The sequence below is a fragment of the Dermacentor variabilis genome, chromosome 5, assembly GCF_050947875.1.
Source record: "Dermacentor variabilis isolate Ectoservices chromosome 5, ASM5094787v1, whole genome shotgun sequence".
Lineage (NCBI taxonomy): Eukaryota > Metazoa > Arthropoda > Arachnida > Ixodida > Ixodidae > Dermacentor > Dermacentor variabilis.
The window spans coordinates 70052366-70196544 of record NC_134572.1 but is presented as its reverse complement, the minus strand read 5'-3'; the positions used below and the strand labels follow the sequence as shown (position 1 = coordinate 70196544).

Sequence of the window (144179 nt, the reverse complement as noted above, 5' to 3'; positions counted from 1 at the left end):
GCCGAAACCACGATGTGCTTCTGAGACACGCCGTAGTGGGTGAATGCACGCTAATTTAGACCCCCTGGGGCTCCTTAATATGCACCCAAATCTAAGTACACGAGCGTTTCTGCATTTCACCTCGATCGAAATGTGGCCGCCGCGGTCAGGATGAGCAGCGAAATGGCATAGGCACTAAGTTACCGCGGGGGGTAAGCCTCCAGTTCGCTACACCGCTCTGGAGGAGGGTGCAAGAAACGCGACGAAGCGAGGCGGCCAAAGCAGTCCCTGTGTCGTCCGCCTTACTTGGCCCCATCTTTTGCACTGTTATTAACACCTGTTGAACTCGAATCACCCGGCCCAATTGCGTACGCCCGTCCTGTAGAAGGGCGTGGTTTGAGCAAATAGTAGAGGTAGTAGGTATTTTGCATTGTTCGGCACAGCCAAGGTAACTGGTATAAATCCCAATGAGAGCTAGGAGTGTTTTATGTGTTACACATTAGCTGTATTTATGTATACCATATATGCGATGCAATATTTGTAATTTACACATAAAGCATGAGCGTCGAGTCCGTGAAATCAAGTGTTCGGCCCTGTGTCCTAGGATTTAATGCTAAATGTTTCTGCTAAGCCCTTTTCATAGAGTTTGCATTTCAACTTCGATTTTTGACTAGAGAAGCTCAGAAGGACGCTTTCTGCTGCGACGATGGAACCTAACCTAGTCTAACCTAACCTTCAATGAACTATGCGGCCTTACTCAGTTTTGGTTCTCGAAAAACAACCCTTTTACTAAACATTTACAACAAGATATGCAGAAATAAATAGGCACCAACCCCATAGAATACATTTCTTTTTATGTCTCTGTGCTGAATCCACGAGAAAGTTCCATGGTTCTTGAATTATTCCGGGGCCTCACAAACTGCATTTTAAAAAATATATCGAAAAAAATATCAATTAGCGTATGCAGTGGTGGACTGAAGTACACAGTTTGCTGTCCGAGAACTTGTGTGATTTCCGTAGAGACCCGTACGATGGACAGCAGCATCGACCTGGAGACCTTTATAGAGCCCGTAATGTCAAAGGGAAGTCTCATAGCAGCTATTTTTCTAGATGTAAAGTGTGCGTATGACACAACCATATGCACGTTCTTGAAGGGCCCATGACTCTTAGCATTCGAGGAAGAGCTCTATGCTTCATATCCAATTTTATCGAAAAAATGAGGTATTTGTAGAAACCAAGGATGGGATAACGTCTGAACACACGTTATCGAAGGGTCTACCGCAAGGAAGCGTCCTCAGACGTACATTGTTTAGAGCAGTAGTGGCATTGTTATCACAGCGTCCTCCACCAGATATCCAGTGATCCATATCCGCAGACCGTATCCGCATATGTATTTCGGTATCTACGATCGAAGCTATTAAACATTCATTACAGGCTCGAACAACAGAACTGAACAATTCCATTTGTAAATGTGGCACGAGCCTTCACGCTGAAAAGTCAGCAGCGCTATCTTTTACTGTGAAACGCCTAAAATATTCCACGATATGTATCGGCAACCATCGCTTACAAATTTTCGAAAGCCTTCGCTTTGTTGGAGGAGTATTGGATAGGCGGTGTATCGTGGATAAACCATTTGGAACTGGTGGAGTTGGCACGAGCTTCGCGGCATCTGGCGGATGCATAATGTGAGAGCTTCCCGGACACCTTGCTCGTGCACAACGTGGCTTTGATGTGGTCGAAAATCACTCACTTGTTACCAGCACTGCGAGGAATATCACATTTGACTGAGGGAAAAGTTGCGCTGTATAATGGCAGGGAGTCCTTTTGTTTAGCTTGCTGCGCTGAAGGCGACGTAAGGTAGCCACCGGCACTGGAAGAGGCATGAAAACTCCTACGAACTGTGCTAGAGCTTATGTCGGCGCCACAGCTTTGAGTACACGTCTAACTTCGACACTTAGCAACGCGAAATTATTGTTTCAATTGCGCAACGTGGGAACCGCGCAGCATATCGTGGGCATGATGTCCTATTTCAGCGGGTGTCCGGCCACGTTGGTTTTTCCAGAAATGTCCGGGAAAATTCAATAGCTATACGGCTCCATGAACACGGTGAGATATGCGTAATTCGTCTCTTCAGCCGTGACATCTAAGACACATCATGAAGAAACACTTCGTGGAACGGTGTTTCACAACCCGGCTCGATGATGCAGCGAAAGCACATATGTTTTATACAGTGTACCCTGAACTAAAATTCAGACTCTCTAGCTGTTAACTTACCGCGAGACGCAGAAATTTTGCTTCAGCGACTTCAGCGAGTTGGTGGAGCTCTCACCATCCACTTCCCACAATAAATAGGACACGATGAATTAATATCACGCGCTTGTAGTGAACTAGATGAGGACATCCCACATGTGCTGCAACTTCTCCGTTTGATGCCCTTCGAAGGCGAGAACTGTGTGTCAAGTTTACAACAATGGGCGGTCTCGTGCTCTCTGTGGGGATTATTTTTGTGAACCCTGGCCTTCTCCAGACATTGCAAAGAGGTCATTATGTGCTGTGCGGAATGTTTTTTATCTCGTGCAACCTTACTTCAAAGTAATGATAGTGTATGTGCGTTCAGACTTCATTTTTATTTTATTTTTTTTAGTTTGGCACCTATAGTGCATGCGTTCGCACTTTATTTTTATTTAGCCTTCTTTTTCGTTCTCGCACTTACGATTGGCGATTTTGGCGATGTTTCAATGTCCACTGATCTTAATAAAATTTTGAATAGACGCTTTCTTTTGCACTTTGATTAGCTGTGCCAAACGATATGACCGCATTTATTTTTCCTCAAAAGAAATTTTAAAGATTGTTTGTGTGTTCCCGACTCATGCCCACGAATGTATAACTTTTTAATGGCAACCATGTGCTTGTGACATCGGAGCCTACACTGCCAATTCGGCCAGAAACGACGAAGCTGGTTGCTTTTTCTACGAGACGACGACCGAAAATTATTGCTTGGACAGACATTGGCCGGTGCTTTTCTTCGTCTTGCCGCAGCACAATGCTTTGAACTTGTTACCTTATTTATTATTTATTTAAAATTATTGATGAGTTTCTGAGCAAACTGAACCACCCTACCGGTGATAGGGCTGTCAGTGCCATTTGAAGATGACAATGTCCAATAAAGAAACGCCGGAGTTGCCCTTGAACTGGGATTCTATCGGTTCATGGCTTCATTCGTAAGCGAGCTCATCTACTCCTACGTATTCTTGTTTTTCTTTTCTTCTTCTTCTTCTTCTCCTCCTCTTCCTTTTTCTTCTTCTTTTTCTTCTCTCCTGCCCCCTGGTCACTGGCGATGTGAATCGCTACACTCTCCCGGCCGGCTGTCTTTGTCCTGACGCTGGTAACATGGTAGCACATTTCCCGCAGATGCCTCTTCAGTTCTGCTACTTGGTCGTTTATAATAGGTAGTCTTCAACATTGCTTGTTGCTTAGCTGTTTTAACAACGAAGTATGGGCCAGTGAATAGGGTCTTTGAATCCAGTCCTTTCCTCATCAATATCATGGATCCATGGTCGATCTTTGCTTTGCGACGACGATCGAAGTGCCTCTTCTCAGTCATCCAGTATTTATGTCTCTGGAGCTGGGTCTTGAGATGCTCCTTTAAATCAATCCTGTCGACTGCTCCAATATAAGGTTTCTATGTAGGCATAGTGACTCTATCGGTTTACTGCTGCATTCTTAAGCGAACTTGTCTTCTATTTCTTCTTTTATCCTGCCCCCTGGCCACTGGCAATGTGGATCGCTACATTCAGTATATCTGTTTCAAGTAAATTTCATCTCTCATGCCATCTGAGCCCATATAATGTAAGTGAAAAGGGACAGTAGGGAACGCATGCTTCCAACCTCTCCACCTAATCGCCCAGCTTAATCTAAATTTCTTCATAGATTCTGAGTCACTCGTATCGTCCTATGTCACCCTGTTAACTCGCCATTATCATAGGCATGAGAATTCGCAGTTCTTACTTGGAACATTGTGACTGCATATCAGGCTTGAGTCTTACTTCAGAGGCTGAAGAGACTGTGTTTGTCTGGTTAAAACGATTTGAAATTACCAGCCTTCCTCATATTTATTATCTACACCGCCGCATACACCCATCATGAAAAGCAACCATCTCTATGCGGCACGTTTTCTTGTAGAAAATGAATGAACAAAAAATAATTAGGATAACAGAGCCATCAAAAAAAAAAAAGCTAGAAGTGACAGTTGAAGTCCGATGGTCGCACATGACTTTTTTGGCTTTTCCTACGAGGAAAGCGGAACCCAACGGGATTGTTTCAGCGTGTCTAGTTCTGTGTTGGTTTTGCGCGATATTGAGGAAAATGTCTCAGTCCTATACTCCTACAGCGCACACATGTCATTTACATAGCAATTTGCGATGTTACGAAACCCAGGCTCAGCTGGCTTCATGCCTTTCTTTTCTACAACTGTTCCTTATTTGACAAGGATCGTACAGTTTGACTTCTTCAGCGGCGCTATTATGACCTTTAAGTGCGGGATATAGTGACGAGGTATGAGTATTTTCTTCAGAATGAAATGGTTTTTCGCCCGGCTATTCGCGGTTTCGAATGGAGAATCCACAATACACTGAAAGTCCTGGGGAAAATGCGTGGCGCACCGTTTAAGCTTTCAGCGTGCGCATGTGTCTCGAAAACAACAATAGCAAACCAACATTATGTACGCACAAATTTTAGGTTCGTGAAGTTTGGGGCGGTGCCATCACGCAGATTACTTCATGATAGGGACTCTGCTGCCATTATATATGTGCTTTCTCGCTCTGTAAATGTTGTTTTGACGTACGCGATTGGGCTCCCTAGTTCTGTAGTTCTATAGTAACGGCGTGAGTGGTCAAATGAATAGGTGAACGAACGGGAAAAAGACAAGGAAAATGATAAAAGCAGGGTCCCTCGATACAAAATTATTGTATTCAAGACAAAAAGTACTGAAGGACCCTGGTACAAGGAACCAATAAAACACACACACACAGATGTCATCTTTTATTGCTTTTCTTTTTCACACCGTTGCAGTACTCATTGAAGAAATGAAGAAACTGGCGAGGACTAAAGCTTTAATTGTAAGCCGTCAAGTTTGTGCCTTCGACATGTCGAGTCGGATGATACTTTGCATGCTAGCTGCTGCTGCACAGCGGAAACCCGCCTTTTGTAAGTAAAGCTGATTGCGAAAATATGCATGTAAGTGCTGCATTGTTGTGTGTTATCGTGTGCTTGGCAAGAAAACACACATAAGCGTCATTATTTAAAAACTTTTTGTGCGCAAACAAACAGGGACAAAGAAGAGGAGCAACACAAGGACGAGCGCTTGTCCTTGTGTTGCTCCTTTTCTTTGTCCCTGTTTGTTTGCGCACAAAAAGTTTTTAAATAATGAACCTGTTCCAACTAGGCCGACTCGCACTTATGCTACATATAAGCGTACACACACGCACACACGTACAGACAACCACAAACACTCACACACACATTCACACACACGCACGCACACATCCACACACATTCACGTGCACACACGCACGCACACACACGGGCGCAGGCGCTTTGCATTTGCATTTATTTCTTCTTTCAGAGGAGAAAGGGCATGAGGACAATGTATCTTTCAGAGGAGGAAAAACAGGAGCACTATGTCTTGTATCCGGAAGAAAGCATACCAGATTTAGCGTCGAGGTTTCAGCTACTAACAGTAAAAACTTTTCTTACAGTATACGAACCTGTTCCCGGGACAAGTTACCCAGTTTTTTTTGCACAACCGGCATTCTATGCGGCCAAGATATAAGCTTCCTCAGATAAGGTAGTCTTAACGGAGAGTGTTTTAGTAAAAATAAACGTTGACCTTCGATCACTTCAATCTGTCACTTCAGTAAAAGAATGTAATACTTGTAATTTTGATTACGTCGTCCCGAAGAATACTTAAGTTCATGGCCCAACCGACACTAGCCAGACTCTTGAATAAGTATCTAGCAGATTTTCCCTGACACAAGATTTTCCCTGATAATGTCCACGGACGCTTCACAGAAAGATGAGAAAATTGGAGATAGGCATTTGCTCAGAAACACTACGATGGAGCTTTGCTGTGCGTCTACCGAATTATACTCGTGGCCCAATTCATGGCCATTTGCTTGGCCCTATACAAAATTCTTAACAATGTGTCACTTATAATATTGCTGGCAGAGTGCCTGTCAGCTCCTGTGTCGCTAGAAAGCACAAATAATTTGCTCCTGCACCGGTGGCTACACTTTTTCCTTCCATCTGATGTTAAAGAAATTCGGTTTTTGTGGATGAGATTGCGGACTAGCACTTAATGAGATTGCAGGCAGCTCCGCAAATGCAGACCTTGGTGGGCCGGTAGGTTTATTTATCCCAACCTTACCCTGCTGGCGGTGACAAGATGCCGAAGACAGCAATTCCTAGGTCAAGAAAATGAGCCCCACCTTGCTGCACCGCATTACGGATATTTAGCATTCCCTTGGTATGTCCGGTCATGCGAAGTATCAATTCGATGCGGCAATGCGAAGTTTCTATTACCTTATTGCGAGGTCGAATACCGCAATTAAATCTGTACATGATGAATAGGTGCGGGTTAGCACCATCGAACTATTGTGTATCATGTGGGGTTATATAGATTCACCCGACCATTTCCTTTTCTATTGCCTAAAATATAATTCCGAAAGAAAGACCAACTTAGAGTAGCCCCTATAGCGTACGAGCCCTGCTCTCTCGGTGATCAACATTTTATCTCTTGGTGTAAGCTCCCTTGGTCGCGCCCGAACGGAAGTGAATCAGATTGTGCGTGAGTGCGTCACTGATACAGGAAGACTGTCAAGTTGGACACCTTCTCCTCATTATTAACATTAGATCGCATTCTTTTTCATAACCTAGAAGCTTCGTCAAAAATTGGCATGAGCACTTTTCAAAATAGAAAAAAGAAATAATTTATAATCATCATTATTTGAATATAAGCAGTACTGACCAATAAGTTAACGGCAAGCAAGGATATATTATGTTTTCATTGCGAACCATGGCCAGTCTTCGCTCGGGGGTGCGTGCCATAAATCTAACGCGACGACGACAACAGCAACAAGGCAGATCTGACGTAGCTGTAACTGCCGTGAATGGCTCCGCCCCCGCGCCGCCTATTAACAGAGCTTAAAAAAAAACTAAACTATATAAGTACGTCGTTCAGTTCATCTTCATTCAAAGAGCAGAGCGAGACTGGCGAACAAGGCGACGTGCACATCGATGTCGAACAGAACGCAAGCCGTAGCCTGTCACACGATGCCACGACAGCCAGACCACACCCATGACATAACGCCCCAAAATAGCCTGTTAAACATTACCGATCACAATCTAAGTTCACATCACTTAAAAGAACTTGAAAAGGAGCCGGAGCACCTCTGGTCTGAATGTCAATTCTCCTCTTGTGATCTTGGCCGTAGGCCTCTAGCACATGCACAAGGCCACCAAAGCGCTAATGCTATTTTTGAGCATAATCGGACGAGAGGAGCGTCTGTGAGTGAATATTCATAATGAGTTGACATGCTTTTATACGTGAGCGAACATTCATATCTGAGTGCGTGTACAATGACTCTCCTTGTTCCTTCTTATCTCTCTTCCCCCTTCTTCATGTTTAAGGCAGCCAACCGGATCAGACGTTTGTTAAACTCCCTGCTTCTCCTTTCTATCTATCTATCTATCTATCTATCTATCTATCTATCTATCTATCTATCTATCTATCTATCTATCTATCTATCTATCTATCTATCTATCTATCTATCTATCTATCTATCTATCTATCTATCTATCTATCTATCTATCTATCTATCTATCTATCTCGCTCTCGTCTTCCCTCGGCCACGACTCCGGTTTAAGAAATCTGCAAGCCTCGACACGGACTATAGCTCAAATAATTGTAAACGCAGTTAAGATAGATGTTCACATTATAATGGCGTCTCAAAGCGATCATCATTGGTAACACAATAGATGCCTCAGGCTGGCAAGACGTGCACTAACATGGCTACAACTATTCTAATGGGGTCACAGGAGATCCGTGTATATACATACAAGTGTGAATGCTTTTCTAAGGCGCTCATTGCCTGATAATATTGGATTGTGTTCCGTAGAATATTGTTTATGTTTACTTGATTTGGTACCCGCCCTGGTGGCGTAGTGGCCTTCGCGGTGCGCTGCTTCGAGCCCGAGGGCACGAGATGGGGGCTAACTGCAAAAACGATCGTGTGCCGTACATTGGGCGCATGTTGAAGAAACTACAGGTGGCCAAATTAATTCGGAGTCCGCCACTACGGCGTGCCTCAAAATCATTCCGTGGCTACTGCACGTAAAATCCCAGCATTCAAGTTTTCTTTTTTTTTAATTTGCTTTGATGTTTGCGGTTATGTGAGCCTTAGAGATTCCTTTTTCGACAATAGTCGGTCACTCTAAACACAGTTAACGTTTATTGGAGCCACGTTGAATAACCCTGAGAACTTGTCGTCTAATATACTTTACTTCATTTATTGACATCTTCATTCCAGGCAAGCCTAGCCGTTGATACACTTAACAACGGCTTATCTATGCTGCAATACGTTTGTGAAGCATTTTATTATCTTAAGACGTCTCGCAAATACGAGACAAAGAAAAGCTATACAGCACTCGTCATAGCCTAAGGTTCCGTCCAAGCACGTGACATCCTTCGCATGTGGCGATGAATTCTTTGAAATCAAAGTCCAGGTCGTGAGTGTCCCAGCTAATGTTAACCGTGTGTGATGTAGGCAAAACTCTGCGAACGTGTAATTTGCGCTGAGGCCACGCTGTCAACGTACATCTCGTGGGGCAAGCGTAGAGAAAGACAAATGACCAACTCGAGGATTCACAAACCCAAGCTCAGACCATGCATGTGGTTTCTGTCTGAAGGTACCATTCACGACTCGTGCAACACAAAGGTGAAAGAAAATGTGCCATTTCCTCCTGCTTAGCTCTAATGCTAGAACGACCGAAACCGGAAAGGCATTCGTAGCGGGTTAGAACCTCGGAGCAGGAGGAATCTTTCTTTAAGAAATGAAATTATAAGTTTCTTTTTACACCGTAGAGGGGAACTCCGGATTAATTTTGACCATTTGGGGTTCTTTAACGGGCGCCCAATGCACGGTACAAGAACGTTTTCTTTTTTTCGTTCCGCCGCGTTCAGAATGCTGCCGCCGCGGCCATGACCAAACCCGCGATCTCGAGCTGAGCATGCACAACGCCCTAGCCAATGGGCTACCGCGAACGAGTCGGTTGCGTGCTCTGCCCGCATGGAATGACCAACAGGCCACTCTGTCACTCGGAAACACAGTGCCTCACGAAAGAGTATAAAGGCGGATCACAAGTGCTACTTAAAACCTCATTTTTTTATTTTTATTTTATCCAGCAACGTTGGGCCTTTCTGCATTAATAATAATATTCGGGGTTTTACGTGCCAAAACCACTTTCTGATTATGAGGAGGACCGTAGTGGAGGACTCCGGAAATTTTGACCACCTGGGGTTCTTTAACGTGCACCTAAATCTAAGCACACGGGTGTTTTCGCATTTCGCTCCCATCGAAACATTCCTGCATTCGTACCCCTTAATCAGAAACGGAAAGTATAAAATAAGCGGCCTTCTTTCTTTCCTACCGAAGACCCGACGAACGCGTTCGCAAATGACATAACGACGTTGGTCAACGTATACATGGAAAACAACGATTTCTTTTTCTATTTATCCACACCGCAGCCCGTTAGGGCTATAGCACGAGTAGGTATGCAAAAAATGACAGTGATGTGTACGTAGAGGAACATAATGTACAACAAGAATGTACCATATATATATATATATATATATATATATATATATATATATTCAGCTATGGCATTTAAATAAACTGAGCGAGAAGCGTTGTTACGGCAGCTGCACGCACTGGCCAGGGTAGACGGTGAGCTCGAACACACCCTGTTCAGAGCTCGCGGAGGCGTCTCGATGCGGAACATTATAGTATTATACTGGTCAGCCTATAGCAGTTCGCTCTCGACCTTTCCCTGTTTTGAAAAAAGCCTCATTGTGGCGAAGGACAACAACAAGGTCAACGTGACTAAGCTCACCGTATGAAACCTCGTCCTACCTGCTTCGTTCAGCTCGGAGCATGCCGCCGAGTGGCGGCTATCAACAACAACGAGTCACCACCTTAACACCCTACGACATCAACCGTGACGCAAGAGGGCAATCTTCTGAGAAGCCTTTCGACTGTTGCCTTTGTACGCGTTTATGATTTCAGCGATGTTCCGAGAAATGAGAAACGCTGGAAAGAAAAAAAAGGAGATATAACTAAAATACACAAGACGTACGACAAGGGAACCCTATTCGCAAGCGTGCCTGATCGCACGTGCGAAACACGCACGTGTCGCAAATCAGCCAAGCGTGAGTTAATCGCCCTCAGCATCTCTTTTCCTTCATTGCCGGCTAACAGCGAAGGAAGGAAGCATACCTATAGTCGTGGTAATGAGAAACGTGGAGAAAGGAAGCGTAAATGTACCTCGGGCGGAAGTAACGAGATTAATAGAAAAAAAGAAGGAAAGGTAATGCCAAACGTAAGGAACACTCGCACCTCCGAACTCGCGTGATCGTACGTTCATAGTTGTGCTTCGCTCTCTTGTACTGCTTTCAAAACGCCTGCGGCGTTCGATTAGCGAAAGTACACGCGTGTACGACGCCGGCGCGCTTCGAGTCGCGAAGGTGGTGACGTCAGCGACGGAGAGGTTGGTTGTTTGTCGACGTAATGAATCTGGCACGACGGCGGCCGGAAGAATCGAGAACTTGCCAGAAGAGAAAGAGGGAGACAAAAGGATAAGAGAAAAGGGAGAAAAAGATTGCCGATCGGATAGAGCGAAGGCAAAACATATGTACAAAAGGGGACAGCGAAACAACCGAGAGGACGTCGCTATTGGTTTCGCAGCTCTATCATTTCAGTGACGTTATGCTGGAGCGCTCTATAGACCAAATAACGCACTAACTTCGTGCCATATCTATTTTTTTTTGTAAGCTATTATTCAACGGAACGATGTGCCTCGTTTGGCACCCCTCACAGAGTTCTGCTTACTGTTTTCCCGCGGTCGAGGTGTTCCCTTGAGCGTTACTGTATTGCGAATTGTTGTGTAATGAGAACTTGGAATCGATTAGCACAACTTCTCGGTAATGACACGGTCCCGTTCATGTGACGTCAATTTGCCGGTCGCGGAATTTGACTGAAGTAGGAACGGCACGAAACGTTGAAAAGCGACTCAAAAATTAATAATTATCAGAAGAAGCGATAATGAAACTGCGCGGACATGCAGGTCATGGACGGTTTTCCCGGCGCTGCTGTTTGGTGCGCCAGCCTCTTGATTTCTGAGAAAAGCTTTACAAACAGAGCACGGTGGTCGTTTCACATCACTGAAAACTATAGCGCTGCGTCGATTACAGAACAGTCGCCGGTAAATTCGGCCGAATACCAATAAGGCCTTTAATAAAGGATCAGGATCAGACTGCTCTGAATTTTGTAGCGAGCGCTGGCTATATTTATGCCTCTCTTCGTTGTAACGAAGGCTTAATAGTGCGAAGAATGTATTCTATTATGTAGCGAGCACTACCTTAAATATATAAAGACGTGGCTCCTATGGCGCAGCGTTATACAGCTGCCTTCGGCAATCGCTCGTGAAAGGAGAAAAATATGCGTGTATATATATGACGGTGCACTAAAGAAAAATTGCAGACGTTTGCTCATATTGCGGTATATGGCTTTACTTTGGCGACCGTATGATATATATATATGTGTGTGTGTGTGTGTATATATATATATATATTTATTTATTTATTTATTTATTTATTTATTTATTTATTTATTTATATATACAAAGCTTTTAAAATATCCATAAGATGCTCATATAAACCTTACAGCCTCACCACGTATTTCCAATGTTGTTCTGCGTAATAAAAAAATAACTTCCTACATAAGGCCTAAGCATGCATCGTCGACTCACAAGCGTCTCTAAAGCACACCGATTCGTTAATTGAATGGCGAATCACACTTAAATGAGTATTTGATTTACTTTATTTTCTTTAACTTCGCCGCTCAGTTTGTGCCACTGAATTTCCTCCAAAACGGGCATATGCACGACTCCACCATAAAAACTGAAGACGTCATGCCGGCTCACAGATATCTCTAAAGCACACCAATCCGTTAAAAGAACAGTCAGTTTTATTTCGTGAATTCTTTGCCTTCTCCAATTCAGCCAGTCTGTATGCGCCACTGGTGGTGCTCCCGTTTTCGGTCAATGTTCCACGATGAGCTTGTACGTTCCAACAGTTCAGAGGATGTACAGCATTCCCAGTAAATGTTGCTTAATACGTGTCGCCCTTAATTCTCTGGGCATACACTTGTCATCATCAAATTGTACGCATCGCTGTTACCTGTAGAGCATTTAATGAAGCACTTTACTTAAGCTTCGTTTAGGACATATTCCAATACGTGCGTTGGAGCGGCATAATTTATTTTACTCATTATTGTTTATAAAACCTACTTTCTCTATGAGCACCATGAGCTATACATATATTCATTATGAAACTTATGTCAATAGCGTGAATACCTGCACTTTACCTCTGGTCATTCAACAAAAATTTGTTATGTGCCTGCGTGGTACACGAGCTAAATATAGGGCAAGTGATTCAATAAATAAATAAATAAATAAATAAATAAATAAATAAATAAATAAATAAATAAATAAATAAAATTCTATTTTCAGCGACACGAAAAAGTTAACAAATATATTGACAGTGTTAGCCTACTGGGTTTAGTGGCCCACCGAATACGATATACAACAAAATATGAGCAAGTCGGCTGCCGGAACCTATATATAAATTCAACATAAAATTAACATAAACTCAAACCATACCTCCAAAATTCATCATGAGTTCACAGGTTTTGCATAGACAGAAAAAACGACGGGCATGCTAACCCGGAATTATGTGCAGTTTTTGTCTCAAGTGGTATCGTGTTCTAAGTATCAGCACCATTTAGTTCTATTAATCTTTCGTCATAAACTTTATGACGCTTGGGAAGGTTAAAATTCCCATTCGAAGCATGCCCCGTATTACGCATAGGAAAAGAACAAAGACTAACATAAAGAGGGGGCTTCCTATTAGTAATGTCACTGACGGCAACAACAATATCACACAGTGCGAACAGCAGTGTGGCAATTTCAAATTGCAACATTGTTATACCTCTGCAGTGGCGATAATGTAGCTCTAGGCTCTTAGGCCTGAATCTTGCATTGAAAAGCATCCGGCAAGAACTATTTCGCGAGAATAGGTCTAACGAGACACGTTATTTACAGCGATTGGCCGCCGACATAGCGGACTCTCGAAACATCTTGACAAAATCTGCCATGCTTCCAATTTAAACCTCTTTTTTTTTTTGCAGTCAAAGAGTTAGCCTCTGGTTCGTCGGGATTTTTCGTGGGCTCGTGGTCCCCCAAAAATGGTACCGCCATCTAGCGGCCGCGGTCACTCAGACATACCTCAAACGACAGCAGGAAAAGAGCTTTGTGTTTGAGTGTTCGCTTAAGTGAAATTTGTTTTCTGGTATATTAACAGTCCGAACTATCATGTCTGTGCCTTGTGTGTAGGTCGTACTTCACGAATTTTTTGGCGCAGTTTACTTTGAACAATTGCGTTTAGTTGAATAAAGCACTTACGCGTGTCGGAGGGGCTATAAGAATGAGGATGTATGCTGCACTCCGCACACGTGCGTGCGTGACGTAGCAGTGCACACAATGCTTCTGTCCTTCATGCGTGGGCGCTCCGCCCGTTGCATCTGTTGCGCTGCGACCATAATCGACATTATGGCAAACACTGTCCGAAAATAGTACCGCCGCCTAGCGGCCGCAGCCACTCCGACAGTTCTCAAACTGCAGTTTTCGCGTAAGAGAAATATTCTTTCTCGTATATTAGAATTGCAAATCGAAGCTATCACGTCTGCCGCTTGTGTGTAGTTCCCACATGACGAATTTTCTGGCGCAACTTACTTTGAACAATTAATTTAGTTCAATAATGCGCTTGCGCTTGACGGAGGGCCTAGAAGAATGAGAGTATATACCTCATGCCCTTCCGCACACGTGCCTGTGTGCGGGGCGTAACGTCGTCGGCGGCTTCGCTGCACTGTCACCGGGTGGACTGGAGGCGGATCTTTTATACGTCGTATAACAGCGTTCTGTGACTACACAATTCTTAACTTGTAATGTAACAAGATAGCTCTCTTAGAAATATTGATAGTTGCCTACTCAGCTGGACAAAGCTGAACTATCTTCATCATACATAGTCTGGTTGAAATAAATGAGTAATTCTTTGTGCTCAATTAATAATAATAATAATAATAATAATAATAATAATAATAATAATAATAGTAGTAGTAGTAGTGTATGTCTAATCTCCCTAGCACGGCTAGAGCGCCAACCTCTACCGTTCTTGAGCCATTTTTTCTTATTATATGGTACTTAGGAGATGTCGCGTTTAATTGACACTGGCTACTCCATTTCACGTTGAGATTTAAAACAGAATGATCTTAAACGCATTAAAACTACACGTCAACTCCATTAGTTGTTTCCACATAATGATGGAGCCTTCGCATGCAATTGCCTATATTTAGCTATGTGCTTCCACCTGTCGGTTGCCTTCGATCTCTCTCTGCATGTCTCGGGACGGGCTCTTCAGCGGTAACCATCGTAACCAACCCCGAGGAAGCATAGCTCAATAAACACAAGGGACCGAGTTGTCTAAAGGATAACTGTGAATTTTCGTCCACCCAGCGCGTTTTCTCGGTGATAGCTGTCGATGACGTCGAAGCTGCACTTCATCAAGAGACGACCCTGTTTTATCTCCTTATGAAAGTTTTCCAATGACTTTAAAAAATATGTGTGCGCTCGTGAGTGGGCGGCTAGAGCCGCCAATTTCCGTGCGCCGTACGAAATCTACTGTAGTTCAGTAAGTCCTCAGTATATACCGAAGCTTACGAATAGTCGATAAAATGGTTATAATTGGTTTTGCATATGTTTTCATAGCAGCGAAGCCATTGGCTTATTAAGAGCATTTGAAGTGAGATAAACTACCTGCTTCTGTGACTCAGCAATCATAGTGCTCTGCTGCCAAAACCGAGGTCTCTAGTTCGATTCCTAGCCACGGCGGACGCATCCTGATGGGGATAGAATGCAAAAGCGTCCTTGTTCTTAGATTCAGTCGCATGGCGTCTCTCTCATAACATCTGTGTTTCCTTAGAACTTCAAACCAAATCGAACAATCAATGCGATAACTTAACTCGACTCTGATTTCAATAACCGAAACGTTCCTTGCTAGTATATTTCCACCTCCTAATCTTGAACGCGAGTTTCCACGAACAATTGGCGTCATGGGAACGCACTGGCATGGAAAGTATAGGAGGAGCTTCTGAAAATGCGATAAAGCTACCTGGATCTATTCCAGCCACCGAAAGATATCCTGCCCATATGCACTCACTCATCATTTTGAACTCGAGTGTCCATCTACGCTTGACGTCATAATATGCACGCACGCGCTGGTGAGACCCCGTCAAAAAGACGCCTCGTCGAACTATCACGCAAGAGAGTAAAATCTGGTCGAGCGGAACGGAGATATTTTTCCTCCTTTGAGCATTCAAGGAAATGAACTTGGCATAGAAAGGAGGAACTCTGTAGGCACCGCGGCCACGAGGCGTTTTACGACTAACGTGCTGACGCATCCGAGCCGCCATTTTCGAATGGAACGAGCTCGCACTGAGATGTGAGGGAATCTTTAGTGGTGAAATGGGTTCCGAAGTGTCTTTCTGCACAGCTCTTCTTTGGTATGCTTCACTCATATGGCAAAGCGCCGCATCTTGCCTTACAAGACAGGACAATAGTGCTTGTTCGTAACTGTAGGCTGTGTATTGCTGTTAACGCAGTTATTAATTTTCGTCTTTGCCTTAAAGTGGATTGCGAAGAAGTTGAAGAAAATGACCACTGTTCCTGCTGACTTGGCGGATGAAACTGAGCCGCACGTGTAAGAGCGTACCTAGCCATCCGCTGTAGATTTATTGCTGAAATAGCAGCATGACCTGTTGGAGTGAGTTTTAAACTCTAGCTTAACCTACCCTTATGACACGCAATGATATCAAAAAGGCACGCGCGGTTGATGGTGTAAACGTGTCGTGGTTTTCGTGGACAAAATAGGACTAGTTACCTGCTTCGACAAACGCGATATTAATGATCGAGCTTCCTGTAGACGCCTTCTACCACGCGAGCAAAAAGTGAATTATAATCAACCGGCTGGCGTTTTCTTAACCTGGCCCTGAATGGCATCCTGTATATGCAACTCCCTGCAAAACGGAACGGGGAAACATAACGGCCGCGCAAGACATTTCGGCGCGCCTACGTGTTTGTCTTCTCGCCCACAGCTCTCGTAAGCTATTAGGACGCTCCTTTTTTGCGGCCATCACTTCGGATGAACTTCTTTTGCTCGACGCCCGACAACTATATAGTATAGGCATTCGCACGGCAACTCGCGCACGCGTCTTGTCTGCAAGAAAACGCGAATCTATAGTGACTTCCCGGAAACAACACAAGCAGCGTCACTGCTCTTCGCACTTTCTTTTCGGTGCGGTGATAACTTGGCCAGCAGGCGTGCGCAGCCGAGTGAGACGCTGCTTTATAGCAAACCAGCCCGAAGGACGCGGTTTGTTTGTCTCATTCCTGCTGCACTGTGAATCACCCGGCCAAGGACGCGGCGCTGCTCTGAAAACGCCGCCGTATAACTTGTACGCGATATCTGAGAAGGTATATGGGTCAGATCATTGATTTCGAATGATACAGGGATGGCAAGGTGCCTAATACTAATATCTGGCGATCGCGCTTTCGTACATGCAGCTACGCTGAAGAAGTGTATATGAAACGCTATTCATTGAAGGGAAATTTCTGCAATCAAGCAGGAATGCGCGGATACGCGCACAGCGTCCTCTGTGAGCGATCCAAACTGTTTGGCGAGCTGTTTTTCTGCCATTTGTTGCCCTTGTTACACTCTGAACGTCAAATGTTCAGTACAGGCAGACGGAGAGAGGTTCCATGTCTGAACACGGAGAACTTAGCCTCGTTCTTTTCTTATTCTATTTTTTTTTTTCGTAGACACGTTCTTCTGCTTTGATCTGTCATGCCACAATTCTGGCACGCTACTGCGGACGATAAGGACGACATGTGAAGCAATGCGAACACACAAAACATGGACACGCACAACGAACACAAATGAGCGCATCAAAAATACATTACTATAATGTTTGACTGGTCGACGCCGGGATTCCGAAGAAAATTTATGGACGCCTTCACAGCGCGTGATGCACCAACGGTGCTATTACATGGCCCAAGCAGAGCTTTAAGCACATGGCATCAGCCTTCCAAAACGTGAGCCTTATCTGTCAGATTCCAGGAGATACGAACTGACGTTCATGCAATCGCAGATTCTGTGATAAATTTGATTGGGTGTTTAGCAAGATGTACAAGCGGGGACGGTTGGTTGGCCTTCATCTTCACAGCTTTTTAAAGCACAACGAAAAAGGCGAAAGACAAAAACAAAGAAAAGACACAAGGAGGCGCTTACTCGCAATATATATATATATATATATATATATATATATATATATATATATATATATATATATATATATATATGCGGAGCACAGCAGAGGTCACAACTGAAAACTACATAAGATATATATCGTTAATTGTAAATACACTCGAAAGATATAGCCGAACGTGCACATGTGCTAACAATCGAGCAAAGATAATTCCTTAACATGTAGCCAGACGGAAAGGTGGCTGAAGCTCATTTTTCTACTATGAAATGCCGCTGCTAATTCTCGCGCAAGCTGGTCATTGCTTTTCTGAACCACCTTGGTTTTATTAAACGCAGGATAGCTCCGCACTCTCCGCAATGGGCTGCCAGATGCGTTGGCCCAGATCATCTTTTGTGAAAAATTGATGTTCTCTTAGACCGATTCTATATACGTCAGGCCGTTTAGTTGTCGCAAAAGCCGTGTGCGTGCGTCAATCCGCCAATCCATCCGTTGTATCGACGTATACGTTTAAGGAGATGCTTGCGACAACCAGTGTTGGCCCTGGGTGCCAGTTAGGGTGTAAGGTGAGCGTGCTTGTGTTTGCAGACGCCCTTCTCCCCGCCGGCTTGTCTGGGTACAAATGGTAAAGAATGCTACGGTAACCTGCACTGCGCGCGCGCTACACCTGCCTCGTACCCTCCGCCATCGATGGCTCGTGTTGATGCATTGACCCCGCCGATGCGCTCTCCGCTCCCCACAGGGAGTTTGTGAGGGTTCAAAGGTCGTGGCACTGAAAGCAGATGCATTCCAAGAAGGGCACTTCGTACTACAGCCCCCCCATCCCCACTCCTGCTTCCGACGTCCCCGATTAGGGAGAGGAAGCCGTCCAAAACCATTTTTGTGTTGTACCCCTCCGTCCACTTTTCGGACCTAGGCGCGCTGTTGTTGCATGCTTTGTTTATTTATTTATTTATTTATTTTTCTTCCGTTCACCATTTCTGCATGGCGAACCTTCGTTGTTTGTCGTTTTTTTTTTTCTTGAGAGCGTGCTTTCCGACACTTTTCAAAACCGCAGGAGCAACGCGAGGCTGCGCTTTGCGTTACGGCGAAAAAGGTGGCTTGCCGTTCGCGTTCCCTCGGCACTTCGCTTCACGGATGGGCTGAGCTCCGTAAACTTTGGCATGGAGCGCGTGGAACCATGGAGAAAGAACACGCACAAAAAAAAGATAAACTTCACTGCTGTAAATAATGGTTTTGCAGACGTCAACTGTCAAAAAAAAAAAGACTTCTGAAGGATGTAAGTCGTTACGGCTGAGTGTAAAAGCATCAACGTTACACCATGGTTCAGGTGTCGTTGGTGAGCAACCCAGTGTCTCTTTCGTTTCATTTCGTGGAGCTCAATAAAAGCGCTGTATCCTGACTTACCGCGCATTTTAATTTTGTTATTGCTGCGTGACTTCACGTCACAAATAGAGGTTGTAATCCTACACCTGCACGATTTTTGTTTTTTGAGGATGAATAGCTTGAGGATATTTACACGGCAGGAAGGAAGGAAGGAAAAAGTGGAGAAGGAAAGGCAGGAAGGTTAACCAGTTTAGCATGGGAGCGGGATGGGGGGATGAAAGATGGGGAAGGGAGAGAGAGAGAGAGAGCACAGCACACACATCGTCAGTTAGAGTCAATCACTCTTGCGTGGTACGTGATATCAGTGTCACAGCCGCCTGTCAAATTCCGTCTCTGTCAAAAACCGAAGTAGTCCCTTCGTCGCCTTCAGCTGCGATGTCTTCTGTCGGCGGCATGTGAAAATCGTTTCGAAAGACAATGGTCTAGTGTCAAGGTGCGATAGAACGGACGCCAGGGACTGTCTCTGAACATTATATTCAGGACAGTCGCACAGAATGTGTTCTAGCGTCTTCTCGCAAAGACAGGCATTGCAGGAGCGTTGCCGGCCATTACAATACGAAATGAGTAAGATTTAGTGAAGGGCACCCCTAGCCATAAGCGATAAAGCAGAGTGGCCTCTCTTCAGCAGAATCCAGTTGGCATACAGAGATGCACAAAAGAGGGCAGGTCGTATTGACGACCGCTCCGGTTGGTCTGGCTGCTTGGTGCGCACCATAGAGAGAGCGTGATCTCCCGTGCAAACACTCGAATTCTGCTGGCTGCGTCAAACCGTGAAAGTGGTATAGCCTCTTCCTGTGTGTCTTGAAGAGCTGCCCGAGCGGCTTTATCGGCGTCTTCGTTTCCTATGACGCCACAGTGACTTGGCAGCCACTGAAACGTCACGTGATGTCCTTTCTCATGTGATGTATGGAGTAGGCATCTAATATTGAACACGAACTGTTCGAATGGTCCGCGACGCAGAGCTGATAGCACAAATTGTAGGGCTGCCTTTGAGTCACTGAAGATTGACCATTGTCGAGATGGTTCCCGATTTACGAAACAAAGTGCAGCGCGAAGAGTAGCTAGTTCAGCAGATGTCGATGTCATTGGGTGGTCAGTCCTAAAGCTGATGGTAATAGCTCTTGCTGGGACAACCGCAGCACCGGACGAACACTGGATGTTTGTGGAACCATCAGTATAAATATGTGCACTGTCCGCGTACCTCTCGTGCAGAAGAAGCAGAGACAGTTGTTTCAGCCCAGGCGACGACAGCTCAGACTTTTTCCCGATTCCTGGTACGCTGAGATGGACTGTGGGGCTTATAAGACACCAAGGGGGTATCGATTGTTTAGATGCAGCGGTGAAACCCGAGGGAAGTTGGTCGTTGTACTTGACAATAGTTTTAGAGAATGATGCTTCGTGCCTGTCTGAAGGTAGTGTTGCAAGGTGGTGATAGGGGGCACGTGCAAAATGTCTGATGTGCGTTCTCAGGGCTTCCACCGTAATGTGAGTTCGCATTGGATGGTCCCGAGCAATCGCAATAGTTGCCTCTGTTGACGCGCATCTGGGCAAACCAAGGCAAACTCTGAGTGCTTGAGCTTGTGCTGCCTGCAGAACACGAATATTTGTCTTGCAGGTGTTGTTTAGTACAGGTAGACTGTATCTTAAAGAAACCGAGAAAGAGAGCTCTGTAGAGTTTCAGAATTGCGTCTACTGACATCACCCACGTCTTTCCTGTCAAGTATTTAAACAATAGGGAAGTTGCTGTCAGGCGCCGTTTCGTGTAGGCCACGTGCGGGCTCCAACAGAGGTCTCGGTCAATAATTACGCCAAGAAATATGTGGATTCTGACATAGGAAATGGTCCGCCCATTGATTGAGATGACATAATGCGTCATCGGTTTGCGAGTAAATGCCGCTAGTGCGCATTTTTCTGTTGATAAGCTGAGAACTTGTTTACACAAGTAGCTCGCTGTCAAAGTTGCCCCTCTTTGAAGCCGTGTACGTATCTGAGGACGTGTGACTGCCGAAGTCCAGACACAGATGCCATCTGCGTATATTGAAATTTTGGTGGTAGTTGGCAAGTGTTCAGCAAGCCCAATAAGAGCGAGGTTGAATAGCGTCGGGCTGAGAGCAACGCCTTGAGGAACGCCCCTGCTGGTATAGCGTCACGTAGTTGGGCCATCGTCACTTAACACATAGAATGATCTTGCAGATAGGTAACTTGCAATCCACAAAAAGGCTCGACCACCTAAGCCAACCGACGCAAGAGCGTCGAGAATGGCCTCATATAATAGGTTATCGTATGCCCCTTTCACATCTAAGAATAAAGCTGCAGATAACCGCTTACGGGACCTTTCGTGCTGGACATATGAAACAAGATCAACTACATTGTCGATGGAAGAGCGGTCACGTCGGAAACCAGCCATGAAATTCGGATAAATCTTGTAGTGTTCAAGGTGCCATTCCAGGCGGCCAAGGATAATCCGTTCCATTATCTTTCCTACACAGCTGGCCAGCGCTATTGGGCGGTAAGAGGGGTGCTCTAGTGGGGATTTGCCCTGCTTCAAGAGTGGCACCAGGCGGCTTACTTTCCATTCGTCAGGAACATTTTTCTCCTGCCATGAGGAGTTGTAAAGACTCAACAATTGTATCCGTGTGGATTCTCCGAGATAGCACAGGGCTCGGTATGATATACCATCTGGACCCGGAGATGATGAGCGCCTGCAGAGAGCTAGTGCCGCCTCGAGCTCCTCCATTGTAAAAGGAAGGTCCATGCGGCAATCACGTGAATGGGGGACGTCAGCTCGGGCTGGAGGATTTGGACGAGTCGCTTGTTCTGCGATCCGTGCACAAAAGTCTTCTGCGACATCGGTGTCTTGCCGCCCCTGGAAAAGCGCGAGTGCCTTGAATGGAAAACGCCGTTCCGGAAGGCAGCGCAGACCCTGCACCGTTTTCCAAATGTGAGACAGTGGCTTGCGGGGGTCGAGTGTCTGGCAAAACGTTGCCCAACGTTCCGACGCTAATCTATCCATACGACTCTGAATCTTCTTGTGCATCCTCCTGGCTGCCCTAAGGTCATGGATTGATTTTGTACGCCGATATCGACGTTCCGCCCGGCGACGTAGTGCTCGAAGTAGCTCTAATTCTATGTCGCAGTCATTTCGCGTGGAAGAGATCGTCCTCAAGCGAGTGGCGTTTTGCATCGTATTTTTAATTGTTTGTTCTAACCCATAGGGTAGGCCCTCGCGGCAGGCATCTTCCATATCAGATTTGAAGTTGGCCCATTGAATCGTCCGAATGGTATTCCGTGGGCCAAATCTAGACGAGAAGCCTTTGATGTTCAGATAGCTGGGAATGTGATCACTCCCATGTGTCTCAATATCTGAAAACCATTTCACACATCTGGCGAGAGAGTTGGAGACGAAGGCAAGGTCGAGGCAGCTGCCGTATGCCACACCTCGAAGAAAGGTGGGGCTACCATCGTTCAGGAGAGTAAGGCCATAGTTGTAGGCGATACTTGCTAATCTTCGTCGTCTTGCATTTGTCCTTGTACTTCCCCATGGTGGATGGTGTGCATTGAAATCTCTTATGATGACCCATGGGGCGGGACAAACACTCAAGATATCTGTTAATCTTTTAGTATCGAAATTGCTGGAAGGGGATATATACACGCCTATGAGAGAAAAAAGAGTTTTTCTTTTTTTACTGTGATGCATATATATTGATTGTCGTCGTGGGGCGCAATTGGTTTAAAACATAGATGAGTTCACGACGAACAAAAACGAGGATTTTGCTGCATGTACCATTTATTGATGACATGATAAATTCGTACGCTAACAGTCTGATTGGTTTCGACAAGTTGGGCTCACAAATGACGATGAGTGGAAACACATTGGTGCACAAAAACTGAAGGAAGTTTGAAATTCGTGATTTTAGCCCTCTGGCGTTCCACTGGATGACGGACGCTGCCTTGACTTCTTTTCGGAAGGATAGAGTATGGGTAGCCATCTTTCTAGTTGAGGAATTCAAGCACTGGGCTTAAGGCGTCCAGCACTTTAAGTGCGCTTCGAGCAGACGGCGTCCCCATGTCCACTAAAATCGCTCGGATGGCCTCCATGAGGGAACGTAGCATTGAAATGACTTGACGGTCTATTTTAGGTGAATCATCCATGGCCGGAGAAGGATCGACCTTCTGAGGTTCCTTAGCAAGGGAGCGGCTCGGTAGCGTAGGCCATTCCTCTAAAGAAAGAGTCTTATCTGCTTCCTTCGTGGAAGTGGTGGGCCTTTTCGTGGCGCGACTAACTGGTACCGCAGTGGAGTGGGTACTGTCTCTTCGCAGCGTGCGTCTTTTTTGCAGACGTACGATGATGCCCACGTCGACACCGACGCCGGACTACTTCGGCTGCTTCCCTGTGGGCCGAATTGTCTCTGGCCATTTGCTCGAGAACCGCACGCTCCGTATTGATGCGGGGACAGTCTTTCGACGAGGCCGCGTGAGGGCCGCTACAGTTAGCGCACTTCAGAACCGTGGCACCGCAGGTCTGTTCTGCATGAGGTTCAGCGCAACGGGGACACAGTAGCGAGTTGGGACACACCCCTTGACGTGTCCTAGTCTGAAACGCTGATGGCATTGATGCGGCTTCTGGATGAATGATCGAATGTCCGACTTTAACGTGGGATGGTATACAATCCCCCTTGAAAATTACTTTTACGCAGCGCGTATTCCCAAGGCGGCGCACTTGCGTAATGATCGTGCCCTCGTTTGCCTGCTTGATGACGCTAGGTAAGTCATCATTGGGAATGGCAATGGAAATGTCGTAAATTACACCGGCTATGGATGTGTCGTCAATCGCGATAAAGGGGCGCATTTTGATTCTGCCTAGCTCCGTGATTTCTTGAAGTTTTCCAAGGGCACTCGCGTTGTGCGCGTCTATGGCGAGTACATTCTTGCGTGGATTTATTCTTATGTCTTTAATTTGATCCGGCACCGCACATTCCAGAAAAATGGATAGGGCTTGCCTGTTCAGCAGTCGTAGGTTGCTTGACGGTTATCTTCCGGCATAAAGATGATGACGTGTGGCCAGCGCGCAGGCCTTGACTTCACAGTCGTTGTGCTCGCAGGAGTTGACGGCGCTGTGTTGACGATCTTTCTCCTCGCCCTCTTACTCCGGACGGGTATGAAGCCGTCGTCGGATGAGTCGTCTTCCGACATAGAGTACAGCTCGGTGTCTTCGGTGTCACTGGGGGAGCTAATTCGCTTCCTTGCGGTTAACGGCCGTGATGACTTCTGGCCAGGCGGGCCTCTGGCATGCTCCGCGTCCATGGCCGCAAGACGAGGAGGCGAGGCACCTCGAAAGGCGAAGATTTTACCAAAAATTCACAGAGCACAGAAACAAGTGTTCTGAGAACAAGACACTTCGTCGTCTTCAGGATATTTACACGATCTGCTATCAAGTTACAGGGCTGGATGGAACCCCTATAGGAACCCGGAATCTTGCAGAATTCGACCGCCAATCTGCAATATTATCCTAGAGAAGTGCTTATTTAGTTATTGTAGAGGGTACATTGCAATTTTTGAATTGAAGCCAGATAGTTATGTCTATTGACCCAACAAAAAACATGTTCTCTAAAAAAATTGTCTTGGGTGTTGCAGCCTGCAGTAGCTTGACAGTGCGGGCGGCCCAAGGCCGGAAATGATTATGAAATATCGTACCGCTCACGCATGTCTCCCCAGCCTTCGCTTTGCGAGGGAAAACCAACGACAGCACATGCTCTCGCTGGCACCGACTTCATCGCGGCTTTCATCGCGGCAGGGGCTGTTACGTTTCGCCTACGACGCGCGGTTTAGCCGGCGCGGCTGCAACAAAGCGGCAGACATTTTGGCCCGTTCGGCGCCGCCGCTACGCCTCCCCGCCAAGCGCGTCCAGGCATGTTCCGATGCCACGTGTCTTCATGTGCGTGTGTGAGTGTATGTGCATATTTGTGCCCACGCTTGTCGAAGCGCGGCAGCCGGGGAGAGGAGCTCCCAACAACTGTGAAGCAAGGGGGTCCGAGCGGCGCCGACACGACGGCTGCTCCTCCTTCTCTTCCCATTGTGCCCACGCTTGTCGAAGCGCGGCAGCCGGGGAGAGGAGCTCCCAACAACTGTGAAGCAAGGGGGTCCGAGCGGCGCCGACACGACGGCTGCTCCTCCTTCTCTTCCCATTGTGCCCACGCTTGTCGAAGCGCGGCAGCCGGGGAGAGGAGCTCCCAACAACTGTGAAGCAAGGGGGGTCCGAGTGGCGCCGACACGACGCTGCGCCACCTTATCCCATTGTTCCCGAGCGGCACCGTCACGTGCTCGTCTATAGAGGGGTTCCTTCTTGCCCTCAACTGCGAGAGTATAAAAGCAGCTGCCCCCGGACGCCAAAAGAGGGCTCCGATTTCTTCTGTTGAGTAACGTGCACTCCCGTCTCTCTACTTCGGTCAACCTGACCGCCAACTCTTTGCGATGTTAGAATAAACAAGTTGTTTTGTTGTTACCAGTCGACTCATGCTTTGCCGGGACCTTCGGATGCTTCCAGTTGTACCCCAGGCCGCCAGGCCAACGCTACCCTTGGGGCTTGCGACCCAGGTGCAACAACGGGCGTCAGCGCCGAGTTCCCAACAACTCGTACCAGCGGTGCGACCACAACAGGGCGTATAGGCGCAAAGCGGCGGCGCTGCTGTTCAAACACTCGGCGTCCCATCTCTTAAAATTCTATAGATGCTTCCTTTAAGCTTGGTAGCTTCCTGGGAACACCCTTTTTACACATTATATAAGAAAACACACTCTCGACAGAATTGAGGCCGGGGAGAGAAGGGGGGGGGGGGCGCGGTGATACATGATGGCCTACAGGCCCTGGGTGTCGGATCACCTATAGCAACGCCACTGGATGAGTAACATTCAACTTCTTTCCGCAGAGAAGTGCCCCTGTGGTCGTTCTTATAATTGTGCTTAACAGGAACTTTCGTGATGACGAATCATCGTCATCATCTCATCATCAGCTTATCTTATGCCCACTGCAGGACGAAGGCTTCTCCCTGCGATCTCCAATTACCTCTGTCCTGCGCCAACCGATTCCAACTAGCGCCTGCGAATTTCTTGATTTCATCACCCCACCTAGTCTTCTGCCGTCCTCGACTGCTCTTCCCTTCTCTTGGCACCCATTCTATAAGCCTAATGATCCACCGGTTATCTAACCTACGCATTACATGACCTGCCAAGCTCCATTTCTTTCTCTTAATGTCAATTAGAATTTCGTCTATCCCCGTTTGCTCTCTGATACACGCCGCTCTCTTCCTGTCTCTTAAACATTACGCCTAACATTCTTCGTTCCATCGCTCTTTGCGCTGTCCTTAACTTGTTTTCGAGCTTCTTTGTCAGTCTACAAGTTTCTGCCCCATATGTTAGCACCAGTAGAATGCACTGATTGTACGCCTTTATTCTTAGTGATAATGGTATATTTCCAGTAAGGATCTGAATATACGTCTGCCATATGCGCTCCCACCCAATTTTATTCTTCTGTGTATTTCGTTTTAATGATCAGGGTTCCCTGTGAGTAATAGACCTAGGTAAACGTACTCACGTACGGACTCTAGAGGTTGACTGGCGATCCTGAACTCTTGTTCCTTTGTCCGGCTATTGATCATTATCTTTGTCTTCTGCATATCAATCTCCAATCCCACTCTTACTCTCTCTCTGTTAAGGTCCTCAATCACTTGTCACTTGTCCCCAGTGTTGCTGAACAGGACAATGTCAACGACAAATCGAAAGTTGCTAAGATATTCGCAGTTGATCCTCACTCCTAAGCCTTCCCAATTTAATAGCTTGAATACTTATTCCAAACACGCAATGAATAGTACTGGAGAGTTTGTCTCCTTGTCTGACCCCCTTTCTTTATAGGTATCTTCCTACTTGTGGAGCATTGCAGTAGCTGCGGAATCTCTTTGGATATTTTCTAAGATATTTGCGTAAGCGTCCTGTACTCCTTGATTACGTAATGCTTCTATGACTGCTGGTGTCTCTACTGTATCAGCTGCCTTTACGTACTCTGTCAAAGTCATATAGAAAGGCTGATTGTATTCTGCGGATTTCTCGATTACCTCATTGATGACATGGATGTGATCCATTGCAGAGTATCCCTTCCTGAAACCAGCCTGCTCCCTTCCTTGACTGAATTCCAGTGTTGCCCTTATTCTATTTGAGGTTATCTTTATTATTATTATTATTATTATTATTATTATTATTATTATTATTATTATTATTATTATTATTATTATTATTATTATTATTATTATTATTATTATTATTATTATTATTATTATTGGAAGTAAGCTAATGGGCCTATATTTTTTCAGTTCTCTGAGACCCTTGAAGTCGATAGACAGTTCGTATAAAGGGCCGCCAGTTTTTCAAGCAATATGTCTCCTCCATCGTTGATTAAATCGACTGTTATTCCACGTTCTCCTGCCGCTTTTCCTCATTTCATGTCTTCTATATTCATCTCTAGTTATAGAAGGGGCTTCTGTAACCTGTTCATTACTACTTCGAATGGAGGTATCGTGGCCGCTCTGGGTACTGTACAGGTCAGTATAGAATTATTCGTCTGCTTTTACTGTATCTTCGAGATTGCTGATGATATTACCCTGCGCATATTTCAGTGCATACATATTGGTTTGTCCAAAGCCAAGTTTCCTTCTCACTGATTTCACGCTGCATCCATTTTTTGCTGCTTCGTCAGCTAATGGCATCCAAAAATGCTGGGTGTGGTTTATCGACAAAGAAAGAAAGCGACACTGCGGGCCACAAAGTGGGTCCTCTAGAACGAGAGCCGTTATTAAGTGCACTCTCCAACTAAGAAGCCAGCCTGCAGCAACAAACACAACACAATACACACAGCACAACGCCATACATTATGTTGTGTGTCGCATTCTTACTTCAAATAAATACGTTGCTCTTCTTTGACCACATTTCGCAACCAACAACCATCCGCCAGGTGGCTCCTTGGCCAATGTCCCGTGGTGTGTGAGCGTAATTCTTTTAGGAAAAAGCAGGCAACCAAAACAACATGATGGTCTTCACTGTGACCAAATACCGCTGTGGCCCTAAATTAGTTCAGAGGCTAATCAAGAAATTGCCGCAGCCTGCTGCCTTTCTTTTTTGTCTGCTTTTCTTTTTTTCTTTGGTGTGTGAGTCGTGGTTCCTTTTTGTCTCCGGGTCTTACCAATAGTTACCATTACTGATTTCAATAATATCGACGTAGCCAGCGAGCGAGTTGATAAAGTAGTGACCTTCACATTCTTTACTTGCTTCGGAAAGCGCGAGCAAAATCAATGCGTTTGTCGTTTTTCTTTTTTTTTTTATAGAGTCTAACGATTACTTCTTCCTTCACTTCTAAAGCTTCAGCCGAGTGGGCGTATTTTCTTCACGCCACGGATATAAATTGCCTCTCCGCAAGAGTTGCAAAAACATATTTTTCACGCGTATAAGTCGCCAACACGTGCCTGTTTCGACAGAAACTGGCTGTTGGCAGTCCTCGCTGCACGAAGCGATGTAATAGCAGAGCCATTTTTTTTTTTTTCAACCAAACGTTCTCCACGTGCTTACACGGCAACAGCCGTGACGGCGATCAGGCGGCGCGAACATCGGTCACAAAGGTTTCCCTCGCTCTGGTGGACGACAGGCCACCGCGATGCCAGTACTGGCATGGTATATCCAGGCGCTCCAAAACCAACGTTAGAGAGTTTGAGTTTAGGAGACGCACGCGGCTTGCGCACGCAAAAACTAGGGGCCGCGGTATACTGCGCATGCGCAGACCTCTACGTCTGCGTCTGCGCATGCACATAGAGAGTTTTAGTTTAGGGGACGCAAGCCACTTGCGTAAGCAAGAACTAGGGGCGACGATACTGCGCATGCGCAGACGCTGACGTAGAGGTCTGCGCATGCGCAGTATACGGCGGCCCCCAGTTCGTGCGTGCGCAAGCCGCTTGCGTCCCCTGAACTAAAACTCTCTAACGTCTCACGCCGGCATCACGTGGCAGCGTTCAGCTGCGCCGTTAATTCGTTTCGCGACATAATTCGCCTCGCTGCAATAAGCGCGTGCGCCCGCGGGCCTTGGAGGACTACCCTTGCATTGATTTCACCGGAAGGGAGGCGCCGGGGGCTACGCTCAGGCGCCCGTGCCCGTATCGTTACCGTATCTGCGCGCGTACTCGGCCCGTCCGTGTGAGACGCTTATACCTTGGCGCGGCGTGCGAGATTTGTCTGATGCTTTCTTTCGCAGTATTAGCTGCTGCGGCTCTTTTCGATTTCAGGCGCACGAAATCCAGGGAAAAAGAGGAAGAAAAAAAAGGACAACGCGTACAAACGCTGTTAGTGTCATTATTTTCGTTTCCTTCTTTTCCGTGTTTCCTATGCCTGCCTTTTAGAACGAATAACAGAATTTTTTGAACTACTACTACTGCTACTACTACTACTACTTCTTCTACTACTACTACTACTACTACTACTACTACTACTAATAATAATAATAATAATAATAATAATAATAATAATATTTAACTGTCTCGTCCTGTGGCCAGCGTTTCCACAGCAACCGGGACAAATTCAATCGTTTCTTGCTCATATTTTTTTTTATTTGACTTCCCGGAAATGGCAGGTTTTTTTGTTTGTTTGTTTACGGATTCTACGGTGAGCTGGCGCTTACCTTAGAGGAATGCTGAAGCAGAACATGATGTCGAAGACTAAATAAATAACTTCCATATCTCCGCTTATAATTATACGAGTTTGAAGAATGTTGATTATTACCTTATAAAGTGCAGGCCGCACTGCGCCTCATGAAATTTGCGCTCGAGCCTCAGCGCCGACGGCGGCACTGTTATGGGACAAATGTTAGCGCAATTGTCGCGCTAACATTTGTCTTAATAACTTTGCCTAAATTTGTCTTTGTAACTTAGTTTCGCATCTTTGTGCGCAGAAAGCTGCACAAAGGTTCCAGTTTGAGCACTGGCACAATTCCGAATGCAATACGATCCTTCTTTATTCGCAAACACTGGAGCACCACCGAACAACCTTTAAGGTGACGTGGTGACCTCATAGACAGCTGCCGCGGGAACCTTGGGGTGGTGTCGCTGCCTGTAATCTCTTCGGGAGAAATCTAACTTCCCGTGTCAACTCAAGAGGAAACTGGGGCTCCCATCTGAATACATGAAAAAAGAGCAACTGTTTTTCTAGGCGACCAGCGCACCAAATTTGATGAGGTTTGTTGCATGTGAAAGCAATAGTTAAAATTTGGTGACTGCTGGTTGCGAATTTTCGATTTAGGCCGTCAACTTTTAAGTAGAAATTGGCAAGAATCGCACGTTTCTAGTAAGTAAGGCTGACAAGTTTACAGCTCTGTAACTCAACAATGAAAAACGTTATCAGAATTCTCTAAATTGCACATAATAGTACATCTAAAGCGGATAAAATTGATATACTAGCCATTGTTCTGAAATAAATCACTAGTATGTGTGTCGAACCTTTGCAAAACCCTTCTAAACAATGTAACAAATTCACGTAAGATATAAATGGACATATCAAATTTGTCTACTTTGGTTTCCCTAACGGACGCAGTTTACAGGCTTGCGATGTCTCTTCTTGGTGCAGAGCTACGGATTTTTTTAATTCGTGCTTCTATATTTCGTTTCTTGAACTTACCAATTTTTAAAAATACCTTTTAAGACATGCAGGTCCTAAATTGAAATTCAGCTTCAGTCTCTAGAATCTAACTTTCTCTCTTCAGTGCAAAAAACTTCATTGAAACCGACCCAGTGGTTATCTCAGAAAAGCGTTTCTGCGTTTTACATGTATTTGAATAGGTGACATCGGAGTTGGGCTCTACCTACAGCTTCTTCTTAATATATATACTTAGAAATATACAACGCCACGTCGCTTAGCCTACCCAAAGAGTTAGACCAGTGACAATGCGCATGCGCAGAGTTTTAACTCGGCTTGGAGTGTTTTGGGCGGAGGGTCGTTAGCGCACGTCAACTTTGGGTACGCTATTTCTGAAACACCCTTGTATTTATGTTCATTTTATATATTATTGCGCGTTTAAGCAATACCAATCAAAGGAACCTTAGCAAAGTATGCTGAGAATTCTAACCTGACTCAACAATATAGTATACAACATACAGTAACCTTACCCAATAATTCAGGGCATTCTGATTCCACTTATTGCATTCGATGTATACTAAAGGCGGTGAACTGGTGGCAGCGGCTTATATGCTTTAGTCTATTTGTAAGCTGGATAATCTCTACTTAACTGAGTCCTCAAAAAAGTACTTAACTGCATTGTAAACTGTGTGAGTGCCGTCTTGCGCGAAAAAATAAAAGCAAGAGAACTTGACAGTCAGGGAATTTGACGCAAGTGCCCGTGCCACTGCTGCTTATTTCTAGTTATCCCATTCACGCTCGCTCGCGTGTGATTTCAAAACGACAACGATGCAAGTCCATGACGTCATGGGGCCCTTGAATCCAAGGCGAGTAAACCGAGGCCGAAGCTTCCGCTTGTGACCTCCAACGTCTCCGGTGCAACCCTGACACTTCTGTTTGTCAAGCAGCCGATGTTTCTTTCTTTCTTCCTGTTTTCTTCGCGTGAAAGGTAACATCCTCGACTGACAGCTAGCGGCAACTGTTATTTCACGCAGAATTCGTCTTCGTGAGCGTGAGACCTTCTCTGTTATGACAAAGACGTGAATAGAGGCTGACGGCGACCGCTTATTATGCATGCGCATTCACCGTTTCCTTTCGCTGTAACGTAGCGTATAGATAAGACCACCGGGACAAGCACGCGTATAGACTCGCATTAAAGTGGCAATAGATAAAATGACTCACGGTTATTGATCCATGGTCGCAAAGAGCTGATAATGTCACACGTTCCACGTGGAGATTTGAGGATAACTATAAAGGAAGGCGTTGATACTGTTAGAACTTCTCTCCTAGCGTCTCCAGAACATTGCCGTTTTCCGGCCAGTGTCTTGATAAAGGTTGATTGATTCATTCATTAACTGACATATTTATTAACTTGAGCATGTCCACGTCAGAAGTAACAGCTTGTGCGCATTGACACTTCAGCCGAACACCATTGGTTTTCGCCTTGTTGAAATGTTGAAATTTTCGTATTGCTGTATTACGTTTTAAGCACATACTGTAAGGCCTACCCGTATACGCTTGTTCGAACAAAACAGGCAGCAGCAACAACCCCGAAAGACAGCTCTTGTTTATTTACCCCACAAGATAGTTTGCAGTAAACATAGAAATATACATGGCCCCTATAGCAAAGCCTCATCGCTCGTTACGTCGGCTCTATAACTTTTTTTCTTCCGCAATGACAAATTTTATCGTAAAAAAAAAAGTGTTCTTGTTATTGTGGTTGGCCTTTGTATAACGCCTGTTTCTTTGTTTGTGTTTGCTTGTTTTCAGGTGTTCTATATTTTTAGAATATCAGCATACCGCCCTCCGTCCCCCTCGCACAATACTTCAAACATGAGCGCATGACGAATATGTATATAAAATAATAAACGGGAAAAGAAAACAGGAAGCCGTGCAAGCTAATCGTAGGCCGAGCGCGCAACTGTATTTTTCATTAGGGAGATGACGTATTGTCAGTGGCGACGCTTGGTGAGGTAGTGTTGCATGGTTGTGCACCAGTGATTGACTGCGGCATCGGTCTACACTGTCACATTGCGCGGCTTGAAGAAATTTTATGGAGAACCAGCGCCAGTTACTATCCAAGAACGCCTTTAGCATACTTTGGAAGGTAGTTATTTGTGGCTCAATGTTGCGCTATGCGTTATAGGTGACGTTCCCCTTACGACCACGGGGGCCAACGAGAACTTCGAGCGCCACTTTCTTAAGGAATGATTCGTAACCCCGTGCAGCGTCTGCGGCCAGAGGCGCAGCGTCTCATTGGCAACGTCTCAAAACGCTAGCTGTCACGAGGGAAGACTGTGAGAACGCTCATCTTACCATCGGGTTTACCCCTGTGTTAGGGTACACTATATTGGGGATCGGCCCACGAAGATGGTTAGACAGTAGAAAGAAAATCATCGTTACGTTCCCGAAGAAAGCTGACTGTCGGGAATATGTCGTACAGTGGGTTTTAATGTTCGTCGAAGAGTTGGAGAGACGTATGGTGGCCAGCGATCCCGCAGTCGGTGCCTGACCTCATGGTTGTCGCGACACCCAGCCAACGGTGCGCGATACTTGGCCCGATGTGCAATTCCTGGCACTTTGGAACTTCTCTCCGCAACACGCACTTCGTGAAGTGCCGTGTGGCTGAACTCTGAATCTGTTCAATCGCGGCTAGGGCGTTGAGCTGGTGATAAACTAACCACAGGGATAGCGAGAACGATGAACAAGAGAGACGTCTAAAGCCTTCAACATTCAGCACTCATGGTATCGCTAAATACACGATTATGGGCACTATAGGAAAGCCGAAGCTTTCGAAGTAGGAATAAGTAAAGTTGTGACCAACTCTTTCGAGTGTGTAACACGCAACAGGAGTCGCACGTATTGGTCCTTCTTACTATGCGTCCTAACTCGGGGCACCGTTGCCGTTACGAATGTGTTTTACTGAGGCTGTTTTCAAGAAAATCGAAAGGAATATCCAGAACAGAGCTTGGTTAAAGAGACAAGTGAGTGATGGTGATATTCCATTTACGAAGTCCAAAACGAATGCCTTCCAGGTTTAATTGGTGAAACAGGTTGATAGAACTTGACAGCAAGCTTCGCTTTTGTTGTTACTGTAAATATTGCTCTATTGGATCAATATTACGCATAAATTTACATGAAACAATAAAACAAGACTGTTTGAGCCTTGCCAAACTAAAGACTGTGCGATATATATTGTTTTTTGTCACAAATAAACTTAGGTAAACATAAGCTTCCGGGTTAAGATTCCACTCATAAGCTCTGATATATAAGAGCACATGCCTCTCTTAGCCTTGATTCCGCAACGCCAAGGTGCAGTGTCGATTGAGAATATAGAGTTGCCCATATACAGGTCCATAGTCCGCTCAAGTTTACATGTATCTGGGGCACGTACACGCAGCATTTCTTTGAATCCTCCACACGGGTCTTTAACTTCTTATGCGTCTTCTAAGCACAGGACAATGTATATATATATATATATATATATATATATATATATATATATATATATATATATATATATATATATATATATATTAAGACATTTCGGCCGTGGAACGGCCGAAACGTTAAAAACATTAAAGATGTAATTTTCGTAAGTGTGCTCCTTCGTTTCTTCAACTACCTATGCACCGGACTTACAGAACTTCTCATTGAAATATATATATATATATATATATATATATATATATATATATATATATATATATATATATATATATATATATATATATATATATATCTAACGAGTCGGCTTACATAGGCCCATCTGTACTGCAGCCCTTAGAGATTTGCCGCCTACCGGCTGTGTTCTCTACAGAATTACGCAATGAGAGAAGAAACAGTGCTGAAATTTTCTCATTACAATAAATATACGGCTTGCTCCCGCACCGGGGATATATAGCGCATCTGCTCGGTTGGCGTTTTTAAGGATTAAAGTGCTCCTATCCCGGAGAGAGTGAAATCAGCGGCCGCGTTGGTCACGTGGGACGCGTGGTGGGGGTCACCGCGCCTATAGCCGACTTCACGAGCAGGCACGCATTCACTATACTGCAGAACACGGTGCAAAACACCGACAGTCCCAAAATGACAGAAAACTTCCGCAATGGGTGAGGCACGTGAACGGTTGCTTGCGAGTACATAGAAATTAAATAACATTGCAAGGACGTTATGTCCCGTTGCAACGCATTTAATTGAACGTTCATTTGAACAAGGGCGTTCGTTCTGCCGTAATTTTCTACGCAGTCTCGTCTATAGAGCAATTCAGAGCTCCTCTGAAGGATGAAAAAGTGCGATTTGATTGAAGATGCAAGGTTCATGAACACCACGGCAATCCGTATAGTCGTATTACTTCAATTAGTTCAAGGTCCTCCAAAACCAACTGCTAGAGCGATCAAGTACCTCTGCCCAACGCACTATTGCCAGTTACCTGTATAGTGCGGGAACTTACACAGTCCCGTGGCGGCGAGGGACAAGTGTGCTGCGTGTGTGTATCTACTACAGGGAAACACGCGTTTGCATGAGCGCGCGCGCGAGGCGCGACTTCGAACTGCTGCAGGAAAGTCCCGCAAGGTCTCGGCGAACAGAGATCGCCTTCGCGGCTTCCTGGACGCGCACCTCTGGCGAGAAAGAAAAGACGGCGGGAGCGTTATAAGAAGAGAAGCAAGAGAAGACCGGCGCGTCTGTAACTGCGCCTGTTTGCGACATCGCGTGACGATAGGCGCTATGCCCGGCAGGGCGGTCAGGCTCTTTTATGTATCTCGGTGGAGGAAGTGTCCGCGCCACTACACCGCAGAGCAGCTGGTGAGCGTATAGCTCGCTGGCCGGGCCTATCATCGCGATATCTCTGTCGGTTTGGCGCTCACTCCGTGTGCGAACGAGGGTTGCCCTTCTTGCTTAACTTGCGTTTGGCTTGCCTCGGCGGCATAATTTGCATGTGCGCGTCGCATGTTTTTTTTTTCTCTTTCTTCTTAATTACATAATAGGCGGAGCACCTGTCGTCCTTATCTTCTGAGCGATCTCGTGAATATTGTCGCGCGTCAATGCGAGCCAGTGAGCAGCCTACTATACAGGCGATCGTGAATCTAATGTTCGAGACGAGTCCTCGTTTTTACTCTGTCGCAAATTCACGCCAGGCAGCGGTTACGTAACAGATGGGGCATCGTGTAAACGTCATCGCCTTAGGCCTTTCCGCTCGCGCTGGATTTCTTGGCTCGCCGCTCTGAATCGACTTCGGATGAATAAAAGAGAAACAAGCTCGTCTATAAAACATTTCGTGTTCTTGGTCGTACGCAACCTCTCCGGACTGCTCTGCGTGCATCCTAAGATAGCTGGCAGAAGTAGCAGCTTGGGAGTTCTATATATATATACAGTTTATGGCGCCTTGTCTGGTCGGTATTCTAGGCAAAACACACGACGGAACACGTGACGCGTTTGATGCCTGTTGCCTCGACCTTTCGACCGACCTAGGCCAACCGCCGTCATGTTTACTGCGACAACGCTGTGTGATAAGACTTAAGGCTTTCGAAAATAACGTGAATTACTGTAGAAGTAGTAGCTGGCACTGTTTTTAGAATCTGGAATAGTGATAGAGTATTTTTTAAGGCTTATTCGCGAACGTTACCGTTTTTCATATACTAGAGAGAGAGAGAGAGAGAGGAGAAAGACAGGGGGGTTAACCAGAAGAGAAGCTTCTGGTTTGCTGCCCTACACTTGGGAAAGGGTAAGGAAGAAAGAATACCGGAGAATGAAAACAAATGCGCAAGAAAAGAAATAAAGGGAGTGGCAAACTCCTGCGAGTATCAGAGTATCTATACTAAGCCAACTGAAGATAGAAATTTCTCTAGCGCCTTGACCGAATCCTTGTGTGAAAGTGATTCCAGGATTGTCTGATTCAAAAGCGGCCGTTCGTCGAAAACCTTATATGATCAGATGGGGTCATAGAGGCTCTTGTAAAAAATACCATTTAATGAACGCGATATTTTTCTCGGCTACAGGTTGGTGCGTGTCGACAGGCTCGGCCAGCATGACGTTACGCAAGAACAGCGCTGAGAACGAGAGCACTTGTGTAACGAAAACACCTGTGTTAAGGTTGTGCTAGCCGATCCTGATTATTTGATTTCATTGTCTTATTGAATGTGAAAGAAATGAGGCTTTATTTATTTGAAGGTATTGTTTTTTTTTTTAGCACTTCAGCCACGCGTATGTCGTGACTTTTGGGTATAGATAAAGGTTTCTACTTGAAGAAAGCTGGAAAGATCGGTCGAAAGAGCCTGTCTGTAAGCCTGAAAGTCCATGGTTTGCTAACGCAAAAATGGGAAGAATATAGTCAAGGGATGGGAAGAAGGACGGATAAGGGAACGAAAAAAAAAAAAGAAGAAATCAATTTCCATTCAGAACTCAACAACAGCAAGTGTTCTTTTTCTGCAAAGCTTCGGCTACCGAAAGACCTATAGTGTCTGACCCTTAGTGTTTCATGCATGTAGTGTCATATATATTCACAGATTCCAACGTTTCTCGGTGCAAAATCCGAGAAAATATATACTAATGCCGAATTCGGCAAATCGAACCGGTGCGCCCTGGGGCTCCCCAATGCGCCCTTTCATTCAGTCATCGTCGCCCCAGGTCGCCCTGGTGCGCGCAGGCGCGATTTGCCGAAATAGTCACTAATTTGGTCACGGCCTATGCCTCCGCCCTAAAATCGAAATGTGCACCGGTTACCTTCGCATATACACAGTGGCTATAACATTGCGCTGCTAAGTCAGAGGTCGCGGGTTCGATCCCGGCCGCGGCGGCCGCATTTCGATAGGTTGAAATGAAAAAATAAACGCTCGTGTGCTTCGATTTAGGTGCACGTTAAAGAACTCCTGGTGTTCAAAGTTCACCAGGAGTCCCCCACTACTGCGTGCCTTATCATCAGATCGTGGTTTAGGCACGTGGAAATCCAGAATTTAATACCAATTGTTTTTTTAATGAAAAGTGATGTCACAGCTCTGTAAAGTGAAGCTATTGAGACAATAAAGGTCACAAAATTCATGTATTATACACCTCTCTTAAAGGCACTACTTATTTGTGAGCATGATTATTACAAAGCCCTCGTAAGCATCATAACAATTGTACGTAAGCTGTCTTCTCTTTCAGTCGCCGTTCCCTTTTATGACTTCTCTCTTTCTCTCTCTCTTACGTGAGCTGTAATATAATGATTTTTGTACACTGTAGGTGTCCTGACAGAAGCCGTTAACAGAACTGTAATATCTGTTTATCCTTTTCTCTTTATTTATTTCTTTCAGGGGCGGGGGGGGGGCGGTGTATTTACGATTTTTAAACCTCGTTCATCAACTTTTTCTTTACTTTGCGAATGTTTGGCAATTATTTGTAAAAAAGAATTCGAAATCCTGAATGAAAATTATTTCTGTAGTCGCGCCGACAAACGCTCATTGAGGTAATTGAACTTCAGAAATGCGGCAATTTCCACGTTACTTTCTTAGCGAGTGGTGCATGAGAGATTTTAAGAAGTGTTTGTCTCCGAATATGGTCCTAAAGCCAGCCGGTTTAACACAGCTCGAAGAAAGTCACGAAGGACATCGTACCATTAACTTGAAAGTCAAGAGGTGTTTGGTTGTCTCCTCACGTTTGTACCAGTCACAAATGTGGGTTTCAGAGAGAGAGAGAGAAAGGGTTGGGAGCCTTTAATGAATCTCGGAGAGGTTTGCCTGCTGGCATGCCTAGCACGCTACTATACTTCAGATTGGTTTGAGAAAGGAAATTATAAAGACAGTGCACGTCACAGACACACGGCATGCACAAAAGACACCACGCGTACGACATGCAACGTTCAAACTAATTAACCTATATATATATATATATATATATATATATATATATATATATATATATATATATATATATATATATATATATATATATATATATATTGACTAGTGTCTACCAGAAAGATTAAAGGTACCTCCGTTGCGCGGGACGCAAGGGCAGTGCTATAGCCCACCGGCCAAACATGGGTGTCAGTGATTCCAATCATTAATGGGAAAACATTCGTAAAGACCTCCCCTAGTCAGAAACGGTACAGCAGCCCTATACAATTGAGCAGTATAGGTATGCCTGATTTTGTTTAAAGCTATAACTACGAATGTAGCTGTATAAGAAGAATAAGAAATTTTTTTTAAATTAAAAAAGACAGGAGACTTCAGTGGTTCTTTTGTCTTTGAATTCGCATTCATTTACTGCGACAACGTCATTGCCTCACAGTGGAGACCACCCTGTTGTTCTCGTTTTCTTGCTTGCTTGTTCCTCAAATAACGGCACTCACTCAGTGCGTAGGAATAGCAGAGTCTAGCGGTTGTATAGAGAGGCCTGGAAAAGGTGGAGGGTGATGTTGAGGAATAAATGCGTATAGCCGAGTCGAGAGCGATTATAGTAAACAGGTTTACGCTTTGAATATGGTTCGGCATATCAGTTGCAGTGTTATATACAACAAGGTGGTTCCTCATCCCCCCTAATCGCCAGCGCACTCTCGTCAATGGCCGCGCTGGACGCCGCAGCCGGCGCTCTTCGTATTCCCGAATAAATGCGCGGATTATACAGCACGCCAAGCCAGCCGCCGTCACGTCTTCTTACACCCGGTAATTCGACACACTTGAGCTCGCCCATAACAAATTTAAACGTATACCCTTGGCACGCGTTCGTTATATACGAATTTGTTATCTCCAGTGTAGAAAGGAAGCACTGGCAGCTGCCCCAAGCGAAGTAATCGACAGTCTCGGTGTCGGAGAGCTCGCCGCCACGTCCACATCGTCGTCCACTGCCAGAAAGTCACCGAAAGCAATTTCGAAAATAATCGGCTCATGCTGCTTCTGTCAAGATGTTGACGTTTCTTCTTTCACGGTGGAATTGAGTTATCTTTGCAAATTTCTCAGCGGGGAAGATTGAAAATTTGCGATAGGTGGAGAGGTCGCCCCGTCGTGGTACGTTAATCATAATGGGAGAACGAAAAGGGACGGAAAAGAATGTTAAAATATGGTGATTAGTGTAGAAAGGAGGCACACGTATTACTTTCCATATAAAGTGGTCCGACCAAATGTCGATTGGTCTCAACTTTCGAAGCACAGTGCTGTTGGTCTTCCACTCTCCAAACAGCAACGCAGGAAGAGCAATTTATAGGGAAGGGCGAACACGTCGGCAACTTTTGCTGTGTTCTTCAGCTGGTTATAGTTTTAAGTATCTGATATAGGTTTGAAGCACAGTGTGGTGTACAGGTGTTTACTATAAAAGCGAAGCCCCTATGTAATTGTCAAAATTACGTTCGCCCTTGTTACCGTTGATCGAAGCAATATGCTGGTCGTTGCACCTGTTAAAGCTTGACGAATTCAAACTGTAGGCCAATTTTTCTTCGTCACCGTGTAACCGCCATTTCGAAGAGTTTCTTTTCATTCGCCATTCGCCAAGAGCTTTATAATGACAATTAGATGCCACATCCGCTATATTTCAGAAATAATGGCAGCTTTCAATGTATTCAACCACCTTGCACAGGCCGAGTTTTGTCTGTGATAAAAAAAAAAGAGCATAGTCAGCCCCACCCACCCATTATGTTTCAAGAGATACCTTCTAAAGCTCCCCCTTTTCTTCCCGCCTTTACGCATACACAGATATAATTTGCTTAATTTCTGACACTGGCATCAAGAGCGCTGAACTTGCTCTCAGTGTACGTTTGGGTCTTTAATGAAAAGGAGAACAGAACGTCTGAAAACGTTCTGGTGTCTTCTGTATGCCTGGAAAACAAATTTCAACAGTCGTGCTCAATGGCAGGCGTCGTCCAACCGAGTCACTAATCTTCTGCTAAGCGCACACAAAGTTACCGCAGCACCTATATACGCTTTAACAATCCACGCGCCTCGAGCGAACGGCGGAAAAAACAACATTGGTACTATCGCCAGCGTCGCGAGAACGTAACAGCTCGGCAAACATACATCAGCGAAAGCGGCCCGTGTTCTCTACAAAACGGCAGCGGAAGCAGCGCGATAGAAAATCCAAGGCAATCAGACACGAAGGAAACGAGAAAGTGTTCCGGGAACTTGACCCGTCTGCTTGCGCAGGGACGCCGACATTTTGTTTGCCGCTCGCACCGCGCGGTTGCACATGCGCCGAGATCGGCCGTCCAGATCTGGAAGCCAAGCGTGGCAGCGCACCCAGGAGGCGTCAGTGCCAGCTTGAATGAAACAGCGCGTTGCCCGGCGACGCCGCCACGAACTCGCCTTGAATTCGGCGCCGGCAGTGCGACTGTTGGCGGCCTCAAGCGGTGCGATGTATACACACAGCGACGCCTTGGAACCTATAGCGCGTGTCGCGTGCCTGAAGGACGCCCCGCTTTCTGAGCACGCGTGGCCTTCTTCGCTTCGACCTGCAGACGATTTCCTCCTCCGCTCCACCTCTCCACCCGCTTAATCTCGCAAACTTTCTCTGCGATCGCGTGTACAACCACCCGTCCTGCACCCCTGTCTTCACCTCTACGCGTCCTCTCTCCCTCTCCATCGTCCTCACCAGCTCACATCTATCACGGCGCTAACCCGCGACAAAGAACACGGCTAGCGAGTTGCCTTGACACGGACGAATGGCGGGCGACGGCGTCATGCAAGTGGTGCGCCAACCCCGTGTAGACATGCGCATCAAAACAAAAAGCGCCGCTTCTTCACCGCATACTCCTAATGACCGAGTCACCGCCCACTCCGTGCGTATTCTTACAATGAGACCCCGGCGTGGGCGGAGGTTCTGAGACCAGCTCCAGGTCATATGCCAGCAGCGGGAGCATTAGTGCCAGTATTCGCCTACTCGTCCATGAACTGTGTTGGGTGGCATGCCGATTGCCTGGCACATCAAGTATGCGTCACTGTTTGCAGTTGCATAGGAGCTCTCATGCATGCACTTGCGAAACAAACGAGTTCATTTCGGCTCGCCTGTTCTGTGACCGCACTCTCGGTTGAACTCGAAGAGATGGCGCTCTGCCTTAGGGGTGATCATTTATTTCGAAACATACAAGTCTCAAGATGTCGTTGTGCGGCTCCTTCGATCATTTCCGTTGTTACACGGAGTGCGAACAGTGTTCTCGGATCGCGCTTTATGACAGTTCACAAATGGTGTGACTACCCGTCTAAAGTGCAGTCACATCCTGAACAGATCAGTATGTACGCGTGTCATTTTACTTTTCACTAATCTCTGCATATCAGCGGCCAAAAAAAAGGGAAAAAAAAAACAAAAGCGGTGTGCAACGTTGGGGGATAGGCGCGTTGCGACAACTTGCGGGAGCGATAACTCAAAGCTGAATAATACACAAAACGAAAATTTTGCCAGTCTGTTCGATCGTACAAAATTAAGTGAATAACGACGTAAAGACGTGAATCTGAAGGCCTTTCGACAAAAAATTCAGCGACAGAGTTTCAGAGGGAGGCGGAGGTTTGAAGTGATCAACAGTTGTCGAACAAGGGATGTATCAGGCTGTTGCCAACGCTTCAACAAGAAATTTTCGTCGAGGCGACAACTGGGCCCGTATTCACAAAAGAACTATTAAGCTAGAATTGTTCGCAAGAGAAAATTTCAGCCAATCCTGGCGTTGGACATATCATTAGCAAAGGCCGCTGGCCAATAGCAGAGAACATTTACAAAAGAAAAGCTTTGTGAGTTCCGCCCTATCTTTCCTTGGCAGCGTTTATACAGCTTATTCTCCAACTCCTCCAGCAGGGAAGAAAAGTAAGTGAGTGCGCACAGTAGGGTGAGGGAAGTCGAATATTATAAGTAGAGACCGGAACTTTAGGAATTCTTATCCGGCCTATTACACATATAAGCACAAACTATGATCCTAGAAACATTTTAGTAGCACCTTCATCGGGCCTATAAATGCATGTTTCGATGTTGGTTCCTGCTTTGGACCCGCCGTGGTTGCTCAGGGGCTATGGCGTTAGGCTGCTGAGCACGAGGTCGCGGGATCGAATCCCGGCCACGGCGGCCGCATTTCGATGGGGGCGAAATGCGAAGACACCCATGTACTTAGATTTAGGTGCACGCTAAAGAACCCCAGGTGGTCGAAATTTCCGGAGTCCTCCACTACGGCGTGCCTCATAATCGGAAAAGTGGTTTTGGCACGTAAAACCCCATAATTTAATTTTTTTTCCTACTTTGGATTTTCAGAGCCTATAAATGCCTTTTTTCGTGTTTTATCCTAGCACTACATTGTTTTTAATGTTATCATCTACTGGGGAACTTGACTAAAAGCAGCCGATTGTTACCAAAAACACTATGCCGGTATAAAGGTTGTTATTAGTAGCTTCGCCGCGAGGGACCGCATTGCTGTGAAAGGGCTCAAGCTGCGCTGCGCGACGATACCACTTGAAGGTGGCCTAAAGTACTTTGCATAAATTCGCCATTTTTAGTCGACATGATCGAGATATTTGAATGATGGGACCGCACAATTACCCGGAATGCAGGGATAATTTTGGACGTTCAGGAAAGGTCCGCCGCCATCCGCACTGGACCTGTTGCTGGAAAGAGTTCGAAACTTCGATCGGTCACGCAAAACAAATGCGGGGTTTTCGGTACTGAAAAGACGGCCAAAGGTTCCGACCGGCGAGCATTCTACAATTCAACAGAGCGTGTTACCATCGAACGCTACGAAGAACAAGTATGTGCCGCTAACTTCGTTGGAGGTTGAACGTTCCATTTTCTGCATACAAAACAATACTCAGTCATGAAAGACGCAACATTAAACCAAAAAATATTGAGCTAGTGCTTGTTTGTCACTGCTCTCACAGCTTTTCTCGTAGTGGCTAGTCAGACTAAGTTTCATATATATATATATATATATATATATATATATATATATATATATATATATATATATATATATATATATATATATATATATATATATATATATATATATATATATATATAACCTACGCAACTTGCCTCGTTTAGTTTTGTCGAAAATTTGAAATTAATTTCACGAACAGTGGTTTGATGGACTGTGTACTTCAGAAAATCATGATGTATCCTGAAATGTACAGCGAAAGTTCTTATTTATTATAGGGCCTAAAAGACGGTATTTGGCCCCTATATATATGCTTTAAATGACAACTCTATTGCTTTTTATCGGCGCCTAAAATAGCATTTAATTTGTATTTCTAAGTGCCTAAACTTCCAGTTTCTGATTATAAGACGCAGTATATTAAATGCTGGATGTCCTTACATACAGTTAACTGCTCATATACGTGAATAAAACCAATTTCATTACGTTTCCGAACTTTTTTTCCATGTTCTTGAGCCGAGATTGCTAACCCTATAAGGCTAGGCTTCCGACGACGTGATGTCACGCGATTTAACTTCGCTCGTTCCCTTTGAGTCAAGCTCCACACTGCACCTTCAGCATTCTCAAGTGCTTGGCTTTCTGGGGAATTACCATTCATCGGATATTCTGATGTGGTGTACGTTTTCGCAACTCTCTTCGACGACAGACGCAGTAACCAGCAGAAGCTGGTTACTGCGTCTTACTGCGTACATTGACTACAGCACTTAATCAACGAATGTGTTCTATGTCGCCATAATACTTTGGCTTGGAGAGGAGCTGTTATTAGCTATAGTTAAAGAAACAAAAAAGGAAAGTAACTTAAGCTTCTACCATGCGCTGCTAGAAAAGCGCTGCAGCCCTGACGGCTAAATATGAAATTCCTTCATGACACTGTACATAGGTATGGATATAGGTCAGTCTTCATTTTTTGGGCATATTTGTGTTTCAGCGAAAGAAAAGGTCACGATCGTTTCATGCGGAGCGTTATTTCTCGGCTGAATTTATCAGCATGTTAGGTGACATGTGTTCTGTTCTTATTTTTTTTTGTCCCTTCGCATTTGTTTGCTCTCAAGAAGCAAGGACGAAGCTCATCGTTCACTGCACCTTAGCCAAAGAAGAAGTGTCGCCCCGAGAACATCTCCTTAGTTACCTGACTGCCTCTTTGTCACTGGCTTGTCAATGCTTCAGCGCAGAGACACTAATTCTTCGGCAAAAGGTTGTACGCTTCCGAGAGCAGCTTCCCGTTCGGCAGGCTCATTTTTTTTAAAATTATTACACACATGTGCGCCTACTCCAAGTTTCCTCGCCCAATATATTTTCCTTTCATGATTCGGCTACCTGTAGGTGAGACGTTCTCAATTACTTGCAGCCGCCAACGCAAATGCACAAGCAATAGGCGGCCGCAAGGCTTTCTTGTCAAGCTATGTTTCTTTTACGAGCTTTTTCAAAACAAACAATAAGAATATAATAATGGTGAAAGAATACATAGAGGAAAACTGCGCGAATTCATATATGTTGTACACTGCACAAAACAGAGCGAACCGCGCAACACAGAGAAAGAGAAACAGACAGGACTAGCGCTGACTAACGACTGTAGGTTTATTTGAAAAATATGATTCATAAGGGTAATGATACACACGTGCGCATCTGCAAACAAACCTTAAACGGCGCTGTATACCAGCTTGCTCTGAAAGGCTAGAATCAAATAATAGCGTGACGGATCCACCCCTGTACGATCAACAACATGGTTGTTTATACAAAAGGGCAATTTCTTTTTCAAAGGGGGCGAAAGAATGGTTGGATGATGCAAAAGTAACTTTCTTTTTCCATGTGATATGCCTCAAGCATTTCACGTGTTGCGTTGTTCTGTGCAGTTCGCACTGCTTTGTACCATGTACAAACGAAGAGAATTTGCTGGCGGGATGAAATTAGGAAACTTGCACACATAACTTGGAATCAACAAGCGCAAGATAGGGGTAGTTGGAGATCGCTTGGAGAGGCCTTCGTCCTGCAGTGCACATAAAAGAAGAAGAAGAAGAAGAAGATGATGATGATGATGACGATGACGATGATTATGAGGAGGAGGAGGGAGGAGGAGGAGGATTAGAATATTCTCTGGGAAGGAAGCAATGCCAGAATTAGCACGCTGCGTAGCTGTGCCTGAGATTGAGGTTGTCAGCTCTGAGCTAACTTGGATTGTCGGCCTTTGTCGCCACCTTCCGGATGTAATCTCTAGATTACGCTATGGCTGCGCGTCAACACGGAAGAGCCAGGCAAGGAGATATAAAATTAGTCGGCACTATGCGAGTCTGCGTATACTCGAGTACCCGCCGACGTAGTTAAAGGCTATATATACCCTTGATTGCCTGCATCGCGCGATGTACAGCTGGCTGGTCCCACATGAACAGAAACAGCGGCTCCCCTGCTAAGCGTGTCAGTATCTCCTGGATTGTCAAGAGCGTATATATACGCGGCATATGCACAGTGCACCGCCACTGAAAACGATGTTTCGGGAAAACGTGATCGTACGAAGCGTGGCGACGTCCCCATTGTAAAGTATTGACTGTCGGCTTTTCCGCGTGACATCACGGCTCAAAGCGGGCAGCATACGGCGAGCATGTACAGACCCGTATATATACCAGACACTCGGTAGAAACATCTTTCGCGTTATTACAATGTGTGAGAACGAAAGGCGCTTGATATGCGACGGGAAATTGGATTCTTCGAACGAATTTTATCCGTAGACTCTTCAGACGTCGTCTTGTCAGACGGACCTGTCAACTGAAGAGAGTAGCTTGCTTGCTTGTTTTTTTTTTTTTTTTTGTCAACTAGATGAGTTAGTCATGGTGCTTGTATATTTTAGTCAGAGGAAAGAAAACCTGTCTGTTTTCTCCGTAATTGTTGCATCGCCTATGCCCACTGCTTCACACCCGTCTTCCAAGCAGAAATCCCGTGAACCTGTTACGTGCCTCATTGCCCTTGCTGAGCTGCACTGCTGATGCGCTATATATACGCCTGCTTCATTCAAATTCGGCTCTCCTGTTTATATGTCGCAGTTGAATTCTCGGACCGAGAATGCGTCTCTTGAGTGCATTCGGAAGAATTCCTCTCTCCGGCATCCCTTTTAGAATCAGCGGAGTCGGGGTGCAGTGCCTCGATCAGTGCGTATTCATGAAGCTCCTTGTAAAGGCACGCGCGCTCCGTACTGGGATCACTACCTCCGCAGACTCCGAGAGAGAAAAGCAAAAAAAAAAAAAAAGACTCCCCCCGTCCGGGGCCTCCCGAGCTCGCGCTCCGTGACGGACGCGCTCAGCTGCTCCGCGCTAGCACAGCGCGCAGGTGACGTCACGACGCCAGTTCCGGTCGGAAGCGATAAAAACGCGTTCACATGCCTTCGCCTACCTTTAGCAGGAAGGAAAGTTCGGGACGACGAAACACGCCGTTTCGCGGGGCTGTTCGCATTTGCCGCTCACTTTTTTTTTTCTTTCTTTCTTCTTATTATTAGCTCGCTATGTTGTCATGCAGGCATGTTGGAACTCCTCCTCCGCCTGCTCTGCAGGGCTGCTTTCCGGCGTCTTCGCCGAAGCAATACGGAGTCAGTGATCCTATTACATGATGAAGAAGCCGGCGTTTATCCTGCCTAATAAGGGTGAGCTCAATTACTCCGCGCAGACCTGTGAAGCGGTGTTCTTGTATTGACTTTGTTGTCTCTATTTCTTTCTTGCTTCGCTCGCTCACGGCTGACATTGCGCCACCTACACGTAGCAGTAGTCAGCAATGCGTGCTAGAACTAACGATCTGGGTTCGACTGCGGATGCATCGCCTTGTGAAACCTCCAGCCGGGTGCGTCGCCATGACGTAAGCTTCCTGTACGAGACGCAAATTAAGAATTCAAAGGACGCCTTTTGTGTCACCTGTTCCGCCCTTTTGTCGCAAGATGCAGCGTCTTAGGTTGGCCAACGCGAACGACAAATGAGACCCTCGTCGGCGAGTCTTGGAAAGACGCGACAGCGCGATGCTGGATGAGATTTGATTTGGTCGCAACGGATCGGACACAACGTGCCTCTCAGTACAAACCACAAAGAGGTGCGGACCTATGAAAATGGGGCAGACAACATACATTAATTTACTTATGTTTGAGTATGTACATATAACTTCCATTCACTCACCATTCTCATATTCATCGTGCAAGTGTCCCTACATTTGTGAGCGATTCTTACTTTATATGTTAATGTGATTAGCATCCTTAGCCTGCTTCTCCCACTTTGGCGTGATGCTGCTGTCTGATATATATAGCCCCTAAAGCATTGCTCTCGCTCGCGAAACAAAACATGGTAGGCGACCCTAATCTTTGACTTAGGTGTCTCTTAGCGGCACTCGCACCTCGGCGTTGGTGTTCTTTAGGTTAAGCGGGCGACGGTCTTTCCCCTAGCACGATATGCGGGAGAGGAGCGAGGGAGGGCGAGGAGGAAGCGCAGCGCGTGCGACCTGGCGGGGCGTAGCCCCCTATCGAGCGGCGCACGAAGCGCACCTTACGCGCCCTCTCCGCTGCTGACGTCAGAGCACGTAACGAGCGCACGTGCAGCTGTTGCGAGCAAGCGAGCGAGCAGGTGAGCGCCGGGAGAGGAGAAGCAAGAGAGGAGGGAATGGCGTCACATCCGCTGTGCTAGGCAGATGTTCAGTCTATGCCAGGCAACGATTTTCCATTAATTACCCGGGTAAATATCATGCCACCTTCTTGCGTGTGACGTCATTATGGATGTCATTGCTTCCGCTTTCTACTTCCGGGTTTCCAGGAATTCCGTCAAAGTCGTGCTCACGTGGCGAGCCTCTTAAAGTCTACGATTCTGGCCTTTGGTGTGCGGTAATCAGTGATTTCTAATTAATTCTAATTATTCCAGACATTTCAGTAACTCAACTTGTAACTAAACTTATGCTCTGATGTCATATTGTCACTAGTGGGGCTAGACACCGGTAATTAGTGAAGACGAGCGCGCGGAAAAGAAAAGCATTTATTGAGGCGAACTTGTGCCCCGCCTAATTAAAAGCAACTAGCCCAGTAACAGCAACATGTGCGAGTACGGACGGTGATCGACAAAACAGAGCATCACCTATGTGCGGACAGTATTTAAAGGCTGTGAAGGAACAGGCGTACAGCTATCGCGAGTTCTGATATATCTCATTGGACGTATGTATTTCCAAGCGCTTCCCGCCATGTAGACAAAGAAAGAGTTCTAATACGCCTGCGTTTAGTATGAAATACGCAATAAAGCGTAGGTGAGGTTCAAACTTTGAATAATGTTTACTCATTTCGTGCGTAGAAGTCTCGTGGACCCCCTGTTGACACTTATACTTAACCTCAAAGGGAACGTACACACGCCGTGGCCATGTTGCGCATATTGTTGTTGCGCTTTTGTGCGAGACTCGGCTGCCTCATTTAGCCGTTCGTGTGGAATTGCTCAGGAACCTTCACGTGCTTTCGCGCAGTGACCGCTTTGCAAGTACTGGATCGCGCTTTCGATTATGGTTTCCGTGCTGGTGCCCACGAACGAAGTATGTTTGTGGCGTCTGTTAGTGTGCATATTGTTTTTGAATTCAATTTTATTTTTTCGACAGAACGGTTTGGTCGAGTAGCAATAAGCTCAAGATATCCGACTCAATAGGGCCTTTTAGAGCCTTTCTTTTTGTTTTGCTCTTCCTTAACGCCGAAAGCGTCATCAAATATTTTTCGCTTTGATCTGACATTGGGCCTCTTCGATTATCCGTCCCTGACAGACCCGGACTGCCCGAGGCAGCGCTTTCAACCAATGAGCGTTTCGCGTGCAGCATCTCGGGCAGTGACAGTCCGAGATGACAGATAGAAGAAGCCCATTGTTGTGCCGCTTCTGGCTCGGGCTGCCATTTACGAAGGCTTACTCACTGACATGGGCAAGGCACCTGCGTACGACTCTCGCTGAAGGGAAGGGACTATTGAACACCTTGTGGGCCTTTGTCTTCGGTACGTTGCCCTTGCGCGGACCTCCGTGGACAGCATAGAACCGGCTGGACTCGAGACCGTTTTCGGAAGCGAAGATCCTTGGGACATGGCCGTGAGCGTTGCTAACGCAGAAGGCAACCAGACCATTATTGCATTGCATCAAGTCAACAGGTCTCTGCGAGCGTCTATAGACTTGGTGTGCACAATTAGTTCACTTTCTCTCTTTTTTCTTTCTTTTCATTCCCTAGCTCTTTTCCCCCTGTGTGTAGCGTATATCAGAACGGATCGACGTGCGCCTGGTCAGCATTCCGACCTTCCCTTTCCTCTTTCTATCTCTCTCTCTTGTTTAAGAAACACCAGCATATTTTTATTAGGCAACACACAGTACCCTGGCTGTGTCGTAGCTATAGTCGAGACGTTTGCTGCTTCTACGGCATAGACCAGGACGCAAGGGGGTCAGGTCGTTATCTCTTAGGAAAACGCCATTAATGCCAAAGACCTCAACCCACATCTGGGAGCCGCGTGTCCAAATGAGACAACGACTCGCTCGACCGCCGACGAACAAAGGAAGGACAAAGGAATGAAAATAAAAAAGGCGGGCATCGAGGATGCAAAAATAGACGATACTTGCGCCATTCTGAATCTTTCCACGTATCGCTAATATCCCCCACTATGTGCTGCACGCGATGATTAGGGCGACGCCATTTCCGCCTACACATCCTTCTCCCCTTCGTTTTCATACAAGGCATAGATTTATTAGAGGAACGTGTCAGACAAATGGCGCTTGCCGCGCTAGAAATTGCGCCGCTATAGCTCGCGGAAGGCGCCATTTTAAGGCTGCTTGTAGCGTTGAAACCAGATACTTTCTGTTTTTTTAGCCCTGAACGGTACCTTTATTTTCTATCACGAAGACTACAGGCGTCATTAATATGACTCGGAACTTGCTGTCATATTGTTCTGTACAGTAACTGCGAGTGAAAAAATTCGTCGCGAGCGTCTGGAACTAGCGACCATACTCAGGTCTCAGTATCCTTATAGTAATTTAGAAAAGTCGATCGCCCGATATGCTTTTAGCGCCTTTGTTCAAGGAGCGCGCCGTGCAATATGCAGTTGCCAGTAGTTTTTGACAAGATGGGCCAAACTGACAAAATCCGCGTCACTGTGATCGCGGCACGCTTCCGTTCTTCTTGCGAGACTTCTTGCGTCTGTGGCTAGGCGTTGCCTTTACGAACTCATATGCTTTCCTTGTTGGAATGGCCAAAAGCCCCCATGGGCGACACAAGCAGTTGCGAAGAGTCGCTCACACACATTATCTGTGTCTGCCCGCGATATAGTGCCCGGAGACAAGTGATGTGCAGAGTACTGGACCAGTTGGACAATCTTCCGCTATCAGAACTGGAAGCTTTAGGTCAGTGCTCTGAAAGAACATCCGTGTTGAAAGCCTTACTCGCGTTATTAAGGTTCCTGCGGTCTACGGGGCTTAACGGATGGATGGATGGAAGGTAGGAGCGTCCTCTTTGAAACGGGGTGATGGCAGTTGCCACCACGCTCAGCTTTTTTATTTTTGCTTACCTGTGTTGTGTGTTATTAAAATTCGCCATTTTCTTTAATTACGTCTTCCTACCCTTTGAACCTTATGTCACCTCCCTGCTTTTGAGCCACCAATCCTCCGATCACCTTTTGCTAATTTCCACCGCATATTTATTTACATGACTATTGTTATCTCTGAACCCTAGGGCCTCAGGAAGTGTGACTGTGCCCGCATCGACATCGTGATGGATACCATCACATTTTAGTATGAGGTGTTATATTGTTTCTACATATTGACCCCACACAGTACATGTGTCTTCTTCTTCGTTAAATTTCTTTTTATAGCTCCGCGTTCTAAGACATCCTGACCTGGCTTCAAAGAGTAGGGCGCTGCCTCTTGAGTATCATAAAACGCTTCCTTCCTGATCTGCTGTTTCCAGTATCGATATAGTTCCACACTATGCTTCTTTTCCATTGATTTTATCCAATTTTTACCTTCGGCGTTTTTAACCTGTCGTTTAATGCTCTGTCCATCTTCGTCCTCGTGCCTGGCATACTTACTGGTTAGCTTCCTAGTTCTTTCCCGCCATTGTCAGTCAACGCTCTTTCTGTATAGGTATTTAAATACCTTATTTGCCCACCTGTTATCATCCAATTTCCTCAGGCGTTTTTGGTATAGGCTTTTACTCTGAGCTTCCCATGCTTCGAACGATGGTCAGCCCATATCCCCCTGTACTGCTTCGTTTGTGGTTTTCCCGTGGGCACCTAGTGCTAATCTTCCCGCAGCTCTCTGATTTACTTCTAGTCTCGACTGAACCTCTGCCCTTAAACACAGGACCGCAATCCAGAAAGTAAGCCCCGGCACCATTACTCCCTTCCAAATGCCTCTCAGTACCTCATACCTGTTGTACCCCCACAATGCCCTATGTTTCATTATCCCGGCATCCCTTAGCCCTTTTGCTATGAGAGACTGTTCGTGCTTTCCCGTGTACATCTGCCCTTTGTTTATCCATACCCCGAGATATTTGTATTCGGCCACTCGGGGTATTTCATGGCCTTGTATTGTAAGCTCCTGATCAGTTGTATCGTCGAAAAACATCCCACCGGACTTAGCTGCACTAAAACTGAATCCTAAACTGTCTCCTTCGTCTCCACAGTAATTAACCAGAGTTTGCAAATCTTCCTGGCTATCTGCTAACAATACAATATCGTCGATCCACATACATTAAACCCGGTAGTTGTCGCTCAACAACCTTTCCGCCTAATCTGTGCGACATATTATACCCTAGATTGCTTCCTTGTAACCTTCTTTCCATACTTATCATATAAAGCATCAACAACAGCGGCGATAGAGGACAACCTTGCCTTAATCCTTTGTGTACCTCGACAGTTGTCCTACTCTTAATTCCTTCTGATGTTATTTCGACATTATTTTCTCGGTATATTTCCTGTAGAAAATCAATTACCTCATGACCGATACCTTCATCGCTTAATATGTTCCACAGGAGTTCCCTGTTCACGTTGTCGTATGCACCGCTTATGTCCAGGACGGCTAAATACAGAGGCCTATTTTCCGCCTTAGCTATTTCTATGCACTGGGTAAGCACGAACAGGCTATGATCTAAGCGCCTACCACTTCTGAACCCGTTCTGAAGTTCTCCGAGTATTCTATTACTTTCTACCCATGACTGCATTTTTAATTTCAGCGCCTGCATCGCCAGCCTATATATAACTGATGTTATCGTAATTGGTCGGAAGGATTTTACGTTCTTTTTATCACCTGTCCCTTTATAAATCAAATTCATTTTACTCTGTTTCCAGCTGTGCAGAATTTGCTTATTTGTTATGACTGCCTCCAATATATAGGGCGGGGGCGCAAACACGGACGCAGGAAGTAGCGAAAATGTCCACATCAACGCCTACTTTCGACTGTTTCAACTCCGTTTTCATCAAACGGCGGCGAAAATTGAAAACTGCCTTCCTTTTCTCAAGGGCCATGGGAACATTGGTTCCCATTTTTGAAATTTTCTATTCTGCATGTGCAAATGACTGTGTTTATGTTGAACGATTGACCCCTCCCCTCTATAATGCTTGTATGCCTTGAGGATACAATAAATAAATAAATAAATAAATAAATAAATAAATAAATAAATAAATAAATAAGAGAAGGCCGTGTCAAGCCGTCAATTATTTACAGGTGTGGACACTCACCAAAGAAAACTGTTTAGGCATGGTAATTCCTCTTTGTGCAAGATAACTGATGGCTGACTTGGTGATATGCCAAGCCTCGACCATACGGCAAACTTCTTCGCTATGAACAAAACTACACTAGCGTCTGCAAATTTTGTAGTACATACACATTCAATCGCGACAGTGCAGCGAAAGGTTAGATGGTGTTCCTCCTGTCAACGAACGTTCATCTTCAATGCCAACGGTGCCTCTGAACATTCTCGACGTGTCTCTCAACACGTTCTCAACAATGTGAACAATCCGAATGAGAGACATCATCGACAACCTCTTTCAGAATTTTCAACATCAAATATTTCCTTGTTGTAGAGCGTATACGCTACAAGTTTTCAATCAGTATTACGACACAGGCCCGATGAAAAATGGCTATTTGAAATCGTGATGGAACTTCGGGATGACTGGAGACCCGGAGAGGATTTAGGATGACTAGTATGTCACTTCGTCGTAACATTCAATTATTACAGCGACGAAGCTGCTCAATCATCCCACAGACAGAACATACGATGACTCGTGCTACTTTCAAGAACGGACGCTCCGGTGCGACTCCCTTGGTAGTTTTCTGCAGCTTCGCCTCTTTGCATACAAAGCCATGCTAGCTTGATGCTATAGCCGAAACTCTGGGTGCACTAGAGTTTATTTTCCATATCCCTTACTGTAGCTTCGAGTTCAGCGCAGAAGCAAAACCAGCTGGGCGCTTGGGTAGCGAGTCAGGAGGCGCTCTTTGGCGGCAAAGGGCCCGCGTAGCCACCTCGGGTTATCGTAACCTGTCGCACGTGCGGTCTCAAAACGTGGGAAAGGGTGCGACGTTGGGGGCCCTTTGGCCCGGAAGCGCGGACGGAGGTGCCCTGCCTGGGACGGACCACGGGCAAGGCGTCATTAGGGCGTCAATGGGCATGCTTGGGGTACAAAGGGGCAACTTAAAGCCAGAGGGGTCGGTGACCCGATGTGCGGTATCGTGAAAGACAGGCTGGCACCGGAGACACAATCCATCCATGCACTTAGTTTTATGGTCCCGCCGGAGGAGACGAACCAAGCACAAGACGTCATGGTGAATCGGTGCGTGCGCTTCGGCAGGGGTGCCCTTTGCGGCACGCAGTGCGCGATGGTTTTAATTAAGGTGCGAGGATGTGGCGACACAGATGTTCGTTCCCCGTAAGTGTTCTTCAATATGTCGGAAAAATTTCCCATACATGTCGCAGAGCAGGACGGTTGGCATGTTGTTTGTTTATTTGTTGTTTGGTGGTTTCTTTCTCTCCCTCCATCCCTCTGAATGTTCCGAGGAACACAGGGAGAGGGTGAGAGAGAGAGTGTGTCCAATGAGTGACAGCCCAGTTGACCCAATCAGGTCACTGGGGTGTCGTCATTTGCCTTGAGGGGATTCGGGAGGAACAAATAAAGGGTTAGAACCTGGCTCCCGACCTCTCACGGGGGTTCCGGGCGCAGGCAAGGTGCTCTGCACTTTCGGCTCTGCCTAGTTAGGTCGCCGGTCCCAGTGCAGCCGAAGGGCCTTGACGTACGAACGGTGCTGTGCACTACCGGCTATGTCGAGTTGATACGTCAGACTCACTGTAAATAGTTGTCGATGTAATTATTGTGTACATAAAGTCTATTCTCTAAGTGCAAACGTCTATGGCGTCCCATCTCTGATGGAAGAGGAGAGGCGACGACGACGGCAGCTGAAGAGAAGTTTCTCTACCATGTAAGCTGGTTACGCCTGCTTGGAGCACTCTACGCTACGAGCGTTGGAAGGTGGAAAATTTAGTGCGTCGTTTCTTTCTTTCTTCCTTTCTTTCTTTCTTTCTTTCTTTCTTTCTTTCTTTCTTTCTTTCTTGCGATACTTCGCATTCTGTAATTCGGTCATTCGTGCCAGTCGCACTTGTTAATGCACACGCGCATCCACGCACAAACCTGGTTTGTTTGTTAACCAGCGGCAGCTAAAGAAACAGGATTGCATGTATATATTAATAAAACAACTGAGGAGGAAAAGAAAGAAAGACAGAAGGCAGGAAATGTTAATTAGTAAAACGTCTCATTGGCTTCCGTACTACGGAGGAAAGGCAAAAGGGGAATAGAAGAATGAGAGAGGGGGCAGCAAAAAACGCGGTGAAAGCGCGCGCAAGCGCGGATAGCGAACACGCGGTCGAAAACGTCCGCACAGGTCTCTCACCCTCAAGAAGCACACAAGTGCCTTCACTGCACTGCGGACCGACGAGAAACGGTGCTCGAGTACCGCCTGCAGGACAGCGACCGATCGTCCAGTCGTCGTAATGCTTTGGAGGTGGAACGACTGAGGCTGCCGAACCTTGTGGTCTTAAACGCGCTGGTTTCTACACTCTGATAATGCGTGAGCTCGCTTAATACATCGCAAGTTCTCAACGAATAACGTCGGGAGGAAAAGACATATCCCCCGTCCACGTATTAAGCTCAATCGTGCATTCGCTTAGCTCAAGCCCTGAAGCGATTTCTACCACTTGGCGTTAACGAACGTCGAAGCGAGCGCCCTGCTAACTTCAACGTTTGCACTGCAGCGCTTCTAGATGCGTAGAAAAATTCATTTTATTTGGGACTTTCCGCGAGCGACTCAAGCATAAAGCCTTGATGCACGCCTCAGGGGGGCCGGATGTGCTCGAAACCGTAGCCAACTATCTTGACCTTCGTGTCGCAGTTAACTATATATCTGAAATGTAGCCAGGGTAATGTTTATGCTGTGCAGGGCTGACACAACTTTAGATCGCACATAGGAAAGATCTCTCAAGCGGCTTTTGGCAAAGCATCTCGCGAACTTCCCTCCATATATAGCCATTTTCTGACGGTAGTTACTTTCGTCCGTGAAAAAAAAAAATAGAAATGTGTGAGAATACTTGTATGTAAAACTGAAAAGAGCGAGAAATACATTCATTTCACACAATTTATATGAATAGTGGAAGAAGAAATCTAGAGGACAAATAAGATATAGCTAAAACGTTATTGCGAAGACAAATATAGCAAGCCTCGCGAATGTTTGTCGGCCTTGCTCGCAAAGAATTGCGGAACATTTCCTTGCCTTCTTCAGCTTTCAAGGTTTTTCGACTGGCGGCTCAAGGCTTGCTGGTTTGTCGTCTTGCACTAACAAGCCCGAATAGCTTTAGTTCTTTTTTTTTTTTGCTTTCTGTTCGATATCAGCGACTGCTGCACACTCCAATGTAGCGAATGATAGCTAAATTAATAAAGCACTGCGAACGCTTAATAAAGGTTTATCGTGACATGTGAAAAGTATTCGTTGAAATTGTAAATACTCGGGGGAGAGGAGAGAGGGAGAGAGAAGCGAAGAAGGAAAGGCAGGGAGCTTAACCAGACTGAGTCCAGTTTGCTACCCTACACGTGGGGAGGAGAATGGGGAGTGAAAGAGAGAGAGAGAGAACTTAGGTGTAGGATGTCTATAGTCGGGCACTCAAGTCTGTTGCCTTCAGGTAGTGAAAAAGCGCTCGAACTGCTTTCTGCGCCAATGAACTGTGAGGCCGGGCTCCCAAGATCTTCGCTTCCGTAAATGGCCTGTCATCCAGTCTATTCAAGGCACACTGGAGAATCTCACGTTGATTATTGAAGCGAGAACAGTGACACAGAAAGTGACGGATGGTCTCTTCACACTTGCACTTAGCGCACATTGGTGAATCCGCCATTCCAATACGATAGCTGTAGGAGTTGGCGAATGCTACTCCTACCCACAGCCGACACAGCAGTGTTGCGTCACGTCGTGGAAGACACAACGCCTCTGGTTGTAGGGGTGATGGCAAGACTACAGATCAGCTTAGTTCAAAGGTTTTTTTTTTTTTTTCAGTTGCACCCTTTGGATGCATACGCGTCGCCGGTCTCGCAAGCCTTGAATGCTGCCACTAGTGAAACGTAGCTGAAGTGCAAAACCAAGATTGGACATGATCCGAGACCAGCTGGCACACAGTTTATCTAGGAAAGTAGTGTGAAGTGACACGGTGAAATGAAATGTCACCGATGCTTCTTCTTGCTTCTCCACTGTCTTTTTTTTTTACGGCGATACTGAATACCGCTCCTCCCCAATGCATTTGTCGTGTCCGTAGGCAAAAATTTGGGCTGATCCCGGAGGTTGCGCAATACGGGGCCCGCCCACTGCGGTGGTGCACATGAAGTAGGCTTTAAGCACTCCGCCGTAATATTAATAACAATAACAATAAATGAAATTAATAAATCCAGATGCATTGTTTCACGTCGATCGGTTTGCTGGAATCGTTTGTGCACCGCCCATGGATTCACGAGCAGGAGGTATTGCTGTAGACGGAAAGGGCAAAATGTGCGTACAACCAACCGTACACCCTTTACTCCCAAGACGACCATTCCACCGACTGTGGGGATGTCTGTGCTGTATAAACGAAAGACAGAGTGGTGATATCCGCTTTGTATATATCTCCAGGTACATCCAAGTGTGACATTGAGAAGTGCATGAACACGCACTTCGCATGGTTTAGTCGCGATGACACTACCCCTGTGATCATCGTTGGCGACTTCAATGTGCGAATTTCAAAACCATACAAATGGTTCACTCAATTTGTGCTAGAAGAATTTGGTTTGAAGTTCCGCACCAACTCAAGTCACTAAACTACTCAACGGTCGGGTATATATTTAACACTAGAAAAGATTCTGCCTAAGGTTGTAACCGAACGAATCTGTATATATCGCAGTAATCACAAAGCTATCGTCACTACCATAACCCCGAACGGTGAAAATAAATACATGCTCCCTCATCTAACCCTGTGTGATGCGCTACAGCTTCATTGGTCATCCACCTTCACAGAATAGAATGGCTCCTCATTTTTAAAATTTTATTTCCCTTATTTAATACGCCTCTTGCACCCCAAATGGTCTTCAGGAACTCGTCGTTCCGACACACGTTCCAGACAATGGGGTTACCAGGAAACAGGAGCCCCAAATTAAGAGGTCGCATCATGCATACATCTGGACGTTTCTGCGTTGCTGCATATACGCGGCAGCTTTGCACACCGCACGTTCAGACCGGGACGTAGTGGTGAAAATGTTGGACTGCCATTCGTCCTTTCGAAGACGGCCAACCGACCAACCGACCGACCGACCGACCGAGTGGCGATACCGTCGACGACGACTCGGCAGAAAGGAAAAGGCGCCGCACCGCCGAACAATGGCGAAAGTTTGTTTTGACAACGACAACGTGCAAGGACGTTGTCGACCAGAAAATATTGCGGCATTTGCGGCAATCGGTGCCCGTCTCTGTCTTTCTCTCTCTTATATCCTTTTCAGTTTCCCTTTTCTTTTTCTGCGGTGTTCCTCGCAGGAAAAGCACTTTCTGCCCAGTTACCCCGCTGCAGTGCTTTTCCATCGTTCGAACAACGAAACGGTGAAGCTTATGGTTGTCGAATTGTTGGTACGTATTGCGTGTAGGCCCGGATGACAGCGGCAAGTTTTAGATGTCAAAGAACTCGTTATGCTGTAATCGTATGCCTAACAAATAAATACAGCAGTGGTATAGAACAGAAGGAGGAACAAGAAATGCTGACTAGTGAGAGGGAGTTTTACGGCCGTAAAACTACATAGTCCACTGTGGAAGACGCCGTAGCGGGCGAAGGGTTGAAACGATTAATTTTGACCACCTTAGGCCCTTATGAAAGAAAGTATTGATAAGAAACTTCAGGTCTGTCTGTCTCTCTGTCTGTCTGTCTGTCTGTCTGTCTGTCTGTCTGTCTGTCTGTCTGTCTGTCTGTCTGTCTGTCCATCCGTCCGTCCGTCCGCCCCTCCCTCTCTCCCTCCTTCCTTCCGTTTCTGTCTCTGTCTTTTTTTTTTTCTTGCTCCACGCCAAATGAAGCCATCCCAAAGCAAAACTCTCCGAGGTATTTTGAAATCAATGGTGTTTGACAGTAACTTAGCATACGCGTAACACCAGTGAAGCTGCTTTTTCTGCTTCCAACTAAACTGTATGTTTTCAAGCTCGTCATACAAATGTTTAACAAAAAGAAAAAAAAAAGGCTACACCAGCATCTGTAAAAGCTATCTATGCCCGCTAGTACTTTCACTGAGACTATGCAATGCATTTCAATAAAGCTGTCTTGTACAAAGCCGTGTCAATCTTAATGTTGATCTGACACACCAGTGTTTCAAAGGTGCGTGAGGAGCTAACCATTAGTAACGCCTTTGTAAGATACATCGAGCGAATGTGTGCTTCGAAACATTAGTTGCCATTAGCACACAAGGAATCTCACTGTGCGCCCTCCCATCCTCGTTTCGAGCTGTCGTTTGCTTCCACGCGTCGTGACTTTGAAAAGCGCTTCGACCCAAGCCGCCTGCGCTCGTTTCGCGAGGTCGACAGCCTTTTCAAGTTCCAGGAATGGCCGGCGCATGTCGCAATAGCGGCCAACATGACGAGCAGCCCAAAAGGGAGAGAGAGGTTCCCTCTATGAAGACGCTCGAAGGGAGGCCCAGCGGACCAGCTTGCGCGAGATCCACATTCCTCTTTGCGCGCACTTCGACTCGACGAGGAAACGCTATCACTTTCTGCTCTTGACAGAGATTTGTGGTGACCATACGTGCTGCATGTGAACGTATATCGTGTCTTCACCGGAGAAGACCGATTGGTAATCTCTATCAACGTGGTGATATCTTCATCGCACCCGCTTAGTGTAGCGCAGCACTGAAATAGCTGAGCCTTAGTATATACATGCCGACGTTCGCTCGCTTGTAAATAAAGTCGACCACTATTCGAGCAGTTTGAAGCGATACCCTTGGGAGGGTGTCTTCTTCTCTGGTCTCTATAATGAGGTGGAAAAGAGAATAGAAGAGGCCCGGTGGCAGTGTTTCCCTCGTTGGTTATTAGTGCGAAAGCATTATATGTCCCATGAGGCAGAAAAAGCCGGCGTTATCCGCAACGAGTGGTAAGAAAAATTATCACTCACGTCATCAGCGTCTTGTATGACGTCAGAATTAAAGTTAGAACAAGTTGGAGTAAGGTGACTTAAGGTGGAGTAAAGTCAATTAAGGTGAAGTGAATGCAAGTGGATTAAAGTGGAATTAATGAATTTTGAGTTTTTAGGAGCCAGAGCCACGATTTGATTCCGAGGCACACCATAGGGGTGAACCCCGGATTAATCTTAACCCCCAGGGGATCTTTAACGTGCCTCCATCGAAATGTGACCGCCGTGGCTGAGATTTCATCCCGCAACCTCGTGCTTAACAGCGCAACGCCATATCCGCTAAGACACCCAGGCGGGTCGGATTAAAGTGGATTAAGGATGGTACAAATTAGATCAAGGTGGATTACGGTGGATTAATTAAGGATGGTACAAATTAGAGCAAGCTGGATTAAATTAGAGTTGTGAAGGACATGTGACAATGCATGACGTCACGTATCATGGACATAACCAATTAATTATATAAGTTATTATGCTTCACATTCAAATCACGTAGGGTACTTAAGTGACTCTCAATATTTTTTAGGTGATACTGGCCTACAGTGGTAGCTGTCTGCAAGTGAGGACTTGTGAAGAGAAAGAAGTTGTGCACATCGTCGTCACTGCCAACAGCATGGGTTTGAAGGGACTATAATTATGTATGAAGGACATTCTAGGTGTAGACACTGACCGGAAGTATACTCTTATGTAGAACAACATATACTATCCAACAAACTCTTATAATTCATGTAGTACTAAATATATGCTCAATTTGCAGGGCAGCTTACATGCACGAAATCAGTGAACTACCAAGGACACACTCTTTTAATGCGAAAGTATTACGTGCCCCCTTACGCGAAAGTGCGGTGGCGTCGGCGTCACCACCGAGCGATGGTACCAAAAATGGCCGACGGCGCCAGGAGTAAAGACACGTCAAAAATGCCCGGATTGGCGTCAATTTCTCAGGAACGTTCCTGTAAATAAAGTAAGTCAGTGGCTTTGAAAAGTAAATTTGGCAAATCTCGGTCTGGGTGGGAATCGAGCCGGAGCCTCCAGATTGCGAGACGAGCCAACACCCGCTATATATAGATGGCACAATTAAGGCCGGTGCACTTCGATCCGTGACGTCATGCTACCTTCACCGACTACCATAGAATCTAATGGGGACGCTCCAGATTAAGCCTCGGGGTTCTTGACGTCACCGCTTTCGTCACGCCGAGCTTGTCAATGGAAATTTCGGTCCAAGTAGCATGACGTCATAAAGCAGAGTGCACAGGCCTGCTATCTAGAAGGCGCTGGACGAGCGCGCTTCCCCTACGCCACGGTGGCTCCACCGCTCCGACTGACTAAAGGTGTGGCCTAGTGCGTGCGTCATTGGGCACGTGACGGCGCAGCCAATGGAAAGGAGGTGGCGCCACGTCATGAGTATATGAAAAGAGTGTCTGAAATAGAAAGCATTAACGTCCACTTGAACACCGCTGAGTCCTTCGAGTTATGAACTCCTCGCGGGTAAACGAGCGCGTCGAGACGCTTGGCGCGTTTTGATTTGGCCTCATCGAGGCGCAGTGAGAAAGCAGGCGAAAGCTTGCGCGGACAAGGAGAGCGCGGAAAAAAAAAAGCCATTTCACCAAAGGCACTATAATACTTTCGCATTCCGACATGTAAGCAGTCTTATGTGTCTCGACCGAAATCTCTTTTTTTTTTCTCGCCCAGTTATGTCAGGAGAGTTCGGAAATAGCGAGACGAGTATGCCTTGAGAACAGGGGGCCACCCGCATCCAGACGAGCGCCCTGCATGCACATCGGAGGCCGGTCGTCGAGCGATGCTGGCTTTCGCAGCGCACACACACTCTTTGCAGGCGTACGGCAGCAACGACCGACTGGGGTTCCCGCCACTCACGCTTACGTATTCTGTCCGCGGCGCGTTCCTGCGCCGAAATGTCTCAATCAAACTCGTTCCCGTTTGTGCCGTGAGAGGGGCGGGTGCCTCTCGCGACCGGTCGTATAGCTGGGCCCGCGGGTGATTTCCAGAGGCTTACAGAGTCACTGTGCTTAGAGTATCCCCGCGTGGGAATGTTCCCGTTTCGGTCGTAAGTGCCGTGCGTCAATGACGTCATGTCCGAATTCTGTGTAAGTTCCTTTTCCGACCACTGACGTCACACTGAAAGCTATATACACGTAAGTGCAAAGCTGGTCGAGCCGCCGGGCTTTTCCCCTGGCTTAATGTTGCTATAGCTTCGTTGTCATCGGTGGTTAACTATCTTTACCTCTTTGGGTACCTCAGCAGTGGTGGCTGAACAGTGGGGTAGAGATGGTGACGTAATGAGGTCATTGCTGGTGACCTCTCTTGGTACTTAGGGCGCAGAAGGCTGATGTACTCACTTTTCCATTTCGTTAAATCGCAGCGCGTAGTGTTATAGAGGAGGGCACGGGAGTGTCAGAGCGCTTAACGCCACTAGGAAGTATTATTTTCAGTAAAAATAAGGAGGTAGGAAAAGGAATAGCAGGCTCTCCCTGCGCATCTGCCGGACATATCCAGCAAGGGCCCGTGTGTCTGTCGTAGCGACATCTGCCGCGACACGCATGCGCTACAAGGAGTAGGTAATGTTCGAGTGCTTTGAAAGCATTCGATACAAGCGCGTGGCACTCGTACGTCGGATTTGGTTAGCCAAGGTGGTCTCCTCCTGTCGCAGAATAGCACGTCGCATATCTGCAACGCTGGGCTCTTGGACATCGCCTGCTTCTTCGCGACTGGCCCACGAAGAGGCGCGCAGGTGGATGAACGTAGACAGACGGACAGGATTTTCTTATTTCTAAAGCAGCATGAAATATGGAGTTTGCATGGAGTCTGTTTGGTTAAAAAGAAAAGGAAAGGAAACAAATCAGGCCTGTATACACTGGCACACGCAAATAACACCGTCCGCCATTAGACGCTCGGGAAACTGAGGATCTTGTAAATGATAAACAAATGATTTTAATTATCTGGGGGCGCCATGACAATGGGAGCGCACAAATGGACAACATAGCTACTAGATGCAGGTACGGTGTTGTGTTCGCTGAAGGGAAGGGGGATACTACAGCACCGCATATTGTTTTAAAGGTTCTTAAAGGAATGATATTCTTTCCATCTTTCATTTTCCCTTGCCCTTCGCCCAGTGCGGGGTAGTAAACCAGAATCTTTTCGGGTTAACCCCCTTGCCTTTCCCATCCCGTTTATCTATCGATATCTCTCTTTAAAGGTATGCAAGCTTGGTGAGACTAGTCGAATAATAAATTGGAACGAATTCTTGTATAGGCTACCTAAAGTGAGCCATTCTTTTTGACTGACTGAATAAACTTTATTGAAACCAGCAAGAGATGGTGGCTGGGCCTAGGCCTCCCACGTGGGGACGTCGAGGTGTTGCCTCTTCGCCGCCTCGCAGGCCTGCTGGGTCGCCCAGAGTTGGTCGTCAAGGTTGGGGCTACGCAGGGCAGCGTGCCATCTCGACGAGAGGGTCGTGGCGTTAGTGTCGGGGTATTGGTGTGTACAGTCCCAAAGCATGTGTGGAAGTGTGGCTGGCTGTGTCTTGCAGATATGGCACGTGGGATTGGGGTAAATGTCTGGGTAGATCTTGTTATAATGTTGTAACGAGGGGTAAGTATTGGTTTGTAGCAGGCGGAAAGTTGTAGCCTGCGCTCGGGATAGTTTGTTGTGTGGGCCGGGAATGACGAGAAATTATTGAGCAGGAATTATCTGCCTTCTGCATTTGCTCAGAAACTGGCGCCATTGTGCAATAGCCGCAGCTGTCCTGCAGCAGAAGCATTCGCGACATTTCTCGCATCCATCATTCTGTGTGCCTCAAGACATCAATAAGTGTTTGTTATCCCTTATACGTTCTAATGAAATGAATATTCGACAACTTTGAATAGTAAATTCTCAAATCGAATACGAATGGAATAGTGTGGAATAACATATTATCATTAGAAATTTCGAAAATTCGCATAGCTCTACCAAATACTTCATTCTTGCCCTAACTCGCTTGTGCCATAGCTAGTCCAACCATCTGGCAGATGTTGAATAAAGCTGAATTGAATTGAATTAAGACGGCGACAACAACTGCAACGAAGCACTGTTGAACTCGCTTGATATATACTTACACGACTACCTGCAGGTACAGTCGCCGTCCGACATAACCGAATATTAAATACATATGCCTGGCGGCCTAAATTTAACAAGCGTAGGATGTCAAGAGCAAACGTCGAATGCTTTGCAAAGAAGACGTATTAAGTTATAGCACCGGTCCCTTCAAGTCGCCCAAACCAGAAATATGACGAAAATGCATACAGTGTCTACATATGTGCATTGTACATTCATGCAGTGTTATTTGCACCTGGAAAAACTCACATGCATTTCTTATCCTAGTATTTATCCGCAGTAGCAGTGACTTCCAAAAGCTCTTTAAGAGCAGCCAGCGCGCGCTTTCTGACGAATAGTTGTAAGCCACGGTTCGAGTGGCTTCTGTAGGCTCGTCGGCCTTCGAGCAATCTTCGTGGCTTTAGACACCAGTTGGTTTCTTGGCTCACAGTATTTGTGCAAGTATAAAAGTAGATGTTTGAAGTCTTCTACTATGCTGCAGAATTCACAGTGAGGATCGGAAAGTACGGCAATTGCGATGTAGAAACTTTTTTTGTGTACCCGGTACCCAAGGTGGGGGCGGGTTCAACTGTTTCGAGACGTCTGCTGAGCTGTACCCGTATATTAAATTCGATAAATTGATCAGTATTACAAAGATCTGAAGACCTGCCAGTTCCATCGAACCACGTCTTTATTAACTGTTGCAGGCGCATGCGTTCGCGAACCGGCAGCGCTCGATGGGCTCACAGCACCCACAGTCGCCCTCACTGTGGTGGAATCGTGCATCTATCTGCCTATAGAGCGCTCTCTATTGTTTACCGAGGCCTTGATCATTCGCAGTGACCGAGTTCTGCTCCACTTAACTCCCATCTCTGCAATCGCTGCTCGTATAGGAAACACGCGGCCTATCCACGAATTTCGAGCTCAAGTAGGGAGCGCCCGTCCTCGAACGCGTAACTCGAGACGACGCGTCCAAGGTCCGACGAAGACGCTGTCGTTCTCGCCCTATACGCACTTTCGCACCGCCGTTGGAGTGGAAGACAAGGCGCGAAGAAACAAACTGTCAAGTCCGTTTTCTTTGCCGAGTGTGTATGACCACGCGTAACTGTCTGGAAAGAAGAAAAGCCGCCTATTTATGGGAACCGGCTGCGCCGCACGCACGGACGCGCGGCGAAGTGTGGAGAGAGGAATCGCGTGACGCGAATAATCGCGCGCGAGCGCACGGCCGCGTAGAGCTGGTCACGGATCGTGCGTCCGGCGGCTGCCCAAGGACAGACCGCACGGCAGCTGTGCACGGTGCCAGCAAGTGCTACCGTGTGTGTAGGGCCATCTCCTGACAGGAGGCCGGAGGGAGGCACACGCCGAGACAGCGGACCGAGCGTTATGCAGGATTGTGTATACACATCTCCGTAACAAATGAAACCTGTGCGATACAGGCGTGCGGTGTTTGGCATATTACGCGCTCCGTGTGAAGGCTTGCTGAGAAAATTCGCCCCTATAAATGGCCAATAGATATCTTTGGCACGCCGTACCGGCCGCGATGTCACGGCGGCTATATATATATATATATATATATATATATATATATATATATATATATATATATATATATATATATATATATATATATATATATATATAGCGTTCTGCTGCGCTGCATGAGCAAAAGGTCGTAGGTTCGACTCCCGGACTCGGCGGCGGACGCCTTTTCGAGGGAGAAGTGCAGAAAAAGAAAAGAAGAAAGGAAACGCTCATGTATTTGACTGAATGTACATTTCTGTGCGAGGTATAGAGCCCCCGGGGGGTTAAAACTGACCCGGAGTCCACCACTAGGTACTACGGCGTCCTTCATATGAGTTGCTGAGTTGCAAACATGAGTCATATATATATATATATATATATATATATATATATATATATATATATATATATATATATATATGTGTGTATGTGTGTGTGTGTGTGTGTGTGTGTGTGTGTGTGTGTGTGTGTGTGTGTGTGTGTGTGTGTGTGTGTGTGTTTGTGTGTGTGTGTGTTACGTTATAGTTAAAGTTATAAACGAGTTATAGTGCAGTTTCGGGACTAATATCACTCACAATTTATTTTTGCGCCGCAAATGCACCTTATATAGCGAGGACTTCTAACGGAATATTGGAATGGGTACAACGGGGAAAAAGAATAACCGAAATGACGCAGGCGAAGTCGCTACGTATTCAATATTGTTCTCAATTTCCGTGCTTCGGAAGCTTTAACGGTCGGCTGTGCACCTGATAACAAAAGTTTCCGGAGTGCAGATGTTGCGCAAGGCTTTGGCAATTTTCTCGCGGCTTCGCTATCGAAATTGGGAAACTCCGAACGCGCATTCAGGGAAAGTACACACGTACTGCACCTTTAAATTCTGAGCTGGCTGCGACAATCTTTTCTTTTTTTTTTTTTCGTCAATGCCTTGCCCCTTAAGATTTCGCGATAAGTGGTGCGTGTACCTCTGGTAATTTTCCATTGCTTCATTGCCTTGCTCGTCCTGAAAAAAAAAATATCAAGAGCATCTTTATGGACCTGGAATGTCACAGCTCCTTACATAGTGTTATTCCTAACGTTACAGTCACGTCTTCTATCGAAAATACAACAGGTTTCTTCTCTACGGCAGCGAAATCGTTGGTAGCTCAAATTTCGCCGTTACTTCTTTGCCTTCGGTTATCTTACGACACGTTTACGCATAATATATTTTGTGTTTGGTTGAAGGAGAGGTTGGTGCCTTTAGTGGCACTGCGGGTACTCCTATTCGACGAGCAAAAAGCAAACCTAAAGGCACGAAAACATTGAGACAGTCAGATATAATAAACATTTGCGAAGTCCCTAACAAGAGTAAAGTAAGTGGCAAAAAAGAGTAAAAGTACGCAAGGAGACACACAGTTCCGTAAACAAGAGAGTTCGAAAACACGCACATTTCTTTGCAGGTTAGGCAACTGTCGAATCTACACATATCTACATAAAAAGGCACAAACAACACGAAACAATATCATACGTACGTTACAAATATACAGACGTGGGCTACCGGTATACGATCGAGGGTATTAAAAAAGAAGAGTGGCGACATTCTCCAACATTTAGTATGAGTCTAATATTTCTTGCACTTTTCACGAAGATTTCTTCTTATTCATACGAAACTGGTAACAAAGAAATGTTTTATAATGTTTTCTTATGTCTTATTCTGTTCTGTTCGATAGGGAGGCTACTATAGAACATGTAAGGGATGCGTTGCAATTACTGGTTACCGAGAACGTAGGTAGTTACTGACCGAACGTGAGTTAGAGATGGAGGGTGAATTTAATGAAAGCCGGACTAAGCTTGTTGCTGAAGCCTTGGTATGTCATTCGCGAAATGCAAGGTGGAATATGACATGGCATAGGCCGTGACCTTGTAGCCACGCAAGACATTCACATGCGTGGAAATGCCCTTGCTATTTGAAGGGCCTTGTAAAGTCGCACAGCATGTTGCAAAGACCAGCAGCGTTTCGTCGCACATGACGCGCAATCAGAAAATTCAGCTCTCTTCATTTTATTTTCTTTTTAGTTAGAAGCAATTTTTTTTTTAATTCGAGAAGTAGCACTGTTTTTCCTTTTTAGGTAGATTTCCGTGGGAGGCAGGAATTATTTCCAACGTGGTGCTGGTCATGTAGGATTTATTCTAAGCAGACGTGACTACACCGCTGCTCAGCTTCAATTTCACATTTACTATATGTGCCCATAAGTGGTTGATTAGATAGGTAATTTGTGAATCCTCATATTCAGCTATCTAACCCGCCGTGGTGGCTTAGCGGCTTTGGCATAGTCCTGTGTAACGCGTGATCAAATCCCGGGCGCGGCTGCTGCCTTTCGATGGGGGCGAAATGCAAAAGAACACCCGTGTCCCGTTCATTGGGTGTTCGCTTAAAAAAGCAGAAAAGAAAACAGTTGGTCAAAATTAATCTCCAGTCCACCACTAGGGCATGCCTCATGACCATATTGTTGTCTTTGCACGTGAGAACCCCAGAATGTTAAAGGTCAGCTATCTGAACATTCGGATTTCTTCTGCAGCTAATTCCTGCCTCCTGCGGAAACCTGCCTGAAAAGGAGAAGAAACGATATCTCGCCACAGGGGATTACAAAAAAAAGAAATATTGAATTGGCTGAAGCCCCCAATTAATAACTGTTGTTGTAGTGGAGTTTATTTACGGCAATTAGAGTACGTTGTCTTGGAGTACATGACTAAAGGCCGCAACAAGTGCCCGAGAGGCCCAGCATATTGCGGTACCCAATATATTATTCCAGTATTCCAGTAGTAGTAAATCGCGTCTGCTTAGAATAAACCCCACATGGATGGCACCGCTTTCTGCATGACCGTCCTAAAAACGTGCCGTGAAATACTCTGGTACCCTGGTTAGCAGTTTCCCAAAAGCGTCCCCCCCTCCATGACAGTTTGTGACGATCACTAGCTAGAATGCCAGCGCATTAATTTTGCCCATTTTAGGAAAAGATATATCGAAGGTGGTGCTAGTCGTAAAATTTCTGCCAAGCGGACGTGACTTCACCATACTGTCCGGCTTCAACATATCGATTGCACCATCTGTCCTAATCTAAATAAATAAGGAGTTAATACGTGAATATTTCAGTTAGCTATCTAGAGATTACGATGTGTCGTGCACGTCCGCCTCTTCATGTAATCAACCTAAACCAGAATAATTGCTCTATATGCTCCATGGAATATAATTTTTAAATTCTGATCGAACTGAAAAAAAAGAAAAAACTCGGTATATAGACTCAGCGGGATCTCACCAAACAAAAAATTTAAAGAAAAAGGGTCTGATCCCTCTTTCAGTGGAATTGGTCGTATCACGAAAGTGAAACGTGTTCTACAAAGAGCAGCGGCATCTTCGTCGCACATTAACATATAGAAGGCCGTAAGCGAGCCGAGTAATTTATCAAGTACGGTTTCGTTCGGAGGGCGAATCAATGACCCCGCAATAGCGCAGAGGATGCGAGACCTGCGCTGCTGCGAAGCGTAAACAGCGCCCATGCAAGCTGCCGGGCGTCATGCCCGACGCGACGATGAGTGCGTGTGCGGTTAAACTGCGTGGTTGGAGCTCCGCTGGCAGTCGTACTCAAAGGTGCGGCACACGCACGAGAACGGTGGGAACCGTCATCGCGACGCCAGCGAGCGATGACGGTTGTCGGCCATCACCTTCGAAAAAGCGCCGGGAACGACGTCGCCCGTATACAGATGTCGACCGAGTTAGACCGCGAGACACTTCCGAGCACTTCCATTTTCTTACTGTATAGTATATCCTTACAGAGACGTCCAAGCTGCGGCCCTCCTTTTCATACGGCATTGCTCAGTAATAAAACAAATCATATCTAAATGTGTGGTTGTTACAACAAATAAACGTGATCAAGAGCCCAATTCCTTTAATGAAGCAAACCTTTCTAACCTTTCTACGTCCACTTTCCTAACCATTATAGGCAGGCACACCAAACGGCAAAGAATCGCCATCTCATGGATTTGCGTGATCATGATTGCGTAACGTACGTACATAGCGCAGATTTTCGCTGGAGCCAAGCAGATAACACTCTCGTGTTAAAGATTTCCTTACATCGACGAAACACCACTGAACAGTGTTAACGTAAGGGCTCGCGCCCCCATTTAGCATTTTTCATTGCTGTCGGTGGTTTTCGCGACTGGCCTCTAAGTGAGGCAGCGAACAGGACGGTCATTTTTGCATAGCATGACGTTACAAGCCCACGCAATGTGCCGTTAGGTCGTCAAGGCCTGTCTCAGAAGCTGTTACCTTGAATTTGTAGCTGAATAACTTTCGTGCGATTGCGCAATGATCGTTACCAACTCTTTCATTTTTCTCGCCACGTTGCCGTCGTGGTTTTACACCGAGTGTAAATGCCTGACACTGCTCGTTAAATTCTGGTGCCGAGAGCGCTTAATTCGTCTCTTTTCATCACCCGACGTCCAATTAGTGTGCCGGCTGCGTGCCACATTTGACGGCGCTTTTCAGTAACGCGCTGCGACGACGTGCGCTGTTCGTCCACCTCGAAGCAAAACGCACTGCGTATAAGACGAGACAGGCGATATAGCGTAAGTTTGCGCGTGCCCTGAATGTTCTTCTCACTTTCCTCAGATTGAACTGAATTCTGGCATTTCAAGTGCCGAGACCACGATTTGAATATGAGGCGCACCGTAGTGGAGGACTCCGGGTTAATTTTGACCACCGGTGGGTGATCTATGACGTGCCCCCAATGCACGGGACATAGCCGTTTTTTGCATGTAGCCCCCATCGAAATGCGGCCGCCGCGGCCGGGATTTGATCCCGCGACCTCGTACATATATCAGCGCAACACCATTGCCGCTATGTCACCGCGGTGGGTAGTTTTTCTTCAGATTTGGGCAAATTGACAACGAAGTCCAGTTTAGAGAAATGCCACACACAATTTTCGTTTTTTAAAAATTATTTTCTCTCTTTTTTTCTTTCTTTCTTTTTCTTGTTTCTTTGTGATCCGGATGAGTTTCTCGCGGCGCGATTTCCTTCAGATCGATTTACTGCCTGACTGAGACACCATGCGGGAACTGGTACCCAGGGATCCGGTAAGCAAGAATAGCCATCACCTGACCTCAGGCGAGTGAGATATTTGCCGCCAAGTCAACGGACTCTGTCGGAAGACATCACTGACTACATTGTATGAGGAGCCTGCTCTTTCAGCATATCAATGAAAGCGCTTGCATCACTACGGCTGTAACCCTTTCACTAAAGGGTTACTAAGAAAGTCTAACCAGTATGGGAGGTGATGGCGAAAGGGGAGGGGGAGGGGGAATCCGATAGAGAAATAAAGGCAGGGAAGCCGATTTCAGATTATTACGCTTCGATACGCAGCATGAATGGAAAACATAAAGAAACTACATGAAGACACGCTCTGACTTCGTAATCTGCTCGGCACCTCATTTCAAACTGAAATTCCTCTCTTACTAGGGCAGTCGATGGCCTTGCCCGTGGCCTTATCTGCGGTAAGGCTATCGGAGTGACGCCGTTTAGTGCTGCTGCGACGACCCAATTGCTAGCTTGCTAGCATCTGTCTATACGATATCGCAGACTGGGAAAACGAACGCTGTGTACCAAGCACGACCAACGTAAACACTAAACCAGTCTAGACTAATAATGCATTCATTGAAAACTATATTTTCGTTAATTTGTAAAAGGTTGTAATTTGTTAAAGTAAAAGGTTGAATCTAAAATACAAAAAAAAATGAAGGTGTTTTCTATTTCTATCCCTCTCTCTTTCCTTTTTTTTTTCTTCACACCGTAACTTCAGCGTTGGTACGTCAGTGTGACGTCATGGATATCGAGCTATCTTTTCTGTACCTGCAGCCGTCGGTGACTCTGTAATGCTTTTCAACACTCTCTAAGTTCAGTCTTTAGTTCTTTTAGAATGCAGTGTGGTCCATCTTTACAAAGTGGTAATTTTTTATGGTTAAAAAAAATTACTGTATGCCTGAAGACGCTGCCGACGCCCATGACATCATGACGACCTGGTGCGGGATCTTCAAGGCAACGGTGCCACGTGTCTTTCGATTTCCGGCACAATCGTTTTCAATCACGATACGAGTAGCTTTTTCTTTTTTTATTGTAGAGAGGTAATTTACTAATGCAGCTTATATTTTTCATTCTTTTTAACGTCTCATATTCAGGACGTCCATTCAAAAGCCGGAGGTCTGCGACCTAACCCGTGTAAAGCCCGTAGTATGTGTTACGCAACGTACAATAGCGCATCAGGTGGCGAAGCCCCGTGCGGCACGTATACGACACGCCACTGCGTCACGCAGTCGGAAAACAGTGTTGCTCTGTGCTGTTTGTCGAAGTCCTGGAGGTTGCGCGATGTAGTGTACATACTGCATATGCGAAGGTGTTTCGCCCCCTCCCTCTGACACGTTTCACTACAATTGCCATTTCCCTCTCTTCATTCTCTCTCTCTTTATTTAGTTTTCCTTTGAGAGGACACAGAGGCGTTCTCGGCCTCTATTGAAACAGCCGGAACAGTATCATTTCGTATCCAAAGCATCCGAACTCAGAATATTGGTCCCTGCGTCAATAAATAAAGATGGTGCGACGAGAAAAAGGCGTGTGGGACGTTCAAGATGCGGCAGCACTTTAACCTGTTAAGGGTTTGATTGGCCGTCACACCTTTGTCCTTACTAGTCAGAGAGAGAGAGAGAGAGAGAGGTTAGAAATGGGGTCACTATTTTAATACTCGTTCGAAGTTTCGTGCTGGGACACATCCGGTGTCGGTGTCGCCGTCGGCGGAGTTGTCCGTAAGTGAACATTTCCGTGTATATTTAGGTATATGTATATGCCACACCTTGCTACATGACATGCGGTATATGCGGGTTATATTGCCACACCATCTAACCGCTAAATTTTCTCATACCTTGTCTTACATTCTTGACAAAGTTATTCCCCGGAATTTCGAGAAGGACAGCCCACGAACTAATTTCATGAAAGAAAACACTGACAGCGCACGGATTTTATGCTAAATATTCTCGCGACTTAAATATTAACGTGCGAAACAATAACATAAATCTGAAAACGGTATAACTTGTTTGTCACGACTGCGCACTACATCCGGAATCGGCCCACGCAAAATCCCGTATGCCTACGAGAAAACTCGCCTTCGTGCATATATAGCGTTCGCCGCAAGCGCGTTTCCCGGTAAACATTACGGTTGCATAAGCTGCAGTTGTCGGGAAGCGTGAGAAGCACTCGGGGATCTTTGAATGCTATCGCGTTCCACTCTTTAAGGCGAAGTTTAAGCGTCCTCCGAGTTTTTCACTGTGTGCCCTGTCTTCTGCCTACTGCTACTACTACTACATGCTTCACGAAATCGACAATACGAATTGTTAACACCACCTTCTGAGATTCAGCGGCACCATATTTATCACATCCGTACAGCCGAAATACCAACATACGAGGTCTGTTAGAAAAGTATCCGATCTTTGGCCGAAGAAAAAAAAACTGGCCTAACTGAAGCGTTGGAAACCTAATCACCCTCAAAGTAGTCTCCTTGGGACTCCACACACTTCTCCCAGCGGTGCTGCCATTGTGCACGGGAAGCATTCCGAGAAAGCCTCTTTCGGAATGGAGTTTAGCTCAGCTGTAGTTGCAGCCATGATGTCCTCTCTTGTCTGAAATCGCGCTTCTTGCAATGGCCTCTTGATTTTGGGAAACAGCCAGAAGTCGCAGGGGGCCATATCAGGAGAGTAATACCCGTGTCACACGGGCCTTTGGAAGGCCTTCCAACCGATAGTCAGTTGACTCAAAGGTCAAGTTCGAGCTGCTACATGGGCGGTTTCGACGGCCGCCGAGTCAATAGTCTATCGAGTCAACGGAGCACCTTACAGCTCTATCGAAATCTCGATGGCCTTTGAGCGACGGAAACGGAAACAGCGCGAACATGCCCTCTCGTTCACAGCGTGCTCCAACTCACGGTTAGAAAGAACAAATCAAACCAAAATACTCTAAAAATACTATATATGAGTGTTATCAATTATTCCATAAAGTATTTTTGCCACTTGATATGCGCGAACTACACACACTCTCGACAACAGCGACGTGCAGCGACGCAAACGTTGCCGTAGTTTCGCTACTCAACAACTTAAAAACTAAACATATATGTAAAGCAATGTATAAACAATTGTTTTAATGTATAAACAAACATAAAAGAAATTATAGTGATTTTAAGTGGTTTTAATGCTGTTTAACTTTTTGTGACATGAAAACGAAAATAAAGATACGCAACGCCACACAATTTGGCGAGAAACGCCGGAACCACTCAACGGCCTTTCAAAAGTGCCGTGTAGCAGTGCGACAACTCCTTTGAGTCGATAGAGTTCTGGCGTTTCGAAGGCCGTCGACTGGAAGGCCTTCCAAATGTGCCCGTGTGACACGGGTATAAGGAGCCTGTTGAACTACAGGAGTCTGGTTTTTCGCCAAAGAAGTCTGAATCAAGTGCGAGGAATGTGCAGGAGCATTGTCGTGATGGATGCGCCAATTTCCTGTTGACCACAACTCCGGTCTCTTGCGCCGCACAGAATCACGTAGGCGACGGAGGACATCCCTTTAGTACTCTTTGGTGATTGTTTGACCCTGTGGTGCGTACTCGTGGTGTACCACACCGCGGGAGTCAAAGAAATTAATTAGCATCACTTTGACGTTGCTGCGCACTTGGCGGGACTTCTTTGGTCTTGGTGGCGTGGAATGCTTCCACTGTGACGTCTGGGATTTGGTTTCCGGGTCGTACTCGTACACCCAAGACTCGTCATCACGGTGTTCATGAAGTCGGGGTCACTGCTTGTGGAATCCTAGTGTAGAAAGCCGCGTGATACCAAGCTTTGACGAAGTAAATTTGGCGGCCCGCCGACACTGAAGCGCTAGGCCAACGCCGCAGACAGCGAGGAGATAACGCAAGCTGTTCGCCGGGCCGGACGGCCGGTGACCTCGGAGACGTGACGAAAGCCGGGATGGCGGCAACATCGACGACACAGGCGCTCTTTTGCCAGCTAGTTTCGGTTTCAAGGAGCCTTCCAATGGGAACCAATTGTTCGCGTAGCTCCCACATGAACACCGCCATTCAAAATTTGGTCGTTGGGATAGGTAGTGTCGGGGACGGGCCCCAATGTACTCGTTAGCTGTAGCCACCTATTGTGGATAATAAGAAAATTAATTACCGTAAGTTCCCTTGTTACGCACGTAATTGCCTAAATTGCTCCATATCTAAAGGCTGCCAATCCGTACATTTGAGTGGTAAACATAACGTTACCGTGATTTAAATTTTTCTAATTTTAAAAGTTTGATGCTGCTAAAAAAAGCACCCTGTATTTCAAGGCCATGTGTAATATATCAATTTTGACCGCTTTGGATGTACTATTACATGCAAGTTACAGAATTGTGATATCATTTTTTATTGTTCAGTAACATCTAGAGATGTAAACTTCATAGTTTTCTGAACGTCTGCGGTTTTCAACGATCTTTATTAAACATTTGACGGCCTAAATCGAAAATTCGCTTCCGAAAGCCACTAAACATTGAATTTTTCTTTTAAATGCAACAAGCCTCTTCAAACTTGGTGCGGTGGTATACCGAGAAACATGATTTAGCCTTTCTCATGCATATAGACTGGAGCCCGTTCACTCGCCGCTGCTGCCGCTCTTCGTCCCGCCATTGTTCCGACAGCGAGTTTCTTCGGCCATCGAGTAAGATACGTTCATGTTTGCGTGTGCGTGCGACACCATGCTGGGTAATTTATTTACGAAGCATATGTTTACTCAAATTTGTGCGCCGATAAAACTGCTAACTTTACTTCTTATAGCTGTACATACTTCGCCTTTCGGTCGAAACTGCAAATTTTTCCCTACGTGGCTTCTTGTATTATTTTTCTTTTGCCTCCTCTACTGCCGCAACCCTTCGGTCATACGCTTCACTTTTATGTGCATAAATTGATAGCCGGCGCCGTATCGCAATTGTTAGCGCAACGTTCACGTAATGCGGATGTTGTAGGTTCAGGAGGAGGTCGGGTCACGTCATGAGTGCATAACATGAGTGCGTTCATAGCATTCCGAGGTCTACAAATGGTCTAATGCTCTCGCACATTCCCACGCGTAAGTGTATCTGCCAAAATTATTATTATTATTATTATTATTATTATTATTATTACGTTTCTCTCTTTGTTTATATATATATATATATATATATATATATATATATATATATATATATATATATATAAATATATATATATATATATATATATATATATATATATATATATATATATATATATATATATATATTGGAAGATTGGAAGCACATTCAGGCGTCCTTCATAGGCTGCAAGAGCTTCTGCACAATTATTCTTCGCCTATTGTAGTCTATGACTCCTCTGATATCAACAGAAGTTCTTGGCGTCTGTGTATATCTGTTTGGTATGTGACTCACTGTTTCTGTGATTGTAACACATGAACAGCATTTTTGGTGCTGAATAGCGTACTAAAATACCATTACAGCTTTGGCCACCTTTTCAAGAAACATGAACGTTCGCTGGCGACGGTTACAATTAGCCATTTAAGCCTAAATGACAAACGAGTGAAGGGCGCGGGCAGGAGGTCCACTAGATGTCGGCCGACAAATTAAAATGCTGCTTCTGTGTATAAATAGCGATGGCCACTTTGGAAGTTGATGCCTGGGAATCACCTACGGGTCATTTTCTTTTTTCAGATTTTCACTGAGCCTATCGGCAGCGCCTTCCCATGCCCTCAGCGACGATGAAGCGTTATGAGCTTCGTAAAGGACCCAGACGTGAACGTCGTGGCACTGAGTAACCATGACACAATATTGTGAGCAAGGTGTTCATATACATTGCATCACGCCCCTTCTCTCCAGCGTGCGAGTTTTCAGTGTCGCTGCAGCTGTCTTCGTAAGAAAATGAGGGAATATTGCCGGATAAAATTTTGTAAAGCAGTTCGTAATGAAGACGAACAACGCGCGAAGGGCTGCAGAGAACGCATTGGAAAAAGTAGGCCAGCTCGTTTTATTTGCTGTATTTGTGCAATGTTAATAAAGGTAGGGAAAAAAGTGGCGTTGAAGTAATCGATTACATTTTACTAATTGCTGAATTACTTTCGGGGGGGTGGTAACTAGTAAATGTAATCAGTTACGTTTTTATTTTTGAGAGAAGTAATTGTAATTGTAATCGGTCTCATTTCGTGTGTGTGTAACGTGTACAAGTCTACCTCGAACTTATCTTTTAACTTTTGCTGATCTGAATACTTCGTTTACTGTTCCATATATTCCTTCGGTCTACGTGTCATTCTTGTCGTCGTAAATTTGGTAATTACTTTAAATATGTATTTTCACAATGGTCAATGATTTCGCTTTGCTTTTGCTCCCCAATCTATTATTTTTATTTTGTTACTAGTTCCCCCTCCTTTCTTTTTTTTTGTTTCGCCCTCCAACCACACCAATTATACACGTTGGTGCTTAAATAAACTTAAACTTAAATAAAGTAATTGCTTACGTGCGAATGTACTGAAGTTGCTAAAGCTGTTCGGGAAATCTGGATTCTCCGCAGCAGGAGTCGTTGTGTGGAGAAGCCCAATTTAAGGAATCGCTTCGTTTTATTATCCTCTTTAGTTTTCCCATCTTTTATGGCTTGCCAAGCCGCCAATCACTGCAAGACCCCTTTTCGCTATTTAAGAAGTTTTAGCTATACCAATCCAATCTTTAAAAATTTACCTTTAGTCTTTGCCTCAACGTTTAAAACCACATGGTCACTTTCGGTCCTACTAGACACCGCGTAATGTCTCAAAAAACAAAAACAAAAAAGAGAGAGAAGAAAGTTTGCATTAGCATTTAATTCCTGATGCAAATCTCTGTCTTTTTTGTTGTTGTTTTCTTTCCTCTCTCTCTCGTTTCTTTTTTTCCCTTCGGACCTCTCCCGGACGTCAATTGCACACTCCGGGCGTCTACATCCGTAGGCTGCATTATCTTTCTGTGCGTGGAAGACCACAAGCCATCACGCAAAAGAGGGAGCTCGCTTTTCCCCGTTGTCGTCATCGATCTCTGCGTGTGTTAGCGCAGACTCTAACAAAGAAAGAAAGCAAGAAAGAAAGAAAGAAGCGAGGAACGTGAAAAGATCACTTGACGACTCGTGTTATCACCTCCGCGGCCCTGCACGACTGCGTTCGACGCGGGTTTTGCGTATATGCAAACGAAACCGGTGCCTGCTTACGCACGCCGGGCGTCCGCAGAGCGAGGGCGTACAACCCGCTGCAGAGGTCAGTGAAACAGGCGCGGACAGCAGCGATTGCGCACGGGCCACGCGACGCACCTTGCTCGCTTCGTGACTGCAATGCGGATCGAAGCGGCACCGGCGACGACCGAGCGAGGTGTACGACATCGAAAGACGGCGGATTCTGCGAAGCTCTTCACCTTCGATTCGTTTACGCGCGCAGGATTTCCCACAAACCTGTACGAGCGCGGCAGTGTCGTTATGTGCCGTGCAATATTGATTGCCAAAGGAAGATCGATCTCCGTCGACACAGTGTTGCAAAATCGCGCATAGCTGCTGCCCAAGGTGACACCTTTCTGCGAAGCGCGCGGTGAGTGCAGTTTAATAACTGCGCAAACTGATGTAGTTAATTCAATGGTTCGATAGTCTCATTTTTCTGATCTTTCGTTATAACAGTGTCCGCATGCCTTCATTGTCACCATGTGTTTGATTTGGTTATTTTTGACGTTATTGCCCTCTAAGCTAACACTCCTCCCCCATCTTTTCTTAGTTTCACTGTGTTTATAAGTGTTGTTTAGATAATAAATTTGAACTGGGAGTGCGCATTCGTCTGTGTGCCCTTTCATCGTCTAATGTTTTCAGTGCCGTGAATTGAACCACGCAGGGTGAGTAAAAAATAAGAGTTCTCAGGAACGAGAACGAAAGTTCTTAAAAGAAAAGGAACCAATTGGTAAAACGAGACTGCAGCATATTAGTAACTTTCTTGAAACAGCAAAATACAGGAGGTTTGCTAAACCCGGCGTGGTGGCGCTGGTGATTGTGCCGCTAATCGTGGTTTTGGCACATATAAACACAGAATTTAACTTTTTTTAAAGTTTGGTAAGCTGAAAAACGCGCGCACACACACGCAGACAGACAGGCAGACGGGTGGCGACGCGCTCGCCGAAGTTTGCAGTTCCCGCCATAGAAATTAAAATCTGTGACGTCACGGCACGCTGACGCACTAGAGCACTAGCACCAAGGTATTGGCGTAGAGTTCAAAAAAGCGGAAGTCTGGTCTTTATTTTTTTTTCTTAATAGCTAAGCATATTTCGTAAGGTTTGGAAGAGTACTTTATCAGCCTAAACAGATTCGTGGCCAAGTCCAGGAGGCCTCCACTGACAACTGGCAACCATGGTTAAATATTTGTGGATTTTAATGGATCCTTTTACGGCTACGGCACACAAGCTACGGATACGTCTTTTCCTGTCTGCTGCATGTTGCGCTTTCCTGTAGCTTGCGCTGTGCCCCGCAAAAGTTACAAAAGTGCTGTACTTCTTAAACAATGCAAATTTAATTCTTGCTAATCGACAATGATAAAAGCCATCTTAGTCTTCAATAACCATGGGAAGCCAAGGCTTTCAAAGTTTTACCAGTATTATGTGAGTACGCGTTTTTTCCAGCTTGCGGCACTCCGCTATATATCTGAGGAATTATGTGCAGAAGTTCGTAAATACCGTTTTCTAGCATTCCGTTACTTGGTAAATCAGAGTGGCTTGTGTTATGCGTTCTAAAACTACTAAGAACGCATTACTTTTTGTCAGATACACGGCATCCCTAGGAACAAAGTTGGTGTTTTAAGTTTCTTAGCGCAGTTTCGACTCTCTGTTGTGTTACGTTGTTCTTGTTGTTGTTTTTTAACGACTGTGTGTTTACGACTTCCAGCCTGAATACGCGCAGCAACAGGTCATCCGAGAAACATTCCAGCTAGTCTCAAAGAGAGACGATAATGTCTGCAACTTCTTGGAGGGAGGAACGTAAGTAGACTATCACGACATATTTCGGAGCGTAAAACGGTGTTGTGTACCCTTATGGAAAATGCTTGTTCGCCCTAAGCAAGAAGTAGGGCAACCCTCAGAGTAGATAGCCCGTATAGTTGTCACTTATTTCGGCTAGTGTGGTTTGTTGGCGACTTGTCGTAGTGGTAGCCTCAGTAAGCTTCACAAACTGTAGCGCTCTAATGTCTTGTTCTTATGCCTTTCATATACGTAGCCCACTCCGTAAATATTAAGTAGTGTCTTAACTATTTCACTTTGATGCTTTTCCTTGCAGGCTCATCGGAGGGTCTGATTACAAAATCATCTACCGGCATTATGCAACCCTGTATTTTGTGTTCTGTGTGGACTCGTCAGAAAGCGAGCTTGGCATCCTGGACTTGATTCAGGTAGAGGAGTTGACATAGCTGTTAAACAGCTTTGGTTCATTTCAGCATTTAAAGTAATCGTTACTGTATTACTTTGGTGCCCAATGCACAATCGAAGCTGTAAGTGTTGCAGAAGAAAAAGGAAAGTTGTAATGTGTGCTTTTAATATATCGGACGTTAAAGGGAAATGAAGGAAAAGTTGCTATTGAAAAGCGCTTTTCTTGATCTGACATTTGCTCTTTAATATGCAAGAAAGATTCAGTCGAGTGCCCGTTCTGTTCAGATGCTTAGTGTTCTGAGTGAATTATGTTCTGCAATGTACCTAAAAGGTTGATCTTGCTTGGTAAAGGTGCCAAGAAATAGTCTGAAAGAAGGGACATTGGAGTGTTGTTTTACAGCAACATCAATTAAGAGCCTGAAACTTGAAACAAAGTTTGCTCTCTCTGTTTGACCCTTTATTCCGTTATGCTGTGGCACGCAGAAACGTGCAGTGTCCACGTGCTATTTAATTTTAGTTGGATGTCAGTGCCATATGCAGGAAACATTTTATTGCAGCAACAGTTCAGAGCTCAAAACAGTATTTTGTCAATCCTTCCGTTGCACCGCATCGTCTATGCCACTATTGTCATTGTGGTCATAGTCTTCATTCAGTAGTCATTGCATACAGTTGGAGCAGTCTGGACAGTACTGCAGGACTTTGGAGGAAACTGGGGTGTTGGGAGGAGTTGGGGAAGTAACTGCTCTTTTTTTGTCTCACTTTTCAGACTTTCTCTCTTGCAACTTTGCGTTATGTGCCAGCAGAACCCAAGCCACTCCTCGCTCTTTGTTATTAATAATACTTCAAGACGGCATTTAATGCTAAGTTTGACAAGTTCTCAATCAAATCACAAATGCGATGAGTCAATAATATACTTCACAACTACAATATATTAGCCATCACAAATTGTGAAGCCATTACGAGAGTACTGACATGATATTTTCTTCTTTCTTTTTCTTTTGCATTAAAATGAAGATCCTAGACCTCCAAACCCTAGTATAGATACTGGCAAGCCCTATAGCACAATGCATAATTTAAAGGGGCCCTGAAACACTTTTCTAACAAAGCGCATAATGGCCCCACTATTAAAGGATGTCACCTCAGGAATCTCCTGTCACAAAAATGTTTCATCTCCTTCAATCAGAAACGGACGACGTAGTTATCATACCAATGAGCAGCTTTCTCCCTCCTTTCGTATCCGCTAGTGCGCTGAGAGCTACACATCGGAGGTGGCAAAGGGGCAAGGCCCAAAAGTTGAGCGTCTCACTGGCCAGAGGGCTCGTAGCGTCACTCCATGGGAGCGGTCAGGTGGAGGATGTTTTGACATGTAGGCTTATGCCTCCGAAGTGAAGAAGAAAGACAGCTGACCTGAATCAATGCTGGACAAGAACCACGAGCCGTGGCTTTACGTGCCACGACCAGGTGCCGTCTTTATTTTCTTCTCATGCGGGCACACGCTACATGAGTTCTGGGCACCGCCTAAGGGAGGGCGCTACAGGGCCCCCCACCTAGACTGAGGGTCAAAACGGGACTGAGGGCCGGCACTTTAGCATGAGGTCAGGCGGCGATGCGAGGCTTTCCATCGCGGTCTCCAGGTAAGCCGGCTTAAGGTGGTCAAAGCTGACTGTCTCTTCACGGCCGTTCTGTAGTAGGGTGGCAGTTTTCGGGGTGTGGTGGAACACAGAATGGTCCATCGTAGGCGGTGTTAGCAGTGGTTGGACAGCGTCGTGGCACACGAAAACATGTGTTGAAGTGGCCAGGTTGGGTTCATGAAGTTTGTATTGTGGTGGGAAAGAGTGGGCCGGAAGTCTTTAAGACAGTCCAGGAGGCATTGTAGGAATGCTTGTGGCTGGGCTGGTAGCTCTGTTGATGTAAAGAAGTCTCCAGGGAGATGCAGAGAACTACCATACACTAGCTCTGCTGTTGAGCTCTGTAGGTTTTCTCAGAGGACGGCCTGTAAACCCAGAAGCACAAGGGGCAAGGGGCAACCCAGGTGACACAATTGAGGTGGGTAGCCAGGGCGGCCTTCAGTTGTCGGTAAAGGCGATCCACCGTGCCGTTGGTCTTGAGGTGCTGATATGGTGTAGCACCCGTGGCGGCGGAGAGAACGTGCAACAGTTCGCTGGCAACCTCAGGAGCAAAGACTGAAGTGACGTGGTAGTGGCACATGGTTTCCAAGGTGATGCAGTAGAGACAAAATTGCACCTCAATCACGTGAAACCAAACTTCTGGGTTCTGGGCCCAGAAGTGCAGGAGGCGAAGCTGCAGCAACAAGACGTCCTGTGGACGTGAGTCCTGTTTCGTGGAGGGTTTGGGCGGATCAGTTGTCGTGTTTGTCCTAGGTCACTGGTTGTAGGCTTGTTCATCAGGAGCAAAGGAGAAAGACAGCTGACCTGAATCGATGCCGGAAAAGAACCGTGAGGTGTGGCTTCGCGTGCAACAACTAGGCACTGTCTTTATTTTCTTCTCATGTAGGCACGCACTATACGAGGTCTAGGCACCGCCTAAGGGAGGGTGCTACAAACACTCAGTCCAACTTGTCCGGTCATCTCCTATGCTGCTACTCAATGTGAGGGCCTATGTAGCAGCATAGAAGATGACCAAGCGAGCCAGTGTGAGTGTCAAAACGCCATAATGTCTTTCTCCCACATGACCACCTTCTGCATCATGACATCACAACACAGTAGAAACAAAGCCGAAACTGGCTGTAGAAAATATATTATATTAAATTATTTAGGGTGCTCTGAGGTTTTCCAGTATTATTTCTAGGGCTTAGAGGTCCTGGCCTGCCATATAACATGCTAAAAAATAATAAGAAGACTTAGAAAGAACATGTTGACAGGCCTTTAGGTCTGTCTCTTAAGACTAATTGAACAGCTGCTTGTGCTTTGAGGTTTACAGTCTTACTTGTAACCATGTTTTAATTGTGGTGGACACTGAGCTGTGTCTGGCACCATCTTCCTGATGTCTTCTTCTGACATTGTTTTTGTGTTGTTCTATTTCACAGGTGTTCGTGGAAACACTGGACAAGTGCTTTGAGAATGTCTGTGAATTGGACCTGATCTTTCATGTGGACAAGGTAGTTATTCCTGCACTACTTCGCCACAAGTGTTTAACATACAGGCAATGGACTGCATGAGAGGCCTGCAGCAGTTTTCTAGTGTCCATGCAGTCCTGCAGCACCTGAAAGTGTGTGGATGTTTTGCCACAACATTGTTAAGGGCAGAAAGTAAGGAAAGCAAAGATAGTTAGCAAAGACAGTAGACTCCCTTTTAAGGCAGGCTTTGTTAAACTGAACAGTTTGTGGACATTTGTTCAGTTTTATATTGATTCATTATGCAACTAACTCCTACAAAATTTCTTACCACATAAAAAGCCTAGATTCAGAATGTGTAAATAAAAAGCAGTCTCCCTGCAATATATTACAGCTGAAATATGAGCGGATGCATCACAAAAAGCTAGCGAAAATGCAAATTTAAAAGAAACGCTGCCAGGTTACTGCTAGCCAGAAATGGTACAGAACCTAGAATGTTAAGAAACTGCACGAAGCCTGGGCATGACCCCTGAGATTTGGAGGTGCTTGCAGCCGTAGTTTCTCACTATAACACTTAGAGGGAAATCTGGTGCCACCGTCTATGGGAGTTTCCTAAGGGGCGCTGTGCTGTCATGTGAATGATGGTATATACGTCTGCGAGGCTCGTGTTGCCTGGTGTTGTAAAAGGCTTCGTCTAAAGCATGAATATGGCTACACAAATAACACATTTCTAAAGTAAAATCTTCATAAAAGGTTTTCATTCACGCATATTACATCTTCCAGTGAAGTTTGCTCACCTACAATGCATAACCAAGTGAAGAAAAGCAAGAACAGACAATAAACTGCTTCAAAGCGAGCACGAATCTTGTCATCTGCCCTCCAACTTTAGCGGCCCACTGATACTTTTTACATTTCATGTAATTGTACATGCAATAACAAGTTTCCATAAATAAACAAAACATGTTTTTGTGTAATAATAAAGCTAAAACAGCTTTTTACATGCAGTTTTAGTAGAAATAGAATCATTATGACAGAAGGAACGGTACTTCTTCGACACTTATTGAAGGTGTCCTGTCTCCGAGAATGATGCCAATCTGAAGTCACAATATACTGGCATTCCCCATGCATACCACAGTGCAGCAGCGCCAGATTTCCTTCTAGGTAATGCTTGCAGCACACTGATGATCTTGGAGGCCATGTTCTGGTATCTGTGTCATATCCACCGCCAGCAGGTGCCCAGTTTGTCTGCTAAGGTGCTATTTAAAGGCTCTTAATAAACAAAATTAGGCAGTTACTAGCCTTGAAGATTTGCCAAGATTGCTTCGATCGTATATACAACTACTTGCTAACTAATTTAGCCACAGCTACATTTCTTTTCAGTTAGCCTGTAAGCTCCCATTCATAACGTGAGCATATTTCTCAAGTCCTTTAATGTTCATGAATTAGGACATCTAATATAGTAAATCGCGATGAGAAAGTATGGGCACCTTGCTTCAGTCCCGATCATATTTGAGCCTCTGCTATACTAGCGGTTCCCTTCCTCATAGCACCGAATTCTCCAGCTGGTGTGACGAGCTTATTTGGTGCAGTAACGGGCCTTGTTCAGCTGCTGCCATCATCATTTCTCCTCTTCCATCGCAGATGGGATGCTATTGACACTTGTGCTATAACGTTTTTACAGTGATTTTGATGTAATAACTCGGCATAGCCAGTAGTGCATAGCACCACTCATGCATCCAGATTCTTTGTTTTAACTAAGACCGGCGCACTCAACTCACCAGAGCCTGAAGTGCAGAGCACGTTTCCTGCATCTTGAGGGGTCCTGAGGGGTTGGGAGCCCAATTTTAACCCTTTGTTTGCTCCTTCCAAATCCCCTCACAGTAGGTCATGACATCCCAGCGACGTCATTGGGTCAGCTATGCTATCACTTACTCATGACCATTTCTTGCACATTCTCTCTGCATTTCTCAGAACACCAAGTGAGAGAGAGAGAGAAAGAAAACAAATTAATAAATAACAACAAACAGTTCCTTTCTGTGACCTGTTATACTCTCCTGGCATTTCCAAGAACACTGACAGAGGGAAGAAACGTCCGAGTAGCCCCGTTTTCACGCTTTCGGTAAAATGTCACGCCTTGCAGTATAAGGCACCCCCACCGAAGCAAGCCCCTCGATACACGTTGATGCCCTGCACATGGTTCATCTCCGACTGTATGTTCCAATTAATGGGTGTTCCATTTACTGAGAAATATGTGCTGGTGTACGGTACTATATGCCATACACCCTCTTAACACTGCTAGAAATGTTAGGCACCAATAAATGGCGTAGCAGCTAGTTTGTCCCATGGTGTGAGTGGGGTCGCCGACTTCTGGATTAACTTGGCTTCGCTGCAGTTTTGGTTTTGAGGAGGCGCCAGCAACTTATCAAAGCAAGAATATCGATCTTACCGCTTGACTCAGTGACTGAATTAGCATGCAGTCCAAATTGTCTAATAGTGTGCTGTTAGGTGACTGAAATTTTCGTTGTCGCGGTGCCACAAAGCTGTATGCACTACATGTGCTACACACTAAAAATTGATCAAACATTTACTTGCTTGAACCTTTGCCACTGCCTTTTTAATTAAGATGGCTTGTGCATAAAAGACAGGTATTCTGAAAAATAAAATAGATATAAAAAGTTCTTTTTTTTTTAGAACTTGCTGCTGTGATTTCGTTTATAGAGAGCTGCAAAAGTTTTGTTTGTGATTAACGTAAATTTCCCTTTTTTCTTTTTTTCTTTCATGACCCAAGCAGAAAACCAACCAATTTAGAAGCTGTTGTTCGGTCTAAGTGGCAATTCGATTGAACCCTTTAAGTGCTGGAAAAAAATCCATAAGGGTATTCAGAAAAACAAAAAAATTTATTGCACATCTGCATCGCAAGTTTCTTGCACATTTTAAATATATCTGACATGGGGATATTAAATTCACAGCCTGTGGCTGAAAATACAAGAAAACAAGAACTATGTACGTGGACTAGAAATTTCAAAGTTGATAAGAGTTCAGTTCCATCATCAGTTTCATCATCATTGTGCTTGTCGGAATTAACAGTATTTGGTACTTATATTCTAATGTCACGTGATGTGTGCTTAACTTATGTTTTTCAATGAATTTGTGTTATATTCTATTTTTGATCAATTGCCTGTACCCCCCACCCCCTTCCTATGTAATACCCTCAGGTGTGAGTGCCGTTAAGGGTATTTTGTATCAATAGACTAAATAAATAACCGCTCAATGCTGCAGGTACATTTTAGAGTGAACATTTGTTGAGGAAGGCTTGCAAATGAGAAAAGTCAAAGTGTTTGAAGAATGGATTAGGGTGTTGCTTTCACATGACAGATCACAAAACATGGTATGATGCAAAGTCCCATATCACGCTCTTTACACCAGAAGCTTGTTTCTTTGCACGCTTTATTGTGAATTGTGCTTTGACCTTTGCAACAGAAAATGCACCACCGCTTTGATGGACATCTTTTACCTGCTGTAGACCAGATGAGTCCACAAAGTGTCGTGCCGTCAGACGAGTAAGGCCTGTTTCTCAAGAACATGCATGAGGACACAATGCGCGACTGGCAGCTGCCATTTTTCAGATTTGTTTAACAAACAGAGTTTGTAGGCCTCCAGCAGTCAAAGAGGGAACTCGCCAGAATGTAAGAATGGATTGGACGAGCCTGGCTCGTTACCAGCTCAGAAACAGTGCCCAAACACATGGACTAGACAGACTAGTCCTTGGCACTTTAAACAAAAGAAAGTAACTGAGTAAGACTCTTCCATGGCACTTAAAGGGCTAAGTAATTTCAGTTTACCGAGGTTCTACAATATATTTATCATAATGGTTAACCAGACAAACAACACAGCCTGACTTGCATTCTTTAACCGCAGTCTTCACTGAAACAGAAGCGTACAAGTTTTCGTTCTTTTCCTTTTTTCTCTCAATTCGAAAAATATTTTCAAACATGTATGCCAGTCCAAGTAACCTGTACGTCAAAAGCAGCAAAACGGTATAAGACAGTTCTCACACCCTTTAAAAGTCCCAGAGGTCTGGTTTGCCACCGCCCAAAATCTACCGAAGACTTTGCAATGGCTTCTATTATATCCGTGCAGTGCCTTCTTATGCCCAGTGCTTTTCAAACACTTCACTGCATTCGAGCTTAGCACTTCTATGGTCTCCGCTATAACCGATGCATGGGCCTGTATTCTGCAATGGCTCTCCCAAAGCCAGCTGCATATTCTGCCGGCCTGGGGGGGGGGGGGGGGGTTATTCTGTAAGAATCCACCTAGTGGACTGTCCATTTCAACCACCGCTGATTGGATGGGGCCACTCATCTTCTCCTTGCTCGCACAGCTCCATCCAATGAGCACATCAGCAGCTGCCGAAATGGATAGTCCACTAGGTGGACTCTTACAGAATACCCCTCCAGGTCACATGGCCACTTCAAGGCTGCAATAGTGCATGTTGCATTGCTGGCTTTTCTTATATTCACATTTGATACCGCCACAGTGCCATGTGAAAACCTTTGTAGAACTCCTTTTAGCAACTTTATTGTACAATAATTATAATAAGTTGGCTGAGCATCAACCTCATGAATTATGAAACACTTGTGTGCCTGCATGTTTGTGGATTTGTTTCTGTATTTCCTTTTTTATTGTATTTTCTTTCTTGCTTCACCCTTTAGTGCCACAGTATGACATAACTTTTTTTCAGTAGATGGTAGCCACAGCTGTAGTTGAGTGCAAGGTTTGGCCATAGGATTGGTGCAGCCTGTATACTAGGAATCCCAGAAGAACAAATCAGATGATGTACCCCTTTTGTGTGGATAAATGTTCACTGTAGTCAGTCTCCAAAAGTACCCTGTTTTCAAGGTATTCTTCCATGACAGGCATCGCACTGTACAAAGTGCTCAAAGTGGCATCAAACCTCCATGAAGCTGCACTTTAGAACCACAGCAGCAAAGAATGGCTGTATGGTCTTTTCATTCGGGGCGTATTGTTCGGCCTGCACCATCTTGCCAAGCCATAATAATGCTAGTTCCATTTCTTGGGTTGTTAACTGTAAAAATAGAAGAATCTCTCTTTAGTGTCAGCTTACGTCTTGATATCTGAGTAATGTTTATTTAAATTGTTTCGTAGACAAGTAAATAAAGTATACATAGTGTGCGTATTGTTCTTCTTCTTTCTTTTCTCTCACTCTCTCAGAATAAATATTAGAGATAAACTCAGGAGGGGTCCTGAACCATGATCATTGTACAACTGCAACCCGCCATGGTTGCTTAGTGGCTATGGTGTTGGGCTCCTGAGCACAAGGTCGCGGGATCGAATCCCGGCCACAGCGGCCGCATTTCGATGGGGGCGAAATGCGAAAACACCCATGTACTTAGATTTAGGTGCACATTAAAGAACCCCAGGTGGTCGAAATTTCCGGAGTCCTTCACTACGGCATGGCCTCATAATCAGAAAGTGATTTTGCACGTAAAACCCAATAATTCTTTTTTTTTTGCAACTGCTGTATTGCTCAGCAGGTTCCTTGCCTTAGCTAACTTTCATGAGGAATATTAATGTGCATTGTAAGTGATGTAAGCAAAAGTAATGTTCTTTGGGTAGATAGTGCCTCCTGACTTTTTGGATGTTGTTGATAGAATAGGTTATATAATACAGCCCCTAGACCTGGGCTTTTGGATGTTGTTGAAAGTAAGGTAAGACTCAAAATATGGTTAGGTTTCTGCTTACCTGTATTGGCAACCTACTATATTTCCTTGGGATTACCTAAGCAAGAGCCTTGCAGCTTTTTGTCTTTCCTATACAAGTTGGCATTGGCACTTCACAGGCTAAAAGCAGCAAATAGAAATGCAATGCACATTGCTTTTGCAGTATATGTGATTAGTATTCTCGTACTTTTTTTGCAGGTTCACTACATTCTCAACGAGCTTGTCATGGGGGGCATGGTCTTGGAAACCAGCATGACTGAGATCATCACACGGATTGAAGAACAGAACAAGATTGAGAAGCAAGAGGTATCTATGCACATAAGCATGTGCGTGCGCATGCACACACACTCAAAGAAAATCATCTCTAATTCACTAGTGAATCCCAGAGCCCATATTTGACCTTTATTTTCTATAGGAATCATTCTTAACAGTGCACATTTATATGCTGTAATGGCATCAACAATAATGTCATTTTAATTAAATAAAACTCTAGGCATTCTTGCTGTAGGGCTTCTTTTAGTGGTTGAGTGTTACAATGTGCTTCATATATGCTAATCATTGTCCTTGTTTGGAAATTATCAACATGGATGCATTTCTTTAATATGCATTAAAAAAGTTTACTGCTTCTCACAAGATAAGATAGCGAATTTTTCAGCAGCCATTCACAGCCTTGGCCATTGCAAAGCCATATTGGCTCCACAATACATTCATACATTCAAGTGCACAGCTGTATCGTTTGAGGTTGCAGCTCATTGTTTCTCATCATTGACCACCTAAGAAGCAGGAAAGCCTTAAATTTCAGTTTAGAGACCAATGAATAAGTGACAGAGCTTTGAGATGCAAGATGCCACAAAATATATTCATTCAGTGGAGTTGTTGTGTCATATGCATTGTTGTCAAAAGCAGTTTGATTGAAGCAAATTTCTTTATAGCTTGAGAGCATTGTTGAAGTGCTAATGGTATGGCCTTAGAAAAATGCAGTGACAGGTGTTTTTTTTTTTTAATTCTCCCAACTCCTGCACTTTCTGCTCGAGTGCACTTGTCGAGTAGTGATTTCATTGAGTCCATCCTTTCCATCTGCCATATGCATCCATCTGCCTCCTTTGCTTCAGCCATTCTGGTTACCTTGTCAGGGAGCAATAGAAGTAAGGAGTGAAATAAGAACATGGGCACCAAATGGCTTGGGTTTCAGCTAGTTGACAGTTTGTGGTGACAAATTCAAAACGGCAGTGCAGACAAGAGGCAAAAGTACAGTCTCACCTGAGGTCGTCAATACAGTTCCACTAGTCAGTACCATTTAAAGAGAAGTGCCTCATGTGCTGTTAATGCAACGAGCTCTGCACTGACTTCACCTTCATAAATATACGTACTTGGATAGCACCAAGGAGGAAATAAGAATAAATTCTGGAGTGGCAGCCTTAGTAGCTTCTTAGCAGCAGAGGAAAAGCCAGTGTTTGCCCCATCTTCACCTCTTAAAGAGAGCCGCACCAGCTGGAGTCCACTCACAAATTAAGCACTTTTACTCTGCTGATGTAAATGCTAGGATAATTGTAAAATGAAAGTTCTTTGTTTCTAGCTAAACCATTAGGTTTGGCTAAAATTAAAATTTGCCACGAGGTTCACATTCCATCCTAAAAGCAGTAACACAAAGCTGGTTTGGAGTAGGATCTGTACGGTGAAATTATCATACGGTACCTTTGGCTGAGCCACCCTGCCACTTTGACAGTGCTGCAAAAATTATGCCAAACGCTACCAGAGTTTCACGTTTCGCTGCATGCCAGATGAATGTGCAAGCCATGAAATGGGAGTTTGCGAATGTAGCACGCTCTGTGAGAGACATACCGAATTCGAAGTTCAGCAGAGGACACTTTATTACACAGGCCACTTATCACTTGTACTCGTCGTGATTCACTGCAACGTGAACAAGGTCAAGCACTTTATTGATCACAGATGCTTCAATTATGAAATGACGAATGATGCTTGCCATTTGAATGATTCTTGGGATACTGGGATGAGGCTACGAACTGGGCTGTCAGCACCTTGCCTGTACGCGGACATAGCCTGAATTTTCGAAACTGAAAATGAACAACGGCCGTGAAAGTTACAGTATCAAACGCAGAAACCGATGCTATAGCTTTGTACCTCATCATCATATGATGCCACTACATTGTTGATGAAATTGTTCACCTTCGATGGCTGCTCTCGTCAAGGCTCCTGGTTAGCAGCAATGATAGACTGTGTGGTCTTCGCTGACCATTGAGTTACTGCATTCTTACGGAAAAAGTAGTTTTGTGTCAGACGTGGCAGAGACGCAGCTTGCATCGTCACCGCCTGCTACAAAGTGGCACCTGAACTGAATGGTCTGCTCTTCGTCGCCTGCTGGCACATGCTGCTCGAGGGGATCGCACCCTGCTCCACCGTCAATCTCCACAGTGGGGCACTCGTGTCGTGTTTGGCCCGGCCAAATGTGTACTACAAGACACATGGCACCCAGACAAACATGCAACTGCACCTGAGTGCATTGAAAACAGCATGAGTGCCGTCAGCAGAAGGTTCCATTAAACATGCAGGAAGTATGAAGAAAGCACTTCCTATTCTCCACTCTAGCCTTATATATTTTTGTGCCACGAATAAAATGGCAGTGGCTTGGCTTCACTTTTGGGTAATCATTATCTTACCAGGAGGGTTTTCAAAATCTGTTTGGGTAGTACTCAGCATTGTACAAGTTGCTTGAAGCACCCTGCAAGTGAGGATTAATGAAGTGCACGTATGTAGGTAATTACCGGCAGTAGAGTTGTGAAATGCTGCCATAAGGTCTGAAAATTATTTCCACATAAGTGCAATAAGCGGGCATAATTTCACCCGATAGTGGTCATTGTTCAGTGTGCTTAGCAAATCTTGATTATAATGGTTTCGGTGAAGTGGAAAAAAATTGTGACTATTATTTGGGTAGCTGGCATAAAAATTGTAACACGGATTGTCAGCTCACTGACAGATAAAAACAGAGAGAGAACTTCCTCTCGGTTTTAGAGTACCAGCTATAAAATCAGTGATACAGTAAACTGTCATTTTTAAAACCTACAAGAGCTGAGCCACTACGAATTTCCAGTAAAGGTAATGGTATAACAAACTGCATTTACATATAACTGGCACCTGGTATTCAAGGTGTGGGTTATATGTTAATTTTACCATGAAATGTCTCTGCACAGTAGTAACACACGCATTAACAAAATGCCGCATTTCAAGGCTATGGTAATATTTGCTATAAAGCAGCACTTGAAGGCAAAATTGTGGTACAAGTGCTCTCCGCATAGCCCTGAAGCAGCACCATGCATTCACAAAAAGCAGCAGTAAAGGAAGTTATAATTGAACATTCTAAAGAGGTTTGCTTCTGGCGCATTACTTTTGGTGCTTTGCTTTGCATTTATGTTTGTGCCAGGTTACGTGTGTCAAAGGTGTGGACATCCTATCCTTGCAGTTATTTGTGCATTTATACGCATGGTTTTGTTTTCTTTTGGAGGGTTGTAGCTTTTGGTGCAGGGTGCATACTGGGGTGGCTTGAATGTATGAACGTACAGCATCTTTCTTTTATCATATTCAAGAGCATCTGCATCCATATCATATGACAAAAAGAACTGCAGGGAAAAGGCGGCTGTCACTCGTTTGTGGCACTCAGAAGTGCAGTGTGGAAATGCTTGACTAGTGGAACTTGCCAGCTGGAATTTGTGGGGTCTTCCGGTCTCACAGGAGTACCGACCACCGCAGGTTCGAGCTTAATAAGCCACAGGGCCGCGTCAGCTGTCAGCCTCTAGAGCCGCTGGGCACAAGCTCTGGCCACAAGGGGCCACCGAGCGACGCATGCAAGAACACAGTATTGCCCTGAGTCGACAGAAACCGTTTATTGTCCGACGGCACCCGACACTGCACAAACGCCCGGTCCCGAGGTGGCGGGGAACCAAAGGGATTGCACCAAGGGCAGAAAATACAGTCAGGGGCGCCTATAGCACTTCGCTGCAAGAGAACAGGCTCCAAGCTGGGACATGCCAGTAGGAAAAGTCCCGGCGGCTATGCTACTTGCTCTCATGATAACCAATGGGCCAACTCGCGACAACTCGGGCAATTTCCTTTGGCTTGGACCTCCGATAAGTGCAGCTCGGCGTGGTACGACCTCGCGCGAGCACTAGGCACCCGTTCTTCAGCTTAGCGTCCGGCCAGGGTCAATACGAGGTATGTGCTCCCCGCACAGGTAAAGGCACTGTGCGTGAGCTCAGTCCTAATCACAAAGGTGTCGGCGGATGAGAGGAAACATGTACATAGCCGGTGCAGTCCCAAGATAGAAGAGACACGCTAATGTTACGAGAGTAGCCACCAGGGGCCACTTCGTGACGTCGTAGCTCCGCCCTCACCACCAACCATCGCGAGTGGAGTGCCACCGCTGAAAACTGGTTCAGAGCAAGGAGGGAGTGAGGCATAGGGATTGCAGAAACAGGTGAAATGCGCCCACGCTATGGCGTGTCGAATTCCCCAAATCCCCACAAATTGAGTGACTCGTACATGGCTAAGGCCATTGTCAAAGTGCGGAAAGGCACTTGCGGTAATGATGTTGGGACAACATTGCTTATACGTTACTTAATATGTAGTTTCTGTGTTCAATGTGTTTGTGCACTTGTGTGTGTGAGTGGGACTTGTGGTGCAGTTTATTGATTTATTTAAAGTACCCTCAGGGCTATATGGCATTAAAGAGGGGAGTGGTTACAGAGTAGTAGTGTAAAGCAAACAAATAAGTACAGTGAGTTCTGGTAATACAATGATTCTCCTAATGTTAGCTGATATCACAATGTTAGTTAATGTTACGTGGAAATATCGCATATTTCAATGGCCCACTGTTTGTCGCGCCTGCAGGCTGGCCTCTCAGCAGCGCCTGCGAGAGCTGTGTCAGCCGTGAAGAACATGAACCTTCCGCAGCAGATCAAGGACATGAAGCTGCCCGACCTGCCGTCCATTGGAAATCTCAAGTTCTAGAGCTAACAACCAGTAAGTAGCTTGACTCACGAACAAAACCTTCTGGGACCAGTAGAGAGCTTTAGGGTGTCCAGCATTTGGGTAAACGCGAGCGGACTGGATGTTTTATCGGATGAGCGAAAGTGCAAATGTGAGTGACCCACATGGTGTAGCCACCTGGTGGCACAAAGATCAACCAGACAAGCACAGAGCTAATATTGCAGTAGTTAAGTGTATCCTACTTAGCTGCTGGTGTAAATTTTCCGCAGCGGCGAAAATCGTGTTGCTGCCAAAAATTTGCACCAGAAGCAAAGTACTAAAATAAACTTGTTACTGCAATATTAGCTGTGTTTGCCTTGTTGAGCTCTACGCCACCAGGTGTGCATAGCTCAACTGCTTGAACTCTGCATCACACGGATCACATGGCTTACGTATTGTCACATGCTAACTTCAGGCATGAGTTGCCTTCAATGCTCATATGCCCTTGCATAGGGCAGTCCACATCCTTACAAACTGTGCTATAGAATGGGGCATCCTCTCCCAACATCTTTACCATATCCTGATGGATCCTGGTCCGAGTTTGCTTTCTCAGAGACAAAAATTCGATCACCTTATATCACCCACTGTGGTTGCATAGTGGCTATGGCGTTGGGCTGCTAAGCACAAGGTCGTGGGATCGAATCCCGGCCACGGCGGCTGCATTTCGATGGGGGCAAAATGTGAAAACATTCGTGTTGTCGAAAAGTGCACGTTAAAGAACCTCAAGTGCTCCAAATTATTCCAGAGTCCCCCACTACAGCATGCCTCATAATCAGATCGTGGTTTTGGCACGTAAAACCCCACAATTTAAATTAATTTAGATCACTCTACATGCTTTAATGTTCTCTGTTTGGTCTGGCTGCACATGCACGTATCACCAGCGCACCCACCACAATCATTGTGGGCGCTGCACGCATGCAAGACGCTAAGGCGTGGCTTTTGATAGGTGTGTCTACCGTAGAAAAATTGTGGGCTCTGTGCACAAACGTTTTCTGTCTTAGACTGAGGACTTCTGAGACAACCATCATAGTCAAGCATCAAGATAAGAAACTTTGTAACATTGCATTTCTGCATGAGAGAAAGTGCAGTTTGGCTTGTTTCATTGTATTTTGCTATAGAACTTATTGTCACTACCTCTTGAATTTAAATTTCAATTGCAAAAGGATAGTGTAGCCATATTTGTCCCATTTTGCTCCTGCATCTGAAGCCTCTCTTAGCATAAGACAAACGTGAGGTTTCTTCCTTAGGAAGGTATGTTATCTAGAAATCTAGATTGATCAAATGTTTGCATTTAATTGACCCCTTGATTGAATCTATTCTTTTATATTAACACAGTGCCTTGCATGTGTTTGAGTGCTCTTGAATTTGTAGAGAGGCATGACTGTCACATGCCGGCATGTTTTGTTTACTTGCAGGTTATGTCCAATCATGGAGAATGGTTTTTCTTGCTCTATGGGCTCCCTGCTAGTGCATTTTGCGCTTACACTGTGATGTCCTAAGTGTTTTTCTTTGTTTTCTGTAAATAAAGCATTCAAGAAAGTACATATTTCGACCTTCTTTATCTGCCGTTATAGTGCAGAACACTAATTTTACCAGCTCTCATAGCTTGGTATTGACAGCCAGGCTATGAAGGATACCTTGAAGGGAGCTTGTGAATGTAAGATTCATAGGATGTGTTTATCACGAAGTAATACAGGGCATAACAGTGTGATCATGTTTTACACCATTGCCATTTACATGCCATAGATAATGCAAATCACTTTTTGTAATGCTATCATAGCCAATCGATGTACAAGGCTGATGGAGGTTCAACTATGCCAAAGTGTCCATAAAGAAAGGCAAAGTTGCAAGAACTTGCACCACTATTAGAAAAGAAGAATGCAGAGATGGCATTGGTCTACCCCAGGGGTGACCAAACTGTGGCTCACGAGCCCATGCAGCTCCTTGCGGGTCCAAGTGCAGCACCGCAACTCTTGCATCTGCACCATCCCTCTCCCACATTTCTGCCTCTAAAGACCAGCTTCCTTTATGTTTTAGGAGAGGCACATAGTACTTGGGCAGCCATTGCAAGCTGATGCCATCTTGCAGAGATGCCACGAAGTGTCATGCATTCACTTCCTTCACAATCCTGTGAATACTGTGGCCACCAGCTTTGTTGGACGAAATGAAAACATTTTACCACGCCTCCCCCCCCCCCATATTCCCCAAAAGAGAGTAATTCGTTAGAAAAAGGGAATGGGGGAGAGGGGTGGGTCTGTGCAGTGCTGTCTTGGTGTAAAAGGGCATAAGTTTGTGGCTTGAGCAGGAAAGAATGGCCAACATTTAATGGAACCAGCATGGTTTGTTTAAACTTGCTGGCAGTGTGGGCTTGCATGGTGCTGGTAAATATATGCTAAATATGTATATATATGGCATGGTTGCTTTGTGGCTATGGTGTTTGGCTGCTGAGCACGAGGCCGCGGGATTGAATCCCAGCCACGGCGGCCCCATTTTGATGGGGGCGAAACGCGAAAACACCCGTACACTTAGAGTCCCCCACTACGGGGTGCCTCATAATCAGAAAGTTGTTTTGGCACGTAAAACCCCATAATTTAAATAAAGAACATGGACAAGCAGACTATAAAATGCCTTGCATGGCTTTTTTGGCACTAAGTGATTTCGCAATGAACTTTGCAAAATTTCTGTTTTACAAGGCAAGGTTATAGGCGATGTCTTGAGGTACTGTGGCATTTTTGCTGTGAGTGGTTAGGATAACGATAGGAGGAAAGGCATCCATAAGGCTGGTCCAGACTTAATTTTATATCTGGTGTCCTGCAAATAACACTTTCCTGCATGGATGCATCATGGTGCATACTTTGTGCTCAAAATACCATCTATGTCATATCTGTATGTCACTGATTATGTTTTTTGATCTCTTCCTACTTCTTTGTTGGAGAAAGAGTTCCTTAATGAAATATATAAGGCTTAGAGGTGAGCCACAGGAGCTAATTTCCTACCCCGCTACTCCACGAAGAATGAGAAGGATGGGGTATTTTTTATATCGGAGAAAACAGGTAAGTGTAATTGTGAACATCATGATTAATGTCAATATCGGTGAAGCATTATAGTACCTCTGCTTTTGGGATCCGACCATCGCACTGCCCGCAGGATTAGCCCACCTAGATATACTTTGCATTGTAGAACTTTTGCACTAGTTAATATATCATACAGTATTAAGAGAAACTTGCTTAAATGAAACTGCGAGATTAGGTAAACGACATAAAAGGGCCAGCTTCGGTTGGCTACCCATAAGCGTTGCATACTCCAGTTAGATGGACCTGCTGCTGAAACTATTGGATCCTCACTGTCCATCATGCTGCTCGGGAAACACCAGCAGTTTGACATATGAGCGCAGAGGCACTGCTGAAGTCAAGGAAATTCATTCTGGCTGACAAATGCCCGCTCTAATAATCTGCAGAGTTTACTTTCCTCAGTTTATTTGAGTGCCTTTTAACTCATATTGTGAGTTATATGCTACAAAGAACAAAATAGTGACAGCACAAAGATAAAGGATGCTTTCAAAGCAATTAATCATATTGAAGCAACAAGCCAGATTGCACAGAAAAGCAGGAGCATTACGACATGATGACCTGGACAGTTGTGATGCAATGTGTACGTGCCACAGTGTTGAGTCAGCTCGCAAGAGGTGAAGTTAAAATTCTGCCGCGTGAGTTTGAACATATCAGCTGCGCAAGATTACTCGAGTTGTATTATATGCAAATGCTTATGGTGTATTTCTACTTATTTCTTAATTCCCACCAAGTGACTGCTCCTGGTGATGTGGTGCTGCATATGGGCCAGTGACGAAGGGAAAAAAGAATTGAAAGTGAAAATTATTGCAGAATATGGCCACTGGGCAACCTTTTGTAGATGTACGTGCATGCATTGCATTCGAGGTAACCTCCGTAAGTTGAAGTGAAACAATTTTACATCCCTACTAAACAGTCACATTATTAAGGTATATGTTACAATGGCGTATCTTTGTTTAAACGCGGAAAACATTTACCTTCGACTTCCGTTTCAGCAAAATCTGCTAATGCCTGCGTTAATCACTCCATCCAGAGTCACTTGGGTGGGATAAATATTTTCGTTGGCCTGCTTGTGTGCTCTAACCTGCTACTCTGCGCAGGGAAGAAAGGGAAGAAAATGGGATGAGTGATGATAAGGACAAATGAGACAGATGCTAGACGTCCAATCCTGCAGTAGTGTACCATCGACTGATCCATGCCACTGATCTCTATTGTGTTTAGTAGTCCTTGCGATTAACCACGCATGCGAAAAGTAATCGCCAACTCTGGCGAAGTGAGAGGCCCGTCCGCTACGTCCGCGTGAAGTGTCAATTCGAGTCGCATAACTTGCTTAATGAGCGCTTAACGATAATTGATTGCTTTCATTGATTGCGAATCCACACGATGCTGGTTGTCGGTTCAAAACAGCGATGCTCTGCGATGAACAGCGATGAACAGAAGTAAGGAAGGAACCGAAACCAAGAACCTAGTCTAAAAACGTCGCGGAAACTGCGGTCGCCTGGCGACACTGGTGTCAACATTGCCAAGATTCGACTGTCTGCATTTGGTTAGCGGTGTTGACGAGCTGAGTGACGTCCGCCAGAATGCGGTGGTTGAGCTTAAACAAATGTTTACGCCTTTGAACAACGAAATACGACTACTCTTCATCAAGTCTGGGTGAAATTGACACTGAGCCATGTCGCTTCTGACGGGTTTTTTCGTAATTACCGTGTCGCAAGTACGTCGGCTTCTTGCGTGTCTTGATGATGGACGTATACCGTGCGGTGGAGTGAACGAATTCACAGAACATGCTTTCACAAGTTCAAATTTCTATCCATTAATACTGGCGCTACGTTTGTCTTACTGCTGCTAGTCGTTTTGGTAGAGGTAGCTCGATTGCACATACTTCAATTCTGGGGTTCTGTATCTGCGAAGAGGTTTAGTTGTAAGAGTCGGATTCCCGCACCATGTGTTCAAGATTTTGACCGCTGGTTCTGCCTAAATAATGAACCTTCACATGTGGGCAGTGTTATGTAAAGGCAGTGACTGCGGTAAAAGCAACTAACCTTTTCAGCAGATTAAATGTACAGCAATAAAGTGCGCTAGAAACAGTCAGTAGACACAACTATGTTTGCAAGCTGAAATGTACTGTTAATGTGGTCATCGCGCTTAAATTGGTTGCGTACTTGTTTACCTCTTGTGTTATTATGCGGAACTGATGCTTTAAGTCATTCGCTGAACACTTCAAAACTTACATTTCAGGTGTTGTTCTTTGCGGGCGGCTGGGTATTCTTTATGAAGAAGCTGTTCAAGGACTACGAGGTAACCAACGCATGCAATAGAAACTGCTTACAAATAAGGATGCCGGCATGACTGGTGATGTAGGCAGAACATAAAACGGTTGCATCACGTCAAAGTAAAGCTGATACTTGTGGGCACATGCACGGGTGTTGCAGCATGTTCCCCGAGCATGACTTTCCCTCTCCCCTGATTCTGCCATTGGCAAAACGAGACTGAGCATCGAAAGTTAACTTCTGTGTTACCTTTTGGTCTGTTTTCATTCTCGCCCACCTTACCATTGTACATCATCACCTTACCTTCGTACCAGGCTAGTGCACCAGACACTTGTAGCAGCACTGTGACAAGTCGAATGCTGCTAAATTTACTGTAGTCCCATGTGATGTGACCTCGGTTCTGTGCCAAGCTATTGTACCAGCACAGTGGCAAGTTGAAGGCTGCTAAATTTACTGTAGTCCTATGTGATGTGACCTCAGTTGCGTGCCAAGCTATTTCTGCCAAGCTTCTTCAAGTCAGGGTAAAGATTAAATTTATCCACTGTCCGTAGACAGAATTTGGATGAAGATTCCATCTTGCCTCGGCCACTTTGGTGGCTGAATGACTATGTCGTGCAGAGCGCAAGTTTGAATAACAGCCACGGTGACTCTTTTCAACGGGGGTGAAAAACAAAAATTCTTGTCTAGTGAGCTTTGCCTGCGCATTGAGGAATCCAAGGCAGTAAATAATCAAGAGCCCTCCACTACACAATCTTTTGTGTGGTATAGCAAATTAGGGCTCAAAAAGACACACCTGCATACATGAACACGTCCACACACAAGGACCCCTAAGTGATTGCGTGTGTGGGTGCCCAACAGAAAGTTCTTCTGTTACAATCTCTTCTAGCCTCTGCGCTGCTTTGGCATGGTTAAATTTCATCATTTGGTCAACCTTAACCTTGCAACTTGCCTTGTAAGAAATTTCTAACTGGTGCAAGTGTAAGTGCCAGAATCACTGCTTTTAGCTTGGCAGCTAGGTTTTGAGCCTTCATTGCAAATGACCTATGTTTTACAAAAAAACAATGTGTTGCATTCTTGTACTCTATATTTCGTAATATCTTAATTTTTATGTGTTCTCTGCAGGTTCATCACCTGTCTGTACAACTGCTGTTTTCTATAACCTTCTCGTTGTCTTGCACTATGTTTGAGTTGATCATTTTTGAAATCCTGGGCTTCCTTGACACAAGGTGAGCACTGTGTTTCTATTCCACATTTCTGCTTTATGCGATCCACATAGCACATAGAACTGAAAGGTTCAAAACAAAAAATGAAATTCTGGATTGCCGAGAAACGTCAGTTGGAAGCTTTCCATGTGGTACACTACATGGCAGCAGTATTTGCAAAGAAAGAAAATGGTTTACAGTCACTGCTATGTTTCCTATACTAGGTTAGAAGAAAGAACTACTACAGGGTTCCCTGCTAACATGGGCCAAGCTGTTAAACAAAGTACACGATACAAGGACAGAACCAACTGTATCTTGTCAGCAGAAGTTTTCTGCAAATGGTATTTCTTATGTTATGTAAACTAACCATTTAGTCAAAACTGATTAGCTAATAAGTTTAGGTCTAAAATTGTTCTTCGCATTTAAAGACTTCACATTCATTAGTTTCCAGCTTGCTTTGTTTTCTCAATCGTGTTTTGACGATTAAAGCGTGATGTAGTGGTGTGTGTAATGCTTTTGGATGATCATAGGCAAAGATTTCTAACAGGTGAATCAATGCATTTTATCTAGAAGGTTTTTCTTTGGTTGTGGTTTAGGTCCTGCCAAAAGCACAAACTTCTACTGCACTGCTGTTTTTTTTTTTTCGTTTTTTCTTTACTGCAGAAACAAGACAACACTTCTCTACATATTTGAAATTAACACTGACAATGTTGCGGACGACATCGTCCTCATTACCGTGCTGAACCATTCGATGTGCACGCGGCAGTCGGAGAGGCCGCCGAAACTGAATGATGCCTCCTTTCAGCCCTTCGTGATGCTACACAGTTAGCCCGCTACACACAAGTGGGAATTCCGGAGCCCATTCGGCTGGCCAGCCCACCACACACTAACAGACATTCCCAAATACCTACACATTTAATCAATTAGTCAATTAATGTTTTATTTTCATCACAAGCTATACACCAGTTTCCTTACCTGACATTCGGCCAGTAACATAACCTCGTCTGGCTCCCACTTAAAAATACTCTAATTTGCTAAAGACTTCTGCTGACAGAACACCATTGGACCCATCCTCGTATCTTAAACCCTTTTTAATCAGCTTTACCATTTTAACTGGGACACTTTGTATAATATCCTGAAAGGTGGTTCACCATTAAAGGTAGCCTCATTTATTGGTGTGATGTTCTAGTTTCTGACAAAAATGCCAGGAGATGACCCATCCCTATAAATTTCTGACTGCGGAAGCAACCTTGATGACCTTGGCAAAGAAGGGGACACAAAGTAATGGGCAATCCATACTGTTCAGAATAATACTGGGGGCAAAATGTTTTAATGACCCACCAACAACATTACAGTTTTTGTTTTAATTCTTTTCTCTGTGTTTTTTTTTGCATAATATTTTTATCCACAAATCCTTACTTGCTTGCAGGTTTCTGCCATTCTAAATAACTTGTTTTTTGCTGAATCTACCTTTGTCTAGAAAGCCTAACCTGAAGCAAGCATTTTTGTGTTACTATTGCATTGGAAATGTCTTATTACATTTGTGTTACCAGCATGACCATGCACACTTATGTATTTATTATTATTATTACTATTTCTTTCAGTTCACGTTATCTACACTGGAAGCTTGGATTGTATGCCATTTTGTTTATGCTGATAGTGTTCCTTCCTTTCTATATTGGCTACCTGATAATCAGCAACACACGTTTCGGTGAGTATGATGCCTCAAGCTTGCTGACAATTTTCTTTGCTCACTTGTGTACAGAACGGGTACCAAGCGTGCTTGTGTTCCTTTTTTTTTTCATAAAAGCTGTTTGGCTACATTCTTTAACCTTGTGACTGTCGGGTTTTTCTTCAGACTGCTCCTCACCCTGTGCTGTCCTTCTTTTTTTTTTCGTGCATTGGTTCAGCAGAAATTTCGTTCTACATAAAAGCTGGTTCTTCATCATTGCTTTCATCCAAGTCAGAGTTCATCAGGAGTTCATAAATTTCCTCATCTGTCTAAGCATGGATGGACCTGCCATGCTGACTTGCCATGTCTGCCCTGCCAAGACGATGTGATGGAGCACCAACATATCTGCTGCAGCTAGTATCAGAAACTTAATCCACGAGATTCACGTGTTTAGCTGACCTCGCTAGCACTAGTGTTATTAGGAGTGCCAGCAGTGGGGAGTGTGCGCGCTTGTCCCAAAGAGACTACTCCATGCTTCCACTCCCTTTACCATGTCAGTGTGCTGTGCTCCAAAAGTCTGGCTGATTGCACGACCTCCATCACAGGGCACACAACGTGCATCAAAGCACCAGCCTTCCTGCTTTAGCTGCTCAACCTTGTGCCTTTAACCTTTAACCTCAACCTTTAACCTTGTGCTTGCAAGCTTGCCTTGATGCCTGCAGGAGGCGATGTGGCCCTATACTTGGCACACAGGTCGCACCACTGCACCCTGAACAGCAGGGCTGTGGCGGAAATGGCACAAACTCACCTTGAGTGTTCGTACAGTTTCAATCGCAATAAATAGACCAGGATATTGTCGTGCGACCATTAGTCAGCAATAACCAAAGGACGCAACAAAAGGAAGACGAATGCGTACGTAGACTCGTATACAATTTTGCCACGTTGCAGATAATACAGCCAACATCCGATTTTTGGACTCCCTGAAACGTCAGAAAACGTCCGAAAAATCGGGCAGTCCGAAAAAACGAATGCATACTTTTTGCTGCCCCCAAGGGCACAAATCGCCACACGCAAATCCAGAATAGTCCTGGAGACCTGCAGGTACAATTATTAGGCATATAGGTGCTCGTACTGTGATAGGAGACGGTGGGTGCACGCGTTTATAATTAAGGAATCATGTTTATAATTAAGGAAGCCAATTTGGAATAAAAACAGATTGGAATAGCTTTATATTATGCCGGCCATATTTCACCTCTTTCCTTGAGCATCAACGTCGAGTCCTAGCAGTTGTGAGCACTGACATGTTCATACCAGCTCATCCAGTCCTCGTTGTCGGCACCATCAGTTGCAGAAAGCGTACCAGGGTCACAAGGCTGGTCTAAGATAACCGATGGTGTGACGGTTGTAGGTTGGCGGGGAAGCAGCAGGATATGACAAAGGTGGATCGGTTGGCATGACCGTGGGTCATACGAATTTTCAGCAACACGCAATATTTCAAAACTGCGCATAAGACTAGGTACCCCTTCATCATCTTCATTTTTATTTTCCTTGCAGGCATTTCTGACTAACTATCCCATGACAACATTTTCCTCTCGCATGCCCATTTAGAGCAAGCACACCTAATCTAGACCCTAGCCACCAGCTATCTGGGCAGCCTATGTTGGTTTGCTAAATTGATGATGGGGTGCAGAAGACAAAGCCATGACGAGTGAACAAGCATGTAGTAAGAACAGGTTGAGTGTTACTGCCGTTAATCTTTTGTTCTTTTCCTCATTTGCCATAGTTCCTGGCAAAAGATAGCTGTCCCCTAGAAATGCTGCAAATTCTGGTTTATAGGAGCCAGGGTATGGGACGCAAATGTCACATGGGCTCCAATATTGGAAGACACTACTAGAAATCCTGCTTGCAATGGAGGCAATTGGGAGGGCTTTTCCTGCGAAGAGGCTGGCCCACCTTGCATCATCACCACACAACACACTTTTGTCTTCTACCTCTGCTGTTATTAAACCATTGAGAAAATTTTATGGCGCAGAATGCTCATTGGGACAACTTTTTGCTACTTTTACTGTGTATAAAAAATCTGTGCTCAAAGTGCGCCCACGAGCTATTGCCTGCGGGGTCATAGCCAGGGGTAGTGTTTTGGTGCCAGGACAACCACAGGATTTTTGTGATCTCTATCAGAACAACCTTTGAATAAGTGGGAAAAAATTGAGGGGGGGGGGAAATATTGGAAATTAAGAAACGGTGTGTAACACTCCTCGAAATAAATCTGTGGCTTCACTGGTGATTGGATGTAATTTACTATTTGCAGTGTGAACTAGTGTGTATTTATTTATTGATTATCTTGACATTAACATTTATTTATTCTACCATTCATCTGTTCCCATTTTTTGCTTACATGCAGTGCGGACGAGGCTTGTCAAGCCACTCGCGCTGGGTGCATGGCTGGTGTTCGTCTATTTATTCTGGAAGATCGGGGACCCATTCCCGATCTTAAGCGCAAAACATGGTACGCCTGTTTTTATTTAATTTTTGTGTTCTCGCTCCTTTCTTGACTATATAGTAAAGTTATGCGCTTTAGGATTAATCCTATAAATTATGAAAAACACTCGCTGGTAAAGAAAATGTAGAATTTGGATGTATCAGAAAAATTGTGAATTTCAGGGCCCTCAACTGTGACCATATGACTGTACCATGACTATACCATGATGAATATACTCTCTTGCATGATGTGTACCGTCCTGTGTGCCTGCAGATGCTGACGAATTGGCGGTAACTTTTACATAGACATCGACAGCTTGCTTGACATTGTAGATGAGGAGAAGCACTGCGAATTCATTAACAGTTTAGAGCCTCAGCAACAGAGAGTACTAAGCTGCTGTTGCAGGAAATTTGAGCAATGCCATGCAACGAAATGATTCATCACAACTTGCACTGCACTTGAGTGCTCTAGACTAGAGATGTAAGATTTAATGAAATTTTGAGGGGTGTGAGAAAGCTGGTTTCTTTCATGTTACATGGACCCAGGTGCTTCACAGACTCCCAAACACCTTCTTTTGACCGAACCTTTAGATACGTTGAAAAGAGTTGCAGCACAACAAAATAATTATGTGGAGAAGCTCTTTATTTTTTTTCTTGTTCTTTTTCTTCACTTTTATCCTGACTTAAAAAAAGAACGAAAAAAATTTTTTTTCGATATTTTCAATGTCTTTTTCAACCACTCACATCTCTATTCTAGACAGAAGTGTGAACATCTGTACGTTTGAGCAGTTGTTTTTGGTTCTATCACCACTGGTGCTTGCAAGAGTGTTCTCTCAAAATGTCTGGTGAATGCTGCTGAAGTTGCTGAGCCTTAGTTTACTGGAGGGTACATGGCTGAGTCTGGCATGTCCTTTCAGGTACAGGGCTGAATATACATTTCCTTTATACAGTGCAACCATTGAAAGGGCATTCGCAATGTTTCTTTCTGTTAATCTGAAAGAGCATGCCACAGTGACTGAATTAGGCATTCATTAATACATATGTATGTATAGATGAAAGAAAAACATAGGAGAATGCCGACCAAGCAAAAAAAATATTTAGTGAAAAATTAAGACATTCCTGCTCCCTCATGGGAAACTTGTTCACAATGACTGGCATTGTGAAGAAGGCTCACATGTGGGAGCTGAAACCTCTTTTAATTATTCATGAAATACACCTTTTTCTTGGTGAGCGTTCCCTCTTTTTCATCATGCTTCTTCCTGCAAGACAAGATTCCGTCAAACCTTGGATTTCATGTATGCATTACAGTAAGGTGGAATGGCGATAAGCCCTCTTTCTATTTCTTCCGCCTTTTTCTTTTTGCCTTTTTTTTTTTTTTTTGCTATCAAAGCTCCTTTCAAGAGCGAAGCTGAATGGCAAATTATGCTTAAAATTCAGAAAAGGTCATGATTCCTATGCACCATAAAAAAAAGCTGTGATTAACTAAGTTTGTGCTGAAAATATAAGCTACAAACACACCCTTGGATATCGCCCCAAAATAAACTCGCAACACCCAGAATCCTGAGCATAGTATGCACAAGTTTGCAACCACATTTCACTCGGGTGTCTTTGTTAGAGATCAGAAAGCTTAGAAATCAGAGACGTATTCATTGTGTACCTTGTATGCCAGTTTTACGGCCAGAAAGGGCTGCATATTGCTGAGTAAAACAGCTTGTTTGTCAATATGTCAGCATAGTTACCATAGATGTTTTACAGCAGTGGTAGTGCTTGGAGAATGCACATGTCTCTTGCTGCTGTTGGCAGGCATTAATTAACCGAAGCACCAGCGCCCACTTTTCACGTGTATTTGCACTACGTTCTTTGTTGGCTCATTCTTTTCTTTTTTTTACATTGTGTCCCAGGTAATGTAGGATAACTATAAATACTCAAGGAGATTGTAAATAAGTAAAGTTAGTTAGCAAGAATATAAAGAAAATATTCTAGTTGGACAAGACACTTGAAAACAACATTACATCAGTGATAGCAATCAGTGTTCGATAAAATAAGGAACAATTAGTGCTTGACATTGTTATTCAATTAAGGATAATTAAGCAACTAGATAGAACACGAAAAGATATCCTGAGTTGTGCTAGGTGAGTGCATAAAAGCTTACCATCTGTCTTGCTGTTTTCTCTTCGCTTATTTGTTTTTTTCCTAGAATATTGTTTCATTTCAACAATGCGTTACCGTTATCCTTACGGGCTGTGTTATTATTTTTTAAAGCCTGTCTAATGTTTGCTGAGACAGCTCGCACGTGTTGTAGGCAACCAAGCTTTGACATGTTCTTGTTGGTTTCTGCTAGGCATACTCTCAATAGAGCAAGTCATCAGCCGTGTAGGCGTAGTGGGTGTCACGCTCATGGCCGTACTGTCCGGATTTGGTGCTGTCAACTACCCGTACACCTCCATGGCCTACTTTATGAGGTGAGTGGCAACTAAAATTGTACAGAAAAGTAGGCATGAGCATGCGCTTCCTTTATAGCAAGCGTTCTCACAACGCAACGGCAAAACCCACTATTACTCGGCACTGCAATTCAAAAGCTATTTTGCTCTGCTGAGCAGCAGATTTCCAGATGTGGCTCGCATGTTCTGATGGCAACAGGATGTGAAGTGCCTGATTACTCGGTTTATACTTTTGAAAACCTCAGGTAATATGTAATAATCGGGAGGCCTTTTACTACAGCTTCTCTCATTGGCCCAGTATGGCTTTGGGACACAAAACCACATCAATTAATTCCCAGTAGCAGCGGTTACATTCGAATGGTGGCATTGTACAACATTGCCTGTGCAATGAAATTCGGCGCATGTTTAACAGCCCTTGGAGCATTTATGTTTATCTGGAGTCTTCACCTGAATCACATGCCTCATAGCCAAGCTGTACCTTTCAGGCATAAAGGTATTTCGGTCAGAAATGTAATACAGTTATACCTCCATATATCGAACTTCAGTGTAGTGAAATTTTTCTGCATAATGAAGTATTTCACTTATTTTTAACTTCTTGTCCATAAAATGCTAGGTATTTTGGACTTCACTGTAATGAAGTGTGTTTATACACGACTTCAATATAACGAAATTTTACTGCTGCAGCGAAAGAATACCGAGACAATAAATTGAAACTTCTGCGGATGCAGATGGTCAATTGGTTGAATTACATCCGGCTATTTCACACGCAGCTCTCAAACCAGATGCCGCACAACCCTCGAAGCGGAGCAGCACGATGTACCGTATAAATTCCAAGTTCGATAAGATCATATCGCACCCCATGCACTGTATGCTTTAGGTGCGAGTGAAAGCATGCCAGAGTGAACCAAGAAGGATGGTGGTCTGATCAGTACCATCTTCCCACGCAAGCGAAGGGAAAGGGTTGGGGGAGGAAGTAAGCTTGTAGTAATGTAATCATGCATGGAGGGGATGGGAGTTGGGGCAAGTTGGCGTGTGTCCCCTTTTCTAGCGTGGCTGGGGCGGCACATAGCTGTCCGTGTGGCTGAGTGCATACGCAATCCACATGCCCTGTTTGAAAGGTAATCTGCCACGTGTGCAAAGACAGGGCAAGATGCAATGGCGTGGCTTCATGCACTGTCTTCCCGCGTGTTTACTGTTGGACGTTGCATGTTTTCAAGTTTCAAAGACATGCTGAAACGAGAGGCAGACGAAGCATTCACTCCTTGCTACCGCCGCTTTCCATGAAAGCGTCGTCGCACTGCAGGCGGCACTATCAACCGCAGGGGCGGAGTGGACACAGAAGCATGGCTGGCTTCACTTCAAACCACCGATGGGAAAATATAGTCAACTTGGCATTTCAGTGCTAAAAAATGCCTCTGCACTAAAATGCCTGAGCACTGGAATGCCTGTGCAACAATGCCTATGGACCGTATCTCTCATTGCTCACTCTCAAATTCAACAAAATTATCTTTTTTCTCATTCAAGTTTGCTTTTTTCGATGGCCCTATGATTTGGAAAATTTTGCAACCCCTTCCATGTAAGGAAAATCTAACAGCAATTGCACTCATTTGTATAAAAGATAAAGTTTCACTATTACAAAATTTTCATATAACAATGCAAATTCGTTATCGCAAGGTTTAACTGTGTCTCATTTCATGGTAGTGCAGACTAGATGTAGTAGAACACTGATTAGTTGGGAGTTTCATGCTTGTAGGGATGTTTAAGGGATATTATGTGGATGTTGTGCCATGCTGCCGTTTTTTTTTTTTTTTTTTTTTCTTAAGGCTCTTGACATCCTCACCAGTAATGAAAAAGGTATTTGGCTGACAGTTCAGATCAAGGGCGCTTGGAAAGTATTACGTAAACAACTACAGTAATGAAGAAAAAGAGAACAAGCCAACCAACCATGATGTACCCTCTTGTCTGTGAAAAGGAAGTTGAATGCTGGGTTACATTGCAGAACGAAACACACGGTTTCATGTTGTCCGTAATGGTATTGAGATACTCCTTCAGCTTGTACAATCTTTTGAAAATTCACCTGTAAACCATTGTTAGAAATGGCATTCAGTGTATTTGTTTTGACTTAACAGGAATATTTTTACTAATAGTCATTATTATTGTTATTGTTATTATTTGGAAGACTGCAATGCAGCTTTTTTTCAGAACTACCAACCTGACAAAAAGTACCTTGTGTTGTATTCCGAACCATGCTCCAAATGAAGTGCAGATTTCTTTGTTTTTCCCCAGCCTCTCAGTGGTGCAGTTATCACAATTCTAGCAGTATTCTTGTGGCCATATGTTGGGCACTTGGGCATTGTGGTAGAGCCAGCATGGCACTTTTCTGCATGGTTTATTCAACCAGTTGGTGTAGGCTCTGATATCCTGTATCATTTTACATTTTACAGGGTAGTCACTCTCACCGATGTGCAAAACATGGAGAAGAAGCTTCTGCAAACATTTGACGTAATCATCATGAAGAAGAAAAGGTCTGGTATTGCATTTGTTCTTAGCTTATCTTGCCCAACTATAATTGTATTCATAAAAACTCTGATCTGTTCAGTAATTTGTTTTCTATAAATCTGACATTGTGCCTTACTTGAAAAAAGAACATTTCAACTGGCATTGAAAAATTGTTTTAAGCGAGCGCTAGGATGTACAGTACCTGGTATTGTTGACTTTTTCTTAAAGAAGTCTTGCCTTTAGTTTTGTTTAATTTATGCTGCAGTAAGGTTTGAATAGGAAAGCTAGGTTGCTGTTACATGTTATTTGTTTGAGACACTAGTTTTCATTTTTAATTGGTAACCTTTCTAATGAAGTCTATTTCCTTCATTATTTCATTGAACCCATATACTGCTGGTACATTCGAGCCTTGGTCAACTTTTTTGCCGGGCCACAGAAAAAGAAAGCATGATCTGAGAAAGGGTAACATTCAGTAATGCTTCCAACAGCATTACAGGCTGTAAGCTACAGGCTGTAGGCTATAAGCTTTATTTGAAGTTGAAAAAAATAAACAAAAGATTATTCAAAACATTCTAAATAAGGCTCACTGTTGCCCCCTGGCAATTAGATGGAACACCACACTTTCTTTTCTTTTGCAGTCATAGTCGTGACTCGTGATTAAATTAAGCTTGTGATGTCTGTCTGCCACTTAAAATAAATATTTCATAGTAGCAGGTCTTTCTCAGGTGCTCACAACCCTTTTTCAGTTAATGCAAAGCCACATATATCAATATAACCGCACAAGATATCGAAGACCATGACATTGTCTGCAAACATGCATGAGCCCGGAGGGACTGCTCGAGCCTTCATTCTCCTCTTATTCATTTTTGAATTCATGGACCATGCTGGCATCAGTCTGACAAGTTCATCTGTTCCGAAATCCCAAAAATATATTTTGAAGAATACACATTCACAATAAATTAATATGGGCTCCAGTTGTGCCATAGCATCCTCAAGTTCCCTGCACCTTTTTGGCAAACCCGTTGGCATTCCCAGTGTGTTGCACATAACTGTAATTTCTACCGATGCTGCACCCTACAAGTTCTTGCTCCTGCCCATCCAAACATCGAAACCCGTTCTTACAGTAGGTATGTAAGACAATCAAATTAGGAATGATGTTCCGCTATGTAAAGAGGAAATGCACTGAGTCATAAGTAGTGCATCATTGTACTTTTTGGACGTAAGAACCTTCAAGTGAAATGTAACAAATGGGGTGCCAATACTGTACACACTATGGGCACAAAACACAACATGTTTGAGAATGTAAGAACCGAGAGAACATAACAGGATCGGTACCAACCTTTCTTTCATGTTTGAACTACTGTTTTACTGTCTGTTTGCTGCAGTTAGATGAAATCAAATAGTTGCGCATTCCTTGTACAATATTTGAGCGCCTATAAGCTGCACAGAAGATTCAAAAAATCTTAAGGGTGCAGTGGTTTCCGTGGCGAATTTTGCCTTAAATGTAGCTTTTTGGCCATGCCAATTTTGTTGCCATGAAGCTGAATGTGAAGGCAATGTTATTGCCATGCAGTTGCACGTAGATGTAAAATTGGCATATAAACTAAAATACTTGAGAACAGTGCAAATAAATGGGCGTAAACTGCCATGTAAAACACAGGAGTCCCTGCTGCGTATAAACAGGTTGGGCTTTGCTGTGAAGGTGTGCTGCATTTCGAGAGGGCAGCGGCAAAAGCTTTCATGATTAAATGTAGAAAACCAGTGTTTGTCAGCTTCACTTTTTTTGTCGACAGTCTCGCTGGTTTGTCTTAGTAAGATTTGAGCATTTCTGTAAACGTTGAGGCATACATGCGGTTTCCTTTCCTTTTCATTTTTCTTCAAGGTTGTAATTGTGGGTGCAGGTTGCATGCAAGGGTGGGCTGCATGTGCTAAGATACAGTATGTTGCAGATTTCAGAAGCAACTTTCATATATTGTTGAGAAAGGACTCATCATTCTCATCTTGCCTTACCACAGGATTGCCCTGGCAATGAGGGAAAAGCAGAAACAGTCGGCATCGGGTCGGCAAACCACTGGCATCTGGGGCATGTTGCAGAGCGTCACATCAACTTCGGCCAGCGGTGCTGAAGGTATGTTGCCATCATGAGATTAGCATTTGCACACATGTGATGGTTACACTGTAATTAGAGAAATTGACAAATTGCTAGCATGTAATACCTGTTTTTATTCATCTAACTTAGCCTAATATCATCCTAGTTGAAAGAGCACTAAGAAAAAAATTTTTTTTAAATATTATTCAATCAAAAGGGCCCTGAACCACCCCTCTGGCTTGGTGAAATGACATTTCACCAAGCCAGAGGGGGCCCCTTTAATTTAATAATAATAAAAAAAATTTTTTTTCTTAGTTTTCTTTCAACTAGGATGATATTAGGCTAAGAGTTAGCTGTGAACATCTCAACCAAGTTTTGCTGTCGTACGTGGTGCGTGGAGCTCACAAGCACAATGCGGTCACCTTTCTCTCAGTGCTCTCTTTTCAACAGAAGGCCCTTTCCTTACTCTCTTCTAGATGCACTATTAAGTCATTCCCTTAGACAGCTGCTGTTGACCAATAGTTCACATCAAGCTGCGGTCGGCTACATGTCGAAGATATTGCGGCTGCCACGGGTTGCCGCCACGAGTCCACTGGCTAAGCGCATTGCGACATGCTGAGGACAACCGTGTTTGGCTTATGTTTAGTGCGTCATAGGCGCCAAAGGCGGAAGTCATGGCGTCTACATTAACATCCACAATGAAATTTGAACTGTGCACCACGGTAAGATTTAGAAGGCGGAGCGTTGCAAGCACGCCCCACTGCACCATATCCTTCGCAGTGCAAGGCATTAAAGAAGGAACGGGAGCACAGCGGAGGCCGTGTTTGATTGCCAATAACTCCGCTTCTGCTGAACACATTGAAATACTTCTTGCACCAAAGTGTTTCTGAAATAGCCTATTTTCACTTCAAATGCCTTCCTCCACTTTAATAAAAAGTGGTTCAGGGCCGCTTTAAACATCTGGAGTAGGAGCTTTAGATTAGTCATACCATGAGAACAGGCTTTATGCTTTTGAAAGGACATGAAAGGCAAAAAGCTACTTTAGACTGAAATTCTCACACCTGCTTTCTGTGATGTCATAGATTTTGACATCTGGCAGAGCCTGCTTAGGACTTAGGTGCTACTTTCAGCCTAGAGTGTTGGTGTATGTAGCTTGTCAGACAGTCCTAGGCAGTCCGGGATGACAAATCGAAGAGACCCAATACATCTTTCATGGGACCGCAGAATGGGGGAAAAAAACCATAAGTGCTACGAAGAATACGTAACAGCAAGGGAATAGAAGAAGCAAGTGTTGTTTTTAACATGAAACGGTTTATTTGATAAAACTTGGCCTTGAGCACTTGAAAAAAAGCTTTGATGGACATCATCGTTATCATCATGATCACTATTATCAGCTTTCAGCTTTTGACTAGATTGGTGCAACAGCTACTAGTTGGCAACAGGAATGTCAATGGCAGGCTGCGACGACCGCATCAGAATCTTTTTGGACATGTAAATGAGTGTTTTGTCCATCGGATATTGGCCTCAAGGACATACCGGGGGGCGCCATGTGCTACAATCTCTCTGTGAGTTAGAAAGCGACATCACATGATACCAGCTGTGAAGTGTGCAACATCTCCAGCAGTTCAGCAGCGCTTAATTCCAAGTGTTTGCATGTTTTAAGCATTGTATGTGTAGCGTCATTGCAGCAAGACAACCTAGCGCGTAGGTCCTAGTCTGGTTTGTAGGGCAGCAAAGACTTTTATTAAGCGAGCAACCTGATGCTTTCATATTGGTTATTCAGTTCGCATGATTTTTCATGAAAGTAGCCTTCGCAACACCTTCGCAGCAATAAAAGTACTGTTCACTGCATTTGTCACAGGGAGTACGGCTTGACATTTTTGACAGAATTATCATGGGACTGTGATTTTGTTGCCAGTCTATTATAGTACCTGGAAATTCAACTGCTTACATTTTTGTCTCCTCAATCCACACTTCCATCATGCGTGCAAATGCAAGTTGCATGCATCTATGATCAGGGTATTTCTACTGATGCCATATAAAGTGAGCATGCTACAAGTCCTGTGTGCATTACTTGCTCAACTCTTGCTATAACAAATTATTTTGTTTTCAGTTACTTTATCAGCCAAGCATCTCGTTGCTGCTTCATTTTGGGGCATGCGTGAAAACTCACACCGGGCTTGGTTGAATATGACAGGCACTGTAGCATCGAGCACTAAGCCATACTGTAAGAGTGGCCAACTAAATTGCTGAGTTGGGAATGAAACACATCATCTACAACCCTACAGTCAAGTCTTCAATCGGGAAGTCAGCGAGCTGTGTTGGCTACGGCAAAGGTGCAAAGGCGCAAATGCAAGTCATGTAATATCACTTTCTATGTCATAGCGATAGCAGCACCAGTCTCTCCAGTGGTCTCTCCAGTCCCTCCCCCAGAGGCCAGTGCAGTTGTAGCTCGTTTCAACAAAGTGGCATTAACCATGGAAATACCTTCGTTATATTTGATATTCGTTATAAGCATACCCACTTTGTAGGCAACGGACAGTAAGCTGATCGGTCTATAATTTTTCAAGTCTTTGGCGTCCCCTTTCTTATGGATTAGGATTATGTTAGCGTTCTTCCAAGATTCCGGTACGCTCGAGGTTATGAGGCATTGTGTATACAGGGTGGCCAGTTTCTATAGAACAATCTGACCACCATCCTTCAACAAATCTGCTGTTACCTGATCCTCCCCAGCTGCCTTCCCCCTTTGCATAGCTCCTAAGGCTTTCTTTACTTCTTCTGGCGTTACCTGTGGGATTTCGAATTCCTCTAGGCTATTCTCTCTTCCACTATCGTCGTGGGTACCACTGGTACTGTATAAATCTCTATAGAACTCCTCAGCCACTTGAACTATCTCATCCATATTGGTAACGATATTGCCGGCTTTGTCTCTTAACGCACACGTCTGATTCTTGCCTATTCCTAGTTTCTTCTTCACTGTTTTTAGGCTTCCTCCGTTCCTGAGAGCCTGTTCAATTCTATCCATATTATAGTTTCTGATGTCCGCTGTCTTACGCTTGTTGATTAACTTAGAAAGTTCTGCCAGTTCTATTCTAGCTGTAGGGTTAGAGGCTTTCATACATTGGCGTTTCTTGATCAGATCTTTCGTCTCCTGCGATAGCTTACTGGTTTCCTGTATAACGGCGTTACCACCGACTTCTATTGCGCACTCCTTAATGATGCCCATGAGATTGTCGTGCATTGCTGCAACACTAAGGTCCTCTTCCTGAGTTAAAGCCGAGTACCTGTTCTGTAGCTTGATCCGGAATTCCTCTAGTTTCCCTCTTACCGCTAACTCATTGATTGGCTTCTTGTGTACCAGTTTCTTCCGTTCCCTCCTCAAGTCTAGGCTAATTCGAGTTCTTACCATTCTATGGTCACTGCAGCGTACCTTGCCGAGCACGTCTACATCTTGTATGATGCCAGGGTTCGCGCAGAGTATGAAGTCGATTTCATTTCTAGTCTCACCATTCGGGCTCCTCCACGTCCACTTTCGACTAACTCGCTTGCGGAAAAAGGTGTTCATTATCCGCATATTATTCTGTTCTGCAAACTCTACTAATAATTCTCCTCTGCTATTCCTAGAGCCTATGCCATATTCCCCCACTGACTTGTCTCCAGCCTGCTTCTTGCCTACCCTGGCATTGAAGTCGCCCATCAGTATAGTGTATTTTGTTTTGACTTTACCCATCGCCGATTCCACGTCTTCATAAAAGCTTTCGACTTCCTGGTCATCATGACTGCATGTAGGGGCATAGACTTGTACCACCTTCAATTTGTACCTCTTATTAAGCTTCACAACAAGACCTGCCACCCTCTCGTTAATGCTATAGAATTCCTGTATGTTACCAGCTATTTCCTTATTAATCAGGAATCCGACTCCTAGTTCTCGTCTCTCTGCTAAGCCCCGGTAACACAGTACATGCCCGCTTTTTAGCACTGTATATGCTTCTTTTGTCCTCCTAACCTCACTGAGCCCTATTATATCCCATTTACTACCCTCTAATTCCTCCAATAACACTGCTAGACTCGCCTCGCTAGATAGCGTTCTAACGTTAAACGTTGCCAGGTTCAGATTCCAATGGCGGCCTGTCCGGAGCCAGGTATTCTTAGCACCCTCTGCAGCGTCACAGATCTGACCGCCGCCGTGGTCAGTTCCTTTGCGGCTGCTGGGGACTGAGGGCCGGGGTTTGATTGTTGTATTCATATAGGAGGTTGTGGCCCAGTACTGCACCAGGGTGGCCAATCCTGCTCTGGTGAGAGAGTGCGTTACCGGTTCTGGTCACCGGGATCAGGCCGCACTCCAGGCCTGTTTGTGCAATTTTCTCAACACATGTTTTTTTTTTTGTATTTTCCGGTGGAGAATTGCGCTGCACCGGGATTTGAATCACGGTCCTTTTGCACTGGAGACGGATACTCTACCGTCCCCGCAGGAGTTAAATTAAAAATTGGAGAATGGGGTTTTGCGTGACAAAACCACTTTCTGATTATGCACGCCTTAGTGGAGGACTCCGAAAATTTCGACCACCTGGGGTTCTTTAACGTGCACCAAATTCTAAGTACACGGGTGTTTTCGCATTTCGCCCCCATCGAAATGCGGCCGCCGTGGCCGGGGTCCGATCCCGCGACCTCGTGCTCAGCAGTCTAACACCATGACCACTGAGCAACCACGGCGGGTCCCGCAGGAGTTGTACGCCTCATTTAACCTACAGTGGTGCCCAATTTGATCAGTCAAGGTGGGCCAATCTGAGCTCGGTTATACCGCATGGATGGCACTCGGCTAGAGAACCTGGTATTTATGACCTGCACATGTGTGGCCACACATAATTGAGGATATATAATTTTTTCTTTTAGGAGGATTTCCGTACAGTGATAAAATGAAGGAAAAGACATTAAGAAAAAGAAAAAAAAAGGGAAAAAAAAAGGAACATAACTTGTGATTTGAACTCGTGATCCTTCAATGTTGCCCGGAAAGGTAGCTCAGTCGGTTGGTTCGTCAAGCCAGCGGTTACTTTCAAGCGCCATAGCTCCTGCTCCGAGCCTCATACCTATGTGGAAAGGGGCTGGAGTTGTCCGCGACAGTCGATTTTTGCTGATTCTGAGTGGTTGGAAGGCATAATTTCTTGGAAAAATGGCCGCCAGAGGAGCAGCGTGAACTCGAGCGGCTTTAGAGACTAGGAAAACTGCCTTAAAATATTTAGACTTGAGGGGAAGCTTCGTTAACAAACTATAACACTGCAATCAGCACTCGAATATAATTATAACCCTAATAATAATTGTAAATATTCATCTCATCTATAGGATCTAAAGCGCGCGCTGTTTCTTGCCTCTGCGTGTAGTAGTTAAGAGAGCCAGTTTAAGGGCGGAGAAGAGGGAAGGAAAGGAAAGCAAACTTGCAGCGCCGTGGTTTTAAGGCGCAACCGTGGTAGAGAAACGGAAAGGCGATATAAGCATGCGTGGCCATGATACGCACACGACAAACTGCCTTACAATATTTAGACTTCAGGGGAAGCTTCGTTAACAAACTATAACACGGCAATGAGCACTCGAATACGACGAGAGAAATAATTGAGACGTGGAAAATTCCCTTGAAATAAATCTGGTTTGCGAGACAAATGCTTGTATGTATTGAATCTCTTAAAAGATGAGGGGGGAAATATGCGCTCACCGAGAGGGCATCGTCAGCACGAGACCACCACCAGGCTCCTTACGGGGATGTGGAGAGCTTCGCGGCCGGAACGAAGCCTCCCCTCTCCGCCGGCCAGGCGTGGAAAACGCGCTTTCCGATCGCTCAAGGTTGCGCAGGAATAGTGTAGCTCTAGCGTCTAGGAAAAGCTTTAACAGGTGCGAGGACGGCACGCATAGCGTGGGAAGCTAGCCGCCGGAATAGCTATCTTCGAGAGCTATTCTATATTATATTATATTATACTTCGAGAGCTATGACTGATGCTTTTCTATATATATGTATTCATCTCATCTATGCGATCGCATGCGCGTGCTCTTTCTTTGTCTCTGCGTGTAGTAGTTAAGAGAGCCAGTTTAAGGGCGGAGAAGAGGGAAGGAAAGGAAAGCAAACTTTACTAAGGTAATCGCAAATAGAATCAGGAACACCTTAGACTTCTGTCAACCAAAGGACCAGGCAGGATTCCGTAAAGGCTACTCAACAATAGACCATATTCACACTGTCAATCAAGTGATAGAGAAATGTGCAGAATATAACCAACCCTTATATATAGCTTTCATTGATTACGAGAAAGCGTTTGATTCAGTCGAAACCTCAGCAGTCATGGAGGCATTACGGAATCAGGGTGTAGATGAGCCATATGTAAAAATACTGGAAGATATCTATAGCGGCTCCACAGCCACCGTAGTCCTCCACAAAGAAAGTAACAAAATCCCTATAAAGAAAGGCGTCAGACAGGGAGATACGATATCTCCAATGCTATTCACAGCGTGTTTACAGGAGGTATTCAGAGGCCTGGAGTGGGAAGAATTGGGGATAAAAGTTGATGGAGAATACCTTAGCAACTTGCGATTCGCTGATGATATTGCCTTGCTTAGTAACTCAGGAGACCAATTGCAATGCATGCTCACTGACCTGGAGAGGCAAAGCAGAAGGGTGGGTCTGAAAATTAATCTGCAGAAAACTAAAGTAATGTTTAACAGGCTCGGAAGAGAACAGCAGTTTACGATAGGTAGCGAAGCACTGGAAGGGGTAAGGGACTACATCTACTTAGGGCAGGTAGTGACCACGGATCCGGATCATGAGACTGAAATAACCAGAAGAATAAGAATGGGCTGGGGTGCGTTTGGCAGGCATTCTCAAATCATGAACAGCAGGTTGCCACTATCCCTCAAAAGGAAAGTGTATAACAGCTGTGTGTTACCAGTACTCACATATGGGGCAGAAACCTGGAGGCTTACGAAAAGGGTTCTGCTGAAATTGAGGACGACGCAACGAGCTATGGAAAGAAGAATGATGGGTGTAACGTTAAGGGATAAGAAAAGAGCAGATTGGGTGAGGCAACAAACGCGGGTAAACGACATCTTAGTTGAAATCAAGAAAAAGAAATGGGCATGGGCAGGACATGTAATGAGGAGGGAAGATAACCGATGGTCATTAAGGGTTACGGACTGGATTCCAAGGGAAGGGAAGCGTAGCAGGGGGCGGCAGAAAGTTAGGTGGGCGGATGAAATTAAGATGTTTGCAGGGACAACATGGCCACAATTAGTACATGACCGGGGTAGTTGGAGAAGTATGGGAGAGGCCTTTGCCCTGCAGTGGGCGTAACTAGGCTGATGATGATGATGATGATGATGATAAGCATACCCACAGATATAGACAAACAAAAAGTTGTGACTAGGTCTATGCAAAAGAAATGCTAGTGGGGTGCCTTTGACAGGCCAGCAAAGGGCCTCATGTAGATTTTGATGGCCTGTTGATACGAGGCATCGAAGCATCAGTAATTTACATTCACATGCTCTGCACCACTGTGAATACGCAATGGTGCTGTCATTATTGCGCAGGATTGGCATGTTGGCTTGCTGACTGCAGTCTGATTAAGCCTAGCCACTGGCCGAAATGTGCGCGCCATCGGCTTTTTGGACACTGAGAAGACCGCACATGGATCCATACTCTGCTACTACAGCCGTCAGTCTATAGGCCATGTGTCTGATCTCACACTTCGATAAGGTCTACAAGTATGAGCATAAAAAATGCGCACACTGCCGACAGTATATTCAGACACAGAGGGGACCGCACATGGATTCGTATTTTGCTACTGTGTATATATCAGTCTAACCTGTTTGTCTGAGCTCATGCACAACTGCTGATAAGGTTTAAATGTCTAAATATATTGGTGGCAAGTCCTGCAATGGCTTGTTACTAGCCACACTGCCAGCTGCACTGCTTAGGCCACCAGGCCTAACCAGTGCCACTTCATTGGGAGTTGTCAACCAGAGTTGCAGCTTCGTGCCAGTCGATATGGCAGCAACTTTGTTCATGGCCACCATGTTTGTAGCATTGCACCTGTGGTAAATGCCCAAAACACCATGCAGTGTCCGAAATTTTTGTTGTTGTTTACATTGTTGCTAGGGGTAAATGGCGGTGCCGCACAAATTGTGCAGGTCTGAAAAGTAAGGCATCTGAAAAATCAGTTGGTGACTGCAGTCGACACTTTAGCTGTCCGAATAAATATTCTAGACACCTGCAGACAAGAATTTGCTTCGCTATAGCCAATACCTTGTTGAATCCACCATTTTCATTTGTTTTTTTATAGCAGGAGACCACACATGGAAATAAAGCGCGGCCAATCAAATTTTGTATCTACTTTGTTACATCTGATAATTCATTATGTCTGTGTTCATTATATTGAGGTTTGACTTATGTGCTAATAGATCACATTTTGCCAGCAAATGGGCAAATCAGGTTGCTGCCCCATACAAAGTGCAGTGTAAGGTGAGAGAAAGTAATAGAATGGCAATGCTCCTGAAAAATGTTGCTTAATACAGGCAGGCCACAGAGAAGACGACAGGCTGTTGAACCCCATATGGACAGCCTCACATGGTTGTAAGCTACATCTCATTGCCTTTCTTGTCCTCACTTAACCTGTGTGTTTTTCTGGCACTATGAACTGGTTAGCCCAACAACAACTGCTGAACGGCGACATATTCAGCAGGAATAAAATAATACATAGCAGCCTATGGGCTTTGCACTGGGACCACAACAATGTGGCGTTGCAGTCGATAAAGCACAAAAACTGAAAATGTATTGATGAAAATCTCTTCTACACGAGAACAGATGCTGCAAGTACAATCTGTATAACCTCTTCCTCAATGGTGTGTGGGAGGGAGGCCCTGTTCAAGCCTCTGTAAATTGTTGACTGAAATTTTGCCTGTCACGTGAAACTTCACAGTTTGTAATGTCCTGCTTAGATTTCTTCTGTATGTTGCAGACATTGGCCAGCTGAGGCAGAGTGTGGAAGCCCTGGAGGAATTCAGCCGACAGTTGTTTCTGGAGACGGTGGAGATACACAACATGCTGGTAAGCAAAGGCTTGCTCGTGTAGCACATGGTCCATTGCTCAGCCATGTAACGCAGCCATGTTTACATGTATGTGACTGAAGTTCATCGCATTTGCTAGTGCAGCATGTTAAATATTTGCAATTACTTACCCCTTAAGGCTTCCTGGCTACATGTACATATCCAGGAATTGTCAAGTACTGTTCAATATTTAGAATAAAAACAGCAGAAGTTTCCTGTCTCGTTCTTTGAACTGTATTCGTTCCAAATACCATGTACCAACTAGCCAGACAGCAGATTCTCTTGACAGTTCTATGCAATCTATTTGCAAAGCAGTAGGTATATGGCTCAGATACTCATGGTATAAACAAAAAAAATTCTTGTATTTTCGCAGGTATGTTTTCTGCATCCCAATCACATTCATTGGGGAGGGTAGGCAAAATGTTGGCTTAAAGGCCGACTGCAACAAAATTTCGGACGGCATAAAAAGTATAGTTTAAAATACTAATTTGGATATATACTAGAAAGACCTCCGTTAAAGGGACACCAAAGGCAAATACTAAGTCAAGCTAAAGTGATAGATTAGTGCCTGAGAATCTCTAAGGCATAATTATTATCGCGAACAGAGCCTTAATAATCAAGAAACTGAGGTAAATGCAGGTTATGATTAGAGATTCCACTGGAACGTTCAAGCATTTCCCAATGACGAAAGCATTCCTCAGTTAAATTCTGTCACTCGTACTCAACTAGTCGTTGTACGAGTTGAGTACGAGTAAACATCCTTGTATTGCATTATAAGATGAAATAAAATGCTACTTGTCCAGTTCTATTTCATCTTTAGAAAAAAGAACTGATTGAAATTAGCCTTGGCAACAACGCAGGTGGTCAAAAGGTTTCGTTTTTGCATGATTCTGCGCCACCCTCGCTTTCGCGTTTCAATAGCTTCATTATCACATAGTGCTGCGCTGGTTTTGCTGGCTCGTGAAACTCGCACAAACTGCAACTAGCAGAGAATTCAACTTCCATGTGATCTCGCGGCATGGCTGAACGGTCTATGCCAGTTGCTGCTGCAAGTCTACGCTGCAGCAGCGAATCCACAGCTCTGTCTTGGCTCGGTACCGGCATCTGTCGGGCGCCATTTTACTCACCGACGGCAGCAAAGTGTGATGATGGCGTATGCAACGTCACCACACCCCCAGTTGGGTGGCAGGAGATTTGAATTTTGAAAACGGTATTTGGACCCTTTAGGTGCAATTTTCTCGTAAAGTGAGTCTCTTCTTGACACGAAACAAGCATTGCGTAGTTTCTGGAATGGTATTTAAACAGTCCACATTGACTTAGTATTTGCCTTTAGTGTCACTTTAAATGCTTGCCGAAATACCCGTTTTTGATACTGAAACTCAAAAAGAACGCCACCATCACCTCTCGCTGTAAGTGACACATGACGCAACACACGGCTCGTCAGTATGACCTTCGCAATCTTGGAGGCCACGCTGCTGTGTAGCATAGATACCATGGCCACTGCGGGGTGCTGCAACAAACCCTCTCCCCATGCCTGTGTAAGATGCTCGAACTACTGCATGCTCTGATTTACCTGTGCGATTGTTAAGGTGTGGCTACGCATGCCAGCCTGACCACTCGGCACCCTTGGCTCCTTGTGGCGTGGTGAAAAATTTTGGACGCTGCGTGCCGGGACTCAAGCCAGAGTAACACCACTAGGTGCATGTACCATCTGCTTAAGTGCTGTTCAAAAACTGTTAGCAAAGGAACTATACAATTACCAGCTCTGCAGCTTTGCCAAGATTGGTTCAGTGCTATATTAGTACTATTCATTTATAAGAGATTTAGCCAAAGGGAAATTTCGTTGCACTTAGCCTTCAAGGCACACAAATAACTGTGCTAAATAACACTCATATCTTTATGAAACAGCCCTGCACAGTTGCTGGTGCAAACCGAGGTTCTAAAACTACCTTTGTGCATGTTTCATTCGTCATAACTGTTAGCAGAGTGCATTGCTGTAAAGCCACACAGCTTGGCAAAATTTACATAAAAATGCACCCGCACTTAAGCTTCTCGAATTGCTAGTGCAGGTAAAGTCTACAAAAAATGTGACAGTTAACAAAGATGAGAGCTTACTACAGCTGTCCCACAATCTCACGGTGGCAACACATAATCGATGCAAGAAGCTATAATTAACGGTGTACACAAAGTGCAGCATTTGCCTGACAAGTGACAATTTGAGGTGCTAACAAAAAGCTCCAGAGGTGAATGAATGAATAAGAACTTTATTGTGTCTACAGTATCCCTAATGCCAAGGAACCCTCAGTCCAGGGCTTTGTTGACAAACTTTCCCAGGAATTTCTGGATATAGTTCACAAGGTAGCATTTGTTAGACCAGGTCATGGTGAGAATGAGCCAGTCCGATATAAGGGTTAGTCGAAAGCCAGAAACAGGAGGGAAGAGAGATGTTAGTTTACATGTGCTAGAATGTTGCGATAATCTGTGTAGCCTTGACATGAAGGGCACCCAAGGCAAAGCCATTAGAGTCCGAGAGCTTGTGTATGCGAGATGGCAGAAGCTGAGAAGCAAGCATGCCCCAAAGCATAGCTACAGCTTTCTTACTGATATCAGCAAGACTTTGTTTCTAACTGTGAACACTACTTGTCTGACAAGAAATTCCCTGAGCAGTGTCACAAAGGCAAGTATACTAGTGACTAGAACCCATACTTGCCAATATGAACACTGGCATCAAGAAGAATGGCACGCAGCATAGCAACTTCTGGGGATGAAGCAGTGACAGACGTTGGAAGCACACCGAATGATGTTTGCTCGAAGTAACGCTGGACTTGAGTAGAGCTTAAGGTGTAAACTGTACTTCGGCTATAAGCTAAATTTGAATTATCATACCTTGGTTCTTCCCTAGGTTTGTGCATGTCGTGTAAGCTGTTATATTAACAAAATTGCTTTTTCATTTCTCATATTTTTGTCCACTTAGAAATTGAAGAACTGAAAGGCTAGAACTTTCAAGGTAGAAGGAGATTGTTTGATGTGGTGTTGATACATTCCCCTTCACTTAACTGCAGTGTTGGTGTACCCGCTCAAACTATCTCGATTGCCTTGTTAGCTTGAAGAACTAAAAGATAGAAAGAAAGATGTTGTAATAGAGTGGTGGGACCCTCTCTTGCCCCCTTTTTCAATTTTTCACTCTTTCTTGCAATTAGAGGGATGTGGTACTGTTTTCACATTGGATATTGGCTCCATTGAGGTCTTTCTCTATAGTATTCTATAGTAAGAGTTGTTTGGCTAATGTGACCATTGTGATGGAAAAGCTTGAATGGGGGTGTTTATGGGCATCATCATGGTCTTGACGGTGCCATTGGGTGATGCCTGTTTCTTTCTTTCTTTTTTTAATGCATACTTTATTTTTCTTTCCTAGGAAAGGATAGAGTGGTCCAAAACCTTCAAAGGGAAATACTTCAACTTTATCGGTTACTTCTTCTCTTTGTACTGCATATGGAAGATATTTATTGTGAGTAATTTTGAACCTGTTTCTTTTTGCTTGTCATTTAGAAAATCATTCTGGAATTGTGTTGCACTGTACATAGGTATGTAGTGTTCTTTTGCTAGCCTGTGGACCCAGTGTGGGTATCCTATTACAGGTACGTACAGTCAACTTCTGTTAATTTGGCCCTGACGGGACTGACAAAATTGAGTGAATGATAAGTGGGTCAAATTAAAGAAAAAAAAGAGAAACGCCAGAACACATTTGCTCGTTCCTAACACATCGCCGAATCAAACATACACCCACATTTCTATATACCCTCGCCAGATTCTTTAGCAAGAAAAGTAAAGGATGCATCAGATTTTGGCATTAAGAAAAAGGCTAAATCAGTGAACTTCACCTTCACAGAATGAATATATTTTGCACTTAATGTGAATCATCATCTCTCCCAGGCAGCATTTTATCACTGTCTGTGAACCAAGATGTGCCGTTCTTGATGCAGTTGGTTGCATGTTTAATATTCTGCATTTATAAAACAGCACCGCAAAAATCACAGAGGTACATAATTATGGCCCACGCCTAAGCTAACCACATTGCTAGTTCATCCTGCAATGCCTATGGTTAGTTGGAATACCAACAACTGGTGGTGCGACTTGTTGCTGCTAGCTTGACTTGTGACATAACTTGTTATCCTTTCCGTACCGTGAAAGGTGACGAAAATTGTACTGAATTTACCAAAATTTTTTTCTGCTCAGTTTGTAGAGCTTTTTTTTTTTTTTCTCTGAACAACACGGTACCATTTTTAACTTTGGTAAAGTGGTTTTATTTCCCAAATTGTGTAAAAAAAAAAGCAAGAAAGGCTAAAGAAGGCTTCTCTGCACTGCACTGAGGTCTTGCAGCACAGTATCCTGTGGGACCCGATGCACTATGAAAAAAATAATTCAAAAAGAAAATAATTTAGACAGTGCAAAACGTATGTACATGAATAGTGACTACTTTTCCACAGCTCCATAGGCACAGTGTGTAAGTGGGGAAACTGTTCGCCGGCGGCAGTGAGAACCTTCAGTTTATCCTCATAGTCAAGTCTTCAGAGGGGAACACATCTCTTTCTCTTCCTGAGCAAAGCTCTACAGAGCTGTTTTCTGACGAGGGATCATCAGAATACTTCCTTCTGCATGCACTTTTATTCTGATGTGATAGGAAGGCAGCCATGTTTCCTGCACAAGAGTCAGAAGAGACAGAAGTAAAGAGAAAAGTGGCACAACATGAATAAGTCTGGCCATCTAGTGTCAAAAATTGCAAATGAGCACAATTTGACGAATATATTCGTCATCGATTCACTGTGTGAGGCATTTTTGTTCATGACGACTATACTCATAACAGGTAAAGAAAGGGTCACATGAGCTTTCATAAAGACTGAAAGTGACGTGTTTCGTCATAATGCTAAGTGAAAAATTGTTCTGCTGCTATTTTGTGATGGCAGTGTTGATGACGGTGGCTAGGCTGGCTCTGATGGTAGGCTGTTGTGCATGTGGTTTTGGTGTCGCATCCTACGGCACCACGCAAGGAATTCTGTGGCAAATTTTCTTGGAAAGAAAGGCGCACATTGGAATCAAATGACTACTGTAATCACTCTTTGTGAGCTACCCTTTTTACTTTAAAATTTTCCTAGGGCATTCTGAAAATAAGTGTTTTTAGTGGGAGATGACGTGTGTTCATCCCACAAGCGCTACCAGGGCAGATGCTGCTACCCCTATGGTCACCATTGAGGTCAGGCGGGTACATGCGGACCAGTCAAGCTCGTATTAGAGAATTTTAGTGCGTCCGGTATTCCGGCAAGTGCGGGCGGTTTGCCGGTGGAGCGGGGGCGTAAACGTGAGCGGCCAGATTGGTGGCGCCAGCTGGTGGTGCAAAGCTCAACCACACAAATACAGAGCCAATTACTATATTCTGCTTAGCTGCTGGTGCAAATTTTCGACAGCAGTGTAATCCTGTACACAATTACGCCGCTGCCGAAAATTTGCACCAGCAGTGAAGCAGAACACAGCAGGTTACTGCAATTTTAGTTGTATGTTTCTCCAGTTGACCTCTATGCCACCAGGCGGCTGCACTGCTCCAGTCGCTCACGTTTACGCCCCCGCCCATCCGGCAATCCGCCCAAACCACCCCCGTTTGCCGGAATAGTGGACAGGCTAAATGTCTCTATTGTCTGGCAGAGGCCAATTTCAGAATCAAAATAATAAAAATTTGGGCCCATAGAAATGTGTAGGTGCCAACGGGATTATCGGTAGAGATAGAATTAAGTAAAATCTGCTGTATCTGCGAGAAAACGTATCTTTATGTGAGACCTGCCTATCCGCTTGTTTGACTTACTTAATTTCCTTAGTGTGATGTGTAGACCTGGCTGCAAAAGCTTTTAAAAGATGTGTGCTGCAAAGATCTTTTACGGTGCCAGTAATAGAAAAGCATTAAGAAACAACACTAGCTGGCCCCTTGACAAGGACAACAGGGATAAAAGTACATATACAATGATGTCATGGCGATACGCGTGGCACTGACATAGCAGTATTATGATGATGATTGAATTACAATTTAATAGGAGTGTGCGAATACCAAATAGTAGATTTATAATCAAACATCGAATAGAATCAAGATAAAAAAAGCCAAATATTGAATTGAATATTGAATATCAAAAAATTTTTCATGAAATTTAATACTTGCAAATTTTGGGCTAGAAGGTGTGGTGCTGTACATGCTTGCAAGGCTCCTAGCATGCATAAAAAGAGTATGTCAAGCTATCAGTAACATAGGTGCATAGAAATCAAGGTATGCAATACGGTCTACTCTTATTAAAGGGAACACCTAATTAGTATACCAGTGCTGATTACATCTGTCTAGTATATGAAGGTCTAAAATATATCTTTTTAATCAGTGGAATTTCTTTTGAATAGAATCTAGTGTTTTCTTTTCTTTCTCCTCTGAAACTAATGAATTAGTGACACTTTGCTGTACTGAATACTGACAAGGTTCTCAGTTTAATAGCGGACCTGTGCTTTGCGGCAATTTTTTATTGACCTGCGTAGAAACTTGCATAGAAAGTATTGCTTTCCAGTTTTTCTCCAGAATCCAGAAGGGCTATCCCAACTTTACGGCAGGTGGGTTATCGTAAGACCAATCTGCACTATAGACGAAAAGACCACGCCTTACGTGACTTGATCACCACTGTGTGTCTAGCCTTTGCCGACAGTAAAGAGCAGTTGCTGTCCGCACCTTTTGCTTGTTAGGTTCGGCGTGACTTGCCACTTGTCAAAGATTCTAAAATCTGCAGAGTCATGGTAAGTTTGTGTGACACAATTTAATTTGAATCCCTGTGCACTGTGGGAGTGAACTCCGATCAGTGCAACACAGTGGCCTGGGAATCACTGAAAAGGGCAGTACACATCTGTTGCAGCTGGGAACCTGTAATTTAGCAACATATTGTTGGGGTCATGCTGGGCAGTACATGCTGCACCTTTAAATTCTTGGGTATACATGTTGGCAGTGACAAAAGTTTGCTTTTCCTCAAGCCATACACCCTGAAAACATTGGTGGAGCAGTCAGTGTCTTGACTCCCCTACAGTGACGAGAATTCCTAGCACTAGCAGCAATACTGTGCCCTATTCCAGGCAAGGTAGTCGACAGTGATGAGACTTGCTGACAACTTTGGTGTAATGTTGTGCCTTTCTATTAGGTTCTTCTTGTCACATTCACTTTCACTGGTTCAGTCAACCAGTGACCACTGGAACTGGTGTTGCCAAAAGTGTGATCAATTGACACTGCAGCCTGTGCGTGCACTCTGCTTGATAATATGCACTACAGGAGCACGAAAAAGTCATGCAAATTCCTGTCGCTTGTGTAATGCACCATAATGGCGGCTGGGTGACTTGAATAAATTTGTATCTTTAAGAACGGCTGCCCAAAATGTGGCTGGTATTGTGCTCACAAATTTCCCACCACCTCCACTGCAGTTACTGGCATGATAATGTTCTTTCGGATATTTTGCAGTGCACAATCAACATTGTATTTGATCGTGTCGGCAAGGTAGACCCTGTGACAAGAGGAATGCAGATTGCTGTCCATTACATGGGATTCGACGTTGATGTGAGTCTGTGTGTTTGTCTGGCCAACATCTTGCATCTGTGGTGTTCAACTTCTCATGAGGATTCCTCCTCGGAGTGAAATTTACCCTTATCTAGAACCAGTTGCATTCATATATACTGTGGTTCAGTATTGTCTTCTCTTGTATAGAAACTGAAGTAGCATGCTAAGTTTATAGCTAGACTAGCCTCTGAAGATATTAAACTTTCTCTCTCTTTTGTAGTAATAGGATCTAGAGTGAATCAACATCGTTCAGCAATAGAGAGTGTGCACTGACAATTTAAGTCTTTTTTTGGTTCTGGTCATTAATTTAATAGTACCTGGGCAGCAATGACAATGTTGACATTGACATGACACGCATGCACATGATGTTTCAGAGTGCTTCTGCCACGAAGTCACTGCCTCTTTGAAGGCTAGCTGTCCTTGCTTTTCTTTTGTGATTTTTATCAGCCTGCTTTTTGCAGAAAGGCTTCTCGCACAGGTGTTATTGATACTGTCATATCCAAGTATTTAATCAGTATACTTTCATTATTCAAGTTCCTGATGTTGTGCCATCGTTTTTCTTTCCATCAATTTGCATAGGCCTGAATATTACCCTAAAAAATTTCTTTGTATACAGCATAAGCTTGTACGCCACTTATGCAACTTACCTATATCTTTTGTTACCACTAGAAATGTGCTCATTTTCGGTGCTCTTATGTTTTAACATTCTACTTCAAGATGTAGTAGTCAAAACATATATTGCAATACATAACATTATAGCCTGATCACTGGTGTTTTGAACTGATGTACAGCAGTAATAATTGCTCAGAAATATTTTCACGATTCTTATATGAAACTTCGAAGAAGCACCTCAAGGAACACAAATGAAAGTAATAATTGGCTATTTTCTGTATAAGTACTGAGAATAAAAGAAATCTGAAATATAGAAAATATGCATTTGGTTCCTAGTTCCTTACTTTTATAAGTCAGATCACACAAAAAAACTATTATGAAGATTTGTCGGCAGCCATACTAGCGATAATGACGCCCACGCTATACAGAAAAGCAGGAGCTTCACAAGTGTGAAAATGGGTGAGTTCCTATTGTACAGGGAGCTTTTGTTTTTACTTATTGCAGCATACACCTGGTTTGCTTTTTACAACATTCTTTAGGCTCACGAAGCAATAGTTGCTAGGTCATGGAGCATGCACAAGCTTCCTCATACTCAATTATTGTGCTCCCAATCTGCTCTTCTTCATACTTCTACTCTTCTGCATACTTGAGCGTGCATTCAACTGGTGCTGGAGCACCCACATGCTTTGTTCAGTTTTTGTACAGGGCTGTGCAGTAATGTGGAGTGTTACACAATATTGTACGGTGATGAAGAACGCATTTACACAAACGGTGGTCATAATGTGAGCAATTAGACAGCTAGTCAAGCTTCAGGCAAGGGTAGGTCTGAAATCAACTGCGTGCTCTTGTGAGTGAAAACCCCGCACGACAGGGATTGCTCATAATAATTTGTACATATGCTGTCGAAGCGCTGATGGATAAAAGCAAACCACGGTGGGAAAGCATAAGGTTGCACTTCATATTAGTTAAACTCAGTTATCAAAATAACGTGCACTCATGCGCATCTACCATTGTTTGAGAAATTGTTAAAGCAGCCTGTACATCGGATCAGAATATCGACAACCCGAGAAAAGCTTTTGTGTGCTCACTGCTGCTGTAATCTAAAGATTATGTAGCCGAGTTGACCAAAGCGCAAATATTGTACTTATTTTTTATTGAGAAAGTGCTATGAGCATTGCAGGATAGTTTCGACGATACCCCCAGTAGAAGTTTTATTTTTACAGACTCCCCAATGTGTGAAAAGTTGTCAAATCTGACAAATAGCCGAGGTTTAGGTGTCATTTCAAATTCTGCATGATGTTGCTTGTAGGAGAATTCCAAAGGAAATGTTTTACAATGTATAGAAGAACTGTCAATCAAATTGATATATCTCTATAGACGCAGTAACGAAAGAGTTAATGTATGCGTGTTGTGCATAGTGCCGCTAAAAAAAATTTGTTTTGGTAGCTGGTGGCAACAAGGAAAAGAATGCAGCTGGAACTTAGTTGCCACATAATGTTGTTTTGGGTTACTGTGCAGCATGCAGTAAGCAACAGCTTGTTAGAGACGAGAGCAATAGGTATTCAAGGAGATGTCTTCATTTCTCAAAACCATGTAATAATAGTAAGATCCACCACTGTGTTGGTATATGTGCTATTGAAGTTGTGATATTGGTTCCCAAAACCACTCAATAACAAAAGGCTTAAGATAAAAGGTCTGTAATGCTTTCATTTCTATGTTATTCTTGCAATGACTTTCTCTCATTGGGAGCGAGAAAAAGAGCAGCATTTGGAAGCATTTATGGGTGTACCACTTCATTAATTTAATTTAAAAAGGCTAATGTTTGAAGGAACAAGGCTTTGACAAGGCACGCTAAATAGAGTTAGGGCATATTGCCAAGAGTCATTGTTTTACCTTTTGTTCATCACAGGATTGTGACTTACATCAAGTTGTTGCTCAGTACAAGTTGCACCTACGTATCCGAAATTGAATGCTGCCAATTATGTTGGGAAGGTGGTGTGTCTGATCAGATTTTGCACGCATTGCATATTGTGTTATGTTTTCAAAAGTATGTGAGTACCAGTGATTAATCTGGAATGTATGGTTACGCATGTATAAAAATACGGATGCATTTTAAGCTTTGGAATCGATCCATCGACCTAGGACTGTGCTTACCACTGTTGGAGTGCTTTAAGTGTTGCTTGTTTTTCGGGGCACAAGCTCACCCAATAAACAGTTAGACACTTAACTCACACATATGGCAGTGTTTAGATCTTGCAATATAACATTTCTCTGATATCTTTCAAAAAATGTTTCTTTTTGTCTGTAGGTGAAGTTTTGGTCACAGCATATATCTTTTATTTTGGTTGGCATCATTGTTGTCACTTCTATACGAGGCCTTCTGATAACCCTCACTAAGGTAAGCTGCATTAGTTGTATTTTTCACTGGCCATTCTTGCGAGCATACAATTCTGGACCTAATTGCTTGTACTACTTGAGCTTTGCTATCAACTGGGATCTCTGCAATTGAATATTAGTTTGGTGTCAGAACAACCAGAAGGGGAACTGAGGGGCTTCAAGTTTTGTTTGACTGAGCCACATGGGGGGAAACCAAGAAAAGCACAAGGGAAATTAACAGTTGTTTTCATTAAAACGTAGAAGCGATAAGGTAAGTGGATGAAAAAAATAACTTGCTACATGTGGAAGCTGATCCTAGATCTTTGGCATTACACGTTTCTATGTTCTACCAGTTGAGCTGTGCCAGTGGCCATTCTTACGCCCACTTTCTTTGGTATTTGTGTATTTGTACAAGATGCGACCCTGGGAGTTTTAGCCAGTGCCATTCATGGCCACGGCAGCGTATGTGGAATGTCGACCACTTTGGTGTCGGTCAGCCAAGATGTTTTTGCTGTTATGCTTAGCATCCAAATGGCACCTGGAAACACGCTGTCCTGAACGTTGAGAGACTGTCTCACCAACAAAGTGTGGTAACTGAAAAAGCAGCAGATATACCGTTAAACCTCGACATAAGAAAGTCTGTAAAATCGGTAATTCGCTTCTATATATTGAAACTTGGTTGTATTGAAATTTGACCTCTTTTGCAAATAGGTAGAGTTGCTGATGGATTCTTCTTGCAAGGCAGGGGCCGCAAAACTTTTTGAATTATTGGGCAGTCACAGAATGTAAATTTGAATGAGAAAAAAATTCATTTTGTTGAATTTGCAAGTTGGCAGTGAAAGATATGATTTCATGCCATGTCGACGATACCTTCACGTCTGCAGCGCAAAGCAAAGTCATCCACGCTTTCATGTCCTCTCCGTCCATGCAGCTGATAGTGTCACCCGCAATAGGACAATGCTATCATGAAAAGCGGCAACAGTGGCGAGCGAATGCTTCGCCGGCCGCTCGCTTCAATGCATATCTGAAACTCATAATTACGCACTTCCAGTACTAAACATTCAGGAAGACAGTTCCCATGATGCCACGCCATCTCGGCTCGCCCACCTTTTGCACACACAGCTGATGACTTCTAAAATGGCGCACGAGCGGCGAATGCACTTGGCCTTGCTGACAGCCATGCATAGCCACTGCCACGCTATGAAAGGAGACACGCACCAACGACCCCCCCCTCACCCCTTTCCTTTACGGGCACTTGATCATGTTGCGAGTTCGCTCCCCTCCGATGTGCACTGGATAGATAGTAGGCCTGTTCACTGTGCACTTTGCTTATGACATCATGCTACTGGAACTGAAATTTCCATTGCCAAGCACCAGCATGATGAAAGCAGGTACGTCAAAATCACCACAGCTCACTTGGGAGCATCTCCATTAGATTCTATGGCAGTCGGGCAAGGTAGGATGATGTCATGGATCGAAGTACACTGGCCTTGTGCTATCTAGAAGGCATTGTCTCCTCCCCACCTTTCCCCTTTTCTGACCTGTTAAGGTGGTGCTCACCAAGCCACCTTCCTTCTCAAGTCACCCTCGCATGCGTTTGCTCTCACCCAAAGCATGCAGTGCGCGAGGTACGATAGGATCTTATCAATCTAGACATTATACGGAACATGACACTGCTCTACTTCAGCAGTCGCTCCCTGTCTAGCGGCACATGATTGGATGAAGAGGTGCGTTCGCAAACAGCTGCTCGTAATTCAACCATTTGATCATCTGCATCTGCGGAAGTTTGAACTTATTGTCTCGGCAGCGAAATTTCATTATATTGAAATCGTATATAGACACACTTTATTGCAGTGAGATTCTAAATGCATGGTTTTCTATAGGCAAGAAGTTAGAAAAAGTTTACTACTTCAGTATATCGAGAATTCCATCATATTGAAGTTTGTTATATTGAGGTTTAACTGTGTTCATGGCTGTGACGTTTGTGACATAGTGCATACCCAGTAAATTAATAGAGGCACACCGTATACAGTGCACAAGATTTTTATAGCAAGTGTACACTTTGGAAGTCTTAAAACATAGCAGCTCAGTCAGGGACTGTAGACGTCATCTGCAGTCATGCAGTACAGCTTAGCGATACACAGTACAGCATTACCACTGAAGTCTACATCAGCTTCGATATCTGCATTGTTCTAGCCACTGAGCTGTCCTGGCATTCCTTGTCACTTAAAACAAGCTTGAGAGGTTTCATGGGTCTTGATGTTCTATTGCAATGCTTATAAACTCAGCTAAAAACTCCTGCAGTTGTGCACCAATCTGCAGCACAACCACATAAATAGTTGAGGCACCTCATTGGACTAACCCTTATGTGTCCTGATGCATTCTCTAGTAGATGTGAAATGACCTTGTGATTAAACCACATGTCAGCGTTTCGACACTACTACTGCATCTATGAACCAACCACTTTTAGCCAGGCATGATTCCATTACATTCATAACTGTAAAATATTTGTGTTTACAGAAACGGCTTTGAACACTTTGTGTATTGTGAGCGCTATCACAGTGGTGACAAATCTGTTCTGGGTAACTTTAACAGAGGTCACCAAGGCTCTAACTGCCTGGGCATCTTGTTAAAGGAGATAACTATTTCTTACCTTAGAGCCCCTTATTGATCTAAAACGCATGGTAACTGCTAAGTGTTCCAAACAAACCAAAATAATCACTAGAAATGAGATACTGGAATTTATGAACTGTGGCCAAATTCGAGAAGCCTCAGCTTGCAGCCAACGTTTCGAAAAGAGGACTTGTAAATCATTGGAAGGAAGGAAGGAGAACAAGAGGTGAAAGGCAGAGAGGTTAACCAGATTAAGTGTCCGGTTGGCTACTCGGCACAGGGGGATGGGGCATGGGGCAGAAAAGATCAAAAAGCAAGAGAAGATTTAAAGAATCAATGGGAACTTGTAAAAAAAAAGGAACTTATTAAGCAATGGAACTTGCCCAGATAAAAAAAATCCCATTGTTGAAATGCTGGCTTTGGGCAGAGGCTTCCCTTGCTTGTCCATTGCTAAACGTAACGAGGGAGACATTCCTTGCAGATTTTTCATTGACCATTCATCATTTTGACTTGTACACAAACAGCCTGGCTGATTCCGTAATTTGTAAAATTTAAATTTAGAAACATCCATGTGATGTTGCGCGTTTAGTTGAACATCAGCTGAAAGTATGTGCATAAATATGGTTGCACATGTTTGCTTTCAGGCTTTCATTAATAATTGCTGCTCTTTATGCTCGTTAGGAGGTCAGTGTGCATTATACTTTGAAGCATCTTGTTGCTCTCTCTCTGTTCTTTCTCTAAATTTTTTCTTTGTATCTTTTGCAGTTTTTCTACGCGATTTCAAGCAGCAAGTCCTCCAATATTATTGTCCTGGCTCTTGCCCAAGTCATGGTGACATTACTCGAAATTTTCACTCATTACTACCCCCTTTCTACTATCCCACAAGTTAATGTTTGTATTTGCTGTTAAATTAAATGTGGGGTTTGACATCCTGAAGCATCTCATTAGCTGTGAAAGATGCTGCACTGAGGCGTGCATACATTTATTTCGACCACTTAGGGTTCTTTAGCATAAACCAAAAGCACGGTGTATAAGCATTTCTGCATTCTGAACCCATCAGAATGTTGCCACTGGGGTCAAGAGTAAAACATTTTACATTGTGCTGAGCAGCAAAATACCTTAGTCCTTGAATCACTGCTGCTGGTGCATTTTCATTGTATCGGAAAAATACACTAAGCCCTCATTATAATGAAGTCACTGGAACTGATGATTGACTTCATCATAAGCAATATTTCGTTAACCATAGAGGGACTATAAGAGAGTCATAGCAACAGAAGATATAGTACACTCCGGCAGCATGAGAGCTCGTAAAACATATGTTGAAGGAAAGCTGTACTTGATAGTGGCGATATAACAGTGGTAAAGTTCTGCCAAGATAAGTAAACAGCTGCTCCGTCTGTCGATTATTGTCGTGTGGTACACTTAGCCGCAAGAAGCTGCCACCATATGACTTCTCAGCGCTCTTAATGTCAGGCAGGTTGGTGCCTAGAAACACAAAGGGTCATTGTACATTCTGCACCAAAACAGCCCAGTGTGGATTTCACACCTTATACCTAGTGGAGTCAGGTTCTATTGCACTTCGAATAACCCTATCTAAATACACTGTGGTTGCAATCGCAAGAAACTTCAAATAAAGCAATACTTCAAGTAAAACAATTTCGATATAACAAGTGTTTACTGTATTGCAAATGTTAGATTAATTTGCTTTAGTTTTTGGCATTCAGGATTATTGGCTGACAGGGCATCAATATTTACTTTTGTGTAAACGAGAAAAACATAAGGACTTGGTAACACTCTTTCCTTTCTTTTCTTGCAGGGCATGTACTTTGTGTCCTCTGTGCTGTTGATAAGAATGAATATGCCTGCGGAATATAGGTAATACCTGAAACTACTGTTTATTCCTTGCTTATTTCTTGCATATTTTCTATTGTATTTCCTGCCCCTTTTTGCTTTGAGTGGCTTATTTGCTTATATTAACAGCCTTACACTTTATGTATTTCCTTTCTGGCTTTCTATTAATCATACTCGTGTTTCTATGCCATTTATTGTACTTATTTTATAACCCAGCATTTGTTCTGTATGCTTCTTTCTTTTTAATTATTCAAATTCATGCTAGTAACCACAATGCTTGGGCCTTGCATCTCGGTTTAGCATTACCTCCTAAAGAAACACTGCAGACTTGTGTGACCCTGCGAAATCACTACTGAATTTCCAACGAAGCTATTTCTTTCGAGTAATTGCAATAAAAATATTAACTGCCTGTAACTAAATCACGCATTTCAAAATGTTGCTCCTCTATGACAGGTCCATTTGAAACCTTCCGGCATAAAACCAACTCGGGCTCTTGGTAAAGAAATTTTACAAATGCAGTAATTCACCTACACACATTCTACTTCGCGACAATATTGGCCATAATATTCCCCCCATTAGCACCAGACGTTACCTTGTTCTAGCTTACAGTTCTCCCACAGTAGCATGTTAAATTCTGCGTTCTTCCTGAAACACAGGTAAATACCCTGGATAGCCTGCATAAACAATTTACTGCCAATGCCTGTAAATTTCCACACAGATTGAACTTTGTTTACACATTATTTATCTTCTACTTTAAACAGTCTACTTTAGTCTACTTTTAAACAGACATAACCAGTGTGCCTTGCGCTCCTAATTAAGCCAGTAATGTCAAAATTTCAGAAGACATTGCACATGAGACACCCCTCATTTCTGTTGAATATGAAGATTGTGTAATGCAGAGTTCTTTCCGAGCATTGAGAAACATAGCTAATAACGGTCACATTACATTTGGAAGCACTCTAAGACATATTTTGTAACGCGTTTAACTTCACACAGTAATTTTCCATAGGAGTCCGCCTATTGTTGCTAAATTTGATCTTTGTGGCATTTGTGGTTATGCAATGGCTACTTACAAAATTTTGCACAGCTCGTAAAGGTTAATTATATATGCTTCAGAGTATTTGATTGTGCAATTTATTGCAGAAGACATTATCAACCAAGACACCATGAATTTCACGTATACGTCACCCGTAGCATGTCCCCCTATTTTTGCCAAATGTAAACTTTGTCTAAGATAGGGTTCTTTCATGACACTGGAAAACATAGCTTTGGCTAATTAATTACTCTAAACTTTCGCCACACGTCACCCATCGTATCGCCTCCATTTTCTCGAAATATGAAATCTCTGCCATTTATGGTGCGCCCACGGAAGAGAGAGAAATTTTAAGCATTTCATATAAAACTCGCATGCAGCTTTATGGGCCGAAAACGATGGTTTAAGAATTTTAATTTAACCCCTAATTGACACCTAAAAGCTTCAAAATTTGCCCGCTTATTGCACTTAACAGTCGCCACATTTCCTCAAAATATGGACTTTCCCTGTGATTTAGTTTTTTTCATAAAACAGTGAAAACTGGCATATAATGTTTTTGGGCAGTTCTAATCACAGTAACACCTTTGCTGTAAAAGGTGCACTACTACATTACAATGATGCCAAGCCATTCTCACATTTCCCCTGTTTTCAGGTCCATCATCACTGAGGTACTGGGCGAGTTGCAGTTCAACTTCTACCACCGGTGGTTCGATGTAATTTTCCTGGTCAGCGCACTCACAAGCATTGGCTTTCTCTATTTGGCCCACAAGCAGGGCCCTGAACGCGACACTGTACCATAACTCGACTTCACCCTGAAGGACCGCATTTGTTCCATGTGTGGACACTAGGTGATGCACCATTTGTCTCGCTGTATAATAATACCAGTAAAGCGTAGTATTTCTCATGCTCAGTATATCATGTATAGGGATTTAAGGAAATAAACTATGGGGTAACATAACTTCCCTAAACACATAGCATCCCCAAATAAACATCCCCCAAAGCAACATGTGTGCTATGAGAGACACTGTAGTAGGGGGCTCCAGATTAACTTCTACCACCTGGGATTCTTTGATGTGCACCTAACTCAAAGTACAGGAGTGTTTTTGTATTCCATCCCCATCAGAATGCGGCAGCCGCAGTCAAGAAACAAACCCATCACCTTGGGCTCAGTAGTGGAACTCCATACCTAATGAGCCACCATGGTTCAGTGGTTATGGCTTGGTGGCTATAGATAACTTGTAATGATCATCCACAGAACATTTTGCATTGGCTTTTTGCTAAAGTATGCCATGTAGTATCAACAATGTGATCCATCTATTAAAGTCAACAAATACTTTCATAAAGCTGTTTTATGCTAAAACTGGATGCAAGATGAGATGTACTGGAGATATTTGTGATGGTAGGCTGAATGAATTACACTTATATACTGCATCAGACCACTGTAGACCACATGGCAAGTTCTGTGATTTGGCATGCAGTTTTATACTGTTCAGAATCTGCTTCTGCCGACGTACATGCAATGTCTTGATGCAGCGCACAAAGTGATAGCCAAGGTTTGCTTTAAAGAATAATGCAAGAAAGGTAGGATGAGACTGTTACAAATGTATAGAGAAACTATTGCACGGATTGACTTGTCCAACTTTCTTAACAGTATTGTTATAAGTGAATTGCACTTAAGAGTGGGGAGGAGTAGCTACAAGAAGTTGGGATAGTTAGAAGTTTTTTCCACTTTCCTTCATCACAATGCAATACCAAGCAATAGAAATAACAGAAGAGCGCTAAGCCGTCCTCAAGTGCCTCATGAAGGCTGGCACATGATTAGATGTGCGGACATATCTTTGTCATGATACCATTATCAACTTTAATGTCTATTATATAGGTTCCAGATGCAAAAATGTTGGCCTGCTTTCCTGAGGTGCCTTTATTGCATGTTCTTGTACGGTGGAGTGCAGTATGTTGTTGCTGTGCGCACTGGAGTTTCTGTACTGTCATGTGCTTGTTCAGTTTTTTTTTATAGGTACTTTCCCATTCCCTGTTAGCGACCTGAATTTTAGGACTGCACAACTTGTCATATGTTCCATTTAAGTGCATTTACCCATACAATCAATATTTACTAATTACATCTTTTGGCTAATTTGATTCTGACCGAACATGCTGGCTGCCATTTGTACATTTCTGCGGACCAAGAATTTCGTTATTTGGATGCTAAAGATCTTCACCGGATAATTCAAACTTCACTGTTCGGTATGAATGTGCTTGACCACTGTGGTGACCGACCTGTGACCCCAGTAGCGACAGTGTCTGTTTTGGCTGTGCTAGGAAACAGTGAATGTATCCAACACACATCATTTCTCATCTAAAATGTCTATGTAAACGTGCTTTCTGATAGGGACAACGATAAACATTAAATGCAAATAAATTTCCATTTTACAAAGGTAAGTTTGCTAGTTTCACCTTTTCTGATTGCCAGAATCAGGGGCATGCTACATTTTACTTGCTTTTTTAAAAAGTCAGGTGCACATTAGATTTCTACTTCGTTTTAGAATCTTTATTGTTGTTTTTATGTTAGTTTTCTACTTCAAACCAATATAAAGTGGGTGTGCGTTTGATTCACGAAGGTGCTAGGATCGGTCAAATGCTGCTATTTTAACCCTTAGTTTGCTTCAGTGTTTTTTCTGTCATTTGTTTAACTCGGCCCGCCGGATAATTCAATCAGTTTCTTCAGTCCCATCCGTGTCGAATTAACAGCAGTCGACTGTACAAGTTTGTGCTGTTCATTGCCAAAAGTAATTTTGCATTCACAAAGAATCTGCCATGATGGCTCAGTGGCTATGGTGTTCACTTGCTGAGCACAGGTAGTGGCTTTGACTTTTATTCATGGCAGCTGCACCACGATGGTGGCAGAATGTGAAAACGGTTGTTTACCATGCTTTGGGTGCGTGTTAAATAGCCCCAAGTAGTGAGAACTATATTTTGGAGTCAGTCCTCCGCTAAAGTGGCTTTCATAGCTTATGTGTTGCGTTGAAACATTATGCACCACCAATTAATTGATCAGCAGCAGCGCACATATATATAGAATTTCTTATGCTCCACTGTACACTGCAAAAGTACCTTTGAGTCCTAATCCTACCTGGTAATGATCCAAGTAACTGCATAATGTATGTGTAAGTTCATTTCACAAGTAGTCCTGCAAGCATCTCAAGATTTACCTAGTCATTACAGATAAAGTGAAAACTGTGGCTTCTGCATTAATGATAGCTAACACTCATTTGAGGCTACTTGTCATAGATTCATAGGTTGAGTACACCTTCAGTGTGGGAACTGCATCTTCAACTGGGTTTATGGCAGTGTCGTTTCTGCACATGCATTCACCATTTGTAGACTTCCATTAATTTGAGGCTGGTTAATTCAGTTACTGTATTTGGTTAATGCTACCCTGACCGACGGTTATGACTAGCGGCCATACTATGCACTCATTTTTTCTATCATGAAATTGGCCCTCATCGGGTAATATAAATTTTACCAGGTAGCACATGCCTGTGCCCAGTGGTGTCAGTCTTGGTAGCGCTAGGTGACATTGAATGCGTCAGAGTACCTACCTCCCACCGAAAACGCAGATTTTCTATGTACCCTCGGCAGACGTGAAAATGGCATCTCAATGATTGCCGTATTTGTTAAATTATAATGTGCACCTTTTGCCTGCGCATTACATTTGGATGCGCAGTTGTGTTTGCAGCATTAGCAACAGGCTACCGTCAGAGTCAGTGTCATTACCATCGCAAGAGCACAACAGAGCAAGTTTTCATCTGGGTTGGCCGCTCTCATTCGGAAATAATTTACAAGAAAAAAACGATAGCGGCAACAGAGACACGTCATGTTTTCGCCGTGTCCGAGTCTTTTGTTTTATGACAAACTGACGTAAGTGGTTATTAGGCTAGGCTTGGATCTCTGTCCCACTCATGGTAGCTGCGTATTCATTCAATAAATTCGGAATATCGGACGCACAGGGAACGACATGTTGTGACCCATAGCAATAAAGATCTGCCTGTGAGTGAGGATGACAGGCCTTAATTAAACAAATTTCCATTCTGTGAAGGTAAACTCTACAGGTAAAATTTTTTTTCCGACTGCCATAACCTGTAGCATATTCCAGCTTTTCTTTTTCTTATACAGTCAAATGCGCATTATATTTGGGCGCATCTTGTTTTCTACTTCGAACCCATAATAGCTGCAGGCAAGTTAGATTTTGGGCCGTGTTAGAATCGTCTAAGTAGTGCCAAATAAAGCTGCCAATATGTTTGGACATTTCCTGCCTCCTTTAATTCGATCTGGCGGATAACTCGATCAACAGATCAGTGCTTAGCTACAGATGTCTAGGCACCCCTGTGTCACTCTTAAGAATTTGCAGCTTAAATATTTAGGTCACATCTGTATAAGTCAATTACACTTACAAAGCCTGGATTTTGACTACCCGAACCTGCTGAACTAGCATTTCTAGGGCACAGCAGAGAAAGTTGTTTGATATATGTAGTCAGGAAAGAGTCTAGTGCGATGGCAACATGAAACGCATTTCAAATTTATTTTGTAGCACACTGTCTCTTGGCAATGGTGCATGCATTTTATGCTATAACATGTTCAGGCGGTAGTCACGACTGAAATGCGCTGCATGTGCTTGCTGACGGATAGTCTCTGATACCGTAAAGTGCAATATGGTGCTCAAGTTCTGCGGTACTTCCTAAAATATTCATATTCGAAACTCGTATGATCCATAAGAATTCATATATAGCCACAGCAGAAAAATGAAGGCAAGACAAACTATGGTAATTTAGGCTGAAAAAAAAAACCTTTTGACTTTCTGGATCTTTCATCCATCGTTGTTGTCAAAGAGACTCTTCTGGAATGCACGAAACCTTGTGCTCAGTTCCTCAGCTGCCTTGCTAGCACTCACAATGTGCCGCCATGAAGGCTTTTCGAATGCACAGACCTTCTCCAACTTCGTGGAAGACCAACGTTTCGAGCACTGACTTTGCAACTGCATGCCACGACTGTGCTCTCTTGACTGTGAAAGATTTGCTGCTGCTCAAAAATAAGCATCATCGACCACGACCCAGAAGAGCATTCAAGCCATTATGAAGCACAACTCGTGGTGCTTTATGTGTTATGGGCGGGACTTCTACAAAAATCGTATCACCCCGAACATCTGGCCAAACATGATCTTATCATTGAGATTCATCTGTACATATACAGTCGAACGCCTCTACAAGAAAATTACCTGTATAGTGAACTATTGATTATGTCTCTGCCGAATTCTTATCTATGCATTGCAAACACCTCCACAACGAAGACCAATACAACAAGCTTACCTCTACAACGAAGGAATTTAGGCGTCCCAGACGGCTGATTTCTTGCTTTATAACGAACGCTACGTAGCAGTGCCATCCCTGCTGCCTGCAGATATGCCACTGAGTTGCGCTCTTTGCTATCGTTAAAGGTAGCACTAGCGATGCACTTAATGAGCATGCCGATAACAACGAGTGTTATAGTCCTGCTGCACTTCCTCAGGAATCACTCAACTGGTATGCTGCTTGCTCTAACACACCATTGGGTGCGATGGCTGATGAATATGTCTCAGTGATGATGTCGTGATGTTGTAATCGTAGCATATGACACCTTCAAGGACATCTAGGATTGAAAGGAAGCAAATGATTCAATGAAGACAACAGTGATGGCGGACCGTGAAACAAACCTGGAATTGGGACGTCAAGGGAGGCGATAGTGGCATTTGGCAATCTGCAGCTTTACCTTGCATCACTCCAGCATTTAGCCGTAAAGCAAGCCTTTGACCTTGGTACAATACGGTCAGTTGCAGTCGCACATTCTGTCAGACGAAGTGTACGGAAAAAACTAGCCACTCATTTCACTAAGTCACTAGGATTCTGTAAAATAAAGGTTTGCTCTTGTTGAACCTGCTTAGCATGGTCTATTGTGAGCGGCACGGAGCGTGATCATCACAACAAAATGACATCTATAACTAGGCATTTGGGATACCTCAAGCAATTCGTTATGAAGGCACTTGACTGTATATTGGTGCAGTCATCATGTAAAATAAGCATGTCCCCAAGGTATACGTTATTCTAGAAATATGTTGGAGATACACTTTCACGTGGTTGTCACTTATCGCCGTGGGGATAACTATATGATGCGCTGCTGCTTAAATAGCGCCACTTCTGTGTGGAGTGCTTGCTTCAGGATATGTGAACCCAGTTGTGAGAAGAGAGGATTTACCCTTATGTTTCATTTTGTGATCTCTTTTATTTCTAGGTCTAGTTTCACGCCTGACTGCACTGTGTTCATTGCGTGGCATGTGAAATGCTGGCAATATTTGATCAGCCATACTGCCACGTAAATGTTGACAGGGTCATCGTTGACGACTAAGGCTACTAAGGTTCCACTGAAATGAAGACTTGGTAGCCTAACAACTGCTTTTGGCAAGAATAAAACTTAATTCATACCATGTTCTAATAAACTGTTCATTCATATCTTTGTGTTTACTCGGAACCTAAGCAGGTCATACAGGGGTGTAACCAGGGGAGGTCACACGTACCAGGCACGTGCCCAGGAAAGCGCTGCCTTGTGTGCCTCGCCGCTGGTTGAGCTGGAATACGAACGCTGAGGTGCTTGATATATTGCCCAGACTAATAAAGGGAAGCTTTATTGTTACCAATCACAAACATATTCTCAGGATTCAGGATAGTGGAAACTTGGACTTGTTGGTTCGTGACCTTTGGGTTGTACAATGCAGAGGTAATGATGACAAAAAGGAGGACAAGACGGCACACAAAGCGTTTTGTCTGTCGTCTTGTCCTTTTTTGGGGTCCTTTCGTCTGTGCTATACAACAAAAAGATAAGGATTCAGAGTTGTCAAATGATCAACACAAAACATGCATACAGGATTTTGGAATAAGACATGAAATCTTTTAAAAAGTGTATCCTTACATAGAGC

The 144179-nt window shown here is 44.4% G+C and overlaps 2 protein-coding genes across 2 annotated transcripts; both read left to right on the top strand.

The window, feature by feature from the left end:
* The first annotated feature begins 79453 nt into the window (after window positions 1-79453).
* Window positions 79454-95808, top strand: or (AP-3 complex subunit sigma-2 or). The gene is made up of 7 exons (XM_075692788.1): window positions 79454-79651; window positions 79935-80026; window positions 80322-80433; window positions 83457-83528; window positions 89423-89530; window positions 94127-94258; window positions 95680-95808. Exons 1-6 carry the CDS (start codon window positions 79583-79585, stop codon window positions 94244-94246), a joined length of 573 nt encoding a protein of 190 aa, XP_075548903.1. The 5' UTR covers window positions 79454-79582; the 3' UTR covers window positions 94247-94258; window positions 95680-95808.
* Window positions 95809-98840: 3032 nt separating this feature from the next.
* Window positions 98841-143715, top strand: GPHR (Golgi pH regulator). Its single transcript, XM_075692787.1, has 16 exons — window positions 98841-99049; window positions 99574-99633; window positions 100728-100831; window positions 102412-102518; window positions 104884-104988; window positions 107302-107422; window positions 109846-109926; window positions 111916-112028; window positions 120983-121071; window positions 124486-124578; window positions 128596-128691; window positions 131612-131701; window positions 135058-135123; window positions 136109-136167; window positions 137829-138024; window positions 143498-143715. Exons 1-15 carry the CDS (start codon window positions 99008-99010, stop codon window positions 137974-137976), a joined length of 1374 nt encoding a protein of 457 aa, XP_075548902.1. The 5' UTR covers window positions 98841-99007; the 3' UTR covers window positions 137977-138024; window positions 143498-143715.
* The last annotated feature ends 464 nt before the right edge of the window (window positions 143716-144179 follow it).

Coding starts and splice junctions, on each gene's coding strand:
- or (XM_075692788.1), top strand. CDS start 79,583: ATGATAAAAGCCATCTTAGTCTTCAATAACCATGGGAAGCCAAGGCTT. Junction 80,434..83,456: donor GCATCCTGGACTTGATTCAG/GTAGAGGAGTTG, acceptor TCTATTTCACAG/GTGTTCGTGGAAACACTGGA. Junction 89,531..94,126: donor ACAAGATTGAGAAGCAAGAG/GTATCTATGCAC, acceptor TCGCGCCTGCAG/GCTGGCCTCTCAGCAGCGCC.
- GPHR (XM_075692787.1), top strand. CDS start 99,008: ATGTCGCTTCTGACGGGTTTTTTCGTAATTACCGTGTCGCAA. Junction 104,989..107,301: donor GATCTTAAGCGCAAAACATG/GTACGCCTGTTT, acceptor GGTTTCTGCTAG/GCATACTCTCAATAGAGCAA. Junction 121,072..124,485: donor TGGAGATACACAACATGCTG/GTAAGCAAAGGC, acceptor TTTCTTTCCTAG/GAAAGGATAGAGTGGTCCAA.